The 144,179-nt window shown below is 37.8% G+C and overlaps 1 long non-coding RNA gene across 4 annotated transcripts, besides 2 other annotated features; it reads right to left on the reverse strand.

The window, feature by feature from the left end:
* Positions 1 to 41,363: 41,363 nt before the first annotated feature.
* Positions 41,364 to 112,110, reverse strand: LOC105378477 (uncharacterized). Of its 4 annotated transcripts, none has more exons than XR_946310.2 (5): positions 111,808 to 112,110; positions 98,737 to 98,916; positions 95,683 to 95,812; positions 42,885 to 42,973; positions 41,364 to 41,565 (listed from the first exon to the last, which is right to left on the reverse strand). It is a non-coding gene; the product is annotated as an uncharacterized LOC105378477 (long non-coding RNA). The 4 variants fall into 4 exon arrangements; XR_946309.2 differs by having other exon boundaries at positions 111,787 to 112,110; XR_946308.2 differs by having other exon boundaries at positions 111,510 to 112,110.
* Positions 111,432 to 111,933: an enhancer, noted in NCBI's record as "H3K4me1 hESC enhancer chr10:110225477-110225978 (GRCh37/hg19 assembly coordinates)". NCBI's record gives its function as "activates a minimal SCP1, AML or CMV promoter by ChIP-STARR-seq in primed H9 embryonic stem cells {active_cell/tissue: H9 hESC(primed)}" and the evidence as "EXISTENCE:reporter gene assay evidence [ECO:0000049][PMID:30033119]".
* Positions 111,934 to 112,433: an enhancer, noted in NCBI's record as "H3K4me1 hESC enhancer chr10:110225979-110226478 (GRCh37/hg19 assembly coordinates)". NCBI's record gives its function as "activates a minimal SCP1, AML or CMV promoter by ChIP-STARR-seq in primed H9 embryonic stem cells {active_cell/tissue: H9 hESC(primed)}" and the evidence as "EXISTENCE:reporter gene assay evidence [ECO:0000049][PMID:30033119]".

A 144,179-nucleotide genomic window follows, 5' to 3' on the forward strand; every position in this document is an offset into this window, starting at 1 on the left:
CCCAGAGATGGAGAACTTTCCCCTAAATTTTGTAACTAGCTAGTGTCAAATCCATTGGCTCAAGCCAGATTTCAAGACTCTGATGCACGGCTTTAAGCACCAACAAAACTGCTGATTAAAGAAAAGTCATGAGGTGCTAAATTAATGTCAAAACATATTACAGTTCAAAAGGGGCATGGGCAAGCAATTTGGAGAACATTATGCTAAGTGAATTGAGCCAGGCACAGAAAGCCAAATGCCACATGATCTCACTTTTATGTAGAATTTTTTAAAAAGTCAAAGTTTGACTATTAGTAAAAGTCAAACTCGAAGAAATAAAGAGTGGACTGGTGGTTACCAGGGCTGTGGTGGAGGGAGAGTGGAGATAGGCAGTTATTGGTTAAGGGGCACAAAATTTTAGTTAGACAGAAGAAAGAAATTTTTGAGATCTATTGCACAACAGGATGGATTGGATATTTCAAAATAGCTAATAAAATTTCAAATCTCTCACCACAAAACAATATTAAGTGAGGTGATGAATATGTTGATCGGCTTAACTTAATCATTCCATATTCTACAAATATATAAAAATATCACATAAGTATTTCATTAATGTCTACAATTATGATTTGCCAACTAAAATATTGCCAACAATAAAGAAAATGATAAAATCTAAATGAAAAACATGAATAGGACTTAAAAGAAAAATCGCTATAGAAATCAAGTGTGTGTGTGTGTGTGTGTGTGTGTGTGCGCGCGCGCGCGCGTGCATGTGAATCAAAGAAAACCAATGCCAAATATCACTTTTGGCCTGTAAAATTTTCAAATTTTATTATTTTAGAAAACACACACATGGCATGGTTGACATTGGGCAAAAGAATATGTACTTGCCAATTCTTTCAAATGACTAAACATGTCCATACCTTTAGTTCAATATTTCTAACTTTGGAAATTATCTTTAAAAAGTGTTCATAAATAGACATAAATGTTTATAAGCCATGATCATGGTGAAAAATGAAAAACAGTCTAAATTCCTAAAACAGGTCATTGACTAAATTAAATATACAGGGCCAAATAATATGCCCCATTAAAAAGCAAGATTATAAAATATTTGAGATTAGTTAATATTTGATAGTGAGGAAGAGGTTTTTAAAAATTTAGAGGTAGTATGGCTCCAATATTTTAAGAAATAGTTATATCCAAATCAAGCGAACATACCTGCACACACAAAATATGTGCATTTTAAAATTTTCTTTTTTTCTTTACTATTTTCTTCATTTTCCAAATTTCTGCAGTGTATTTGTATAGATATAATCAGAAAAATAACGAATAATACTTTTATAGCCCATTGTCAGGAGAGCAGTTTAGGGAACAAAATTATTTGTGCATAATATAGCCACTGTACATTGGACTTAACAATGATTACTTCATCTTAGTTAACAAACCTAAACTAAGATGTTTTCACGTCTGGGTCAAGATCAAATAAATTACCAATCTTGGTCTATTCCTCTAGCCATATATACCAAATATTTCAAAAGATCCTCCCTTTCTGATATTTTGGTATATAGCAATGACATCAAACAGAATTATTTAATGTACAGTAGATGCCCAAATCCTTTAAGATATTTAGTTGGTCTATCTCCAATAAGACCAACTAAATTCCGTGAAGGCGAAAGAGATCTACCCCATCGAGGTCTCTAACCCACAAACTCTCAAAACACAATTACTCCCTGGTGATCTCATCCTTCTCCTTGCTGCATGAATCCCTACCTAATTTTTCCTCCTGACAATTTCTCAAGGTGTGTTTGGGTAGTCTTTGAGCTATATCTCTTGTAATTATCATCAGAAGTGGGATATGCCTAAAAATGACAACATAGGAACATGTACCATTTAACACGAATCAGGAGAGCAGATGTGTGTTGCTGGACTCCAACTGAAATCTCGGCTCATCCCAGTCTTGTATTTTCAGGAACTCAACAACTGCGGTCTCTGTCTCCTTATATTATCTGTTATTCAGTAAAATTTTGATTATTCCATTTTATTTATTTATACTAACTAATCTTGATAACTTTTCTCTTAGTACAATAAATTCCCATTTAGAACAACATTATTTATATAAATGCGATTTTAGGATTTAGAGCCCAGTTCTCATCACCTTCACTCATCAATTTACTTCACTGTGCAAATTTACCTCCCAACACTACATAAATAATCTTGCTAACTAAGCATGCCAAAACAAGAAGCTCTGATGATCTGCTGCTTAATAATGTCCTGAAGAAATCTCTATCGTCTCACCTATGTGACCTTTCCTACTATTATCACCCTGAAAGAAGGCATGTTGTGAGGAATTAATGATTGGCACATTTTGGAGAATTTTAAGGATATAAACAGATTTGAACTTGTTTTAAGGATATAACCCATCTGAACCTGTTTCCTCACCAGAAATATGGAGATGATAGTTCTTGCCTGGCTTTCCTCCCAGGTTTATTGTTAAAATTCTAAGGATACAAACACATGGACATGACCAACATATTGAGACAGCCAGGCATTATCTCGATATGATGGTGCATTGGAAAGTCAGGGTGTGTTTAGTGAAAATATTTAAAGAAAATATGTTTCAGAGTCATATAGTAAAAATTTCCATGTAGACATCTTCGTACAGGTTGAACACTACAATTACTAAAGCCAATCTTCCTTATTTACCATAAGCAGAACTCTCCCACGTACAACAGAAGACAAGCCTAAGCTAATTGTAAGGAAGGAGACTAATTTTAGATTCCCCGATAAGAAAGTGTCTTTAACCAAGAATTACACAGAAATAGAATAGCTCAACTTAACTACAGAAATATTCAATCTGAAGTAGGATGAGCATAGAAGAGTATGGCAGATTGTATTCATGTATCCTAACATATTGACCATCTTATGGAGATATTGGCATTTCCATACTGACAGCTGAAGTCTAAATTCTTTCCCCGTGAATCTGAATGAGTCTATAAACTAAGGCAGATGTTAATCTATGCCATTTCCAAGTCAAAGTTTAAAAATGACGGAATATCTTTGTGTGTGTGTGTGTGCGTGCGTGTGTGTGTGCATGCATGCATATTCAGACACACACATACCTTTGCAGTCTTGTGATGAGTCTGACTACCTTGAAGATGTCACGCTGGAAATAACATTCAGGAACTGCATGGAGATAGACGGAGGTAGAGACATAAGGAAAGTCTCAGCTGTTCTAGTCCCTAGCAGTTCAAGTCTTCCCTGCCCAGGCACCAGACATGTGAGTGAGCACTTACTCATTAAGTGAATACAGACCCCAATCTTTGAGATACTCTATCTGAAGTTTAGTGGAACAGAAGTCTGAACCCCGCCCATCATTCAGATCTGCAGGCAAAGTAAATGTTATTTCCACTGACTTTGTTTTTTGTTTGTTTGTTTTTGAGACGGAGTCTCACTCTGTTGCCCAGGCTGGAGTGCAGTGGCGCGATCTTGGCTCATTGCAAGCTCCGCCTCCTTGGTTCACGCCATTCTCCTGCCTCAGCCTCCCGAGTAGCTAGGACTACAGGCTTCCCCCACCACGCCCGGCTAATTTTTTGTATTTTTAGTAGAGACAGGGTTTCACCATGTTAGCCAGGATGGTCTCGATCTGCTGACCTCATGATCCGCCCACCTCGGCCTCCCAAAGTGCTGGGATTACAGGCATGATCCACCGCGCCTGGCCTGACTTTGGTTTTAATAAACTTTCCTTGTATCTGGACCAGAGTGGTTGGTACAATGGGTTGGATGTTTGAGTTTATGACTTTCAAGAACCATCCCAAATTATACAGAATTGGGACTATGTTTGTGAAAAGTTGCTTTCTGTTTTCTCTTGTATATAAAGGATGCTATGTTTTATCATTTGGTCCTAAAGTAATTCACAAAAGAAAAATTCTGCTTTTCTAATCATCTTAACTTTGAATATGGCTTCAGGCAGGAATTGCAATGTCTCATTCATGCATCTCATTTAGCGCTTGGGATGTAGCATGCCCAATGTGTTACTGGGTTATGAAATAAAATACTATATTAAGATGAACTGGCTGATTTCTTCACTGGATTGCTGTATGACCATCAGCAGACATATGACCCATTTGAACCTGTTTCCTCACCAGAAATATGGAGATGATAGTTTTTGCTTGGTTTCCTCCCAGGTTCATTGTGAAAATTCTTTAAAATCTCTAAATTCACATAAAATGCAAAATTTACCAGTATACAATCTTTTTGTTTTAATTTCCTCTGAGAAATGTGATCCTGATCTATGAAAATTATTTTCATAGTTCCCATCACCCAAGAAGCAATAGGAACAATTCCCAACCACAAGTAATTGAGAGCACATTTCCTAATACTAAGAAGTGTTGGATTCATAACTCATAGTACCTGAAGCTGACACAAAGAATGTATTTGTTTTCACACACTGAATAATCTCCTGAAAAAGTCCATTTTCATTAGCTTCTGAGTTTTATTGTTGACTTATATCCTGAAGTTATCTTACAGTATCTGCAAAAGTAATTATGGAAGCCATTTGGAACAAGAGCAGAGAGAAACAACTGGCATTATAATACATAGCATGTTGGAGGCACAGTGATATTAACAAACCCACTCATTAAAAGTGGGCGGAAAGATATTCACCTGGAGGAAATTGCAATTGCTCACTGCCAGGCATGGTGTAGTCATGAGAATCCATTTCTGAAACAGGCAAACCTTCCTCTCTTATGTTATTGAGTCACAAACCCGGACCTTTAGTTCATTCATCATGGGAAGTAGTTCAATCTAATGGACTGAGTGGGACTGCGTTGTTGGCTGGTGACTCATTCAGTTACCTCAGCAAATTACTCATGTTTTCAGGATACTGAAATTATTGGTAAAAAGATGTAATTTTACCACCAGCTGACCCTAGAGGGCACAGTTTTATTGATAAAAGAAAATGAAATATTGATAAGTTTAACTTTATTGTTCATTTGTTTGGGAAAATAAAGGTAAAACAAAAATCTTAAATTCAGTATCTGTCTCTTAATGATTCCAGGCACGTTCTAGCTACCTGCACTATTTTGTTTCGGTAGGGAGATAGCAGAGCTTCATAAAACACACAATTTTAAAGTTAGACTACTAATACTCCTGTCTAATCTGGGGACATCAATCAACTTTTCAAGGCCTCAGTTTCCTCAACTGGAAAGTGTGGTTCCTATTGTAAAATTCTCATAGACTTTTAGTAAGAATTAAATGATGTGATGATACAAACACAAAGAAGTAGTGAATAAATACTAGTTATTGTCATGAATTGTTATTATTGTATTATTATTTCATACAATGATGACCATATAATTCAGGCCATAAATGTATCTGCTGTCTGCTTTCCTCCTTTCACCCTCACCCTTACAATCTATTTTTTTTTTTTTTTTTTTTTTTTGAGACAGAGTTTTGCTCTGTTGCCCAGGCTGGAGTGCAACGACACAATCTCGGCTCACCGCAACCTCCGCCTCCCAGATTCAAGTAATTCTCCTGCCTCAGCCTCCTGAGTAGCTGGGATTGCAGGCATCCACCACCACACTTGGCTAATTTTGTATTTTTAGTAGAGACGAGGTTTCTCCATGTTGATCATGGAGAACTCCCGACCTCAGGTGATCCACCCACCTCGGCCCCCCAGAGTGCTGGGATTACAGGTGTGAAACACTGTGCCCGGCCAACAGTCTTATAATAAAATAGAAATACTATAGAAGTTGAAAAATAATCAATACCATCTGATTTGAAGCTACCCTAAAACATAGTTTTGTTTTCCTGATTTCTGGACAGCTTCTTTCTTTGACCTCTTAAAACTAGGTGACTCTATACAACCTCCTGGATCTGCAAACCCGGTGTGCACTTGTGACACACAGTAATTAATAAGTATTCAGGATAAAACCAAAATATATTCAATCCTTGATCCAGTTGCCCATTTCTTATGGGAAGTGAATCACAAACCAGTCCAGGACTGAATCATGAAATGTTTAACAAAAGGTGAGGAGTACTTGAATGATTTAGGGAGACTACAGCTGAGGCCTGTGGTTATTAACATGTCGTCATTCAGAGGCCATAAAGATGAGAAAGAGAGCATAAAAGGTTGACATTGTGGAGATGCCAGAGATAAGATCAAGAATAACACTTCTCTGACAAAAGTACCTTTTAATACACAATCACAGCCACATGAAAGAGTCATGGCAAGTCACCTGTCTGCTGCCCACTTCAGTGTGGTTAGTAACAAAGAAGATTACACAATGAACGCAGCATGCTCCATTCAGATGGAACACCAGCCCCTCTATCTCATTTTCTTCCTTTAGTTCTGTTTAGATACCACAACTGGAATCAATGATTTATCCATCTGTAGGGTCAGACCTGCACCACATGCGAGACATATCTGGGATTGAGGGAAAAAAAGACTTTAATATCTCTAGTTTTTCTTCTTATACTCCTCCCCAAATCTGTGCACCATATTTTCTAGTCTTCTTCCAGTTTGGTTGAACTTAAATGCAGGACCCAGTGCTGGGCCTTAGACTCCTGTTCCTTCCAGCCACAGTTCTTTTTACCTATACCCTGCAGTAAATGCCCCTCAGTTCTCCACATCTTTTCCAGTGTCACAGTCTTCCCTAAGCTTCTAAACTGCTTCTACACCCAAACTTGTAACTATAGCCTGATCTCTTTCCCACCTAACCTGCCCATTAACCCTGTATCTCAAACAGATCTTCTTCATTGGTCCTTTTAGAAATGTCACTCAAACATTGTCCTCAAAACATATTCAAAGCTTTCTTAAACTACTTAATCAAATGGGATGATTCAGTGTAAACTTTCTTCTAAAAAGAATATCTAAATCAATGGCATTCATAGGCTGACTATACAAAACATTTCTCCATGGTCCGCTTGTAGATGAAAAAATGTTTTAAGACTCTTATCTAAAGATTTCATCTATTTGGTTCATATCAATGCTGATTTATCTATTTGAAATATTCCCAGGGATATTTCAGTAATACAAGTACTGGATCCTGTCTTCAGGGACTCTGACTGAGACGAAGACTAGGGCATTAATAATGTTTTCAAAGACCACAGGTAACTACAATGGGTAATCAATGTGGAGATTCACTGCACTAAAGCATATATAACCAGTATTTGACCCGAACTCTGAAAGGTTATTACTTTGAAAGAAAGAGTGTTCAGAAGGCAATGATTTACAGCAAGTCAGTTGGAATGAGATACTTTGCCTCTAAAACTGGTTTTGCCATCCATAAAAAACTTAACTTTTACTTAAACTGCTTTAAAGTCATAAAATAGGTTCCATTTTCTTCATCTGATTCTGCTATACAAAAGAGAGGAAAATGTAATGGATAATAGGACATGTGTTTTACATATTTTAGTTTGCTATAAGTTTTCATGAATGTCTTATTTAAGCATTACAACAACATGGAAGTGGGAACAGGGTATGGTTGGCAGGTGATGGGGTACAGGAAAAGCACTGTATTTACCAATGAGAAAATTGAGGCCTAGAGTGGTTGCATGAGTTATTGAAGGTCACGCAGCTAGCTGGTGATGCAAACTGGTACTCAACTCATTATACAACTCTGACTTGGTTGCTTCATACCTTTGTAACTTTGAGTCACTGAGTCTCCTCAGCAAATTTATGCATTTGATCAATAATTCATGGAGCTCCTTATTGAAGAGGGCAAAGGGTAGAGATGTATTTAAATTAATCACATCTCTAAGAGGAACTGTAAAAGCTCATACAAGATTCAACCCAATCCACATTATCTTAAACAGTCCTCCAAATGAATTATTTAGGCTAGGACACCTATTCCATTAGCTTTTGGTAAAATGCAGATAAACACATTCCTTCTCAAGCTATTTGCTCAGAATATTAATACATATTTCTTCCCAAATGTAATGTACTGGTACACACGAGGCCTTACCCAGGTGAATTCATCAGGAAAGTCCATTTCAGCAAAGGAAAAGCCCATTTCAGCAAAGAGAAAGCATCAAATTACTTGTTGTTTTCCAAAAAAACTACACTTTTTGCACTGTGTTTTTAGCATACCACTTCAGAATTAAAAAACAAACAAAAAAAGAAGCGAAAGAAAGGTTCTTCACAGATGATTACAGAGTAGGGAGAGGAGTTGAGCTGAGTGTCTGATCGTGCTATCTTTGAAGAGCAGATGTTTGCTGGTGAGCTGGGATCTGTAGTTTAATTCTTAGAGTAACATGATCTTCTGCAATGGAGTAAAGACTGCTGCTATCAGTCAGCCTTTTAGACTCACTGAACACTGCAGAACCAACTGGGTGGGAGAATCAGTACTGATCTCTGTGAGGTAGCAAAGAGAAACCAGAAAATTCTTCATGGTTTGTTGGTAATAATTTAACATTTCTAAAAAATCTTGAAAATGGGAAATCTGGCTCTACAATACCCAAAAAAATCTTCCAAAGGGAAATGAGCATATTGGTAATTGGGAAGTAGGGAAAAAGGAAAGTTAAAAAAAACCATAATACAAATTGACCCAATCTTTCCATGTGGTCTGTCATCCTCAAGGAGGCTGGTCAGGGCTCCTTCATATGACAGTCTCAAGACAGCAAGGGGTGCAAGGTCTCTTGAGGCCCAGCTTTTAGAATTCATATAATATCACATCTGCCACCATGTCTTGGTCAAAGCAAGCTACAACTTTACCTTTTACTGGGAAATATGCAGTGATTTTTGGAAAGGAGCATGCACAGAAAAATGTCTTACCTAACATTACCATCTACCCTCTATCTCATTTATCATAGTGTTTGATTTTGTCAGAAGATGACAAGCAAATTGCCCCCTTTGTCCCTTGCTGCTCCATGTGGTTACTTCCTAAAGCTGCTTATCTGCTCATACATGGCGGCATGGCTAAACTGATAAAGATCACTTGAAGCAGCAACTGAAATTATTTCAAAATGAGGAAATGATGTCCTTAATCTATCAGGAAAGACCTAGTCAAAATAATTGCAAAATCATTCACTGAGGTTCAAAAAAGCAACTACACAAATATAGCATGGGGACACACAGCTTCACTACCTGAATAGGAATAGGAATAACTGAGTAAATAATAAGTTCATGAATGGGAATAACTGAGTAAATAATAAGTTCACTTTGTATAAGTCAGGGTATAATCATAAAAGTACAGCCACTTTGACTATTGTGTGAATAAGAAATGTATATTAGGCATTAGATATTATGTACATATAGGAAGAGTTGAAGAAGTGAAGGCCGAAAGGGGGGTTAGGTTGATAAGGAAAAGAATCACTACCTAGTCTAGCTGAAACACTATGGTAAGTGGATAAGTTGAAAGTTATAGGGAAATCTTGGAAGCCAGGCACATCTAGGAAGAGAAATGGAATGGTAGTGGGACTCACGGAGATGGCACAGAGCTAATGCCTCTGTGTGCCCCACGCCTCTGCTAATCTACAGCTATCCATCTGCTGATATGATAGGTGTCATTGCTCTTCAGCAGGAACAGCAGCTGGGGGGAAAAGGAAGATAGGGAGAGGAGAAAAAGAAGGAGGGGCTTGTACTTTCCAAGTGGCTCTTCGTCTGCTTGTCATATATCTAACTGTGATGACCATCAAAGAATAACAACTTGTTTTACTTTTGCCTTTCAAAGCTCACACGATTTCCTCTTTTGCCCACTGAAACACAGGGCTATATAGAGAAAGCCATTGAAAAAAATGTAGCACCGAGCCTTAACATAGTCAACAACAGCGCAATCTTGCACACATTTATTTTTCTAAGTTATATTTTTGGAATAATATTCGTTGTAATACTTACGAATTAAACTGGTAACCAGGAAAAAGAGATCAAAATGAAAGAATCAATGTCTCTTCCACAACAGTACACAGCTTTTTAGATGTTTGTTCCTTTTGAAATTGTCTCTATGCCTTCAATATTTTCCTCCTCCCTTCCCTACAGATGAATAGTTTTTTTTTTCTATCAGAATAACTGTAATGGCTATTTTATGTATCAACTTGGCTAATCCACGAAGCCCAGATATTTGGTCAAACATTATCCAGATGTTACTGTGAAGGTGTTTTTGCGATGAGATGAGCATTAAATATAGTGTCCTTGAATGAAGCAGATTACCCTCCATAATAATTATCCTCCGTAATAATCTAATCAGATGAAGGCCTTAATAAGAGAAAGATTGACCTCCCCTACACAGTAGGAATCCTGCCAGCAGACTACCTTTGGACTTGAAATGCAACTTTCTAGATCTCCACACTGCCAGTCTACACTGCAGATTTTGAGCTTATCACACCTCCACAATTGTGTGAGCCAATTATTTGCAATGACTCTGTCTCTCTCTCTATATATATATACATATTATAATGGTTCTGTTTCTCTAAAAACTATGACTAGCATTCCTTATACTAAATTCCTTATAAATCATTGTCACTCATTTCACACTTCTTTGACAACCAAACCTCAGCTGTGAATGTGACAAAAGTCTCCATATCTGCATTGTCCAATAGGAGAACCAGTAGTCCCATGTGGTTCTTTAAATTTAAATCCAAATAATTTAAAATTAATAAAATTAGAAATTTACTCACACTTGCTGTATTTCAAGAGATGAATTGTTATTTGTGACTAGTGGCTAGAACATTAAACTGTACACATTATATTGCATTTCCATTATTATAGAATGTTTTATTTGACAGTACTGCAATTCTAAGTCAACTTGTCTGTGCCATTCCCCTACAGAAATGTCAGTTAACGAGATGATTTGTCTTCTCCAAAAATATTCCAGGTGACCAGGGTCCATCTCGGAAAATTTGATACAGTAGCCAGAGGAAGCTCAGATAATAAAAGATTAACCAGCATCTTGAAGTTAGCAAACACCAAGTGACTGACAGATTTCAACAGTCTCTCAGTACTCATAAGTCAGCAGGGACACACTCAGGTTCATGTGCTTCTAAGCCTTTATTTGTGATCTCTAATATATGCAAATATCATCCATCCCTATGACATATAGGATGCTGTGATGTATACATCCTATGATGTATAACAAGCAGTCCTTACTTCAACATAAGGAACAGAGATCAGTTAATGAGGTATAATGCTGGAAACACATTTATATTCTCCCCTAAAACATGAGGCACTTTTATTTACTCGGAGAGAGAAAAAATGTGACTTATAGTGCATGTTTTGTCAATTCACGGGCATTCTTTCAAAGAGGTAATCTCCAATTGCAAGTGGAAAACTCATTTTAATTTTTAATAATTGCCTGCTCCCTGACTTGGAGGGAATAATTCAGCCTTTTGCTCCAAGGATCTTGTCATCATTATCATTTCAACAGCAGACACTAAATTAGGAGAAATTTAAGATTAAGTAAAGGAGACAAATTCACAAATAAATCAGCAATTTTATGGCATTTTTAAATTATTTATTCTTTTTATGGCATTTTAAATGGCATTTTTAAATTATTTTATTTACCCATTTTATGGGTAATATTTACCCATTTTATGGCATTTTTAAATTATTTTATTCTTTTTTTTCTTTCCCACCCTCATTTTATTGGTGCTCAAGGATTTTGTTTTGTTTTTATTAGTCAGCACTGGCTTAATGCAAAAGAAGCAACACTTATAGAAGGGCAAAGTTCTGACCTGACAATTCTACTTATAAATAGGAGTCCATGTCAGTTTCTTTCTTTGATTAACCTGCCCGTCTGTAGTCATTTAGACCAAACAGACCCAACAATCAAAACCAAAGTGTTGCCATCTCAAAAATCTGAGGATAAACAAATGGGAGTGGTGGGAACTACAGAAATCTAAAGAACACTTGATCCATGGACAGAGCTGCCACATAGCTCTAACCGCTCAGTGAAGGAATGAAAGTCCAGCATTGCTAGGTTTTATATTTTTGAAAGGTATCTTAAAATATGATTACCTGAATAATGCCATCCCAATAATGTTGACAAATAATTTAAAATTTGAAAAAAAGTCTAATAAAGTATTTTTGCTCTAACTTAAATCAAAATGCATTAGCTTCTGATTTTAGGAGCCATAAACTCCTTGAAAATGAGATATTACTTCTGCTTCCTTTTCTTTTCATCCCATACTCCACTTCTGTGAGGGCACAAGTTAGGCCTTTAATAAAGGTTAACTCACTTGACAAGTCAGGAGTTGACATATCTTATCCTGGAAAAGGTCAAAGTCATTGCAGCCACTGATGGAAATGAAAAACAGTTATTGTGATTCCAGATCAATAGATCTCAACTGGCGGCCATTTTGGCAATATCTGAAAAATTTTTGTTTGTTGCAACTTGGTGGGAGTTGCCATTGGCATCTAATAGGTAGAGGCCAGGGATGCTGTTAAATGTCCTGCAATGGATAGGATACCTCTCTGCATCCCCATAAGAAAGGATTATTAGAACCAAGATGTCAATAATGCTAATATTGAGAATCCCTTCTTTAGATGCAGTCTTTGCATGCTGGATCCATTAGTGCTTGTCTACCGCGTCATTGGTGATTTGGACACTGACAGTTAGGTACATTTTCCTGCTCTCTAATATTAAGGCATACCCTTCTCCACATCCTCATTACAATATTAAGGATCTGCTTGTCTAGGCCCATACTGCAAAGGGTCTAGATCTTTTGAATTTCCAGAGGTGGTGTTCCATAAAAACTGAAAGACATCAGATCGGCAGAAATTCAAGTCTAAAAAGTCCAAGTGTTGGTGAGAATGACGGTAATTAAGGTTTTAAATTTTGTTTTGCTTTAAGAGTTAGTGTTTAGAGCAGTTTTAAGTTCACAGCAAAGTTGAAAGGAAGGTACAGAGATTTTCCATATAACCCTGTCCCCACAAGGCTGAGCCTCTCCCATTATCAGCACCTCCCAGCAGAATAGTATATTTATAATTAAGGTTTTTTCATACCTACTGCTGAAGTATTAATTTGGAAATCCAGAAGAGGTCAATCTACTCATATTTATTTCAATTTTAAATATACAGCCTTTTGATTTAGTAACTCCATTTCTTGCACTGTTCTTTAGAATAGAAATTGGACAAACATGTGCCGAATCAGCCCAACATCTGCTGTTATAAAGAAAGGTTTGGCCAGGCACAGTGGCTCATGCCTATAATCGCAGCACTTTGGGAGGCCAACGGGGGTGGATCACCTGAGGTCAGGCGTTCGAGACCACCCTGGCGAACATGGTGAAATCCCATCTCTACTAAAAATACAAAAATTAGCTGGGCTTGGTGGTGTGTGCCTGTAATCCCAACTACTAAGGAGACTGATGCAAGAGGATTCCTTGAGCCCAGGAGTTCAAGGCTGCATTTGCACCACTGCACTCCAGCCTGAGTGACAGAGACTCCGTCTTTATTAAACAAACAAAGAAACAGGCGGGGTGCGGTGGCTCATGTCTATAATCCCAGCACTTTGGGAGGCCAAGGGAGATGGATCACCTGAGGTCAGGCATTCAAGACCACCCTGATCAACATGGTGAAACCCCATTTCTACTAAAAATACAAAAACTAGCTGGGCATGGTGGCAGGCGCCTGTAATCCCAGCTATTCAGGAGACTGAGGCAGGAGAATTGCTTGAACCCGGGAGGCAGAGGTTGCAAGTGAACCAAGATCATGCCACTGCACTATAGCCTGGGTGACAGAGCGAGACTTTGTCTAAAAAAAAAAAAAAAAAAAAAAAAAAGTTTTATTAGTACAAAAACCCATTCATTTGTATATTGTCCATGGCTGCTTTTGCATTACAACAGCAGAAATGAATAGTTGAAACAGAGACAATATGACCTATAAAGTCTCAATTACCTAATATCTGGCCTTTTACAAAGAGAGAAAAAGAAATCCCGACTCCTGCTCTAGAGATATAACTTTCAAAATGTGTTCCTCGAGCAAGCAAAACCAGCATCACATGAACATTTGTTAGGAAAATGTTAGGTCCCACACTAGACCTATCAAATCACAAACTGTGGGAGTGGAAGCTAGTAAATCTATATTTTAACTAGCATACCAAGGGATTTTGATGCCTTGGTATGCTTGAGGAGCACTGATGAAGAGAAGTAGTTTCAAAGACTTACTGTGCCTTAGAATCACTTGGAGACAAATATTAAAAATGCAGATACAGGATCCTATCTCTAAAGATTCTAGGCTCATCAGGGCCTAATGAACCCCTAGATATTCAGGGTTGCTTTTTAGGTTCTTTAGTAGAGAATCAAGTGCTGACCTGCTAGCAGACTCATGACTATGGTCCATACCTGCATATGTGAAGGTTTACAGAAACATTGGGTATGGAGAACAGCCACTTCAGGGTTGATATCCTAATTTTTAAAAGTAAAAATACCAAGTTCACATTTTCACTGGGCCTTTTTCCTCAAGAGAGCTCTGCAGACTCTCAGATCATATACAGTTGTATGTGAGAAAGCAGAAAGAATCTCAGAGTAGGTAACTTTTGTATCATTTCTTTGCTCTGGGTCTATTTCTGGCAAAAGGGCATTTCATACAGGCTTTCACAGGAAAGGAAAATTGCCTTTCCATGATTTTTGGAGTTTTCCTTTTTAAGATCCTTGTCTCCTAAATGAAAAAAAGGTAAGTAAGATGTTTTAACATTCTTATCCATTGCCCTTCAGTGCATACACATTTAGGATTGCTATGTTCTCACTGTCTAGTAATTTCTTTTTCTCTGAAGTGCACTATATGTGATATCAATATAGCTACACTGTATTTTTTAATTAAGGTTTGCATGGTTTATTTTTTTTTCCTTTCTTTTACTGTCAACTTAGGTCATTATTTTTGTAATAGTTTTCCCATAAGCAGTATATAGTTGGATCATACTTTTTAATTTATTCTATAATTTCTGTCTTTTAATTGATGTATTTATACTATGTTCATTTAAAGACAGGGAAGTCCTAGACAGAACAACTGGGCAAGAGAAAGAAATAAAAGGCATCCAAATAGGAAAAGAAGTAAAATTCTCTCTCTATGCTGACAGTATGTTTCTGTACCTAAAAATCCCTGAAAACACCACCAAAAGGCTACTAGAAGTGATACATGATGTTTTAAGATTTCAGGATACAAAATAAATTTACAAAAATCAGTAGCATTTCTATACACCAATAATTTCCAGGCTGAGAGTCAAATCAATAACACAATCCTATTTACAATAGCCACATAAAAAAATGAAATACCTAGGAATACAGCTAACAACGAGGTAAAAAAAAAATCTCTACAAGAAGAACTATAAAACACTACTGAAATAAATCAGAGACCACACAAATAAAAGGAAAAATATTCCATGCTCACAGATTGAAAGAATCAATATCCTTAAAATGGCCATACAGCCCAAAGCAATTTACAGATTCAATGCTATTCCTATCAAACTACCAATGTCATTCTTCACAGAATTAGAAAAAACTATTTAAAAATTCATATGAAACCAAGAAATAGCCTGAATAGACAAAGTAATCCTGATCAAAATGAACAAAGCCAGAGGCATACTACCTAACTTCAAACTGTATTATAGGCTACAATAACCAAAACAGCATTGTCCTGGTACAAAAATAGACACATAGACAAATCTAACAGAATAGAAAACTCAGAAATAAAGCCATACGCTATTAACCATCTGATCTTCAACAAGGTCAGGAAAAGTAGGCGATGGGCAAAGGACTCCCTGTTCCCTACATGGTGTTGAGATAACTGGCTAGCCACAACCAGCAGAATAAAACTTAACCCTTATTTCTACCATATACAAAAATTAACTCAAGATGGATTAAATATTTAAATATAAGACCTCAAATTGTGAAAATCCTAGAAGAAAATCTAGAAAATATTCTTCTCAACACCAGCCTTTGCAAAGAATTTTTGCAAGTCCCCAAAAGCAATTGCAACAAAAACATAAATTGACATGTGGGACTTAATAAAAGTAAAGGCTTCTGCATAGAAGAAACTATAAACAGTGTAAACAGACAACCTTCCAGAATGGGAGAAAATATTCATAAACTAGGCATCCAACAAAGGTCTAAAATCCGACTCTGTAAGGAACTTAAAGAAGACATACACACAGCCAACAAACATATGAAAAAGTGATCGTCACTAATCATCAGATAAATGAAAATCAAAACAACGAGATACCATCTCACACCAGTCAGAAGGGCTATTATTATAAAGACAAATTAAAAAAAAACAGATGCTGGTAAGGCTGTAGAGGAAAGGGAATGCTTATACACTATTGGTGGTAATGAAAATTAGTTCAACCACTCTGGACAGCAGTTTGGAGATTTCTCAAAGAACTTAATACAGAGCTACCCTTTGACCCAGCAATCCCATTACTATTACCCAAGGGAAAACAGATCATTATACCAAAAAGACACATGTACTCATATGTTTATTGCCATACTATTCATAACAGCAAGAACATGGATTCAATCTCGTCCATCAGTGGTTGACTGGATAAAGAAAATGTGGTATAATTATACCATGGAATATTGCACAGCCGTAATAAAGAATGAAATCATGTCCTTTACAGCAACATGGATGGAGCTGGAGGCTATAATCCTAGTGAACAAATGCAAGAACAGAAAAGAAAACACCACATATTCTCATTTATAAGTGGGAGCTAAATATCCAGCACACATGGACATAATCATGGGAACAATAGACAATGTGGACCAATAGAGTGGGGAAGGAGGAGGGAATGGGTTGAAAAACTACTTATTGGGCACTGTGCTCACTGCCTGGCTGCAATCTACCCATATAACAAACCTATACATGTATTCTTCTATCTAAATGAAAGCTGAAATCTTAAAAAAGACGAAGACAGATACATTAGGGTTAAGTTGTTAAGTCTTCCATTTTATTGTTTTATAGTTGTTTGCTCTGTTTCTCATTCCTTTGCCTCTGTTTCTTTCTTTCTCTCTCTTTGGTTACTTATTTTGATTTTTAGATCTTCATTTTAATTTATTGATGGTATTTCAAGAATACAAATTTGTATAGATTCCTTAATGGTTGATCCAGTTATGACACTGTCCACAGTCTACTGTTACCATTGAAGTGTTGTAACCCCTCTTTTTTTTTTATTATACTTTAAGTTCTGGGGTACATGTGCAGAATGTGCAGGTTTGTTACATAGGTATACATGTTCCATGGTGGTTTGCTGCACCCATCAACCCATCATCTACATTAGGTATTTCTTCTAATGCTATGCCGTCCCTAACCCCCCACCCCCCTACAGGCCCTGGGGTATGATATTCCCCTCCCTGGGTCCATGTATTCTCATTGTTCAACTCCCACTTATAAGTGAGAACATAGGGTGTTTGATTTTATGTTCTAGTGTTAGTTGGCTGAGAATGATGGCTTCCAGCTTCACATATGTCCCTGCAAAGGACATGAACTCATCCTTTTTTATGGCTGCATAGTATTCCATGGTGTATATGTGCCTCATTTTCTTTATCCAGTCTATCATTGATGGGCATTGGAGTTGGTTCCAAGTCTTTGCTATTGTGAATAGTGCCACAATAAACATACACGCAGATATGTCTTTGTAGTAGTCTGATTTATAATCCTTTGGTTATCTACCCAGTAATGAGATTGCTGGGTCAAATGGTATTTCTAGTTCTAGATACTTGAGGAATCACCGCACTGTCTTCCACAATGGTTGAACTAATTTACACTCACACCAACAGTGTAAAAGCGTTTCTATTTCTCCACATCCTCTCCAGCATCTGTTGTTTCCTGACTTTTTAATGATCAGCATTCTAACTGGTGTGAGATGGTATCTCATTGTGGTTTTGATTTGCATTTCTCTAATGACCAGTGATAATGAGCTTTTTTTCATATGTTTGTTGGCTGAATAAACGTCTTCTTTTGAGAAGTGTCTGTTCATATCCTTTGCCCACTTTTTGATGGGGTTGTTTTTTTCTTGTAAATTTAAGTTCTTTGTAGATTCTGGATATTAGCTCTTTGTCAGATGGATAGATTGCAGAAATTTTCTCCCATTCTGTAGGTTGCCTATTCACACTGATGATAGTTTCCTTTGCTGTGCAGAAGCTCTTTAGTTTAATTAGATCACATTTGTCAATTTTGGCTTTTGTTGCCATTGCTTTTGGTGTTTTAGTCTTGAATTCTTTGCCCCAGCCTATGTCCCGAATGGTATTGCCTAGGTTTTCTCCTAGGGTTTTTAACAATTCAGGTTTTATGTTTCAGTCTTTAATCCATCTTGAGTTAATTTTTGTATAAGGTATAAGGAAGGGGTTCAGTTTCAGCTTTCTGCATATGGCTAATCAGCTTTCCCAACACCATTTATTAAATAAGGAATCCTTTCCCCATTGCTTGTTTTTGTCAGGTTCGTCGAAGATCAGATGGTTATACATGTGCAGTGTAATTTCTGAGGCCTCTCTTCTGTTTCATTGGTCTATATATCTGTTTTGGTACCAGTACCATGCTGTTTTGGTTACTGTAGCCTTGTAGTATAGTTTGAAGTCAGGTAGTGTGATGCCTACAGCTTTGTTCTTTTTGCTTAAGATTGCCTTGGCAATGCCAGCTTTTTTTTTTTGGTTCCATATGAAATTTCAAGTAGTTTTTTTTCTAATTCTGTTAAGATAGTCAATGGTAGCTTGTTGTAGATAGCATTGAGTCTATAAATTACTTATTTTCAGGATATTGATTCTTCCTATCCATGAGCATGGAATGTTATTCCATTTGTGTCCTCTCTTATTTCCTTGAGCAGTGGTTTGTAGTACTCCTTGAAGAGGTCCTTCACTCCCTTTTAAGTTGTATTCCTAGGTATTTTATTCTCTTTGTAGAAATTGTGAATAGGAGTTCACTCATGATTTGGCTGTTTGTCCATTATTGGTTTATAGGGATGCTTGTGATTTTTGCACATTGATTTTTGTATCCTGAGACTGTGCTGAAGCTGCTTATCAGGTTAAAGAGATGTTGGGCTGAGAAGATGGGGTTTTCTAAATATACAATCATGTAATCTGCAAACAGACAATTCGACTTCCTCCCTTCCTATTTGAATACCCTTTATTTCTTTCTTGCCTGATTGCCCTGGCCAGAACTTCCAATACTATATTGAATAAGTGTGGTGAGAGACGGCATCCTTGTCTTGTGCCAGTTTTTAAAGCGAATGCTGCCAGTTTTTGCCCTTCAGTATGATATTGGCTGTGAGTGTGTCATAAATAGCTCTTATTATTTTGAGATACGTTCCATCAATACCTAGTTTATTGACAGTTTTTAGCATGAAGGGATAACCCCTCTTTCATTTAATTGCCTTGACTGTCCCAACTTTTAAAATGTAATTGTCATAGGTATTTCATTCACATACATCAAATACCTCATCAAATGATATTACAACATTCTCTTCAGCCATAAAATATGACTTAAGAAAATCACTAGGGAATGAATATTCTATTATATTTACACCGATTTTTCACCTTTTTTCCTTCTAAATTTTCAAGCCTTCATTCCCATTATTTTTTGGGGTTTCTTTAGCCATTCTTTTAGACTATTTCTGCAGTGACAAAATCCATTACTTTACTGCCATCTCACAATGTCTTTATTTCCACTTATTCTTAAAAATATTTTCATTAAATATTGAATTTGTAGTTGACAGGTTTTTAAGACTTGAAAAATGATGACAGGGCAGGTAACAAGCCTCTTTAGCTCATAGGTTTTCAGAGTGAGAGAAACTGTACTCAATATGCTATACCTGAGGGCATATATTCAAAGAGCCTCATAGACATATTTTCCCAAATTTTGATAATGAGATTTTAGACATGGAGCTTATACCCTAGTGGGATAAGTCTTTGAGTGTCTTTATACGGGTGAGTATATTTTACATGTAAAAGGAATATGAATTAGTTTAGCCCGAGAATAGACTGTGTCAACTCATAATTCCCAAAGATAGCTTCAAAAATATGCTTTTCTACAATGTGATCTTTTCAGTCCATGAGTAAGAAGTGTTTCTTTCTGTATTTAACTAAATATGTGTAGGTCTCTGGCTGCTTTGACTAAGTAAATGAAATTAAATTTTAAAATGGTGGAGATTATTATGTACAAATTTTGAGCTTACCCCTTGCCTTGCTTAGCAGTTTCTGTTTTGGGCTATGGGAAAGCATCTGCCATATTATAAGTGTAAATGTTCTGGGATCAATGCACTGTGAGAAGTTGCAGTTATGTGAAGAACCCTTTTAGAACGAGACAACATGGAGAGAGAGAAAGACAGAGACATACAGAGACGGAGAGGGGGATACATCATGGAACAGAGTAGCTCAACTTCTAGATATACCCCAAGGAGAACCACTGAGTTTGTACACAGGAGTGTCAGGGATGATAATAATTTGCTATTTCAGTTTTGGAGTGCTTTTAAAATATAACAATAGATAGCCACATCAAAAGGAAAGAGTATGTTATAAAACCCTCCCAGTAGCTTCTAATTAGCATCTGTTGCCTATTCTTCTTTTAATACTAATTTATCATAGACTTAAACAATTATATTTTAAAATCTGATGGTTCTATTATATTCACCACATGAAACTGCTGTTCATCTCATGCCCATAAATGAATAAACCGGTGATCAGCAAATCAGTAGATGCATTTGTAAAACTCACCTTTTATTTACTGCTATGTTTATTTATCCACCTTCATGAAAACTCTCAGAGTATCATTTAGCCATAGAGATGCAAGAGTAATCACATACATATTTTATCACTTTGTCAAGTTCAACAAATACTATTGTGATGTGCTAATGGCCTTTCATAAAGACAGAAACTATCATGAACTTTCAAACTTATAAATTCAAAGATTAAGCAATTATATATTAGGAGGCTGGTTGTACTTGTTTCTAGAGATTTAAAGGATTAATGAGACACAGTGTTTCCTACTCTTGTTGAACTCACAATGTACTGATAAGGCTGCAAGAAAAATGTAAGTGAATTACTAAGAGTACTTGAGGCCAACCATGACATGAGATTCAGAATATTTGACATTGAGAACTTACTGCATTTATTAGCACATTTAAAGTTCATAACTGTGCTGTGGATATCATACTATAATTATGCTTTCTTCAGCTGTGGAGGCTGTGAGCCGACACTCAGAGATATTGAATATGTTACCCAAGGACCAACTGCTAATAAGTGGTGAGGGCAATATTCAAAACAGACAGTTCAAATTTCAGAGCTTATGCTCTTCCAAAAACCGTTTGTTTTTAATGTGATAGTGGTGGTAGATGGGCATTAACTTTCATTTGAAATTCAGCCAGGGACTTTAAGCTCACACATTTTAAAGAACTACAGGACACACATATACACGTTAACCACATACACGCATGTGAAACGCACACACACACAGGCAAATACAGCATACACCTCAAGTTTGAACCAAACTACAGCATTTTTCTGCAGAAATACAGTAATCCTCCCTTATCCTAAGTTTTGCTTTCTGTGGTTTCATTTACCCATGATCAAGTGTGGTCTGAAAATATTAAATGGAAAATTCCAGAAATAAACAATATATGAGTGTTAAAGTGTGTGTCATTCTGAATAATGTGATGAAATCTTGTATGATCCTGCTCAATCCTGTCAGAAACATGTATCATTCCTTTTGTCCAGCCTTCCCACACTGTCCATCCTACTTGCTCATTAGTCACTTAGAAGTCATTTTGGCTACCAAATGGTATTGCAATGCTTGTATTCTAGTAGCCCTTATTTTACTTAACATGTCCTCAAAGCACAAGACTAGTGATGGTGGCAATTCAGATATGCTAAAAAGAAGGCACAAAGTGCTTCTTCTAAGTGAAAAGGTGAAAGTTTTTGACTTAATAAGAAAAGAAAAATAGTCATGTACCGAGGATGCTAAGATACGCAGTAAGAGCAAATCTGTCCTCGGTAGCAACTCTGCAGGGCATATGATAAATCCAAGCATAGGCATTTTATCATGTGACCTCATCAGCATAAGAAGGGTGAGTACAGTACAATGAGAGATTTTGAAAGAGAGACTGTATTCATATGACTTTCATTATAGTATATTGTTATAATAGTTCGATTTTATTAGTTATTAATCTTTTACTGTGCCTAATTTATAAGTTAAATTTTATAATAACTATTTATGTATTTATGTATAGGCAAAAACATAGCATATATGGGATTTGGTACTATCTATGGTTTAAGACATCCACTGAGGTCTTGGAACACATCCCTTTAAGATAAAGGGAGAATATTTATTTGTTTTGGTGCCTAATTCTGGACTTTGAGCTTAAAAGAAGCAAACTCTACTATCAATATCACTTCTGCATTGAACAGGGGAGAAGAGAGGACTAACAAAAAAGAACAAATCAACTGTGTCACTCTTCAAATTCAGAAACAGAATCATGCACCATTTTTTTGTTTTTTGAGACGGAATTTCACTCTTGATGCCCAAGCTGGAGTGCAATGGTGCAATCTCGGCTCACCGCAACCTCTGCCTCCCAGATTCAAGTGATTCTCCTGCCTCAGCCTCCCGAGTAGCTGCGATTACAGGCATCCGCCACCACACCCAACTAATTCTGTATTTTTAGTAGAGACGGGGTTTCTCCACGTTGGTCAGGCTGGTCTGGAACACCTGACCTCAGGTGATCCACCCATCTCAGCCTCCCAAAGTGCTGGGATTACAGGCGTGAGCCCCTGTGTCCAGCCAGAATAATGCACCTCTTATGAAAGACTTCACAGTTTAGAAAGTAACCTAAGTTATATGGAGAGTGAATGATCCCTGACAGTCCTGTAGTTCATTAGAGGATTTTCCTGTTACTTACCTATGATGGTGAATAGGGAATATTGAATGATGATAGTGTCAGCTGAGTTCATTTTAGCAAGGTCAGGGTGATGGGTTTTTGGACTTGGGCTGTCTGGGAATGATCCATAGATCAGGGGGAATGTGTAATTAACATTGATACTTCCAGAGTTCCAGCCATTCACCAGAGATTACCTTGAACTTAGTGATTTCTTCCCCCTAAGAGAAAAACCACCTTTTACAAGGAATAAGCATTTTGCTCTTTTCTAGTGATAGGGGCATATAAGCTCTTGGGTCCCTGAGAAGAACAAAATAAACAACAGGCTAGTAGGGGAAAGGGGGAAAGAAAAAGGCTGGTCAGCTGCATCTCCTTGGGAATGTCAATTTTCTACATCTTAATTGTAAAATGAAGATGGTAGATGGCATTAATTCATGTTCATGCAATGTTGTTTAGGGATTACATATTTACGATATGTCAAAATCTGGGCTTAATATTGAAGATATAAAGGTTAAAAAACCCCACATATGACCCTTACCCTTGTGGAGGTGACAGTGGGGGAGATGAACATCAATCAACATACCCGAGAAGATTGTTATATTTTGGGTTCCTAAAAAAGCAGGCTCTGAGATGGAGGTTAGTTTGCAGGTTTGTCTTGTGACCACTACTTGTAGGAAGGAATGAAGGATAGGAAGCAGACTGAACAAGAAGTTGGACTGTGTTATTGTATTAGCCCAATCTCACACTGGCATAAAGAACTGCCCGAGACTGGGTCATTTATAAAGGAAAGAGGTTTAATTGACTCACAGTTCTGCATGGCTGGGGAGGCCTCAGGAAACTTACAATCATGGTGGAAGGCAAGGGGAAGCAAGACACCTGCCTCACAAGGTGGCAGGAGGGAGAATGAATGCAGGAGGAACTACAAACACTTATAAAAACATCAGATCTCGTGAGAACTCACTCATTACCATGAGAACAGCATGTGGGAAACTGCTCCCATGATTCAATTACTTTCACCTCATCTCTGCCTTGACAGGGTGGGTTATGGGGATTACAATTCAAGATCAGATTTTGGGTGGGGACACAGCCAAACCATATCAATTATCAGCAAAGTTTGTTTAGTATCAACAAGACCTCAGTCATCCTTATGAAGAAGTCTGGTCTGAGACTGCCTTCAGAGTTTTTCTGAGTTGGGCCATGTAGTCTGGACTTTCTATCCCAGTTATTAGGTGCAGGCTGAACCAGTTAGCAAAGTGGTTCTCTTCAGTCAAAGTATACACAAATATGGCTGATATTTGAGGGATGTCAGGGAGTAATTTTAATCCTAAAGGAGGATCTGAGCAGTTCATCAGAGTCTATGAATAGATGTGCAATTACGAACTGTGATAGGCACTATGAAGAAGGATTGTCCACCGCCATGGATGTGGATAGCCAGAGGATCTGACCTAGTCTGAGAAGTCAAGGAAGTCTTTCCTGAGGAAGTCATAATTAAGTCAAGATTTGAAAAAACCTAGTGCACTTCAGGGATCAAAGAGAAAGAAAAATATTTAGAAGACAGAGAGCCTAGAATGTGGAGAAAGTGAGCATGAAGTCATTAGCAGAGGCGAGACCATACCAGGCTTTGCAATCCAAGTTGAGAATTTTATTGCAGAAGTGGCAGGAAGTCACTGAAATATTCAGCATGGCAATAAGGGGGGTGGGTGTTGTTGAGGGGAGGGTAAAATAATCAGATTTACAATTTACAAATACTGATCTGGCTGCTGAGTTGAGGGGTGGAATTCTGGAAGGCAGAGTTGTTCTCTAAAACCTCCATCTAACTCTAAGTTTCTACAAGCTTTATTTCATTACTGACTTGAAAATGATCAGCTTGTCCCATAGAATATAGATTTCAAGGTGTGTAATATGGCTTTTGGGATACAATAAATGATGACTAAACATTTTATATGTATCAACTAATAATTCTACACAACCCATGAGGTATGTACTATAAGGTCTCATTTCATGAATAAATATACACATTATGAAGTATCATTATTCCTATTTTATGGGTGGATATATTGAGCCCTAAAAAGGTTATGTATGTCATCTAACTTTATGCAGCTAGTCAGTAATTCAAGCCCAGACAGCTTCACACAGACTCCTTCAATCAGACACAAAATGAAATAAAATATCATTTACATACATGTATTAGCAAATTATCATATACTTAATCAAGATTAACTAAAAAGCAGGCATTATCTGTTAAATGACAATAAGACAAAACCTGTTCTTCAACGTAACAAATATTATGTATTGTATTTTAAATGTGATTTGTGGTATATTTTTAATGATGAACTCAATAAAACATTTTTTCAGCTAATATTCAAAATGCAAAACATGTAATTTTAAGGGGTTTAGGGCTTACATATTACTGTTGTATTATTTGGAATAAATAACCTCATCTACTATAGTAAACATATCCCTAAATCATTCTGTTTTAACTTAATAAAAATGCATTTATAACCCATAAGCCCCCGTGACCACGTTTCTCATTGTTATATGCCTTTCCAGAGCCCAGAGACTAAGATGTCTTCCTTTATCAGGCTGTACCCTCCTTTATGATCCTCTGCCGCATTCTCTACACTTGTCCAACAGAAAGAGCAAGGTGGGAGCAAAGTCATGGAAGTGGCCTGCATCACTTTGTCCACTTGCCATTGACCGGAACTTAGTCCCATGGTCATATCCAGTGGAAAGGATACTAAGGAACACATAACTGTCAGCCCAAAAAGACAAGAAATGGATGTTGATGCCTGCATAACACAGTTTTCCATGAATATTAAAGATATTTACAAGTCAAAAAGTTTGGGTAATGTGCACCTACATTAAAGCAATAATTTTGTTCCTAATCCCATTTTATTTTTCTCTTGACACTCTTTGAGATATGGAAACGTTTAAATTTAACTTCTGTTTCAAAGTTTCATTTTGATTTTTTTTAATGTATTCTCCAGAACAACCACTAAATCCGTGGTCCAAACTATACCTAAAGTCCACAATGAAGAAATAACAGTTAAAAATTTGTCCATTATTTCATTCACAAAGCTGATTTTTTCCCTTAATTTCAGTAGGATTTCTACTTTGCTTAAAGTCATGATCTAAAAATTGCTTAGAATAAGTTTCTGGATATGTAATGAAAATGCACAGTTAAGAATTTGTCCATTATTCAATTCACAAAGCTGATTTTTTTCTTTGATTTTAGTAGGATTTCTACTTTGCTTAAAATCATGATCTAAAAATTGTTTAGAATAAGTTCCTGGATATGTATGTAATGAAAATGCACCTATATGCTCCAAATCTAGGGTTCAGGAATCAACTACAATATTACCATTGGTAATGTGGACAAAGATGAAGACAATGATGACAATTAGTAATCATGAGCAGTAAGCCTACAAAAATTATTACGGATTTCTTCAAAATTGCTTCAGACTCTTCTAATACAGATTTTCTAATCCCTACATTATTGTAAGATGTACAGTAATTAACCGTATGACTTAAAAAATAATTGCCAAATATCCTCCACTCTGAACTACCTTTGGAGTCTCCTTTCTCAAGACAGTCATAAAGCATACTTGAGAGTGAACAGCATGGTCCAGGGCTTTAAAGTCACCTAAGTGACAGCCAGTTAGTTGCAATCAGCACCACACAATCACAGCGTCCACAAGTTAACAAATGCATTTGTTTCTCAAATAGGAACACATTGAGCAGAAACTGAACTACTTTTTCAAGTCTGAGCCTGAGTTGAGGTTTCAATCTGAGTTAATAATGATAAGAATGAATGAAAATAAAAGTGGTATAAAGTGGAGGGTGGTTAGCTCTGACAACAGAAAACAATTCTTTCTTTCTTTCTTTCTTTATTATTATTATACTTTAAATTTTAGGGTACATGTGCACAATGTGCTGGTTAGTTACATATGTATACATGTGCCATGCTGGTGTGCTGCACCCACTAACTCGTCATCTAGCGTTAGGTATATCTCCCAATGCTATCCCTCCCCCCTCCCCCCACCCCACAACAGTCCCCAGAGTGTGATGTTCCCCTTCCTGTGTCCATGTGTTCTCATTGTTCAATTCCCACCTATGAGTGAGAATATGCAGTGTTTGGTTTTTTGTTCTTGCGATAGTTTACTGAGAATGATGATTTCCAATTTCATCCATGTCCCTACAAAGGACATGAACCCATCATTTTTTATGGCTGCATAGTATTCCATGGTGTATATGTGCCACATTTTCTTCATCCAGTCTATCATTGTTGGACATTTGGGTTGGTTCCAAGTCTTTGCTATTGTGAATAATGCCACAATAATCATACGTGTGCATGTGTCTTTATAGCAGCATGACTTATAGTCCTTTGGGTATATACCCAGTAATGGGATGGCTGGGTATATACAAGCAATGGGAAAAGGATTCCCTATTTAATAAATGGTGCTGGGAAAACTGGCTAGCCATATGTAGAAAGCTGAAACTGGATCCCTTCCTTACACCTTATACAAAAATTAATTCAAGATGGATTAAAGACATAAACGTTAGACCTAAAACCATAAAAACCCTACAAGACAACCTAGGCATTACCATTCAGGACATAGGCATGGGCAAGGACCTCATGTCTAAAACACCAAAAGCAATGGCAACAAAAGCCAAAATTGACAAATGGGATCTAATTAAACTAAAGAGCTTCTGCACAGCAAAAGAAACTACCATCAGAGTGAACAGGCAACCTACAGAATGGGAGAAAATTTTCACAACCTACTCATCTGACAAAGGGCTAATATCCAGAATCTACAATGAACTCAAACAAATTTACAAGAAAAAAACAAACAACCCCATCAAAAAGTGGGCAAAGGACATGAACAGACACTTCTCAAAAGAAGACATTTATGCAGCCAAAAGACACATGAAAAAATGCTCGCCATCACTGGCCATCAGAGAAATGCAAATCAAAACCACAATGAGATACCATCTCACACCAGTTAGAATGGCGATCATTAAAAAGTCAGGAAACAACAGGTGCTGGAGAGGATGTGGAGAAATAGGAACACTTTTACACTGTTGGTGGGACTGTAAACTAGTTCAACCATTGTGGAAGTCAGTGTGGCGATTCCTCAGGGATCTAGAACTAGAAATACCATTTGACCCAGCCATCCCATTACTGGGTATATACCCAAAGGACTATAAAACAATTCTTAATTCATGTCATTCAACAGTCTCTCCCAGTCCTAATTCTTTAATTCTCTGTGTCTTCCAGAGAAAGGAAGCACAAGATTTAGCCAGAATTCAGTGAGCATAAACTGTTTCCATGATGTTCAACAGTAAAACCTCTAAGAATAATAAAAGAAAGAGAAGGTGTCATCATCATGTTCATCATCATTATCACCTTCATCAAAGCAAACATTTACTGCTTGACTACTGTGTGCAGGGCAATGTATTAAAACTTTACATGTATTGATTTGTGTAATTGTCATTGTAACCCTGAGATTTCATGAGTTATTATATTAGTCAGGACTCTTCCAATTTCAATAAGGAAATTCCAAGTCAATGTAGCTTAATAGAGAAAAAGCAGAGAGAGAGAGAGCAGTTAGCAAATAATGAGAGATCAAGATACTGGGAAGGCAATATTCAAGCTATTATACTCAGAACACTTGTCTCACTCTTATGCGCGCTCTCTCTCTCTGTCTCCTTTTTGATCTGTCCTCATTCTCTTTCAAAAATATGACTCTTGTATGTGGCAGGGATAATAGACATCTACAGCTATAAGATATATGTACTCCTTCTTTCTCTAGCATAGAAGTGTCTAAAAAGAAAATTAACTTGCCTGGAGTCACATGTCCATTTTTTAATACCATAGGTAGTTTGGTGGAAGAATTTTTCTGATTGGTCGATTCTGGTTTCTATGGTTAACCTAAGTTAATTTATTGTTGGCCATGTCCAAATCATCTGGAGAAATATTAAAGAGGGCAGACAAAAAAATCCATGCTGTTCACAGCTAGGCTTTCCTATTTCACTACATTACATTAGAAGAAATTAAGCCCGGAGAGGTTAAAATAATTTTACTAATATAATTCATGTGTGTTAGGGTAGATTGATCCAGCTCTGACTGATTTCATGACTTATGATTTATTACTAAGCCAAATTACATTTCCAAAAAATGTCAGTTGGGCCAAAGTAGCAGCTGAACCTTCATGCTAGACATTTTCAATGAGACGGTGTACATTAACAAGCTTGAAGGAAACTTGTTTATTGTAGCTACATATTTTGAATCTTGACATCTAGTAAAGAAGGCTTAGACTTAAAGAAAATCAAGTTTAGGCTCGGTACAAGTCATTTCCATTCTGTGGGTATCTTTTTTCTCATATAAACCTCCTACCCAAATATATCATGTAGTTACATCAAGACTTAAATTATTGAACAAAGTATTTTGGAAAGCTTAATATGCCCTCATGACCACCGCCCCCCCCACCCCCGCCAAAAAAAGATAGTATAGTCGTTCCTTGGTATCAGTGGGGAATTGACTCTAGGAATCCCCATAAATAACAAAATCGGACGTGCTCAAGTTCCATATACAAAATGGCATAGTATTTGCATATAACCTATACACATTCTCCTATATACCTTAAATCAATTCTAGATTACTTATAATACCTAATATAATGCAAGTGTTATGTATATAATTGCTATACTGTTTTTGCGTTTTTTATTGTTGTATTACTTTTATTTTTTTCTGAATATTTTAAATCTAAGGTTGATTGAATCCATGAATGTGGAAATCATTCACAGGGATGGCCAACCGTATTACTTCATGTGCCTTCTATTTTGAAGTCTGCAATTGTTGTCTACTGACAGTTTCCAAAAATTTGAGGGTAAGAAATACAATGTCATTATGGTACTTTATAAACAGGAAAATTTTACTCTAATTTACTACTCAGTTCTTCTTCTTTAAGATGTCATTGTTGCTGTCTTCCTCCTCCTCTTTCTCCTTGGTCTCCTTCTATTTTCATTATTCTTATTAATATCTGATGAAGTTATCTTTGTTAACTAATCCTCTGGGTAGGAGACTTACAGGTTAAATTTCATGCTTAATGAAAGATTTTGTTTACATTCAAATTAGTAGTATTTTCCTTCCTATTAGATCTCTTCTGTTGACAGGGCATTTTCCTGGCTTTTCCATGCTAGGCATGGAATGCTAGCATGCATTCTTCTGTTACCTTCTCTCCAGAGTCTTTTTCTGTGCAACTTAAACAGTCCTTTCACTGTTTCTTATACCAAATCTCTCTTTATTCCTAGAGTTTCCAACTAACCACAGGCTGATTCCAGAGAAATTTGGACATTGATTTATTGTAAAGCCTTATCCACTGCTCTAAGGAGGCAAGGTAACAATGCTATATTTTTGAATAAATGGGTTAGAAAACCAAACCCACGTGTAGTAGGATGAAACAATGGGATTTATGCTACACCTCATTTATTCTGACAGTTGTAAAATTCCAAATCTGATTATGTGTGTTGATGCAGGCAGAGGGTAGGAAAAAGGAAAGACATGTTATTGTCAAACCAATTTTCATAGCATCTCAAAGATCATTTAATTTTGGCTGAGACTGCTGGTCATGCAGGGGATTCTGAGTGCTCTTCCCTGTCTTATACTGCAAGAAAATAACTTAATAAGAAGTGACCCATGGAACTCTACCTTTCCATTGGCCCCCATCCCTGAGACCACTTGATGACCTTTGGTTTTGAAGCAATGTTATCTTCTGGTGGACATTAATCTAAAAGGTGACCAGGGCACTGGAGTGGGAGACACTGGGGATCTTAATTTCCTTTTCATTAAGTTTCTGACTTTAGATTCAATATCAAGACAGAAAAACAGAGAGCTAACAGGGAGGGAAATATGGAAAATAAAGACAGCTCCTGAGTAGATAAATCAATGTATGGAGACAGAAGCATATTTTACAGAATTATGAATTAATCACCAAGGTACAAGAATCAGAAATGATTAATAGTGCTTGCATCTAAGGGTGAGACTGCATGTGGGAAGAAGCTGTGTGGAAAACCTTTGCTTTTTTTAGTGGGCTCACACACAAATACATACATGCACACACAGACACACATGAACACAGATATTCATTATATATGTATGACTTTTATAAAAACTATACTAGTGATTATTTAAAAAATAGGTCTAGACCAAAGAGGCTAAATTTGATATAGAATATGAAATAAGTCTAAAAATAGCACAAATATCTTTCATAAACAAACCACATAATATTCTTTGGTGAGATAAATGTTCGTGGAGGTGAATAAGGAGAGAGGTTATTAAATTTTCTAACAAATTTCTTTCAGAGACAGAGGACAAACAGATTATTTCCCAGAAACAAAGAGATTGAGAAGCTGACAGAGAAGAACAGAAGTACAGCAAGAAACAGGCACAAAGACAAACACTGAGGAAGAAGCAAATGTGAATGTGAAACAAAAAAAAAAAAAAAGGAGAGATTGTTTAGGCCAGGGGTGGTGGCTCACGCCAGTAATCCCAGCACTTTGGGAGGCCGAGGTGGGCAGATCACAAGGTCAGGACATCAAGACCATCCTGGCCAACATGGGGAAACCCTGTCTCCACTAACAATGCAAAATTAGCCGGGCGTGGTGGCTCATCCCTCTAATCCCAGCTACTTGGAAGGCTGAGGCAGGAGAATCCTTGAACTCGGGAGGTGGAGGTTGCAGTGAGCTGAGATCGCACCACTGCACTCCATCTTGGCAAAAGAACTAGACTCTGTCTCAAAAAAAAAAAAAAAAAAAAAAAAAGTTTAAATGTTTGACATTTTTTTTCTGGTAAGAATAAAGAGAATAGGCTGATAAGGAATAAAAGTAAAGTTTATTATTTTGTAGAAACAGGAATCAGTTCAGTAACAACATTTGATTCTCTACTATAATTTGTCAGCTTTTACACAGGTAAGGGCATAGACCCATGTGTGTTTGTGTGTGTGTATACTTGTGTTGGAAATATTATCTGTGGAAGTGTATACAGTTTGAAAGTGAAACTAGCCCAGATGAGCGATTTAGGAGTCCTCTAGATCATGGGTTCCCAACCCCTGAGCCACAAACCAGTCCTGGTCCCCGGCCTGTTAAAACCTGGCTGCACAGCAAGAGGTGAGCAGCAGGTGAGTGGGAATTACCACCTGAGCTCCTCTCAGATCAGTGGTGGCATGAGATTCTCATAGGAGTGCAAACTCTTGTGAACTGTGCATGTGAGGGATCTGGGGTATGCGCTTCTTATGAGAATCTAACTAATGCCTGGTGATCTGGGGTTTTTATCCACGAAACTGGTTCCTGTGGTGCCAAAAGGGTTGGGGGCCACTGCTCTAGATCCCTAGCTGCTCTGTTTAAGATTATAGTCATCAAGAAAGGAGATGCTTTCTATCCCTTTTTTGTTCTGAAAAAATGGCTTTGTGCCTGGCTTAAAAGGGTTTAGAGCACATTCATAGGCTTCTTTATAACATGATTCTTATTCAATGGAAAAATAAAAATCAGTAACGCAGTGCTGGTCAGCATAAACTCCTGGAGTGAAAAAGAAACACACATCTTGTAGATATTAGAGAACATATGAAAGTGGGAATTATTAATAAGGTACTTCGGTCTTGCTATTGGCTTGGAACTAATTAGATTATATTATCCACAATGAGAAAGTTTTCATTTTACACCTGTTTTGCGGAGCTGGTGATATCCCAGGGGCTTTTTTGCAGGGATAGCTTCTTATTTTCGAATTTCCCGATGCCCCTGGATCTGAATGATCTGAAGCTCCTTTTAGAACACACAAAGAGCCTTTAGTCTGAGGCTACTTTTAGAGTACACAAGGTTGTGATTGCTTTTCTGATGCTTTATAAGATACACCCAATCTGTTTGAAGCGGTTTAAGGAGCCTGTGTAGCACTGGCACAGACTGGAAAAGAAGTGTGGCTGGTTCTGTTCATGACACCCCAGTGCAGCTCCAGATGGGGGAGTCAAGGGTGTGGGGATCAACAAGAATATCAATGACTCCTTCCAAATTAAAAATGTATTAAAGCTAGAGACAGAATTGTTTTCTTATCTCTAACCCCTTTAAAACTCCCACAACAGTAGGCACAAAGTAGGCTAGCGATTATTAATATTTTCTGAGCTTCAGAAGCAAGGAGACGCTTGTAAATAGAACTTCATTGGTTTTGATTTAATGAATCTTGGGTGAAACTGAGGAATCTCAAGGTATAGATATCACTTAAGGTAAATCTGGTGCCTGGGAGCCACTTTTTGAGAACTACTGTAGTTAATGTTCTTAGATTCATTTTTCCGTACCTGGGCTCGCTTGTTGGCCTGTCCCTGTTCTTTCCGTTAGCTCTCTTCAGCTTCCTCCCCACTGCCTTAAACTGACTCTAGACGGAAAGAATACTCTCTAAGATTAAAAATGTCTGTCCATTTATCCCAGAAAGCGAGAGTCATGGAAGAAATAAGCCCAAACACAGAAAAAGAGACTTCATTTTCTCATTAGTATTCAACAGCAGTACATGTAGGAAGGTTTGACCTCTTTATTTTCATAGTTGAGAAATCTGGTATTCAGGGAACTCAAACGCCTGGGCCAAGATCCCACAGTTTAGAGTAAGTTGGGAAATGAATGACAGAGGCACTGGTAGAGATATAAGATTACAAGGGATGCAGAGGTCACCACGAACTGGAGGCTCCTGATTTTCATTTTAAGGGATCAACATTTACATAAAAATGGATCATTAGTCTTTTAGAGATGAAGGTTTGGCAAAAAGTGGATCATGCTACACAGCCTGGCTTTAAAAACACAAAGCGCAAGATCTTAGTTTCAGTTTACACAATGACAAGTAAAAGCCATGTAAAGTGTACAAATCTGAAATATAAGGGTCTGGTCTTATATTTACTAATACTTAGGTCATGTCTACCTTAAATGTGTCTGAGTGTTTATGACAGAGAGGGACAAAGAGAAAGAGAAAGAGAGAGAGAGACAGAGAGAGAGAGAGAGAGAGAGAAAGGGAGGCAGAGGGGAAGAGGAAATAATACAAATAATTATGTAATTGATGATAATCATTTTTAATCAACCGCGAGAGAGAGGGGGAAAGGGAGATTTCCAGAAAAGAGGTTTATCATAGTTTCAAGCAAAAAACAAACAAACAAACAAAAAACCCTCTGAGTTGAAGTTTATCAAAAGATGGCATCAGACATACAGCCTCCATAATTAAACCTGCTGCGTGTAACCCTTCCTTGAGAGAAGACAGGTATATTATGAGTTTCTCAGGTCATATGAAAAAACTCCATGTCATCCTAATTTCAAGCCTTGGTCAATCTTCAATGTGTTTTTTCCTTCTGCTAAAAATATATTTGCAATTTTATTCTGTGGGATCTACTTCCTGTCATTAATGGGTTGGAACAATGAAAGCACTTTGCCAAATATCTCAACTGTAAAATATAAATCATGTTTTATGCCATCAAGATGAGCAAAACATTTTTTCATAAATTTCCAGTTTCACCTATATGCAGTTTTGGCAAATATATAATTCCCAGGTAGCTTTGTGTAAACTGCTTGGCTCTGATGCTTTTTAATGACCTAAGTAATGTTTTGGAAGCAGCATCGCTATGTTTTATAAAACCAAGTTATTGATTGTCTAAGGACAATTTAAGATCAAGTTTGAAAGTCAGAGGGCCTTTGTGGCAGTATAAAATGAGGCTCTTATCTCTTCCAGCTGGAGAACAGAAAAAGACGTATTACAGTTTAAAGAGAGGGAAGCATCTATCAGAAGACACAGCACACTTTAAGGTTTGGCTATTTTCCAATCCCTTGTGCTGAGAGAACAGAAGACAAAGGAGTCATCTGTTTTGGAAGGACAATTAACCCCAAGCATGAGAAGGATGCAGTGTTGCTGTTACACAATGGGGACAGGGAAGAAGTGTTTAGATATATGTCACATAAGGAGGACAGGAAAGATCACTGAGAGTATCCATGCAGCAGTTCTCATACTGTCCTATCCAATTTTTATGGTACATTGACAAGTGCCTATGACCTGAGAAGCTCATGGTGATCTGGGCTCTGAAACCTCAGTGGGAGGATTTGGATTCACACAACCAGCTAAGCCATTTAGCCCAGTGGAGGTGTTAACAAAGTAACAGAAATCTAAATGTCCAATAGTAGAACATTGGGAAGGATTTAGAGTATCAGCTGCAGCCCTCAAACCAGTTCTAGCCACAGAGGCTACAGTTGGTCTTAATAATATATCTCTTGAAATTTCTCCAGGAAACGTCCCATCAAAATGTCAGAGACACTGTTTCTGATTAATCTGATAGTGCCAAGGGTAGAACTTAGTAGATGCTGTTGTATGTTGCCTACACCCCCTGCAGGATTAATTCTTTCATTGTCTTAGCTGCCAGGAACGTCACCTACTGAAAGGTCGCAGTTGCCTCCCTCCCCAAAAAATTGCTGGTGACTGATGGGAACTGACTCATATGAAGATAGACTCTTCTCCAGGGGAATTTCCTATCAATGATAGGCCAATATGCTTCCTTTGCTTCAATATGGGACATTTTTGAAAAGTCTTTCCAGCCTCAGACTCCCCAGTGGGATTGGCCAAGGCCTCTGTTACAACTACGACACTGTTCACCTTCTCTTTCCTTTTCCTCACTTTACAAATGTGGTTTCTTGGAAGACTTCCCAGAAAACTTCCTGAAGCAAATCTCAGCCACAGAGATGATTTCTTGGTCAACCTAATCTATGACAGTTCTTTTGATTTTTAATTTTTTTTTTCCAGAGCTCTCTGCTAGAAAACAGGGGAAGAAAAAAAAATCTACCTTTGACTCAGTTTTGAAAATGTAACAACTGACAATCATCCTCAACTCCTCCCTCTCCCACAATGTTGGTCTTACTCATCCAACCAATAAATAAACCTTCTCAGGGTGTTTGTAAAATCTTTCTCAAAACTATCTATGCTCCACTGATACTTACAATACCTTAGTTTTTCTGATACCCTAGTTTGAGTTATCATTATCTGCCTTCGCTAATTTTTTTTCTCTCTTACCCTTTTAAATGTATTCTTCCACTGTAGTGAGAGTGATTTTTCCAACACACAATGGGTAAAGAACCAAAGCCTTAGCTTTTTCCTAGAGATCCTGCATGCGCCTGCCCTGCTTGCATCTGGAGCCTCAGCAAAGACCTTCCTTACTTCTTCCAACTTGCTATGTGCCTTTGAATTTTTGGACCTTTATACATATTGTCTTCTCTGCATAAAGTTCGTCCTCCAATTCAACATATGTAAATACTAAATCTAAGTCCTCTCATCAAGGAAAATGGACTCTTATTCCAATAAATGACATTGTTTTAAGATAAAACAAAATAAAATTAACATATAGTTATATGCTGACATAATAGTTTTTACAAAATTTACCTAAGCATTTTTAGTCCTTTAAACTTTCCTTGTCATTTCTCAGAACCTCAATGTCAAAAACAATCTTTAAAGAAAATATTTAGGCTGAGTGCCGTGGCTCACACGTGTAATTCCAGCACACTGGGAGGCTGAGGCAAAAGGATTTCTTAAGTCCGGGAGTTTGAGACCAGCCTGGATAAGATAGCGAGAGCCTGTCTCCTCAAAAAATTAAAAAATCAGCCTGGCATGGTGACATGCACCTGTAGTCCCAGCTACTAAGGAGGCTGAGGCAGGATGATCCCTTGATCCTAGGAATTCCAGACCTGGGTGACAAAGTGAGACCCAGTCTCTAAAATAATAATAAAGAATTGATTTATATCACCTAAGAAATTCCTAATGCATTGTGTCGTGAAGATTTCAATGAAATTAGTCATTACTGTTAGTTCTATAATATCCCCTGGAATGTTGTGTCTTTATCAAAAGTAGATGTTGGCCTGCTATAATGTATGAAACTTTGTTCTAAAATCTGTTTTAAAAAACGGATAAAAGCCATTAATAAAATATACTCACTTTCACGTCCTCGACATGAAGGAAGATTCAAAATAAATGAGCAAGTAAAAGAACATTAATTAGCACATAATTAGCAATAGCAGAGTACAGTGCTCAATAATTTTTAAACAAATTGACTCTTGTACACGTTTGAGATGGAAGCATAGCCAAGTTCTCCTTGAGGTATGATTAATGTCACCCTACTATATAAATTCTCAAAACAACTCTCTTGTTAGAGAGGCAAAGTTTTATTTTATAAGGAACATCAATATCAGAATATAACTAACGTGTAACAGCAAGAAGGAAGGACATTTAAAGCATTACGTCTGCCTGTGAAGTGTAGAAATGCTGTGTGTTTCTGGAGATATAAAAACAAATATTTAAACCAGCAGCAATGATATAATCTCAATGAAGTCTAAAATTATTAGAAAATTCTATTAAGACACTACCATTGTTAGAAAACTCAAAATAAATCAATATTTGATTTTGAAAATTAGAAACCCTAGGTATGTGACAGCTAAATTTATAAAGAAGTATCTGTATCATCTTTCAGACACTGAGTAAATATTTAAACTTGACCTTTAGCAGCATATAAAATGTTCTTTGCAAAATCCCTTATAATTTTTAGCTAAGTACTATATGAATTGTTCTAGCCAGCAACATTTTACTTTTAGCTAGAAAGAGGCATCAAAAGAGTTGACAGTGACAAGGATAAAGGAATCTGAACCAGCAGGTGTCTAAGCACTGTCATCTCTTCAGCAAAGGACCTGGACTTTGCAATCAGGAGGATCTGGGATAAATCCTTCCATTTCTCCTTGCTGGCTGTACATTTTTGGCCAGTTACTTAACATTTCAAAGCCTCAGTAATCACATCTGTTAAAAAATAACACATGCTCATGGGGTTGTGAAGATGCAATAAGCATATAAAATGGAGAGACACATTCAAATATAAACAATGTGACCCCCAGGACCCACAATCTTGAGTCTTACCCTAGACTTACAGGGTCCAGTACACATGAATTGTGCCTAACTCTCAGCACAATTGTGAACATTATCATTTTAAAATTCTTTTTTAGAGACAGGGTCTCCCTATGCTGCCCAGGCTGGACTGGAACTTGAACTCTTGGGCTCAAGCTATCCTCCCACCTCAAACTCCTGAGTAACTGGGACTACAGGTATGTGCCATGCTACTCAGCAACATTGTAATTATTATAATAATAGTTGGAAGCAACTATAATTACTTAAAATAATGTTTTTGTTTTACATACAAATATTGGTCCAAAACTGGTCAAGATGACAAGTGATTGAATTTGGTTATTTCATACTCAGAAACTGAGAAAGGTTCAGGAGAAAGTCAGATGATTCTGGAGGTGAAGAGCAGGAAAGAAAGGAGAAGAGTATGTGTGAGACATTGAGTAAGAAATGCATTTTCTGCATTTCTTCTGACTAATGCATGACTTCTGACTAATGAAGTCAATATGCTGTAATAAGCCTGTGTTTTATGTTTTTAAATGTCATGCCCATACAACGAAATGCAGAAACCTAAAGGGCATCAGCAGTGTACACCCACTTATGGTAAAAAAGCTATGGTTATAGACCAGTATGGGGACCATTCCAAGTGTGCAGAGATGAGAAATTAGGCTGAAGAGAGGGACAAGGGGCCAGATCTCAAAGGGACTCATGGGTCACATCAAGGAGTTTGTATTATGGCCATAATCAGCAGGGAGCATTTTAATCAGGGCATGTTTTAGTCAAATTTTGTATAATGTGGCTCACGCTAGCAGTGGTGCGAAGCTTAGTTTGGCAAAGTGAGAGACAAAAGCAGGATAAATCATTTAAAACCCTCTAAGCTCCACTTTTCTCATCTGAAAAATGGGATAACAATTGCCGATTGCAACTCCCAAAGTTGAAAATGACAGAAAATTACATAATGTATAAGAAAGGATGCTGAAAGATGTAAAGTTCACTGAAGAATAAAGATCAATATGTTGAATATGTGATAATTTTGGAATGTATATCACATTTGATTACAGTAGGGATCATGAGCAAGTAGTTCTGGCCCAGAGGAAAATATTCAGTAGCAAATTAGTTGACCTCTTTCCATTTCCAGTTGCCTACCAACTCCACTGGTGACTCATGATAGAGGAGAATAATTATATGTAATTATATTGCTGTGACTAAATTGACAGTTCCCATACCCAAAAGCAATTCAAAGAGGGAAAAAGAAAAAAGAGTCTAGCCTGCACAATCACTGGGAGTCAAAGTTAAATCCATTGAATCATTTTGCAGAACTGTGCAAACAGATGACTAAATGATTGGCAGAGATTGCTAGAGAAGGGGAGCTCGCCCTGCTGGCTCCTTTCCATTGGCTTAGGTGGTTGCCATTTCTTCTTGACTAAATCTTAGTTCTGATGCCTTTCCTGATTCAGAGAAGTGAAGGTTCCTGTAGTTTCAGCCTGCTGAAACTCAAAGACATCAGTAATTTTAATTTCCATCTTTATTTAAACAAATGGAAAAACTGCTCTATTGCCAAATATATTACACCTTGCCAATTAATCCATTAGCAAGGCTCCGTAGCTGAATTTCCCATTAAGGAAAACAATTTTCTCACAATTCACTTTTGGATTGAGTGCTGATTACCCTTTTATCTAAATTTTAACTATACAAAGCTGAGAAGTTTGAAAACCAAATGTGAAAAGCAACAGTGTGTGATATAGATTTGTGCTGTCCTATACAGCAGCCATCAGCCACATCTGCCTCTTGGGCGTTTAAAATGTGGCTAGTCCAAATGGAGATGTGCTCTAAGTGTAAAATGCAAACTAAAACCTGAAACTTATTACAAATACAAAGATGTTAAATGTCTCAAATAATTTTAATATTATATGTTGAAATGACAATATTTTGGATATATAGTTTGAAATATATCATTAAAATTAAATTTACTTGTTTCTGTTTTTGTTGTAAAAAGTATCCACATATCTTAGTGTGAATTCTGAAAAATTTCACATTACATATGTACAGTGTATTTATGGCTTCCATATCCCCATGGGATAACACCAGTATAGACCTTCTATAGACATATGAGAAATGAAAGTAAAAACCATTGAATACATAGATGTATGCCAGGCTACTAGTTTACAATGAGGCAAGGACAAAAACAAGAACAAATCCAGACAGGGCAAAGCACAGGGGCAGGAGGAGTATGGCAGATGATTTGGGAGCTGACAAAATTCTGACTTCAGAAATATCAGCTAGAAAAAGAAGATTCACATGAGCATGGCAGGTCTCAGTGGGCAATATCAAAAGGGCAGATACTACTGTAAGTTTTACTTGTTTGGAACACATGATGCATGAATGCACAGTCTAGGACAGGAGCACCTTACTTGAGCTCAGTTTCATTCTTCCTGCTGAGAGTGAATATTTCTTGTAAAACTGAAATCTCATGCGTATTATTGGGCACTCTAATTTTTTTCAATCATTATAACATTATATCATGAACATTTTCATATGGCATAAAATTGCTTTCAAGGCTGCCATTTTTAATGGCTGTGTAATGGTCCATTAGATGGATATATTGTCATTTATACAGTTATTCTTATATAACTGGACATTTATTTTATTTTGGCTACAGAAAATACATTTACAGCTACAGAAAATACCACTCTGGCCAGCAATGTGGAGCCTCCATTGCCTTTTGTGAAAAATGGGCTTTTTGCAGATTAAATGAGATAGTTCATATTGTGGAAGGTATGGCATGTGGTAGAAGTTCCATGAAGTTCTTGTCACCTTCTTTATATAGAAGCATCAGTCATTTAAAAACTCGATAGACCCTCAAGAAGCCTTTTACTGATCTTACGTTGAGACAGCAGCAGCTTACTTAAGGTGAGCAGGTGAGCCTTGAAGAAGAATCCTCAACCTCTCTTGGTAACTTGACATAAACTCTCAAGGCTTCCTTTTCTTCTAAGTCATCTTCAACTTTATTTCTCTGCTGTGTCCACGTGTAATATGCACTCAAGTTCTGTTGATTTTGCTCTCCAGGTATGTTTTTTTATCTGCCCTGTTTTTGTATTCCTGTTTCAAATGGACTAGCTCATAAACTGGTCATCTCTAACATGAATTATTGCAATAATCCCTTCATGAGCCTAGACTGTGATGATTAAATGAGGTGAGGCATTTCTGAATGTTAGCACAGGCCTTGACACATAATTAGCGTTCATTATGAATTAGTCAATAATAGTGATATAAAAATAATAACAGTAATGAAAAAATTCAAAATGCAATATCTTATTATAACAAAGGATTACTAAGTGAATAATATATCTAAGGCAGAGAATAGTTACTATGGGAAACACTGAACCTTTGCTTTTCAGAAACATACACTGTATTTGGGGAGAGAAATAAGAATGCCAAGAGAAATTCCAAACAATTAAACAAATTACTTTAAACTAAGCAGATTTTTGCTCTAGTTCTGACATCAAGTCACATTTTAAGAAACTTTAGTATGACAACCCAAAATGATTGTAAGTTAATTTACATCAAGTTTGTTATCTCCTTATAAATATCAAAGTGAGTTCTCATTAAAACTACTCAGAAAAACATATTAAATATGTCTTTCTAAATCCCTCTTACACTTGTCTCTACATTCACTGTAGCATATCCTTAATATGTCTCTCATTTCCTTTATTTCACACTATTTTAAAAAATAGTTCGTTTTAACTCAACAGAAGACAAGCAGGTTCTTATGTTTTTTTTCCCTACCTCTTCTATCTCAGGCTCAGCAATTCACATCCTTGTGGCTTTTTAAATTTTTCTCTAGCTCCAGATTCTGCACTGTAAAAGAAAATTCAAGATCTGACATAGGAATCAATAACTGCTCCTTCAAAGAGGAAAGTAGGAAGGGGAGAGAAGATATTTTTAAGGCATACATTAATAAGTGAAAAATATAAAAAGTGTACAAATGATGCATGTTATTATAATTATAAACAAACTGTATGCTGAGGCTGCATGGAGGCCACCAGTAATTTTTGCACGTGAGGCATGGATGGATAAGGCAGGAGGGTAGGGTTAATCATTTGCTCCCCAAAATAAGAAGGAGGGCTTGGGCTGCATTCCCCTCAGGGAAGGCCATGCTTTTGAGTTATAAAATAAATGACACTTAGGCTGATAAAAACTAGGCTGAGAGGCTGAAGATAGCAGCAACAGAAATTGTCCATAAGTTAACAGATAGAGGTGTGACACGGCATGCTGGAAACAGAGTTCTCTAGAGCGGCCTTCAGACCCATTCCTGTTTGCCCTCTGTGATCAATCTGCCACAGAAATATGATGGAAACACCTAGTCTGTGTAAAATAAATGGGTTTGCAAAAATGTAATATGGAATTTGGCCGATGTTATGGCTTTACAGAAATGAGATGATTTGAGATGTACTGTGTGTACAACTTTGCCAAGCCTCTGAGATGCTTCTTTAGCCCTGGGGGGCAGAGCAGGGCTTAGCAGTTATGCCATGGACCTTTACAATGTCTCTACCAGGAGGTGGAGTTTTCTGATATGAGTGTTTATAAAAGGCTAAGGAAACTCTCAGTTTTGTTGGCTCAGAAAGGCCCCATTTTCCTTCCCTTGGAATGTAGGTGTCTCCCAAGTGCCGGGCAAATAATCGTTTATGGGGCTGACATGAATCGGTTTCTCCTCAATGCCTGACAAATAATTTCATATAGGACTGTGTCCTTCCCCGGTGTTTTTCTCACTTGAGGTGGTAGGGAAAGTTTTCTCTTAGGTTCATAAGGCCTGAAGGTACAAGTACAGAACTATGCCCAGTAATAGTTTCAGCTTTGTCAGGAAAAGCAGTCTGAAAGAGGAAAATAATTTACAAAAAGAAGAGAAGATGAGAGGAGAGGAGAAAATGGGTAAAATGAGTTACATCCTAGGGCAAGGCATGAGAGAAGGAGGGCAGAGCTTCCATCCCCTACCTGGGCATATCACCTTCCAGAAACCTCCCCATGTTCAGCTATCAGAAGTTCTACAAACCCTGTCCTCTGGGGCCTTTAAGAAAGAGTTCATTGGATAGGCATGGTTAACAACCATGTAGAAATAAGATCAGACAAAAAGGGTATGATCTAATTCTCAAAGACTGAGTGGAGAAAACCAGCACTACCTGTCCAGAGTCTTCTTAGCCTCTCTGTGTAGCATTCCTTCTTCCAGGAGATGGGGCAGGACCTTATATGTTTAGTTTCTAAGCCTTGTCTTGCAGAAAAGAAAGAAAGAAAAAAAAAGCAGGAGGTCAAATAGAGGGATTCTGTTTTCTGAGCCTTGCTTCTGAGACCTAAAACACTCCAATATATAACAAGGGCAACAGCAATTATAGACCAGGAACCATGGAGATACACCACATACACATGCATACACAAACATATATATATGTATGTATGTATGTATGTTTGACATAAACTCTCTATACACATATACACACATATACATATATGTATAAACACATACACACATATACATATGTGTATATAAATGTTTTTGCCATGGTTCTTGGCTCACAGGGAAAGGATCAATTTGACCACAGCATGGAAGTAAAGACCGAACCATTCTCCCACTGATGTTTCTATGAACGATACCATTCTCCCACTGATGTTTCTATGACCGATACTTTCCCATCCCTCTGATTCCAGCGCAAATGCTACTTCCTCCAAGGAGCCTTCCCTGATTCACCTATCTAATGTTCCCAGTAGCTCAACATCACATATTGGCTTTGTTGAATTTGTAGCACTCATGCCAGGTTCAATGATCTAAATTGCTGGTCCAGCGTTCAGCTGTGTCTCTCCCTCACTGGCCTGCAAGGTCTATAGCAACAGGTGTCTTGTTAATCTTGGATACCTCTGATTGCTGGTGCCCACCAAGGCACTTGCAAAAAGAGAGTTCTCATTAAATATCTGTTAAGATAATGAGTTGGGAAGTGAGAATAGAAAAAATCTGGAGTCTGAGAGTGAATGCCACAGAGTCCTAGGTTTATGCAGAAGATAATAAAGACCTGGGGGTAATTGTCAGAGCTGCGCTTTTAGGAGACTGACTCAGTTGGTGTGCAGGAGGAATAGAGTAGTCGAGGACTGGAAGAGCTGAGCTGAGCAATTAGGAGGCAACAGCAGATACCCAGGCAGAAGCTGATGCTTGCTGATTGAGTGAATTAGAGGAGAGATTCTCAGTTTTCCTAATCATAACAACAACAAAAGAATGATAAGTGCAACATGTCTACTTTTTCCTTTTCTCCACCTCTCATAGCTGGTTTTCCTGTAAGAGTCTCCCATCTTCTTCCAGATATTTTTCCAACCAGCATCTTTCATATGAATCTACAATGTTATCCCCTGTACCAGCCCCCTACAGGTAATAGCTTCAGAGAACACAATGGGAATGGCTGATTAGATAACGAAAGCACCAAGACCTACATTCCCTGGTTGTACAGGATTTGTGTTTCCCTGGGCCAGTTCAGGACACCCTTATCACCACCTATACAAACTTTCGCTAATCCAACAGGCCACATTTTTACTACCCTCACAGATTATGTTTGTTCAATTTGTGTTTCTCACAATTGTTATAAATATTTTCATATTGTATATGCAATATTGCAACTTTTTTTTTCTTCAAACATCTGGTTTGGGGATTTAGTTAAGTGATAGGTAGCTTTAATTACTCCATTACCATTGGCATAGAGCTTCCATTATGTGAGTATGTATCATTTATTTAACTATTTTTCCTACTAAAGAACATTTCATTTAGTTCTATTTTAGTTTGGTTTTGGTTTGGTATTTTGGTCTTACACACAATGTTACATTGAACATACTATATATCTTTCCTTGTATTTATATTAAGGAAACCTCTAAGAAATTCTAAACATTTCTTAGATTCCAAACAATTGCTGGGTCCAAAGTACGTTTACAAATATTCAACCATATCAAATACTATCTAACTATCCTCAAAGAGTGCTGTACCACTTACACAACTTTAAGCAGGATATAAAATCCTCTATTTTTTCCCATCTCCTTGTCAATCCCTTGAATTACAAGTCTTAAATATTTATATGTGTGTATTACAATAGGTATGCATTTTTCTTTTTGCATTTATTTCCAAATATTATCTTATAGTTGTTAGCCATTTGTGTTTCCTCCTCTGTGAATAACATGTTAATAATTTTGGCCTATTTTTCTACTAGCTTATGTGTGGTTTTGCTCTTTATTTGTAGGACTTTTAAGTAAATTTTGCATACAGTCTTCTCCCAACACTGTTATAAAGATTTTGCCCTCATTTTCTTGTTTCAGGACTTTAACACAAGCAGAATTTATTTCACATTTACCTCTTGCTTCTCTCCTCAGTCTCTGTACTTGAGTTCCCTCTATCCTTCCCTAACCTTATGTAATTCCTGACTCTGGGACAGCCTGAGCACCACTTTCTTCATGAAGTTTTCCTGGTGGCTCCATCCCTGCCTGGCTACACCCTCCCTGGAATTCTAAATTGCTTCTCAATGAATTAATGACAATTTTTGCTTAACACAAGAGTTGTAAACGCAGATGCCTGCAGCAACCATACAGGAAATCTAAGTAGATAAAGTGTGCCTGATTTAATACAATGGGTGGGGCAGGGGTTGGAGTCTGTGTTGAAATAGACACAATTTACTTCCGCTCAAAACGTCAGACATTGCTATGAGTGCATATGGTCCCAGCTTGGACAGAGCTGCTGATATTTTTGTTTTTCCTGTTAGGAATATAGATTTTTCATGTGAAACCTTCTGATTTTTAAATATTGCCAGAGAGCGCAAACATTTTTTAAAAGTATTATGTAGGTAAAATAAGTTGTATCTATTAGGCAGGATTTTACTTTCTGCCCTCAAACTCAAATTATTTCTAATAATGTAACAATTTGTAAACATAATTTGTTTTCCCAATTAAACCAGAATTCCTTTGTGCCTAGAAACACTCTTTTTGTATCTGCCACTGCATCTATTGTGGAAACAAAAGCCTGAAAATTCTCAATAAATCCTGACGGATTATTGATTGACAAGAGACTTTATAATCACTTATAAATGCACAGTCCTCCCCATAGCCAAATACTGAGGATGGTATCATGGGGGATTCCATAATGAGTCCAAATGACCAACAGTCTGTCTACCTACTTAGCATTTGTCATTCCAGCCAAACTTGCACATGTTCCCAACAGCCAGTTGTGTCCTTTACCCAGGCAGCTTCACCACTGCAGTTTCGTTTCTGTGCTGAGTCCTTGTCCTCAGAGTCAAGGCACCCTTGCACTCCCCAGCCAGCTATATGCAGGTGCCTGGTATTTATTTGACCAAAAACAGGATTGAGAAGCTTCAATTTGGTCTAGCAGTGCTCTCAAACCACCTGTACTTCTATCAAGCCCTTTGGAAAGCACAAACAAGTGGCTTTTGAACTTCTGGGGAAAAAAAGAAAAAATCACCTGGGACTTTTAGAAAATACTACATCCGCGATGTCCTCTACAGTCAAATATTCGGAAATACTAGAAGCTGTTACAAGGTAGGGTCTCAGACATCAGTATCTCTTAAAAAGCTTCCTAGATTATTCTAATGTGCATCTGGAATTGAGAACCACTGTATCTGCTAGATAACTAGGCCTTTGCTGTTTTCACTGGAAATATGCAACTTGCTTCACTTGTGTGTGACTTTATTTTTATCACAATTCAGTAGTGAGGATGATTTAATTAATTTATTTAGTGTAGCAATGGGCTGAACCTCTGCTTTCCTGCTCAAGAAGAAGATGATCCCTGAGAGTAACTTCTAAATCAGCAGCCTCCAGATTAACCCTCTGAAAACAACAAAGAATGTCCCCTCCCAGCCCACCTTCCTTCACTTCAACTAACACGTATCTCCTTTTCATTTACGGGCTGTGTAATTAATAAGCTATATCCCTGGTTTAATGTCCATATAAAATTTTCACATCCATTGCTTGTGTTTGACAGACAGAAAAAGAATATATGGGTATAATAAAGCAAGTACTTTATAAAAATTTAAATGCATGTTTTGGAGCATTCTTTACAGGGGAGAAAAGAGAGGAGGAAGTAGAAATGAAATTCAATTGTAACCTTGGAGAGAAAGTTAGAATCTAAATGAAGGGGAGAAAGAAATCTCAGATACTTAAAATGTGGGAGGCAAGGATACAATCGTATACACAGCTTACAGCTTTGTGAAAATAGGTTCTGACTCCTCCACAATTTGACCCTTGCCTACCTCATTGGATGGGCATATTTCTGGAGCAGGTCCCCTGATAATCTTGTTAGCAGGGATCCTTTCTGGGTTAGGTTGTCTGTGTGTCCCTGTGACACTTCCTCACTCCCAAATTCCTGCTGACACCCTTAAAGAATGTTCAGAGGTCTGAAGATTCAGACAGTGACCCATTTTTATTAGGCAAAAAAACACTACATTTAAAAACATTTCTCAGTACACCTGACATAGTAGGTGCTCAATAAATATTAGTTGAATGAATGAACATATTACTGTTCAATCACAAGGTGGATCTGAATGGGAAGCTCAAAGGACTTTTTCCCAATGAATAAGAACCCAAAGAACCAATGGAAAAGCTTCCTATGTCTCCAAATGTGTCAGCAAGGGCACATTTCTTGGAACAAATTCTTCTTGGGAAATCACCAAGAGTAGACAGATAGGGAATATAAGACTGTGTTTATCTGCATCACTTGCTGATATTTAACTCAGTAGGGAAGAAAATAAAAATAAAACAAATAAAAACTTAATATTGGTATTTTTCAGCTATTTCCATGCAGTAGCTAACACCATTTTAGGATTCCTAAATACGTTTTTTTTGAGTGATTGGAATGGTGTGGTGGCTTTGTCAAACTGACTCAATTAAACCATATTTCCAAGAATCCTGGTCCCTATATGTTCCTGGTTCATCTTATCACAAGAAAATAAGATTGTGGGCAAGACTGGAAAATAAGAGTAAAGCAATAGTCACGTGTACTCTAAAAAAGTCAATGTGGGTCAGGATCTGATACAGATTATGCACAATTGTTCAGATTTTTTGGTTCATCTTGTTGCCATGGGTAGCAGACCTGCCAATTGTTCTAGCTGAATGGAATCTATTTCTATTCTTTTGTAAATCCTAGGCCAGATGATTGGATGGTTCTGTGAGAAGACAGATCTCCAGCTCCTTTTGGAAGTCATCTGCAGCAGCGAGGTTGGAAGCTTGAAGACGACAAGAGGCCAACACAGGTTTCCGAGAGAGAGAGAGAAGTGCAAGTTCCAGCTCTTTTCTTAAATGATCCCATTTTACCTGTTCACCACAACTTCAAAAATAGCCATCAATCTTGACCACTTCTCTTGTGTCTTAAGGTTCATAATCAAAGGTAGAAGGAACAGAAAAACCAAGGCTGTCTGACTAGATCCCATAATTGCATGTGATCAAACTATTATAATGAATACATTATATTACATCATTCCCAGCAATTCTCTTTCTGGTTGAAGCCTGACTGATACAGAATTTAGTACTGGAAGTATTTCCAGAAGAAAAGAATTTAAGGATGAATTCTCAGAATTTATTATGGTTATCTGGGAATGGTTATCTGATATGATTAGTTTAAAGGCTCTAATTTAATCTGTTTCCAGTGGAAAATGAAACACCATTAGCCTATAACATGCAGTGGCCAAGTAGCCACTTAAATGATCACTTGTTGACACTTGTGATCAAATAACTACAGAAATGTTTGCTGCCATAGAATATTTTCGTGGAAATAAGGAATAAAATGTAGTTGGTTTATTGCTTTTGAATTCAATGGAGACCTTTAAATAAAATTATGAGCTCAGGGCTTTAAATTCCCAGTTCAAAGACTGCTTAAGAGACTCAGAAGCTTCTATGATTGAACTAAAATAAAACCTTATTACACTTAGCTGCAGGATTGAGATTTCTGAAAACAAAGTTCAAAGTCTAATAACAAATATGGCTAAATTATTATACAACACAAATTAAAATTTCTAATTGTCAGGGTCCTTTAGTCAATATTTAGGCATTAATTGGAGAGAAGTGAGACACTGAATTCAGGTTGTGAGTACATGGGAAGATATGAATAAAGCAGGAGAATTTGACTTGTAAATTCTGTTTAGCCTACCTTGACATTAGGAACAGTCTTTCTTTCTCTGAGTAGCACAGCCTGTCCATTGCCTGAAAAGCCTGTAAAGGCCTCCTATGAAGTAGATTTATTACAAGGATCTGATGGTTCTTTCCATTATATATACATGCTACTTCTTATTACTTCTTATTGCCTTAAAACCTATTATAAGACTCAAGTCTCAGTAGACCATGAGGGTAAGAAACAAAGTGTGACCCCTGGCAAAGGGCAATGCACATCAAATGCACTGCATTATTTTAAAAAATTATATACAAAGGCCGAGGAGGGTGGATCACTTGATGTTGGAGTTCGAGAGCAACCTGACCAACATGGAGAAACCCCGTCTATACTAAAAATACAAAAATTCGCTGGGCGTGGTAGTGGGCACCTGTAATCCCAGCTACTCGGAAGGCTAAGGCAGGAGAATCGCTTGAACCCAGGAGGCTGCAGTGAGCCGAGATTGTGCCATGGCACTCCAGCCCGGACAACAAAAGTGAACTACATCTCAAAAAAAAGAAAAGAAAAGAAAAGAAAATATAATATATGTTGAAGAGTATTCTGTATTGTTAAAATCCTGGATCAGGGTTGAAGTAATCTAATGAATAAATGTAGGCTCATTAAAGGGCTTTTATACTTTGCTTCATCAGTTGACAGAAATCTGGACCCCAAGATAACCTGTATTTAAAGAAATTCTAAATGTCATACCTACTTTAGTATACTACAAAAGGAGGTATTGAAAAGCTTGGAGAGGGGCTTTGGGGTCAGCTCAGATATGTAAATAACTCAGAGTAAGCATTCCATCCTTTCAATTAGGAAAGTTAGAAACATGTGAAAGCAAACACTTTTATTTGTCCCACCAGGTAAGTGAGGTTTCAGTACAAACTACTACCCCCAAATCTGGGAGAGGCACAGTGAAACACAGGACCTGAGATTTACTTAGCTGGAGCAGTGTTCACTAGATGCTGTAAGAGCATAAAACTAGAAATACCAATGAATTGCTGGTGGCCAAGTGTGGGCTACTGGGAGAACAAGCTACTGGCAGTTGCAGTCATTGGAGGGTACCTACATTTCTGCAGGCTTTTCTTCCAAGGACTCTACTACTCTCACACAGGGATAATTGAGAAAATCTGAAGACAGCCCCTCACTTGACCATAGCAGAAGAAAAAGAGGGGAAGAGTAACCATTGCGCAATCTGTGCAGAGCTTTCATTCTCTGGAACACTTAATCTCAGGAAGAAAATTTCTAGATGGCAGCAATGAAATCCCATCTGACTAAAGGGAAGAAACTTTGCTCTGCTTTGTTCTAGCCCTACTCTAACCTCTCTGATTTACATATAAAATAGAAGTTGTAATCTGTAGGAGAGAAGGCTTGAAGGACACAGACTGGGGACACTGGAGAATACTTACCATAAATGGGAAAGGATTATGGAGCATAGAGAGGAAAAGCTTTTTTTTTTCCCGACCCCCCTGGAGAAGGGACAGAAACAATGTAAAAGCCATGCCTCTGATACATGATCTAAGGTGCACTCCAAATACTGGAAATTAATCAAAAGAAAACCCTCACTACTTCCTCCATCCTCTAAATCCATGCTAATAAGACTCCAGTTAAAACAATAGTGGATTGTAACTGGGAAAACTTCAAGAGAAACAATATTCCTGAGAAGAAGCACAAAGAGAAGACCCAAAGCCAAGAAGAAAGAGAAGACAAGTCAATAGAGTCATTTTAAGATTTTGGTCCCCATGGCTGCAACAAATATCATACACAGCCTAATACTTAGCTCTGTAAATGTAAGTTCTCACACTGATGAATGCTAATTTGCCTCTATATATTGTGCTGTAAAACATTCCTGACTTTCAACTACAACAAAATTACAAGCCAAACAAAAAGACAAGAAAAAAATAGCCTCAAGTAAAGGATCAATAATCAGAATTAAGGACAGATATAACACAAACTAAAATTATCAGTCAGATATTTAAAATAAATGTTTAATATTTTAAAGGCACTAATGGAAAAGATATATAATATGCATGACCAGATGTATAACATGAGCAGAGAGATGGCCAATATCAGAAAAAAACACAAATAAATACTTGAAGTCTAAAACACTGTAACAGAAATGATGTCTACCTTACATGGATCATCAGTAGACTCAACACAACTTAGGAATGAATCAGTAAGTCTAAATATATGTCAATAGAAATTATCCAAACTTAAAGGCAAATAGAGAAAAAAATAACAAAAAAGAGCAGAATATCCAAAAACTTTGGAACATTATAAAACAGCATAACATGCATATAATTGAGAGAAGCAAAAAGAAAGATGGAACAAAAGAAATACTTGAAGTAATAATGGATGAACATTTTCTAAACTTAGTGACAGACAATAAATCATGAATTCAAGAAAGCCAGAGAATGCTCAGCAAGATGAATACAAGATAAAACAAAGTAAAACAAAGCAAAACAACAACAAAATACCTGGGCATTTTATATACCAATTATAGAAATCAAAAGATAACCAGAAAAATCTTAAAGGTAGCCATGGTGATAAAGGAGCACTTTAACTACAGAGAAAGATGAACAACAATTATAGCTGAGTTTCCAGCAGGTAACATGCAAATGAAAAGCCAGCAGAGTTAAACATTTGATGTGCCAAGAGGAAAAAAAAAAAAAAAAAAAAAAACTAAAGTGAAAACATAATGCTAAGCCAAAACTCTAGATCTAGTAAAATGTGCCTTCAACAGTGAAGAAAAAAATGTAGACTTTCCCTAACAAACAAAAACTGAGAAAATTAATCACTAGTGGTCCTGCAAGAATTTTTTTTAAAAAAGTTTTTCAGTTAGTAGAAAAATGGTAACTATCAAAAACTTGAAGATCATTCAGAAATCAATGGATGAAAATATAATCTTTCGTGTTTTATATTCTAATTGATCTAAAAGATAAATGTTTAAAGCCACAACAATAACACCATTAAAGTTTATGTGAAGTGTTCAAATACAGTTTACATGAAGTGATTAAAGTATATATAAAATGAAATAAATGACAGCAATGTCTCTGACACGGGAAGATGGAATTGGGAACATACTGCTGTAGGACATCTTCACTTCATATGAAGAAATATATTATTACATGAAGGTGAGCTTAGATCATTTTTAAATGTACATTATTATCAAAATGAAAAACTAAGAGAAGAATAAATAAGCCAATATAAAAATAAAATTGAATTTTTTTTAAATGCACACCCAGTAGAATGACAATATAAAGAAGAAACAAAAAAAAAGTTCATAAGGATACAGAACAACGTAAATTCTATTACATTACTGGTGAGAATATGAAACAGTACTGCCACTTTGAAAGACAGATTGGAAGTTTCTTACAAAACTAAACATAGTCTCAGCATGCAATCCAGCAATTATGCTTTTAGGTATTTACATAACCTTAAACTTTACGTCCACACAAAATCTGCACGTGAATGTTTATGGCATCTTTATTCATAATTGCCATAAGCTAGCATCCACCAGAATGTCCTTCAATAGGTTAATGAATAAAGAAACAAACAGTGGTACATCCATAGAATGGAATATTCATCAGGAACTGAAAGCCAATTCCATACTAACAGAATAAATTATTTTTAAAAACTGAAGGGGAAGACACAACTCTCCCATGCACAAGAATTCTAAATAATAGATGTTCAAAGATGTTCAAAGATTTCTAAAATAATAGAAATTCTAAAAATATGTTCAAGGAAGTGGGGTATAATTCCCTGCTCCTTAATTGTGGGCTGTGCATACTGACTTATTTCCAAAGCACAGTATGAAAACTGGAGTGAGTGGGGGAGGAGTAACTTTACAATACAGAAACCTGCTAAACACTACCTCAGTAAGGTGATCAAGGTTAACATTAACAGTGATAAGTCAGGTTAACAGTGTGCACCTTTTGCATCATGTGATTAGTATGGTACTTTATCTCTGAAATATGTTTTCTTGAAACACGTAACTATAGTCTAAGCATGAGAGAAATATACAAATCCAAATTGAGGAACATTCTACAAAATACCTGAACAGTACTCTTTAAAATTATCAAAATCACCAGAAACAAGAAAAGTTTTAGAAACTCTCACACATGAAAACAAAATGTAATATGGCATCCTGGACAGGATTCTGGAATGGAAAAGGATAGAAAACTAAAAAATCTGAATTAAAAATTGATTTGGCTTTTTAAAGTTAAGGCAGGAAAAGAGGGATGAAGAGAGAGAGAAAAAAATACAAGCATGTAGAAAACAGCAGATGGTGAATTTTAATCCAGTAATATATTAGTTTAAATCTGAATAGTCAAAACATACTAATTATAAGGCAGAGCTTGTCAGATTGGATTTTTTGAAAGGAAAAAAAAATGTAAAACCTCAGGTGGTTAAAAGTAAATGGATAGAGAAAAATATATGATGCTAGCATTTTTTTTTAAAAAAAGCTGGATTAACTATATTAATTTTAGACACTAGCCATTTGTTAGGTAAAATTAACAACCAATATGGATGGATAAAATGGAAGTTACATTTATTGCTATGGGTTAATATTCACTATGTACTATGTACAATGTTTCATATGATTATCTTATTTTCTTGACTACCTCATTAAGTAGGTAGAAATATTTTTCCAGTTTCATAGTTGAGAAAACCAATATCCAAGAAGTTAAATAAGTATTGAGCTTCTCTTAACAAGGAAGTAAGCAAAAGCCAGGATTCCAACTCATGTCATATGATTCTAGAGCCCATATGACTGTACAGTATAGAGTTTAATTATGTAGCCACAAAAGAGTTGATTATGATCATCAGCTGGTAACAAACCAATTGATAAATGTGAGGAAGCATAGACAAGGTATGACTAGAAATCTTAAGGACACTATCTTTTGAATTCCATAAACTAATCTCTTAGAACCAACACAAATGTATTCTGATTCCACAAGTTTAAATAGTTACTTAATGGGGAAAACAAGGGAGTGCATTGCTTAGTGACATCTTCATTATTATTATTTACAGATAGGTCTTGCTATGTTTCCCAGGCTGGACTTGGACTTCTGGGCCCAAAAGAGCCTCCTGCCTCAGCCCCCTGAGTAGCTGGAGCTACAGGCACATGTCCCAGAGCCCGTCATAGTGATTTTTAAGACATGAAAGATGGCCACCTCACAAAATTTTTGAGTGGACAACAGCACTGGAGATTGACAGTCTATACCTTTCATTTGATAGTTGAGTAAACCGGTGCCCAGAAATACGAAGTCATGTATCTAAGTCACAACTCAGGGACACAACCAGCATGAGATCCACATACTCCTCCTCTGAAGCTTATTCCACAAGCTGTTTTATATTCCTTTTGAATTACTTAAGCACATCTATTTAAAGTTTGAAAGACAGATTTGTTGATTTAGGTATTCTTTAGCCATTGTAGTCCCCAAAAATTCTGATCAACCAAATTTTTTCTTTGTATAAAATTAACGGGCGGCCGGGCGCGGTGGCTCACGCTTGTAATCCCAGCACTTTGGGAGGCCGAGGCGGGCGGATCACGAGGTCAGGAGATCGAGACCATCCTGGCTAACACGGTGAAACCCCGTCTCTACTAAAAATACAAAAAAATTAGCCGGGCGTGGTGGCGGGCGCCTGTAGTCCCAGCTACTCGGGAGGCTGAGGCAGGAGAATGGCGTGAACCCGGGAGGCGGAGCTTGCAGTGAGCCGAGATTGAGCCACTGCACTCCCGCCTGGGCCACAGAGCGAGACTCCGTCTCAAAAAAAAAAAAAAAAAAAAAAATTAACGGGCAAAAGTGCAATTATGTTATATGCACATATTGCATAGTGGTGATGTCTTGGCTTTTAGTGTATCTACCATTTTTTCAATAAACATAAAAACGATTTTTCTGTAAGAACCAAAAAGGACCCTTCCTTTGTCTCCCTACTCCACCATTGATAATGTGGAGAAAAGGCTTAACACATGCAGACGCACAATTTACCATGAATCTTCTACAATGTTTTCTGTCACTCTTCCCTGCTTTGGCTTCTCAGCAGAGTGATAGAGCCCTGTGGGAACAGGAAGACAGGCCAGGTGCCCTTGTGCTCTGATTTATGCTAATCTATTCAAGAAAGTTTGAAAAAAAAAAAAAAAAAAAGCAAATCAAACAAAGCATTTCATATTTAGAAATGCCAAACAAAACAATCACACACTTTTATGTTTCACACACCATGTGTGCCTTTAAATTGTGTTCTACTTGCATGTAAGTAAGGGAAACTGGGACATTGGCCCAGCTATCAAGGAGACCCAGCAGCCTTTTAATCTGACCAATACTTTTAGTTATCTCTTACACACCACACCCCTATGCTTATCTCCACTTACTGCTACCTGTTTTCAAAAGGCAACTTACTGATAGGAATTCTGCTTTTTGAAGCAACAATGCAAGATCTTCAGGCCCTAGGGATGAAGGAAAGCAAATGCCCAGTTATAACTTGGCTGAGCTTAAAAAAGCTAATCAGAAAGTGACCATTGCAGAATTGTTATCAAGATGACATGCCCTAGGAAGCACTGAAATAGGAACAGGAGAGAAAATTAGGACATGAGGCAACATGTAGAAGGAGGAGTCACCTTGAAGATTCTTCCATTCTGAATTTAGCACTTCAGACATTCTATGTCTCTGCATAGCCTGTCTCCAACTAAGATTTTTGGATTCTGCAGATTGAAATTGACTCAAAGCCTCTTTATTTCAGCTTCTCCTTTTATTTTTTTTTAAGTTCTGGGATACATGTGCAGGGTACGCAGGTTTGGTACATAGTACGTGTGGCATGGTTGTTTGCTGCACCTATCAACACATTACCTAGGTATTAAGACCAGCTGCTTTAGTTATCTTTCCTGATGCTCTTCCTCCCTCCACCCCTACAATAGGCCCCAGTGTTTGTTTTTTCCCTCCCTGTGTCCATGTGTTCTCATTGTTCAGCTCACACTTATAAGTGAGAACATGTGGTGTTTGGTTTTCTGTTCCTGTGTTACTTTGCTGAGGATAATGGCTTCCAGTTCCATCCATGTCCTCCCAAAGGACATGATCTCCTTCCTTTATATGACTGCAGAGTACCCCATGGTATGTATATATATATACACACCACATTTTCTTTATCCAGTCTATCACTGATGGGCATTTGGGTTGATTCTATATCTTTGCTATTCTGAATAGTGCTTCAGCTTCCTCTTTTTTAACCCCCTTCCTACTACATCCCCTTTAATCTGTTGTGCAGCCCAAGTTTAAAGAAACCAGGATGTTGAAAATGCCACATGACTCAGCAACTCATTTCTTCCTTCGATATTTGTAATAAAATTTCCTACTTCATGAACAGAAAACTAGTGAAATTCTCAACCAGTTAGCAAATGTGTAGACATGTCATTCTTCCTCATATTCAGAGTATAAACTAGAATAGTTAGGTGCTTTAAAATCTCTCTACATCTCTGTGTGTGTGTGTGTGTACTTTATTATTTACACGGAAAATTATTCAATATACATATACATATCTATATATATCATAACATCTATCTCTCTATATAGAGAGAGTATCAGGAAATGTATATTGAATGTAATATTTTGTGTAAATAATGTAATGAGCCCTAGTAGTAGTAAAATTAAAAGCTACCATTCATGAAAACTGACAGCATATGAAATATAAAAAAATGTCTCTAGACCCTTTGACTCTGTAAACACATCTCTGGTGATCATCCAAGGGAAATCAAAAGTAGGAAAACACAAATACACAGCAATATTCACATTAGGGTTATTTATAAAGGACCTACTGTTTTTGACAGTAAGACATTTATTTAATCTATTAAGCTAAATCCATTCAAACTTTCAGGTATTTTAAAATATGTTTAAATACTACTTAGCAGCCTAACATTTGGTTACGATATCTTCTCTTTTTTCAAAGAGCAGAATGCTTTAACAGCCTGAGTTTTTGGTTGCAAGAGCCAGAAGTCAACAATGGATAATTTTAACAAGAAACTCATAAAATAACAACATTGAGCAATTGAAAGAATTACAAGGAGAAACACAAGGAGGGCTGCAAAAGTAGGATTTGAGTTAACATAGCCAAAAACAAAAAAGTATTTCATAGCACACCACAGTACTGGAAAATACCATTGGTGAGCCTCTGAGAAAGACACCACAGCTTGCACTGCCGATGACACTGACCACAAAGCCTGGTGCTGCCCTGAGATTATTATGTAACTGCAGCTTTGGAAACCCCACTACAGCCATTGCTATCACCACTGCTACTCTCACCAGGGTGGATACTGGGCAGACCCTGTCCGTTCACATTACCAGCTTCAAATTCAGATTTGAGGTTTATGTATCTAGTAGTGCATGGATAAGCACCCTCAAGATAAAGAAAAAGAGGGACCTGGCATGTAATACAAGAGACTCTCTTATAAGGGCTTCTCCTTATAAGGGAAGGAGTCTTACTGTGCTTAATTTCTGAATTATAATTTATGAATTCGTAAGTTAGGCACAGGAAGACGTAATTCATTCAGGAATGTTTAGACCCAGATTAGACAAAAACAATGTCATGTGCCCACTAGAGACACAGAAATATATTAAACTATGGTTATAACTAAGCAAAACTCTTTGCATTAATACAAGGTTGCAATAAAATCATAATAGTAGCTGAGTTTACATTTAGCAATCTAGGTAATGTTTTCCTATTTCTCTAATGTTCTGTGTTATATCCTGATATGGTTTTAATGGTTTTGTCTCCTGCAAAACTCATGTTGAAACTTAATCCTCAATGCAATAGTGTTGGGAAATGGGACCTAATAGGAGGTGTCTGGTCATGAGGGCTTTGTCCTCAATAATGAATTAATGTCATTGTAAAAGGATGACACAGGCCCTAGTTTGCTTCTTTGTCCCTCTGCCTTATGTTACATGATGATGCAATAAGAAAGCCTTCACCAGATGCCAGTGCCTTGATCTTGGTATTCTCAGCCTCCAGAACCATGAGCCAATACATTTATGTTCATTATAAATTACTCAGTCTCGGGTACTGTAGTTTCTTCTCCCCCCTGGGGGATATATTCCGAGACCCCCAGTGCATGCTTGAAACCACAGTAGCACTGAACCGTTTGTATATTAATAGCATATTTTTTCATATACATAATACGTATGATGAAGTTTACTTTATGAATTAAGCATAGTAAGAGATTAGCAACAATAATAAAATAGGTCAATTATAACAATACACTGTGATAAAAGTTATGTGAAGGTACTTGTTCTCTTTCCCTCTCTTGTAAACCATCTTATTGTACTGTACTCACCTATTTTCAGACCGTGGTTGACCAAGGGTAACTGAAACCACAGAAAGCAAAACTGTGATAATGGAGAACTTCTGTAATCTGTTATAGAAGCACAAACAGATTCATATATACTCTTATTAAAAAAAAATATTTTCAAGTGTCCTTCCTCTCCTGAGTTAAAATTCAAGCTTCTGATGTCAGATTCTACCTTTTTCCTCCTTTTTAAATACAAACCTGACATTCCTTAGGGCAACTAGCATAGGGCTTAGAAAATGATGGGTATTTTGAAAAGTCCTGAAAAATAATGGAGAGAGAGACAGTCTGAGGGCAAGAGGAAAAAAAAATTAATGGATAAGCAATTGGATAATTCAGTGAACTAATGACTTTATTGGTTCTGGTAGAAATCTACCACAAGATCAGGGAAACTTTCTTCTTCTCATTTTCACTATCATTTTTATCAACATTATTTACTGCATAAAGCATCTGCCACAGTAAAGTCTGTGTCCATTTAATTGACATTATAATTTTTCTTAATTATAAAAATCTCACACACACACACACACACACACACTTCAATGAAACTGAGTAAATTACATCTGTTGTTAAGGACAAAGTAACATTAAGAAAAGCCTCAATTGTTTTGAGAAAACATTTTATCAATTTAATTGATATGCCTTTTTTTCAAAAAGCTAGGTAGAATGTGGTAAATGGATATACTAAGACAAGCAGGTACATAGATGTCATTCTTCCATGAACCATTGCTTGTTCTCCTTTCAGACACCAAGGCAGCAGACATGATCTCCCCAAGATCCAGTGATGGTCCAGAGTGAAAGGGGCTACAAAGGAATGGCTGCGGTTTGAGAACCTGAGTGCAAGGTGATTTTACCAGATGTCAGGAAAGAGAACATCAGCTGCTGTGCATAGTCTATGTAAATAAGAAAGTATCTTAAGTAGCATGCACTTATCCCACAGCATATCTTGATTATCCCTGAAATCCATAACTGCGCATGACTCTGTGAGGACTTGGATTCCTTATAATTTCCTTAGCCCTTGAATACCTGCAATTCAACTCCTGGGAGCATTCTTGCCAGCTCAACTGCCACATGTTTGGAAACACAGAAGAGCAGGCAAGAGGATAATTATGTGTTCTTCAAAGTCTGGAAAAGCCTCACTCTTGTGACTTAAATCCTGCTTGATATGCTCTCAGCAAGCTACTATCTTGACCTAGTAGTAATCACTTTTGAAAAGTAAGTAGCAAATATTCGTCCTGATACACACACACACACACACACACACACACACACGCACACACCCCTATATCTGTATCTTCAGGTTTTAAAAATCTTTTGCTTTGCTCATACACCCAGATGCTTTGAGAATGAAAGGAAATTTCCTTAAGTTTCCTCGTTTTACATCTTGAGTAAATTTTAAAAAAATGAATCATAATTCAAAGCAAAGCAAATTAATAGCTTTTAAATTATAAGTAAAATGTTATTCACATGCTGAGACACTGTCCATAAAATTAAGAGGCAGGTGTTTAATATGTTTTTTAATCTAAAAAGCAGGTATTGGAGAAAGAAAATAAGGTAACATAACACATACCAAGAACAAAGAAATTTAAATCTCTATCCATTAGAATGTTTTCAGCAACCAGTAACAGAAAACCTGACAAACTGTCACTTAAAGCACGAGAGCTTTCATAGTTTACATAAATAGAAGTCTGGATGAAAGTGGTTCCGAGTTTAATACAACAGCTCAACCACGTCATCCTAAGCATAAATTCCCTTTGCCCTTCTGGTTTGACAATCTCAGAGTATCAGATTTTCATTATCAGGAATGTATCTTCTTCATTCCGGTTCCAAACATGTTCAAAAAGGGAAAAAAAAATCCTCTGAAATAGAAATATAATAAAACAAAGTATTGCTGATAATTGTTTAATATTGTTATTATTATTTATGTACCAATGGAAATGATTGTGGCCTGAAGGTCAAAGTGATGCTCAGGAAAAGATATCCCCTTCCCTATTAAGAAGCCGCAAGAACAAAAAACCAAACACCGCATATTCTCACTCATAGGTGGGAATTGAACAATGAGATCACATGGACACAGGAAGGGGAACATCACACTCTGGGGACTGTTGTGGGGTGGGGGGAGGGGGAGGGATAGCATTGGGAGATATACCTAATGCTAGATAATGAGTTAGTTAGTGGGTGCAGCACACCAGCATGGCACATGTATACGTATGTAACTAACCTGCACAATGTGCACATGTACCCTAAAACTTAAAGTATAATAATTAAAAAAAAATAGAAAAAAAAAAAAAGAAGCCCAAACTTTACTGAAACCTGCATCTGTAACTGATTTTCCCCTCTGCTGCATTAGCCACTACAGGATCATTCGCTGTCTCTTGCTGCAAGGAAGCTGGGGAAGTGTATATATTGGCAAAGGCTAACAGAATCAGCATCTTTCTTTTCCCTTTCTTCACACCTCCTCACTCCCCCAAAATTGTTTTGCATTAGCAAGAAAAAAAAGTAGTACAGAGCAAGAATTCCTGCTGCAAAGGGATGGAGTATAATATGGGTCACTTTGTTCTTCCATTTAGACAAGCGCGATTCTGAAAATGATGCATGCAGAAAATTTTAGAATTGGGTAAAGTCCTTCTACAATGACTCTCTCAATATGTAAGGAGACCGTCCCCTCCTTATTTACCACTGTGATAATGACAGCATGAAAAGAAAGCATTGGAAACCAGCTTTTTCTCCAAAGGGGTTCAACAAAGGATTTGTCCAGCATGGTAGTCCAGAAGAAATAGTTCTTGTTGTCAGATAAATTTGAGGATTTTCAATACACACTAGTATATTAAAGAGTGATAAATATTATAGCTAAAAATAGGCGTAATGTCAAAAATGTTTTATATTATAACTACTAATGTGGAGAGGTTGGTGAGTCATGTATGTCTTTCCCCTCTAAGGAAAACAGGCAAGTTTCTGATTGGGCACTTAATATTCTCTAAGAAAAGATCTTCTAATGGTACCAAGGTTGTCTCAGCTCACTGTTAATAGTGCTGCTCATTTATGCTGTGTTTTCTTTACACTTTTCTTTCTTCAGACTAAACAAAGTATAAATTAGGCAGCAAGGAGTACGCAGTCTTACATTTATCCACCTAAGGGGGCTCAGACAGAAACAGATGAGTTTAAGCAGAGGCAAAACTGAAAATCAAGTTGAGTTCCATCTTGAATTGTCACATGGAAAAAAATGACATTTGGTGAGATCTCAAAAGATTATGAAAATTAAGAGATAGCAATACAAGTCATGTGTGTTTCAATTGTGGATTTCACTGAGTTGACTTTAAGCAGGAATGCTACACAAGTCCTCGTTCTGCAAACAATTTGCAAGAGAAAGAGAAGAAACAGAGAAGATACTCTCTCCTTAAAGAGACTAAAATTATACTCTTTTGTGCCTTCTATAACTTCCTGTATCTCTTTTTTCTTGACCAACTTCCACAAAGCGCTGTCATGAAACAATAGCCAAACAGAAGTCTAAAAACTCTTGATAGGCACCATGCTGTCCAAGGGATCAATAATATTGAACTTAACTCCCAGGATCTGGCATATTAAGAAACAAGAAATGTGTTATTTTATAAATATTCTGATGCCATCTTTAAAAATATATAACTCACTTAATTTTTTAATTGTCATAAAAGACACATAACTTAAAACTTATCATATAAACCATTTTTATGCATACAGTGCATTGGCATGAAGTACATTCACACTGTTGTGCAACCATTACCACTACCTATCTCCAAAACTCTTTTCATCTTGCAAAGCTGAAGCTGTATGATTAAACAAAATTTTCCTTTTCCCACCTGCTCCCAGCCTGTAGCAACCATCATTCTACTTTCTGTCTCTGAATTTGACTATTCTAAATACGATATGTAAGAGAAATCCTACAGTACATCCTTTTGTGACCAGTTTATTTCATGTAGCAAAATGTTTTAAATGTTTATCGTGTGTTAAAGTGTCTCTAATGTTACTTTTAAAGTCGAGTTTCCCCTTCTGTCATTTGCTGGCTTAGGAAGATAAAGATTAAAGTCAAGGCAGATCCATCAGCAAAACAGTGGGCTAATAAATGACCAATACGGAAATGTCAAATCCTCATGGGTTTTCAATACAACTCCCACAGAAATTTCTTCAAATGTCAGTGACTGCAAGGGAGATAATCTTTTGGATATTATTGTAATAGAAAGAGTTTTATGTACACTAACATACCAAACTCCTTTACCATGCCTGGAAATCTTCTCCACAAATAGTAAACTCAAGCCCAGTGAAGACCACCTCCATCTCAGAATCTAGCAGCATGTTATTTTAGTTTCTTTGAACAAGAAGGCTGATATAACTGAGTTTTACAGCTTAGTACCTATGTTTGGGCATTTTCACCTAAATCATTTAATGAATACTTCAATTCTAAGTGATTTGTCAAAATGCTTTTCTTGCCTCCTTTACCTGATAAGGGGCACCTATCATTGGGCTCTGCATGTCAGCTGGTGAGAACACACAAAGATGGGGAACACTGAGAAGGTTAGAAGTTGACTCTACTGCAGAAGTGACCAGAGTCCTTCCCAAATGGCCCCTCTCCCAAAGGATTCACACCAGCCTACCAACTTACTACTGTCCATCAAATATAGCAGGTAAGCGTCTGTCATTGGAATCCTCATTTTATTTCTTTCTCCTCACTGGAATTGCTCCCCTTTAACATCCAGTTGTTGCACACAACTTTCCCCATCCTTTGGCTCAGGGATGTTCAGAGGCTTATTTTAAAACATGCAGTTATTAAGTGATGATAGGTTTGGGATTTGAACACACATTTGACTGACTGGCACCAATGGCTATTCATATCCATTTAACTTTCTGTCCTAGTAAGAGGGGAGGTTGGGATTTTAACCTAAACAGTCCAAGGGTAGCATTCATGCCCTTAATCACTTTACCACTGTGACCTTTTAAAAAAACTCACTCAAGTTGTTGGTAACACTCTGGATAGTGAAATCACACCCTGTTACCACAGCCTACCCCTCTCAGAGTTGAATAACTAATACGTTTATTTGAGGAGGAGACAGACATTTGATAGAAGTTAGGAATAATCCTTTCAACTAAAAATTGTATAAGGATGTAATATCCTAATATAAGAGAAGGCTAATCAATGACTCCATTGCTAATTTCAAACACTGTTATAGGAATGAGGATGCTGTAATACTAGATTCAAAGCCTAATTAAACATGTAAGTCAAAGTTTTTACCACAGGCTTCCTCCTTCCTCCTCCTTTTCCCTGGATCTTACTGAATATTTGCTGGAGGCAGTTGAAGAGGTCCAGGATAAGGGAGGAAGAAGGCTGAGTGTGGTTGTAGCCTTATATAATTTGGAACTGAGTAAAAAATGTAGTTAAGGAAAACAGTATGGCAAGACTTGGATCCCATCAAGGGAAGTGGCTGAGTGAGGTTGTGGTCCACCAAGATTGGGGGCTAAGTGAGGCAGGTGTTTGACACATTGTGCCCTTAGGCATTCAGTGTGCAGCAAGAACCCATGTAAGTGAGATGGCTTCTCTGGTGAGGAGTTGGTCAGTGAATCACTAATACACAAGGATAATGTGCAAATAAGAAAATCAGTTATTGGGATAATGGAAGCCAGAATTCTCAGTGTCAGAGGAGGGAGTTACAAATAAAACATAGGGAGCCTAGAATGAACCATAAATTTTGGGGATTGAATTGACATTATTGATGCAAACTCATAATTTTCACTAATACAGGTAGATATAAAAATTAATATAGAAAATTTGTGTATGTGATATGCACACAGAGTATTTCTAGCTCTATTCATTGGAAGACCAGTGGCAAAAGGTATATCTAGCCCTCTAATTATTTCTAGATATTATTATTCATTAAAATGAACCAGAGCTCCTTGGAGAAAAGGATTTAACACTGGGACAATAAAAAGTATTATATATAACTGGAATATTTTATTGTATCAATCAGCAAGAAGTATTCACAGAATAATAGTAAAGTATCAAAAAGCCATCAACGTTAGCTTAAAAGAGGCTTCCACTGGTCAATTTGGATAATTTGAGTTTAAGAGTAAATAATAATATAAACAGATTACAAACCATTAAATAACATGAAAATCTATGAGTTCATATTGATGTAAAAAATACATGACTAAATAGGCCAGGCACAGTGGCTCACTCCTGTGATGCTATCACTTTGGGAGGCAAGATGGGCAGATCGCTTGAGCCCAGGAGTTTGAGACCAGCCTGGGCAACATGGTAAGACTCAGTGTCCACCAAAAATACAAAAAATTAGCCAGCTGTAGTGGCACCCACCTGTAGTCCCAGCTACTTGGGAAGCTGAGGTACGAGGATCAATTGAGCCTGTGGGGGCGGAGGTTGCAGTGAGCTGAGATTGTGCCACTGCACTGCAGCCTGGGTGACAGAGGGAGACCCTGTCTCAAAAATAAGTAAAAAAAAAAAAAAAAAAAAAAACTGTACTTCATATTAGAATGCCAAACAATAAATATAGGAGGAATTATGGTATTAGAAAAATATCCATTTGATAGCTTTCACAGTAATGACTGAAGCCAAAACTGATGGGAAAATTTAATGAGAAAAAAGATATTTAGCTAGTTTCAAAGTATATTCCCACAAGATATGTGTTAATTTCAAAAGGAAAATGTAAGAACTGTATAGAGGAGAAATCTGGTAGACACACCTGATCCAAACGGCACCAGTGTTAGCAGCACTAACAATGGGAGAAATCCATCTGGAGTGGTGCCAGGTAGGTTTCAACAAGAGCACAGTCTTATTTCTATGATTATTTTGGACAAAAATATATAACCTGGATCCAATTATTAAAACACCAAGACTAAATGTGAAGAAATAAATGACAAAATGCTTGTAATCTTAAAATAAAATCATGAAAGACAAAAAAAAAAAACCTGAGAAACTATCCCAAATATACTAAAAGAGATATGACACCTCTGTTAAATACATTATCCTGGACTGCATCATTTCTAAAAATAAGAATATTGGTAAAATTTGCCAAATTTTGAATAGAATTTGTGGATTAGATGGTTGTATTGTATTAATAGCAATTTGTTGGTTTTGAAGGTTTGCTAGGATAATGTCCTTTGATGTAAGAAATGCACACAAAGCATTCAGGGTAATGAAGCATCATTTTGGTAACTTATTCTTACATGGCTTGAAAATATTACACCTACATTTGTATACTTATGTATGGCATAGAGTAGTCCCTTTTATCAGTAAGAAATACCTTCCAAGCCCCCCAGTGGATGCTTGAAACCAGGGATTGTACCAAACCCTACACATACCATGCTTTTTTGATCTGATAACTGAAAGGGCTACTAAGTGAGTAACAGGCAGGTGCCATATACAACGTGGATACGCTGGACAAAGGCATGATTCACATCATGGGTGGGACACAGAGGGACTGCATCATGCTACTCAGAACAGTATACAATTTAAAACTTATGGATTGCTTATTTCTGGATTTTTTCATTTAATATTTTTGGCCTACAGTTGACCATGGATAACAAAAGGCAGAAAGCAAAAGCAAAACTATGGATAAGGGGTGTCGCCGGGGGATTAGTGCATTTAAATAATTATAAAAGGAAAGATAGTAAATGTCAAGAATTGCTAAATCTAGGTGCGAAGTATATGGATTTGAAAAAATTACTCTTGCAAATCTTCCATAACTTTGAAATTGTTTAAAATTAAAAAGTAATATAAAAGTTTTCAACAGTGCTACCATATTGATAATTGAAACCTTTCTCTCATGGAGAAAAACACTGCATGTCGTGGGGCAAAATACTTCAGGAATACAGCATTCTTGAATTTCTTCCTGACAAATCCCAGCTTCTTAGTACCAACCACTATTTTCTGAAAGACACCCAGATGGTAGGTGATACTTCATTAAGATAAAGCCCAATTTCTTTCCTTTCTTGATGAAGGTGGCAAAGCCACTACTCTGAGACTAACATGAGGTGGAGGCCATTTTCATTTATGTTCACTTTTTGGGGTTGCCAACTTCTGTATCTGAGGACTATAAACAGCTAGAATACAGAGTTAAGAAAATTGCTCAGAAATTTCATAAGGGATTTTGTACTGTTACTGCTACATGATTTAGCTATCTCAGCGGACACTGGCCTGGCAGGAAATTCCTTGCAAAGCTCTTAATTCTGCTGTAACTCTCTGGCATCACTTCATTTTAACTTCATAAATGTGTCTTAGCCAACCATGTATCTATTAATTAACCTTTAGAAAAATAAGATTCTCCAACTTTTTTAGTGACAATATTTGGAGTCAAACCTATCTTCCCAAGGCTATATTGAAATCTCTTTGGTCCAGTTTAACAACTGTGCTAAACCCCACTCATCCTATAAGCCTGACTAAAAACTCTTCAACACTTCAGAATAAATCCATCTCAAATTTCAACACCATTATTCTTTCTTGATTCTTGTCTTATGTGCCTCACTTTAGAGTTAATTATTTATATCTTAAGTTTTCTACTGAACTGAGACTACAAGCTTCTCAAAAGTGTATAGAGGTTTGCTCATCTCTGTGGGCTCTACCATGTTGAGAGAAGATATGATAAAGCATAACTCCTAATTCATTGCCTTCTTGTTTAATCAAGAGAAGAACCCAATGCTCAATAATTGAGAAGTTGTGAAGGATAGATTGTAAGGTGGCCTCCATGATCCTTACATCTCAGTAATTCACACACCTGTGTAATTCTCTTAAGTGTAGTCAAGACCTGTTAACTTGATTCTACCTAATAGAATGTGACAAACATGACAGGGAATACATAGGTATGTATTCTTACATGCATTATAAAGGATTAACTGTCCATCATAGTATCAGGTGTTCTCACTGGCTGGCTTTGAGGAAGTAGGCGGCCATGCTAGGGAGGCTTTGTCACAAGCAGATGAGGTTGGCTTCTGGCCAAAAGTCTAAAAAAAAAAAAAATGAGGCTCTCAGCATAACAGCCTGCAATAATTAAAAGCGCCTAAGAATTGTGAGAATGTGGAAGCAAATATTTTCCAATTGGAGCCTCAGATAAGATCACAGCCTCATCTGACACCAAGATTGCAATAAAAGGCTGTTAAAGTTGACACTTTTTTCCCCTTTCTACATTTCTTGTTACCTAATCTCCTTTATAAGATTATTTCAATCTATTTTCCTTTCCTCATTTCCCCTACCCCAAATAACAGTGAATCACAAAGGCCAGCTTCTTTATAAGCCTTGCTTTGCCATTGGAACTAACTTTTTAGGTATAATTTTGGAGATACGATGGAGAATCTCTCTGTCTCTCTCTTTTGAATATCAAGGACTCTATACTTTCAAAACACTTTTATGCTCAGCTATTTGTACACATTATATCGAAATTTTCCATTAATATCAGTACTATTACATGCTATGAATAGGCAGGAAAACCAGCATTAGAATTTTCAAGGTCTTAAGATTTGGCATGACTACAGAATAATATTTTAACCATAGTCACTTAATATAAAATGTCATGTGTTTCTACTTTTATCCATTCTTCAAAATAGTCTTTCCTATGGAATTTTTTTTAAAATTATACAAATAAATAAATTTATATGAATATTTCCTGGCACTATGTTAAAGGTCAAATTTATTTATTGTTATCAGTGTAACCCTAGCTTGATTTACCAATATAAAATTATGGAAGATTGCTTTTAAGTGGGTAATGATTTCGTTTTTCCTGGATGTATTTCTTCCTTTAATAAAACTAATGTTATTTTATTAAGGAGAAAAAAAAACACTTTTATGTAATGTAAACTCTATCTTTTGTCCTTGTCTACTTTTTTAGTTTGTCTATATGTTATGATTTCTGTCTTCAGAAAGGCAAAGTGACTCTCCTGGCCTAAGCCCAGCGTGTAGCAGAAAAAAAAGTCTTTCATAAATATTTTCTGGGTGAAAATTCAGTGACCAAGTGCCTTGAAATTACACAATGGTGTTGCCTAATCTACTCCCTGTTGTGGGGACAAAAAAAATAGTCCTAAAGTTAGTACCTAAGCTTTCCAGATTCACAGACATACATGTATATACACATATGCATATGCACGTGCATGTACATTACAAGAAGACAATTAACCAGAATGGCATGTTGGCAAACAGAAAACTACTGCCCTTTATTAATGCACCAGAAAATTCAGGAGACCCAGTTCCCTACTCAGCACAGCAAATTCAGACCCTTGATGTGTATTAAGCACTTTTCATGTCATAAAATCAGAAATGTAGACCAGTGGAACAAAATAGCCCAGAAATAAATCCACACATTTACGGTCAGGTGATTTTTGATAAAAGGTGCCGTGAAGGAACAATGGGGAAAGGATAGTCTTTTCAATAAATGGTGCTGGGAAGACTAGATATCCACATGCAGAAGAACTAAACTAGACCAGCCTGTCTCACTTTATACAAAAATCAACTCAAAATGGGATAGACTTAAATGTAAGATTTGAAATTGTAATGCTAATAGAAGAAACATAGGAAAAAAATTCCATGACATTGATTTTGGCATTGATTTTTCTTATATAACCCCAAAACACAGGCAAACAAAATGAAAATAGACAAATGGAATTATATCAAACTAAACAGCTTTGGCACAGCAAAAAAAAAAAAAAAAATTAACAGAATGAAGAGCAACCTATAGAATGGAAGAGAAAATAATTGAGAACCATACATCTGATAAAGGGTTAAAATATATAATGAATTTAACTCAATAGCTAGAAAATAAGTAACCCATTGGGCAACAAAACTGAAAACATTACTCAAAAGACGACATACAAATGGCCAAGTATATGAAAAAAAATTCAACAGCACATTATCAGGAAAACGTAAATAAAAATCACAATAAGTTATCACTGCATTCCTGTTAAAATGGCTATTATCAAAAAGATGAAAGATAACAAGTGCTGGCGAGGATGTGGAAAAAAGAGAACCTTGATACAATGTCGATGGGTATGTAAGCTAGTTGAGCCACTATAGATAACGGTATGAAGGTTTCTCAAAAATTAAAAATAGAATTACCATATAACCCAGGAATCTCACTATCAGATATATATCCAAAAGAAATGAAATCAGTATGTCAAAGAGATATATAAACTTCCATGTTCATTGCAGCATCATTCACAATAGACAAGGTATGAAATCCACCTAAGTGTCCGTCAGTGGATAAACAGATAAAGATAAATGTGGCATGTATGCACAAAGGGATGCTATTCAGGTTTAAAACATGAGGAAATCCTGCCATTTGTAATAACATGAATGAACCTAGAGGACATTAGTTTAATAAGCCGGGCAAAGAAATACAAATACTGCATGATCTCACATATGTGGAATCTAAAAAAAGTGAAACTCATAGAAGCAGAGAGTAGAATGGTGGTTACCAGGGGCTAGGATGGGAAAGTACTGGGGAGATGTTGGTCAAAGACTACATAATTTCAGTTAGATATGAGAAATAAGTGAAGAGATTTATTGTGTAGCATGGTGACCATATTTAATAACAATGTATTGTATTCTCAAAAATCATTGAGATTAAAGTGTAAAAAATACTATGTATGTAAGGTAATACATATGTGAATTAGCTTGAGTTAGCCATCCCACCATGTATACCTATTTCAAAACATAATACGTAATAAATGCATATAATTTTGTCAATTAAAAAAATAAATAATTTCTTAAAAAAAAAGCAATTGCTATAGGCTAAATGGTTTGTGCTGAGGTCCTCTTCTTCATGGATCTTGATCAAGGGACAGAGATGAGCTGGGAAAATTAGGAAGGATCACTTTTCCCTGTGACATTTTGCTCTATTGTATAAGGTCAGTGAGCCTGCCTCAACTATGGTGTTCAGACTTATCCTTGAGTCTCACGGCGCTGTGAGATTCTCTCCCTGATGTTATCAGAAAAAAAGACAGTATTAAGAATTGAAACAAGTCTTGTATTTCAGATAGAACCACATGTCTCTCTATGGTGAAGATAAAATGATATAATGTCATTATGGCTGGTAAACTATACAAGAGTAGACACATACAAAGATTGGTGTTAATGTTAATTAACATTTATGAGCACTGATTAGGTACTAGTACTATCCTGGACACATAATCCTATCCAGTTTATCTTTCCTAAAACATTATGAGAACAGTATTGTCAACATATTATACATGAGAAAACTGAGGCTCAGAGAAAATGGCAATTTAAACCATCCTCAGATTCAGTACATACCAGAGGCATGATTCACACTCATGTCTCTCTGGCTTCCAAATTCACATTACATAAATAGTCCATTTCTTCCTGCTCTTATCTGCCTTTGAGTTTATTCTTATATGTTAGGAAAAGCTATGTAATTTTTTTTAATATTCAGCAAGTTTTTAGTAATAAAGTCAGTATCACCCTGCCTACGTCTCCATGACAATTCATAAACTAAAACCATGACCATGAACATCTTATTGGTGTGCTGCCAAGAACAAACCTCATAACTTGCTAAGATGGAGGAGTCAGGACATATGAGGGAGCAGTAATGTTGACTAAGAAGATGCCAATTTTACAGACCCCCTTCTTGGACTGTAACGACACTCCCCTTAATGCTTTCCCGTTCCTCACCTTCCAAGGTGTACGAGTGAGGAAGGAATTAATATAAGCCACTGCGCCTGCCTCCTGAAAAGATTATGCTTATAAACTTCAGGCTGGGTCCTCATCAAAAAAAGAAATGGAGACCATGACTCACCTGAGAGGTCTCAGGAGCAGGTCTTAATGTATTTGTTTGAGAGACATAAAGTGTTCCAAGGAAATATTCTTTCCTGGCCAAAAGCTGCATTCTTTGAGATGAGATGATTATGCCTCTTTTAAGACATAAATGAAAGTATGTGCATGAGCACACCATGTACAAGCACCTCAATTTTAGCTTGGAAAAGAGATAGGACAGCCAAGCCTCATCTCCCAGAGTGTGAGTATAACAGAATCAGGCATGAAAGCCTGGAACTTGAGGGGCAAGGGGAATGTCTGAGTCTGACAAACTGAAATTCAAACTCTAGCTCATTTGTATATTAATAGTAAAATTGCAGAAAATTGCTTCTTCTCTCTGATTCTTCACTTCCCATCTATAAAAATAAGGATACAAAGTACCGGCCTCCTCATGATGTTTTCTTGAGTAATTTAGTTAAGTAAGAAAATGCATGTTAAAAAAGGAAAAACATTCAGTACAGTGCCTGGGACAGAATGAGCCCTCCACAAATGCTTTTCTTAGACTGTGTGAGTTCCTAGATTCTGAATGAAGAGATTGGCTTTCATAAGTGTGAAAGGAGGAAGTGAGAAAAGACTGATCCAAAGAAGTGGTCCAAAAGGGAAAATGTGATAAGGTACCAGTGTGCACATATTGAAGCTCAAGGAGAGGTAATTGTGTGCTAGCACATCTGGGCACTGCTTGGGCTAGAAGGGCAGGGAGATTCAACGTTGCTGCTGGGGGGACCCAGAGCCTTTTTGAACACTTCTGAGATTTTGAAGAAATAAAGTAAATTTTAAAAAGAATAAAAAGAAAGAAAAGGAGGATAGGAAGACAACAAAAGAAAGGAGCCCAGAAATATGCAAGACTTTATTCAGTCAACCATCAGTAACTGAGATACCATAAAAGGGAAATTAAAAAGAAAAGCCGACATGAAAGTATATCCAGGCTCAGCAAAAACTAATTGGTGACCATGCACAAGCTAAATACCTTCCTTGGGCCTCAATATTCAAACCATATTTCTATGGTGACTAGATGTTTTCTAAAATCTCTTGAAGCTCTGAATTTTTAAAGCTTTGGATCCAATCATAAGCCAAGCTTAATGATGACCATGGTTTTACTAAATACACAAATATATTTCATCAAATATATATCAAATAGTGTGGGACTGCAAGGAATATGTGTTCTCTAGCCAACTTCAATTATATACTATTTTTATATAGAAAAGTATTCAACACACTACTGAAGATAACTTGGTGATTGGAGACTGTCCGAGGGCAACCACTGTGTCCACAAGCTGAAGATGGCAGGGACTCAGGAAGGAAGAAGCCTGGGTCACTGAATCCACCCAAAGTAGAGTCACCTCCATCCAGAAACACTTGCATTGAATAAGGACAAAGTGGCTCCATTGAAAATTTAAGACTTGGCCAGTTCCACCTGGCTTCGTGCATGTTCTCACAGCTGAAATCTAGATCTTTCCTATAACTTCATTGCTGGGACCCTTTAGTCCTCTGTCCCTACTCCCCTGCCTGCATTGATCAAACACAAAGGGGACCTGGAGCCTATAGAAGATGGAGATCCCTGTGTCCTGTGCAGACAAGGTCAGACTTCCCTGAGGCAGAAGAAAACTTTAGATCAGGAGAATGAACCTCAACCAGGGATGCCCTCTACTGAAGTGGACCCCACCACTCTGCCCTGGCATGCTCGTGTTCAGGGCAGGGCTGAGGCATGGCACTGCTCTGGTCTTCTAGGTTTGCTGCAGTGCCAGGTACAGCCTAGAGTGGCCTGAGCTTCAGACTGATCTCTGGTTGTATTCAGCCCTTTCTGCTTCCCCAAATTTTCTATATCACTTGCTATTAATAGTTGTACACTGAATAGAGCAAAGTTAGACAGAACTGTTTTATTGAACAGGGCTGGCCACACTCTCCCTGGCCCGGCTGATGATCTGTCCTAGTGGCCAGGAACATGTTTACATTAGAAACGGACCATGCCACAGGGTTCTGTGTAGTATGGTTAATGTGAACTACGGGACACTGGCATTCAAAGGCAGAACTCCCTGCTCTTTCGACCGGGGAGGGCTGGCTGGCTGAGTGCCAAAAAAAAAAAAAAAAAATGTTCTCCAAACTATAAACTATTGCTGGAGCTTCTCTGGTATTCTGATTCCAGGTCTCTTTGGGTTTCCCTGGGAGATCCTGATAAGAACTGCTATGGTTTTTATAATAAACAGCTGACATATGTTAAGAAGGGGGAATGAGCTAGCCAAGATGTTTTCTGCCAAGGTTGAAGTATATTAAAATCAGGGAGAAGATTGGGCTAGTTACATAAGCCTTTGGAACCATAAAGCCTTCCACCTGTGGCAGAAGCCAGTCCTCTGAAGTTACAAACTGGAGGAGGGGGATGAGAAGGAGGAGTGAAAAGGAGAGGGGGCAGAAAAGGGAGAGGAGAAGGAGGACAGGAAGGGGGTGGGGGAGGGATCTTGTTCAATTAAGTGTGAATCTGGCCCATTGTGTCTTTCCCTGTGTCTGATATTTGTCTGAGGCACCATTCCCTTCATACTCATCAATTGACAACTAATACGATCTACTCTTCTCTCCTATGTTTGAAAGACAGGACAACAGATTTTTCTATTGTAATGTCGGCTTATTTTATATGTGTGTGTCTATATATCTCTACACACACATATATATTATCACGGGAATAAAGATTGAACACAACATTTTCTTCCTCTCCCTTTCCCACTCCTCCTTCCCTCCCTCCCTCCCCCTCATATGAATAATCGTAGAGGGCTCATTATAGTACAATTCAATACACAATAAAAACTCAGTTTTAGAGTCAGAAGAACTAGATGTAGGAGAGTTATCTAAAGCAGTCTCACTGGCCTTAACCGCTCCCTCATTCACACAGATGAAGAAAATGAGGCTGAGAAGGCAAATGGTTTCCAAGGACTATGGTCAGTCAACAACAGCTGTTACTGATCTCCAAATATCCTAGTCCTGCAATCACCCTCTCTTCCTCTTAGGAAGTCTGGAACCCCAATGAAAGGTGCCAGGGAATGAAACTGACACCTTTCCCCACATCAGCACCACCATCTGAACCACATGCCTCCTCATGAACAGATTTCAGTTATGTTAAAAATAACTTTCAAAAAATGCTTGTTGGATTCTTCTTTGACTTTGTTCCCTTCATCGCCCTTGCAGGATCCATTCTTGATCTTTGGAGCATAATAAACTCTGACCTGATGCCAACACTGACCACAGGGATTATGTGATCCTTTACAAAATTCCCTGGCAACTGTTATTTTATCATGTAATTCTGAAACAGGCAGTAAATGATGATCACTTTTTCTGGTTTTAGCGAGGGTTCATTCGTTCATTCTAGCAGACAAAAATCAAAGCCTGCAAAATGACCTTTTAGGCAAGCAAGTCTGTACCCTGAGGAGGGGGCAGATAAGTACACAAAGTATATAATGACAATCCTATTACCAGCAAGTGAAAGTTAATAGAGATGGTGGTATTTCAGGTTGACAACACTAAAAGCAGGTGCTAAGATGGAATTGGGCTTGAATAATATTTTTTAGGGATCAACACCTGTGAAAGGGAGGTTTTGAAAGCTGGTTAAAGCAGAAAGAACATCTGAATGGTGATTCAGGCTTCACAAACACCCTTTCACCCCAAAGAGAACTCTAAAGGCACATGGCCTATTTGAGTTTCCCCGCAGAGGTCTTTGCTATCCCCAGCAAGATCAGTCAGTATGGGCCATTGTGGAAAAGTATGCAGCTCACTCACTACAGCTGAGGCAGACTATGAAGGAGGTGGCAGCTCTAGACTGTCAGTAACAGCGTTTCTAGTGACCAAGCAACATGTTCTTCCCATAAGAAGGATTCGAAGCATCTCCCACAGCAGTTTTAAGGAAGGGTCAATCACACATCCAGAAATAAAACCAGGGCACCAGAGAGGGGGAGGAAGTTGAAGACAAAGATGGGACAGTGTGGGAGGAGAAAAATAAATGTGGTTTCGAATTCAAGAGTTAGGAAAAAGTACACAGTCTGGAAGGATAGTTTTCCTATTCAATACCAAATTTTTTGTTGTTAATACTACAAGCCTAAGTAGAAGGTGTCTTCTCTTAGATGCTGTGCAGAGATTTTAGTATTTTCTCTAAAGTATTTCCACACCTGTGCCTCATCTTTCTTACCACGTTCCCCTGTCATGAACCCACTTTTTTATGATTTCCCTTTAAGAAGGGACATGACATGGAGAGAGAGGCTCCTTGATTTGCCCACGTCTGTCAGTGAGTTGGTGAGAAACTTGGGCTTTAACCCAGACCTGTTGAGCCCCCATACTGAGAGTTTTAACTGAATCATGATGTGTTAGTCAGGGTTCTCTTAAAGGGACATAAGCAATAGGATATACATATATACATAAAAGGGAGTTTATTAAGTATTAACTTACATGATCACAAGGTCCCACAATAGGCTGTCTGCCAGCTGAGGAGCAAGAAGAGCCAGTCTGAGTCCCAAAACTGAAGAACTTGGAGCCTGATGTTCAAGGGTAGGAAGCATCCAGCATGGGAGAACCTACGTAGGCTGGAAAGCTAGGCCTACCTCCTTGCTTCACGTTTTTCTGCCTGCTTTATATTTGCTGGCAGCTGATTAGATTGTGCCCACCTGATTAAGGGTGGGTCTGCTTTCCCCAGCCTACTGACTCAAATGTTAATCTCTTTTGGCAACACCCTCACAGACACATCCAGGATCAATATTGCATCCTTTAATCCAAGGAAGTTGACATTCAGTATTAACCATCACAAGGCCACCCCTTGTCAACTTGAACCCACACACATCTCCAGAGATCATACATAATCTTCAAATAAAATAAAGACAATAATAAGGTCAGAATTCTGACCATGTAACATAATACAACTATCCTTGGTACAATTGGAAATGCACCAATCCCAAACCCAAATACTATTACATACAGTTAACAATACTTAAATGCTGATATGAAGTCAATAAATCTTATGTCACATGATAAACGAAAAGGAAATACAATGAAGATATTTTCTTAGTACAAGTGTATACATGCACAAACATGTTTTTAACAAAAGAAGGAGGCAATACTTGTGACAATTACAGCCCTCATTTCTGTAGCTGGTCATGTGGTCACAGCTGGTATTGATGACTACCTCCGTCTACTATCCATTCTGTATTCCCTTTGCCTTCAACAAGCACTTCAGCAGGTTGTGGATTTTTTTCCTGGTGGAGTGACCCAAACCTTCATTCCTGAGGGGTCTGGGTCTTTTGTAGTTCTGCCTGCATTGGGCTGTTGTAGTTTCTCATTGACCTTAATCACAGGGCATGGTAATACCAAGAGACACCCTAATGGATCTCCGGTATTCCATGCATACACTTCCTTGCCTCAGTTGTGGAGTAGCAGACTGTTTTTATCTTTATAGTCCTGGTCAATCACCCCAGCCAACACTGTAACTTCCTTCTTAGACTGTTGACTTAAAGGTAGGAGGAGCCCCAAGTGTCCAGGTGGTAATTTTAACTTTCAGTTTAATGGAATCATTGTTGTGCCTCCTGGTGGCAGCATTCCTCCCTCTGAAACTAAGACCTCTAGGCTAGCAGAATGTAATGTCGTGGGAACAGAAAGCCAAAATTTTGCTAGTGGATCACTAGGGGTGATGGTGACTGGTGCCACTTCCATTTCCACCCCTTGATTCCTGGACCCATGAATCCTGGCTATGGGAGAAACAGTACCATATATTGAATGTTGATTCAGAGCATACACAGCCTTCTGGAAAACTTTGCCCCAGCCCTGCAAAGTATTGTCACCTAGTTGGCATTGTAATTATCAAGATTTCAAAAGGCCATTCTACAGTTCTATCAATCCAGCTGCTTCAGGATAATGGGGAATGTGGTAAGACCAGTGAATTCCATGAGCATGAGACCACTGCCACACTTCTTTAGCTGTAAAGTGAGTGCCTTGGTCAGAGGCAATCACGTGTGGAAGACCATGATGGTGGATAAGGCATTCCATGAGTCCATGGATGGTAGTCTCGGCAGAAGCATTGCATGCAGGATAGGAAAACCCATATCCAGAGTAAGTGTCTATTCCAGTGAGGACAAACCTCTGCCCTTTCCATGATAGAAGAAGTCCAATATAATCAACTTGCCACCAGGTACCTGCTGATCACCCCGAGGAATGCTGTCATATCGAGGGCTCAGTGTCGGTCTCTGCTGCGGCAAATTGGGGTGGCTGGGGAAAAAGGCTAAGTAGTGCCCACAGAAGGGGTCATCATATCCACTTGATTATTAAAATCCTCCTCTGCTGAGGTCGCCTGTTGGTGAGCACTCACATGGGATACAAATATCTTCACATTTTTTGACCAGTCAGGGAGGTCCATCCACATACCTCTTCTCCAAATTTCTTTGTCTCCAATTTTCCAATCATGCTTCTTCCAAGTCCCTGACCATCCAGCCAAACCACTGGCTACAGCCCATGAGTCAGTATATAATCACACATCTGGCCATTTCTCCTTCCATGCCAAGTGCACAACCAGGTACAGTGCTCGAAGTTCTGCCCACTGGGAAGATTTCCCTTCACCTCTGTCCTTCGGGGATGTCCTAGAAAGGGGCTATAATGCTGCAGCTGTCCACTTCCATGTGGTGCCTGCATATCGTGCAGAACCATCTGTGAACCAGGCCCTAGCCAACTGATCATAGGGAACTCCCCATGAGGCCATCAGTGCAGGCTGGAGAAGAGAAGGCAGGGTGGAAAGAGTGGAGACCATGGGCATTTGAACCACTTTCTCATGTAACTTACTTGTGCCTTCAGGACCTGCTCGAGCCCAGTCACATATATTCCACTTCCACTCGATGATGGAATGCTGTTGTGCATGACCCACTTTATGGCTACATGGCTCAGAAAGCACTCAGTTCATGATAGGCAGTTCAGTTCACATGGTGACTTGGTGACCCATAGTCAAACATTCAGTTTCCACCAAAGCCCAGTAACAGGCCAAGAGCTGTCTCTCAAAAGGAGAGTAGTTATCTGCAGAAGATGGCAGGGGCTTGCTTCAAATTCCTAGAAGCCTCCACTGTGATTCACCTATGGGAGCCTGCCAATGGCTCTAAACAGCATCCTTGTCTGCCACTGACACCTCAAGCACCACTGGATCTTCTGGGTCATATGGCCCAAGTGGCAGAGCAGTTTGCACAGAGCAGGCAGTCTCAATCAGTTGCAGAGCCTTCTCCTGTTCTGGACTCCACTCCTGGTACCAAAATCTATATTAGTCAGGGTTCTCTTAGAGGGACAAAATTAATAGGATAGGATACACACACACACACACACACACACACACACACACACACACACACACACACACACACACATATATACATATATGAGTTTACTAAGTATTAACTTATAGGATCACAAGGTCCCACAATAGACTGTCTGCCAGCTGAGGAGCAAGAAGAGCCAGTCCAAGTCCCAAAACTGAAGTCTGGGTTTCTAGGGCAGGAAGCATCCAGCACCAGAGAATGATGTAGGCTGGAGGCCCATCTCATCACTTCACATTTTTCTGCCTGCTTTATATTCACTGGTGGCTGATTAGATGGTGTCCACCCAATTAAGGATGGGTCTGCGTTCCCCAGCCCACTGACTCAAATGTTAATCTCCCTTGGCAACATCCTCACAGACACACCCAGGATCAATATTGCATCTTTCAATCCAATCAAGTTGACACTTAATATTAACCATCACACATGATAAATGATCACCAACGTTAGTATCATAGCCATTTAGCCCATCTCTGATAGAACTAAGGCATGGTGTGAGGCAGAACATTGGCTTTGTGGCATTAATTCCAAATCTCTCATATACCCCAGACACCTTCTGTGGGGCAACCAACTGTGAATCTTCTCTTGCCTTCTGAACCAGCTTCATTTCACTGAACATGTATTGAGAAGCTACCATATGCAGGGTACAGTTTGTATTTCTTGTACTTCTCTTCTTTAATCTTCCCTCCTATCTAGCCCCATGATAACATTTCTGGTTCTTGTGAGAATGGCCCATGTTGGCTCCTTTGCAGGGAGTTAGGCCTTTTAACAGCTGTGCAAGTAGATATATCAGGATATTTTTCCACAGACACAGATGTTTTATTTATAGGGCCCCATTCACTTCTCATTAAGATGCTAGAGAGAGGAAGGAAGAGTTGAGAAAAGCCAGAAGACATTGTAGAAGAAAAAAAAAAGAAAAAAATTAGAATTAAAATGTGAGGGTGGAGGGGTGCAGAAATGCCCAGAAACATCCTCAATCAGCTCCATGAAAACAGGAACCATATCTGTTATGTCCCTCCCATCTTCTTAGTTCCTTGAACATCATCGGACAGATATCTGTCTTCTGGATAAATAAAGTTAAAAAGAACTAGGCACGATCAGAGTTTGGTGAAAAACAAAACAACTTCAACTGTATTAGTCTTTCATGCTGTGATAAAGACATACCCAAGGCTGGGTTATTTACAAAGAAAAAGAGGTTTAATGGACTCACAGTTCCATGTAGCTGGGAGGCCTCACAATCATAGTGGAAGGCAAAAGGCACGTCTTACATGGCAGAAGACAAGAGAGAATGAGAACCAAGTGAAAGGAGTTTCCCCTTCAAAAACCATCAGAACTCACAAGACTTATTCACTATTACTAGAACAGTATGGGGGAAACTGTCCCTGTGATTCAATTATTTCCTACCTGAATATCTCCTAATTGAAACTCCCTTTGGGGGAGTTCAAATCTCTCCCAAAAGATGTGGGAATTATGGGAGCTACAATTCAAGATGAGATTTGGGTGGGGACACAGCCAAACTATATCATCAACTAATTATTTTCTAGAAAATATAGACATTTTATACAACTATTTCCTCTTTTTTTAAAAAAAAAAAGGATCTAAGGTTTGAATTTAAAGTCAGGGATTGATGCACAGGAGATGTAGCTATAGGCAGCCAGGGCTGTGCACAGTAGGGGAGAAAGAAAAGTGGAAAGACATCCCAGTTGCTTTTTCACCGATTGGGTATGCCTTTTTCAATAAATCCTCATTTCCAGGGACAAGACTCTTCCAAGGGCCAAAAGCCTCAATAAAATTTGCATTTCCATATAGTTCTATTAAAAAATGAGCAAAATGTATTCTGTGGCCTAATTTTATTATTTTTTGTTTTATTTTTAAAGCACAATCAGCAATTTTAAAGACTGGGGCCTACAGTTGGATGCAATGTGAAGTCTTCTGAAGTTAATATGCTGAAAAGTGAATCATTAAACTTAATTTAACTACATCCAGTTGTGTTCTCCAGACCAAAGAATGGTTTTATTCTACTAATTATCCCATGGTTTTCATGGCTTGGGTTTCTTCCATGAGCCACTTCAGTATGAAAGCAGGCAACTAAGCACTCTATTCACAAAACAGGGAAACCTGAATTTGCCATCACTCATGTCAAATGGTCAATTAGGTTCCCAGACAGACCTCAGTGCCATGTGTTATGGTAATGAACAAAATAAGTATAAGATATTAGATCGTTACAGTATTCCATGCATTAACCTTCAAATTAACCCTGCATTAGACACTCACAACCTTTTCTAGGTTCAAATCTAATGTCACTTATTTTACCATGACTCATAATTACCAAAGTCAGCTTCCATCCAATGTGATTAGTTCCTTGGCCCTGGAGCCCACCAGTAGGTGGAACCTCTGTACCAACCAGTGACTTAGTGACAGATTGCTGGACTGTGACTCAGGAAGTATACAGAGGACCCTTTATTTCAGTGCCTCTCCAAATACTTGGCAATATTCATTCCCCTGCAGCTATTTACCAGCCACAAAATCTACAACTCCCTGTCCCATAATTTTCACTGAGCATTTCTTCCTGCCTCTCTTCTCTTCACGTTTTGTTAATTCAACTGATGGGTGTCGAGCATCTATCATATCCCAGCAGAAACTGTTCCAAGTGCAGGGGCAGAGTGACAGAAAGATATTCATAGTCCTTGGCTGTGTGGAGTTTATATTGCAGGAGGATAGGTGGAAAAGGAAGAGAAAGACATTCAAATAGAAAGAAGAAGATGGAGGAGGAAGAGGAAAAAGGGAGGAAGGGGGGAGGAGGAGAAATACAAATATTATATAATTTGTGACAATAATTTTTAATCAATTCCCATTTCTTACTTTAAGCTTCTTTAAATTTGTCATTTAATTAGTGACCATTATCAGCATTTACAAATGGTAGTTCAATAAATTCACTCAACATCCCTAAGAAGTGGTTACTGATCCCTTTTTATAGATGAGGAGACTGAATTTAAGTATATGATAAAATAATAATAACAACAACAGCAACAACAATATTAATGAAATCTAAGATATACTGATATATGCCAAGAATTTACTCACAGTTTTATTCAAGCTTATGATAATCCAATGAGGCACTATTATCCCCATTTTACAGTTGAAGAATGGAAGCTCTGAGAGTTCAGCCCTCTCCAGAGATTACAAAGCTATCAATTAAGAGAGCCAGAATATAAACCTAAATCAAACTCTCTCCAAAGTCTTTATTCTTAAGCACATATGAGAAAACTGAAGCCCAGAAAGGTTAGATCTTGCCCTATACTACACAAGTGGAAGAAGAGTTGAACCCACACCCAGATTCCAAAATCCATGTTCTCCCTCTTACCCATGAAAGATTACTCTTCTCCAAATTCTAGGCTACACTCTGAAGAAGTTCTTATTTTTTTCACTGCTACCCTGAATATCCCCCGTGTGGAGCCTTATCTCACAGGCAGAAAGTAGATAGTAGATACAGCAGAAGATATAGCTGCCACCTGCCTCAGTCCTCTCACACAAAGGGCAGGCAGCCTTTCCTCTCTCCTTTGCCAACTTCTGAGTCTCCTTGTCTCTGAGCCCCTCCTCATCTGCACAGCCTTCTTCCACTTTGGTGCATGACTGGGCACTTCCTACTCATAGCCCTTCAGTTCTTACCAGCTCCTGGGGCACCATATCCATCTGTGCTTGCATGTGCTGTTCTGGCAATGCTCCTAAATCTCGCGCGTGAGTGCGTGTGTGTGTGTGTGTGTGTGTGTATGAGTGTGTGCGTGCATGCTAATGAATCTGGAGCAAATTGTCACAGGCAAGACAACCAAGGACAAGGAGATAAGCATAAAGCGTGAAAGTGGCAGGTGATAGAAAAGGACACAAAGATGTATCACAGTGACAGAAGACAGGGAAGTCTTCAGAGCCAAGGGACAAGGGTCTTCAAGAAGCATAAGATGCTGAGGAATGGTTTCCTGTTCATTGTGCTAGGCACCATATTAATTACACCAGAAACTTTTTGTTTTGAACTTCTTTATTTATCCTGTAAGGAAAACACTTGTTTCCTATTATACAGAAGAAGAAAAAATATATGGAGTAGAAAGCAAAATTTCAAAGGTCACATAGTGAATAAGTGAAGGAGTCAGGGTTTAAAAATGTATTGCTACAACATTAAAACTTGTTTTCTATACTAAAATTTTCCACTGAGACAAATATGACAGAAGAGTTACTGAGATTGAAGAGTGAGTGAGGGCCTCCTTCATTGGTAACTCAGACATAGGTGATCCTATAAGTTACTATCCATGCTAGGATACTTTTGAGATGAAAGCAAGTACTCTTAATAACATGTGAAGACAACAGGTATGAAGGAGATGTTTAATCTCCCTACTAAGAGGGAACTGTTGACCGAAAAAGTAGTCCTAGTAGAACCCTGAGGTGGAAGGCAGATAGCAGTGGACTAAAGAGGTAAGAAGAGATGAAGAAAAGCAGAAAATGAGAGCAGATCATGTTACTTAAAAAATAATTTCTGGACACCAGAGGAACGATACTGAAAATTTTATGAGGGTGCTAGGTCTGGCTTAACTGTGAACTCGGTGATGGCAGAGACCATGTGCATTTCTTCATTGTTGTATCCCTAACACCTCCTACAAAGCCTGAAATCTAGAGGCACTTAATACATAAATTTTAACTAAATAACAGGGAGTCAGAAATTGCTCTTATATGGCAGAAGAATGCTGAGGATAATTGTAGGAAGAAGGGGTGAATATTATAAAGATGAGTTAAAAATAATAATGAGAGAGATGATAAATAAAATAGGAGGGATTATTGGTAAATGGCCTTAAGAGTTCAAGTGAGATAGGTGTTTCTATTTGAAGGAAAAAGGGTACATCTTTTTTATTTTTTTATTTTTGGAGATGGAGTTTCACTCTTATCGCCCAGGATTGAGTGCAATGGCGCGATCTCGGCTAACTGCAACCTCTGCCTCCCGGGTTCAAGCGATTCTCCTGCCTCAGCCTCCCGAGTAGCTGGGATTACAGGCATGCACCACCACGCTTGACTAATTTTTGTATTATTAGTAGAGACAGCGTTTCACCATGTTGGCCAGGCTGGTCTCAAACTCCTAACCTCAGGTGATCAAAGGGTAACTCTTTTTTTTAGTGAAGTAATAACATGATGCTATAATGACTGTATGACATACAGATAGGAGATAACTTTTCATCAGTGGTGAGGACTGAATGATAGCAATATACATGAAATATTTTCAGAAAATATGTACTGTGTGTACCTCATGCCTGGAACCCTAAACAAGCACCACCCAAAGAAGCTGAATCCTTTCCACTGAATACCTCCAGGGTGGTGGTTAACTAGCTATGTAGAGCCTAAGCAGACAAAATTTCCTTGGACTGGGTTTCTAGCAATATGGGTATTCCCTGCTTGGCCAGGACTTACTGAGAGCCCTTGAATAATCTGCTTCCCCTTGCAGCACCAAATGGGATTTTGAACCAGATAATAAGTTCCCACAGGACTGAAGGCCCTGTGCCAAGACAATGACCAAGTTTTCAGTAAAATGATAAAAATCAGAAAAAAAGAGTTCAGTTTTTCATGGGTCTAAATTTACTCCATTTAATAACTATTCCTATTCTGAATCATGTATTTCCCCATGTACATTTTTCTTTTTATGAAATCCATCTCTAACAGCTGGATGTCTGATTTCAGTGTTTCATATTTTAGGGACCTGACTTAAGAAATTTATTTCCCAAATTATATGCTTTCTTGAAATTTACCTGGATTTTACAACAGGTGGATCTGGAGCCCATTGAGCTAGAGCACCTGTAAGGTTCTGGGCTCTGTGATTTGCTTGACAAAACTTGAGATTCTGAACTTCCTTTGATGGCTGAGTTTTGAAAGGAGAAGAGGCTGCAGACTCTTACTGATGCCTATGGAAGTCCAGACAACCAAATAATTGATACTTCTTGATTGGGAGAGTGTGAATGAAGAGTTTTGGGGGATAAATATCCTCTCTAGATGTGTCCACCTCATAACAGTAATAAATTATTTATGTTTACCTACACAACATGCCAGAGAAAGTCCTCAAATGTCCATAAGGAACAACCTGAAAGTCTGTCCTGGGAATGGACATGTGACTCGCTAGGAGAAAATAAAAGAGACAGAGAATGAGGGAAAAGAGTAAAACAGTGTGAATTAAAGCTTGAGTCTATGAGTTCAGGCTTGGTGTGTCAGTTGAATTATGGAATGAGCAGGATAGCTTGAGGTCATCAAGAAGCAGGAAGATGCATGTACTAGATAGACAGATAATTATCCTAAATAAATTCCCTGAAGTAGATATAATTGGTTCAGGCTGGAAGCAAAAATAGTTTTTGTTGCTGCAAAACTAATTTTTGTGCTAGGTTTTGCTTTGGTCTTTAGCAGCTTATACATAGCACCTGGCTGTGGAAGCCATAGTGAGACAGAACCTTCAGGGGAAGAAAAAATTGAAACATTTCCCAGGATGCTGAGTTTAAGAGATGACTGTCTAATGAAGAAATGGAATCCATTATGGGATGTTTCATCAAGATATACTCAAATAGAGGACCTCGTGTATTCAGAGAAACTTCCCCAGGGGAGTTCAGTGACATATGCAATAAAGCCCCCTTTAAGAAAAGACACCATTGCAAAATTTTGCATTTTAAATAAGGTCAACTTTAGGCTTTTTTTTTAATGAATAGCTTGGGAAAAGAAGCAACTGCACTCCTTTAAATGGGTAGGTCTCCTTGTACAACTTAAATATGACACAATGTATACAGAACTTTGTTAGTCTGATCAGGCTGCCACAACAAAATACCACAGACTGGGTGGCTGAAACAAAAGACATTTATTTTCTCAGAGCTTTGGAGCTAGAAGATCAAGGTTCCAGCTGATTTGGTTTCTGATGAGGGCTCTCCCCCTGGCTTCCATACATGGAACAATGCAAGTGACCCACTTTCCACACCAGATGCCTTAGAAACAGCTTTCCAGGGATGGTACTGGATAATGCTGATTCATGCACACTCTCCTTCAGCTTGTTCCATAGTGATCAGTGCTACAGACTAGGAAATTATTTCTCACATATCTTGCAAAAAGAGAAGAATGGGCCATGCCAGAAAACAGACTGATGGGATCCGAGATATGGTACTAAACATACCTGCTGGAGGAGTGAGCAGCACAGAAACACAGCAGCAGAGCAGTGAGGTGGAAAGTAAGGTGAGACATAATGGTCCAGGTAGTGTCACCTCCACAGAGTACAGCAAAAAGAGTCTCTTTCACCATGTGAAATGAATATGAACTTGTGCCAGCTTAGGGTGAGAATAATATGGAAATTCAAGCAGACAACTGGCATCAAAATATGCAAATGTGGCTGGCTCCAGGGGTAGAACTTCAGGTAGGGCAAAGGTAAGAGGGAGAAAACTGATATTCAGTAAACATCTAATTTTTACAAGGCACGCTTTATAATCTATTGAATTTACTTTTCATAATACTACAAGACAGTATTTTAAACCATTTAAACTACTTTTAACAGATAAAACAAATGAGGTTGAGAGAAGCCAAAGAACCTGCCTGTATTAATCAGTTTCTCCAGAGAAACAGAAACAATAGAACAGAATAGAATATAGTAGAGTAGAATAGGATAGAATAGAATAGAATAGAGAATAGAATACAGTAGAGGATAACAGAATAATAGAGATTTATTGTGAGGGATTGCCTCACACAATTATAGAATTATAGAAGCTGAGAAGTCTTATGATCTGCAAGCTGGAGGCTGAGAAACATCCCTAGAACAATTCAGTTAAAACCCTACACTCCGAGAACCAGGGAGCCAATCATGTAAGTCTCAGTGAGTGGAAAGGTCTAAAACCAGGGACACTGACATCTGAGGGCAAAAGATGTCCCAGCTCAAGAAGAGAGCAACTTCACCCTTCCTCCACCTTTTTATTCTATTTAGGTCCTCAACAAATTGAATGATGCCTATTTGTGTTGGTGAGGGCAATCTTCTTTACTCAGTCTTCCTCTCCAAATGCTAACCTCTTCCAAAAACATCCTCATAGACACGTCCAGAAATAATATCTTACCAGCTATCTGGGCACCTCTTAACTAAGTCAAGCTGACACATAAAATTAACCATTATAGTCCCCAAAGTGACAGAACTGATTGATTAGTGGTAGGCTCAGGATTTGAATAAGGTTTCTGTGACTCCAAAGCCATTGTCTCTCCACTGGGAGACCAAGCACAAAACAAAAGCTGGAGATAAAACAGAAGCTCAATTCTCAGGCTTGAAAAATTAAGGCAAAGATGTTCCTAGAAGTGGTACACAAAGGGGAAAGAGAGATAGCAGAAAGGGTACTTGGTATCAATACAGTAATCACCTAGAGCCCTCTAAATCCTCTCAACCAGGGAAGGGTTTAGTCCTGAAGCCTGATGTGTGATTGCTCCTGGAGGTGGAAATCAAAGAGCTCAGTTTTCAGATTTGAGGAACTGAGGAGTGGAAAAAGAAGCCTCAGACACCCGTAGATATGGGGCAGGCTTACAGATAATGGCCATGACCATGGAACAAAGCAAATTTTTGATCCACTTGGGGACTGAATGCAGGACTTCAAACATAATTTGAGTTGAGCTTTAACTGAACTAATCAATCTGACTATCTGAGGCTGTAGTGTTCAAAACAATATGTGGAGAGGGCAAATAACTTGCAGGCCAGTGCAGGGGTCAGCATGCACATTATCCTCTTGACACAGCAGCATGGAGCTTTCATTAAAAGAAAAAAAAAAACCTCTAGTGGGATATTTGTAGCATGTTTGAAATTGAAGATTAATTCTCAGCACAGAGAATAATTTATGTCAGGCTTTGTCATACAAGAGACATAACTTGGAAAAATCAGGGAGAGTCACTAAGTTCTAGGAAGACAGAGTTCCTGAAGAACTGCTGGTGTGTGTATTTCCTATTATGGTGACAAGCCTGGGATTGAAATTGTGAGGATCTTCTAATCTGATGAAAAGATAAAATCCCTAGAAGAAAACCTAGGCCATACCATTCATGACATAGGCATGGGCAAGGACTTCATGTCTAAAACACCAAAAGCAATGGCAACAAAAGCCAAAATTGACAAATGGGATCTAATTAAACTGAAGAGCTTCTGCACAGCAAAAGAAACTACCATCAGAGTGAACAGGCAACCTACAGAATGGGAGAAAATTTTTGCAATCTACTCATCTGACAAAGGGCTAATATCCGGAATCTACAATGAACTCAAACAAATTTACAAGAAAAGAACAAACAACCCCATCAAAAAGTGGGCAAAGGATATGAACAGACACTTCTCAAAAGAAGACATTTATGCAGCCAAAAGACACATGAAAAAATGCTCATCATCACTGGCCATCAGAGAAATGCAAATCAAAACCACAATGAGATACCATCTCACACCAGTTAGAATGGCGATCATTAAAAAGTCAGGAAACAACAGGTGCTGGAGAGGATGTGAAGAAATAGGAACACTTTTACACTGTTGGTGGGACTGTAAACTAGTTCAACCATTGTGGAAGTCAGTGTGGCGATTCCTCAGGGATCTAGAACTAGAAATACCATTTGACCCAGCCATCCCATTACTGGGTATATAACCAAAGGATTACAAAACATGCTGCTATAAAGACACATGCACACGTATGTTTATTTGGCACTATTCACAATAGCAAAGACTTGGAACCAACCCAAATGTCCGACAATGATAGACTGGATTAAGAAAATGTGGCACATATACATGATTGAATACTATGCAGCCATAAAAAATGATGAGTTCATGTCCTTTGTAGGGACATGGACGAAACTGGAAACTATCATTCTCAGCAAACTATCGCAAGGACAAAAAACAAAACACCGCAAGTTCTCACTCATAGGTGGGAATTGAACAATGAGAACACATGGACACAGGAAGGGGAACATCACACTCTGGGGCCTGTTGTGGTGTGGGGGCAGGGGGGAGGGATAGCATTAGGAGATATAACTAATGTTAAATGATGATTTAATGGGTTCAGCACACCAACATGGCATATGTATACATATGTAACAAACCTGCATGTTGTGCACATGTCCCCTAAAACTTAAAGTATAATAAAAATAAATAAATAAATAATAATAATAATAATAATGAAAAGATCAGAGACACTAAAGGTAAGCTGTTCTCATAACAAAATAGAATTACAGGACAGTTTGGGGCAGCCTGAGCCAAGTGGTAAAGGATATGTCAATGCAACAGAGTGCTGGGACCCAACCAGGGAGACCCTAGAATTCTGTGAAAGGAGCAACCTTGCATGATACAACTTTCTGTTTCCTCCCCACTCAGCAGAGAACCTCTTTCTGAGGTGGCAAAATCAAACTTCCTTAATTTACTTCCCTTGTACATAGACCCTGGCCTGGACACACTGATCCCCGAGTCCCTACCACTCCAGCAACTAAGTGGAATCCACATGCCTGCCTTTAGTATCAATGGTGGGGAAGCAAGGGAGGGTCTTCCCCAGGAATTCAGGAATTGATAGATTGCAAGTCAGTTTGCGTTCTTAGATTTTTCTCCCTTGGCCTTCTCTAAAGAAAACCATTGGTAATTGCTGGATGCATAAATGACGTCTACAGAAACATGCTGTACCCAGCAATGTGGAGGTTAGTTGGAAAATTCCCCTGCTGGACTCCCTAGTAATGTTCTTTTATTTCTTAACAAATGACACTGCCAGCTGTTGAAACTTGAGGGTCTGATCTTGCAAGTTTTCTAATGATCTCCCTGAACACCTTTCCTTGAAAAATCTCTCTCTTGGCCAGAGGCATGTGCCCTTCACCACTGCATGCAAACATGCCACAGGCTTCTCTCACTCCCTGGAAAAGGAAAAAAATGATATGGAGAGAAAATTCTAATCAGAACCTGGACAGTTAAATCCCAATCCAGACACTCCAACCAACTAACTTTTGGACCTGTCAGTGTCTCACCTGTAGAATGGCCATGGCAATCCCCAGTCTACCAACCTCAGGATTGCAACATGGAGGCAAGGTGATCATTAAGGTGCTTCGGGAAACATAACACTTGCAGCTGACATTTATTTAGTGGAAACTTTATGTCACATATTTTTCTGAGCACTTTACATGTGTTGTCTCATAGGTATACACTATTATTACCCCACTTACCCATATGGAAACTGAAACAAAAAATAAGTTAAGTATTTACCAATGGTCACACAGTGAGTAGTGGCAGATAGAAGATTGGAAGATCTAGGCAGTGGGTTCCAGAGACCAAGGGCTTTACCTTGGTGTTCTCCAGCTATTGTGTTACCGCTGGTTAATATTGAGAAATTATCTCAAAAGGGAATCTCCATTTTCTACTCCCCACTTCCACCCTAAACATTCATATATAGCTACCATCAAGCTCCATATATCCACCAGACTCTCTTAAAAGCACTGCCTTTATTGTCCCTACTTTTCATGATTGCAACAAGACAACATTCAGATTCTACTCTGTACCAGTTGCACACAAAGCATCATAACCTCCTGAATCAAGGGATCTTCACATGGCTCCACATGGCTAGGAGAACTTACTCCATGTGGAAGGCTATGGAATGTTTCCTGCATCCCCAAACTCTGGTCAGAGAAGCTGAGTAAGAAGAACAGGCAGAGACAAAGGCATGCATGAATATGAGAGTAGGACTTAGGGGACAGACAAAGTTCAAATGGGTGAGGATGAGATACCATGATTGGCTTTTTAGCTGCCATATTCAAAGTTCTCATCATAGAAGTTCTCACTTTGGGTGGGCCTCAATACCAAAACTATTTACTTTGAAGCCCTTCACAAAAAACTTTTTTCCACTTCCCCCTGATTTAGAAGAGTTTAGTCCTTTGCAGATGTTAAAAAATTTGTGGCTGGGTGTGGTGGCTCATGCCTGTAATCCCAGCACTTTGGGAGGTCAAGGCAGGCGGATCACCTCAGGTTAGGAGTTCAAGACCAGCCTGGTCAACATGGTGAAACTCGGACTCTAATAAAAATACAAAAATTATCGGGGCATGGTAGTGGTTGCCTGTAATCCCAGCTAATCAGGAGGCTGAGACAAGAGAATTGCTTGAACCCAGGAGGTAGAGATTGCAGTCAGCCAAGACTGAGCCACTGTACTTCAGCCTGGATGACAGAGCAAGACTCGGTGTCAAAAAAATAAAAAATAAAAAATAAATAAACATAAAAATTAAAACAGTTAAAGATTATTTGTAGCCAAGTCAGAAATTTAAGATTGGGGATGCTGCTCTTCTTCCAAATCAAGTTGTAACTAAGAGACAACCATACCATTGCTCTTGCATTCCTTATAAACTTCTAGTAAAAGAACCAGTACTCAGGATTAAACCTATTTTACTCAACTCTTTTAAGGACATTATGAGACTGAGAATTTTAGCAAAATCCAAATTTTCCTCTAGGGAGTTTGCAGACCCTGAAGAAGCATAAAATGTAAAAATACAGTGAATTACTATAATTGCAGTGTTAAAATTCCTCCTGGCTGATCCAGCATCCTTTATGGGATGCTGAATTAAATACTAAGCTAGTTTAGCATTAGAGGCCTCTGGAGACTATTTTTCATTTTGTCAAACCTCACCTGCAACTGTGAAAGGAAGTCCAGATACGGAGGCTTTCACCTTTGTGACTCTTATGGTAAACAAAAGTGCCCTCTCAACTGGCTCAACATGAAGGCAGTTCAGCAATGAACATAGCTCAACAACGAACACTGGCATTTCTGCATCTTTAACCCCTATTTTATAAACATCCTTGGTGTTTTCCTACCAGTCTTATCAATAAATGATTATTTATTAAATATCTCCTATACGGCAGACCCTGTGAAATTTCTTGTATTATATAAGAGTTTCTATTATCTCTGGGGAGACTTTAAAAAATTTCATAATAATGAAAAGGAATGGTTGGTTAAGACTCAAAAGGAAAGTAAGTGCTACAGAAATGTAGAGGAGGGTGTTCCAACTGGAACAATCAGAAACAAATAAACAAAGAAAAATCTTTAAACACACGTGTGAGACTTGAACTAGACTCAAGAGGAATGATTCAGAATGATAATTAGATGGAGGTGGCCTTCTAAAAGGAGGATTAGAATTAAAGAATGTGCCTACTTATGTGACAGGCATCGGGGAATTTCAGGATTGGGTAAGCATTACCTTCTGTTGGAAAGTGTCCTGCATACACAGCCAGGAGACCAGGAATCAGAATGACACTGGGCTACATCTTTACTCCTGACCTCAATCTTCTCATCTGTTCCATGAGGAGGTTGGCTAGATGACACACATGATCCCTTCCAACTCCATAACACACTTTTGTTTGGACAACAACATTGCAGTCAGAACACAGAATATTCTGCCTTGAAAAATTCCTCTGCTGTGAGACAATACATAGTATGGTCAACGCATCTTTTCAAAGGTATCATGATGGGAATGACTGAATCTTCGTGGTCACCCTGACTCTTTCAGTTTTTACTGTGGCTGCTATTTGCTAATAACTCATTTGGTAAACATGCCCCCAGCGTCATGTGTAGTAGACCTTGGGGGATGGGAGGTAATTAGGCACCTTCTCAAGAAGGTTGCAATCTAAGGTGCCATAACCTGGAGCCTGTGGGCCAAATTCAGGTCAGGGATTATATTATCATGCAAGCCCGTATTTTAAAATGTTGATAAGTTACTGACAATTTCTCATCAAGGACAAAACAAAGCAAAAAACACCCTGTCTATCTAGCTGGAGAAGCATTGATTGGGAAGGGATTGTGGGAATGCTCTCACTGGCCCATGTTTCATGACTAGAAGGTTTCATTAGAAGGAGAAAGAACTTCCCAGAAATCAGTAATTGGTATGTCGAAGGAAAGTATCCCCATATCTGAACCCTTTGTGGAAACTCATTTCATTAGACATAAAACTTCATGAGGGTAAAGACAGCAAATCAAATAAATAAGACCCACCCGTTGGGGGTTACTGTCTAATTTTTATCTAGTGCCTGCTTTTTCTATCCAAAAGTTGTTCCATTCATTTAAAAGTGAGAAAGACCATTTATTTTGACCCACATTTTTATGACCCAGTCTTCCCCCGTGCTCTTGTAAATTTACATTTTTGTCTGGTATTTGCAATCTTTATGGTGCCATTTTTGCCTAGTTTATTTCTCTTGAATTTAAATGCCAAGGCAAAATAGGCTCCAGCAAAAAGCTCCAGGCACCAGGCACCTGGACATTTTTGTTTCTTGGGTTTTGCCAATTAAATCAAACTTACTCTGAGACTGCCTTGGGAAGAGACAGGCTTAATACCCTGGTTAGCAAACAGAGGAGTTACAGTCACACTTGACTTATAGTCTGTTTAAACTACAAATCAGCTTCAATTTGTGGTTTCTACTTCCTAAGAAATGGAAACCTTGGGGATATCATAGAGAACATAACTGTCAAGTCCCAGGACTCTAGACTTGCTGGGGTAAAGGGAGGAGGATAAGAGATGAATTATATAATTGCTGTATGTCCAATTATTCAAGAGAGTGCATTTATTTAAGCCCATTCTTATGGAACATGTTGGATGTACAAGCAACTCTGAACCAAAGACATCCAACAATTGATCTCTGGCGAAACATATACTGCAGGTCTGAAGAATTATTCCTGTTCTTCTGTGTCCTGGTTAAAAATTTTAACTTAAAACTATCTCGGAACCTTCATTCCACTCGCAAATCAAGTTGGAACTGAATTCTTGGAAGGAGCAAAGAAAGAAAAATTATCTCAGATAAGTTATTTTTAAACTTAGATTAAACGCATATTATTGATATAGGATAATGTTGCTGCGATTTTGCTGTCTATCATGGTTCTGAATGATGAATATACTCAATCGGCAGGACATAAATATATTTTATTCCTTGTGCTTCTAGAATTTTTGGACATTCCTAAAATATAGTGGTTGAAGGAAAACATATTGAACATAGTACTTCCTAGTACAACTAGCATACTATTTCAAAATCAGTTTATTCCATGGTTCCTGATTTTTGGACTTCAATAGATTATTTTATTTCACTTTCTGGGCCTCCAACTAGAGCAAGATGCAAACAGAGACAATTTTACTTAGGTGAATAACCAAAGTTATGTTTTGGTTTATTCATGTTTTAATGTAATCTAAATTAAAGATAGATTTTAAGGTTTAATTGAGTTAAATTAATAGGTTTATCTCATGAAATTGTTTATAGCCATTAAATGGGATGAGGTACGCCTACATGCATGGATAGGGAAACATGGCTAAGAAGTAACATCAAGTGAAAGTTCAAGCTGCATAAAAATGTGTAATATGATCAAGTTTGTGTAATCATTTGCTATATAGATAATTTAAATATATATATATATACACACACACACACATACATGTGTAATGTTTATCCATGAACAGAAAAATGTCAAGAAGGAGATATATATATGTATATATACACACAGTACTAGTCAGAGCTGGAATCTGATCAGGTAAAAGGTTGTTTTGCCATCACAGGCAGGAGAACCTTGGCTTCTGGCAGGAGGAGCGTCCCAGCCAGGAGTTTTCAGCTTTCTAAGGCATAATCCTCTGCAGCAGCAACATTATGTTGGTATTATTCTCAACAATTAAAATAATAATAAAAAGAAAATCATAGTTGTTGCCAAACAAAATTTATGGAAGTTTGGAGGTTCTTCTTAGATTAGGAAAACAAGCAACACCAAGAAAGGTAGATGGAAAAGAGGAAGAGGAGGGATGATGGAAGGGTCTGGAGATTGCCTGCCATGTTTCTGCCTTTTGCCAGAGCATGTTTTATTTTATTTATTGCTTTTTTCCTTTTTCACGAGTGCTGACCCAGACCATATTTCTAAAATGCAGAAGTGTCAGTCATGTTTGGAGATAGGTTTGTCTCTCCACTGAGGCACCAGTAGCCTCCTGGTAGCCCGTTTCCTTCCTGAGTACATTTCTGTAAGACAGGTGATATCAGGACAATGAGACTGCAGATGACACAGAGGGAGTTCACAGCATTCACCCTCACAGCTTTGTTTTCAAAAAGTCGCTGCAGGTGACACACTATGAACAACATCCTGATGCTGAAATCACCGGCATCAAGGAGCTAAGATCCCAGAGAAACACCTGACCTTGCTCTATAAGCTGGAAGAGTTTCCAGCTGGGAGAACCAGCTAGAGGAAAGAGCCAATGGCAGTGTTCTCCATTACTCTTCATCCTTCACCGGTATTTTTGTTTATTACCACTCAAAATGCTCAATCAGTCCCCAACTGAGAAAAATCCCTACCTTGAGGAGTACACAAATATTTTTGGATAAAGCAAGTGGCTTCCTCATATAAAGAGGTCTGGGTTTTTTAGCTTCATTTTTTCTGGAAGTAACTATTTTCTTGGTTCATGCCAATTTATTTTTATTTTTATTTTATTTATTTATTTGTTTATTTATTTATTTATTTATTTTGGAGACAGGGTCTCACTCTGTCACCCAGGCTGGAGTGCAATAGTGCGATCTTGGCTCACTTCAACCTCCGCCTCCTGGGTTCAAGCAACTTTTCTGCCTCTGGCCTCCCCAGTAACTGGGATTACAGGCACATGCACCACACCCAGCTAATTTTTGTATTTTTTTTTTTTTTTTGGTAGAGATGGGGTTTCACCAAGTTGGCCAGGCTGGTCTTAAACTGCAGACATCTGGTGATCTACCTGCCTCGGCCTCCCAAAGTGCTGGGATTACAGGCATGAGCCACCACACCTGGCCTTTGTAAAAAAATTTTTTCTAGGAATTTTGACCACCTGTGTCACTGTCATTTGAAATTAGTGTCTGCAGGACTCCTGCCTGTCTGTTAGGAGACAGCTTGTGTCTCCTCAGGTCAAGGCTATGGCTCTGATCTAACCTTGATCATCCGTGTGATCCTACAAACCTGCTCCAGGTCCCTCGGCCCCCTCACCTGGCACTCTGGGCATTTGCACACATACAAGAATAATCTCTGTTATACCAAGTTAAGCCTTGGCTACTGTCCCTTGCTTTTGGAAGGTTTTGACTTCCCCTGTGTGATTATCCTAGCTGATAAGAAAGTACTGATGCCACCTCTCTTTTCTGTGGGAGAACCGGCATACATACAGTGCAAGACTCTGCTTCTCAATTCCCAAATGCTTCATGCAACACAGCAAGATTAAAACACTCCCTCATATACAGTGCCAAGAAGCCTTAAATGACCACCTGACATTTTGTACAAAGTCACACATGGCTATTTTTGCTACATGTACTTCAATGGAGCTGTCCACAGGTACTTACTCTGCTTCACCTGATCACTTACCACTCTCAGCTGTAAAATGTGGCCATCCCATAATATCTGGGGAGAAAGATCCTCTCTGGATTATGTCCCAACAAACAGAAGATATACTCATCTTCATGTGATCTATTGCTTTTAATTGGTTGACTCGAACCTGTTAATTAAAGATGAGAATATTGTGGAGAATTTAGGATACCTCCATTACCCAACACAACCCTGCTCCCTCCTGTCTTTCCTTTAACCTCACTTCATGAGAGAATACAGCTCTATTATTGTATTCTCCATTGGAAACAAAGTTGGAAATTCAAACACTAGTATTTTCTTAACTTCAAAATGTACTAAGTGAGAAAGGAGAAGCAGATTATATGGCTTTTTACCAGAATCACCAAAAACTCATTTACCAGAGATGGACACCACTCAGTACTCAGCATTAGCACAGAGGACAGGAGTAAATGGAAACCAACAGAAGATGGCTCACCATTTACACGGGACACATGAGGGATGTGGTTAACACAGTTGGTTACATTAGCCACAGATACTGATCTGGGGTTACCAGGAAAACATGAAGAACATGTACAGAAGGTTACTGAACAAGGACCAACAAGAAAAATATCTACCTGTACTGAAGAGAAACCACAGTTCAAACACAGGCGTGCCTCAGCTCAGGGTGTCTGTGCTCACACATGCCAGTAGACTCTCTATTATATCAACCTTGGTTATTGGTTCCTGAGAGCTGTTCTGGGGTCAAACCTCCAGAATAATTTTTGTTTCTTCAAAAATCAAGCATACATTCTACCTTCATACTAACCACAGCTCCCCAAATGTAAGATCAGCTACCTACTGAGGAAGCATGATCCCTAGCCATGATGGTGTTCAGTGAGAGTGAGATGCTAGAGGCTCCCTGGTCCTGATGGTAATGAGTAGGAGGATCCATGCCTCAGTCATGGCTGCATTAGGTAAACTCTAACTCTACTGATACTTTCTCAGAGCTAATATCCCAAAGCAACAAAGCTGTGATTTAATACACACTCATAACAACATTATGACTATTTTCATCATTCATGTGAAGAAACTGAGGCTCACAGATATTAAATGACCTACTCTAAGTCATATGGATGATTAGTGGCAAAACCAGGGCCAGCCTAGGCCTGGTCAACTTCCAGCCCAATGCTTCATTCTCTGGTCTCCAAGCAAAAAGGCTACATGCCTAAAGCCTGGATGTCCATAAAATAAATCCCAAAAAAGACTACGGAAAGCAGCACTGGCCCAGTGCTGAAGAACAGACAGGGAGGGCTGGTGGCAACTTCCCCTGGGCCCTTGGATGCTATATCTGATTTTTCTTTCTGGGATCATGGCCTCACATTTCACCCAACATCATAATTTATCAGGAAGAAGACACTGCTGAGGTCACATCATAATCTTAAGGCCTTGGTCCCTGGAAGCTCCTCTCAGTTCAAACACTTCATGCAGTACCTTTTCTTAGTTTGGCTCTGTCTGAGGTAGGCTGGAAGCTGACACAGTGAGGGAAACGACTTGCTCTTCCACGCCAAATGGTTAAAGTGTTCATTCCATGAATTGGAAAATGAGCCTGGTGCAAAAGAAACTACCTATCTTAGGTTCTAGTTGGAGAGAAGTGTGTTGCATCCAAGCTATGTGGACCAAGAGGACACATGTACAGTATTTCTGCCAAAAAATTCACAGGGCCATAGTACTTATCAGGGAAAAGATTTTTTTCTTGTTTTTCTCCTCCTCCAGATTCTCCTTCCCCTTCTGCTCCTCCACATCTTTCTTCCTCCTTTACTCTTCCTTCATTTTTTCTTTTTGGCAGTTTGTCCCCTTCATACAGAGTATTTATAAAAATGTTTTAAAGCATTTTGCCCTGCCACACAAATAATCGTGAACAAATAAAACAAAACAAAATAAAACAAAACAAAATAAAACACCATGGGACAGATTACTGTAAATATTTTAAAAGGGGTCTGATATGCTTAGCCTTTGTATCCCCACCCAAATCTCATCTTGAATTATAATCCCCATTATCCCTGTAGTGCCCATGTGTCAAAGGAGAGACCAGGTAGAGGTAATTGAATCATGGAGGTGGTTTCCCCCATGCTGTTCTCGTGATAGTGAGTTCTCACATGATCTGATGGTTTTATATGGGGCTCTTCCCACTTCGCTCAGCACTTCTCCTTCCTGCCACCATGTGAAGGTGCATTGCTTACTCCTTTCTGTCTTCCATGATTGTAAATTTCTGGAGGCTTCCCTAGCCATGCTGAATTGTGAATCAGTTAAATCTCTTTCCTTTATAAATTACCCAGTCTCAGGCAGTTCTTTATAGCATGATGAAAATAAATGGACTGATACAGGGACTTAGTGAAGAGAGAGATGTCTTGGATATGAGCCAATAGTAGATTAGAACATATGGAAGATTTTGCCTTGGGTAAACTAATTTAAGGAACATGAAATCACACCAACTAAGACGTTATGAGTACCCTTTATGACAGACACTCTGCTAAATATTTTGCTTTTATCACTGCATGTCTTCCTGACAACAACTCTATGAAGTAGGTATGATTATTATGCGCACTTTGCAAAGAAGGATACCAAAGCACATTTAGCTATGTATTTGTCTAAGATTATATCACACGAAGCAGTGCTAGGTTTCAAACTCAAGCAATTTCAGTACAACCACACCACACTGAAGGTTATTTGGTTATTCGCCAAACAAGGCATTAGTGCTCAGAAGGAGAGTTATCTGATTTGCTCGAAATCAACCTGCAAATATGCGACATAGTCAGGATAAAACCCTAATCTCCTAAGTCTTGTCCGATGCTCTTTCCATAGCATAAAAATAAATCCCAGACACAAAACTCATGTTCTTCCAAAGTGCTGATTCATACACATGGGTCAGGGATGAGCTAAGAACCACAGATTTTCCCCACTGGCCATCATAAAAACTTCTTATTAAAGACACTGTCTTAAAGCACTTTTTGGATTAAAAACAATTCATAGAGATTCAACCTCAAAGCACCATGCACTTAGTGTGGTCCAGGATTTCCTTGTGCCAGGGGCTCTTACCTTTTACAACATCTTCAACATCTACTCAGGAAGTGGGTAGTACATATTCCTTTTTTACAGACGGAAAGAGAGGAGCTCACAGAAGTTAAGTGACTGATTGCAGGTCACAGAACTAGTACACAGCCACCAAGGCCTGGGGCCAGCTCTGCTCACTCCTGGTTCCAGATTCTCCTGTTCAATCTAGGACATATTAGAAACATGGTATGCCAGTTAAGAGAGTGTGTGTGAAGTTACCTCAAAAAGTAGAGTCTTTAGTTGGGAAACTGGTTTTGAAAGATTACAGGAGTTTTTATAATCTAGTGTAAATGCTATCCAGCAAACAGTCCTTAACCTCATCCCCATCACAGAATAGAAAGCTCTAGAATCAAGATAAAGACTAAAACCTGTTTAAACTTGAATCTCAACCACCTTGACCTTAACAGAAAGCTTTTGTAATTTCTACAAATGTCTTATCCTTTAATAATTAATTACATAGACCTCATAAACTGATAAGCCTGACTCCACACTAATGAGCTACTTTACTGACCTTCATATAATTTTACTGTTTCCTACAAACTGGTTTTACAAGAGTAGTGCTCTCCTTAAGAAAGCAAAGTGAGCTCTGAGGTTTTGCCTCCACCTCGCCTTCTGTAGGCTGTGGGGGGAAGAGGAAGTATACCAAAAATGCAAAATCAGGTCACCTGAAATATACCAACTCTTTCCAAAAAGGGTTCCAAAACTGTTTTTAAGTCAAAATAAGACCCTCTTTTAAAAGAGACAAAATTTAAAAAAATGAAACTGAGCGTAAACTGCAGAGGGTGGCACAGAGTGGTAGAAATGAACTTGGCCAGTCTCTGACATATAGACTCTTTGCTTTTAATGGGTAATTTGTTTCTTGGAAGATACTGTCCCTCAAGCTATCCTCTAGGCACTTGTAGCTGCAAGTCATGGTAAAACAAAACTGTTTTGGACAAAGAAGACTAGAGGTGAAAGCCAACTCCTGGTTTTGTGAAGCAGAGGGACTTACTGGCAGGGAGCCTGAAGACACTGTTTTGCTGTCATGTACAACACCTACACCCATGTTCCCTGCAAGGGGTATTTTTTTATATTTTGATATAATTTAGATTTGAACAAATGTTCATGAAATAACCTAAATGACTTTAATATTTTTAGTTGAGGCAATTACTATCAGTAATAGAAGTCCATCCACCCACTCAATGATAAAACTGTACTTTCCAAGTTCTCTTTTCTTACCTTTTTGCTCTTTCTCTCTCACTGGCTTTCATATCAAGACCCATTTCCAAACCTAAATTCTTCTACAATAACTTATCATGAAAGATGACTGTGAAAAAGCAAGATGTGGGAAAAAATTATGCAATTCAACAGGTCATCTATGCTTGTTCTCTCATTTATTTAACCAAACTCGAATAAATGAATCACTCTCTTCATAAGAGCGCAGGACAGTCACAGGAATGAGGAACAAACTGAGGGTTGATAGGCTGAAGTAGAAGCCATTAAAATGGCCCCCGTAAGCCCACTTTACTTAACCCAAAATAACTGCTCAGTGGGAAATAAGTGTTCATGTTAAACAGTGATTTGTGGGAACAGAAAACCATGGGTGGTATTTCAAAAGCATAGTGGAGTCGTACTGCAGCCTTGGTTCACTTTCTTGTACTGGGCAACTGAGTTGATGAGGTCCGTCTCATGTAGGGACAGAGCCTCAGAGACTGACCTAAGAAACATAGTTAAACTTAATTAATTCAGCTATTCTTACTTTTCTACTGTTCAAAGAACCAGCCAACTTATCTCCCCAACCAGATGGTGAGCTCAAGGGAAAGACTGCTAACATATATTTCTTTATGTCTCTATCAATATATGCCTAGATAAAATCAATGACCAAAACAAAATGTTGAAACTACTTTTTAAAAAAAGAGGCAAGCTAAATTATCTTGGGGACTGGGAACAAAGAACCAGGACTGCAAATCAGTTCCACATGTTTCTGGCAGTCTCAGGCTCTAGCCAAAGCTAGAGTTCATTCCTTCAGCCCTGACTCCATCAGATGTATCTAATTATGTTTCTAGGCTACAAGACAAAAAAGATGTACATTAGTTTCTCACTTTGAGAGATAGAGTGATAGAATAACAGAATGATTTTATTCTGCTAAAAAGAAAATGAGTCACAGATACTTTCATGTAAGAATACATTTTCTCAAACATTAAAAAGCACTTTCGAATGTGCTCCAATTTCCCCTTGTATGTCCAAGACAATGTCACTGAGTGGTTTGAGTAGTATCACAAAAGATTAAAGAAATAGAAAGAGATACATCATGCAAATATTAACTCAAGGGTACACATTAAAATAAGTTTAACTAATGAAATTAAAATGAAATAGTACATCAAAGTGCATTATGCTCCCACCCAAAATCACTTCACACACCATGGCATCACACGTACCACACTTGGAAAACACTGAGGTTCATGATTTCTAAAGGTCATTGGTTCTGAATTCTCAGGTTCTCTCACCTCTCAATAAGAATTTAGCTCAATGGACTTATTCAGGTAAAATGGCTGCTCTAATCTTTCTGGGAATTGTACTAACTAGACACTCTTTTCTGGGGTTTCAAAGACAAGGCCAGATACTGCACTAACTGAAAAGCTTATGGAAGCATTATCAGCTACCATAGGAGGACAGGAGGATGGGGAGTATAGAAGTGACCACAGAGGAGACACTGAATTTGAGGATGGCTTCACTCATGGCATAGCTGGCCCTTTCACTTTTCCCTTAGGAAGAGATCCGTGCATCAGGCTTTTGAATAGCTCATCACGGTGCTTGCAAAGACCACTGAATTTTGTATATGGCTGTCAGGCAAAGGCAACCAAGAGGAGGTATTATATAACTGCACTGCCCAATATGCTAGCCACTGACTACATATAGCTATTAATAATTAAATTCAAAATAATTAAAATTAAATAAAACTAAAACTGCAATTACTCTGTTGCACTAGTCAGATTTCAAATGATTAATAGCCATGGTGGCTAGAAGCTATTGTGCTGGCAGAGTAGAGGATATTTCCATCATTGCAGAAAGTTCTATTGAATGGATTTCTCTGTAGCCTCTATTGATAAATGGTCTGCAGAGGATCCACAGATTGGGAAAGAATCCAGTCACGTGAGAAGGTGTAGTCCAGCTAAAATTGCATGCATGCTCATGCACGCACACAAACACATATGACTTCTGGAGTCTGAGATCTCTATTTCTGTGATTATCAAAGTAGATCCAGAGTAAAAGTCAAGTATTATTTTCTTCCTCCCCAGTTGTTTCCCCAACTCCTGATCCCTTGCTTATATTTGTATTACCCAAAATTTGCTGTACCAAATAAGGTCGGATATGATAAGTAAGTTGCTGAGAATTATGGGCAGGTAGATTGTTTAGGAAATGTAAATAAAAAGGTTTTGTTTGTTTGTTTTGTTTTGACCTAAAACCTTTTTATCTTCCTTCTACTTTACTTGAAAGCAACAATGTCAATAAGTCTGAGAGCAACACTGCGCAGATCACCAACTCCATCCAAAAGCGTGAAAAATGGAAGATACAATCAACCAAGATTAGATGATAAATATTCATTGAGTATTTGGATTATTACAAGTATGTTTGGGTTCCTGTTATCAGTTCCCTTGACTTCAGGACAACTGCAGCCTCTAAGTTTAGAAGTCACTGTGCTAGGTAAACCCCAATATGCCTTCACTTTACACATGATGAAATTCAGGAAAGTTTGGTTCTTGCCATTATGTTAAGAACATTTAAAATCATTTAATTAAATAAATTCAGAGAAACTGTTATATGTGTTTTACAAAGCACATGTGACAATTATACAGTGAAATAGATTTTTTGCTTCCCAAGGGAGTTTTTAGCAGTGAATTAAAGAAATTGCCATCAACTGAATTCAGCAAATTGACTGCTTGTTCAGCCAGACACTACTATCCACAGCAGCAGTGTTGGGTTTCAGTAGAAGGATAAGAAGGTTAAGGGCACACTGTGTATAGACTCTCATGGAAAGTATTCTTCTGGAGCTTCATTGTCAATGACAATCCTGAAGGTTTCAAGCATCTATCATAGATCGAGCTTCCCCAGAGTTCATGTATCTATGTATTTACTGCTTACCAGGAAAAAGCTCATGTTACTAAGCATCTATTGTACCTCGATTATCAATGACAGATTTTAAAGTGGGTTATTAACAAAATAGTTAACTTTTATTGACCACATACTATATCTTAGGTTTTGTGCTAAATGTTTTATTTGAATGTCTCATTTTATCTTCACAACCACCCTAGAGACAGACACTATTATTCATCACATTTTAGACCCCAGAGAACTGAGACTTAGAAATACAGTTGACCTTCGAACAATGTTGGGGTTAGGGAAACCAATTGCCTGTATAGTTGAAAATACACATACAACTTTTGACTCTGTTAGGAAACAACAAGTGCTGGAGAGGATGTGGAGAAATAGGAACACTTTTACACTGTTGGTGGGACTGTAAACTAGTTCAACCATTGTGGAAGTCAGTGTGGCGATTCCTCAGGGATCTAGAACTAGAAATACCATTTGACCCAGCCATCCCATTACTGGGTATATACCCAAAGGACTATAAATCATGCTGCTGTAAAGACACATGCACACATATGTTTATTGCGGCATTATTCACAATAGCAAAGACTTGGAACCAACCCAAATGTCCAACAATGATAGACTGGATTAAGAAAATGTGGTACATGTACACCATGGAATACTATGCAGCCATAAAAAATGATGAGTTCATGTCCTTTGTAGGGACATGGATGAAATTGGAAATCATCATTCTCAGTAAACTACCGCAAGAACAAAAAACCAAACACCGCATATTCTCACTCATAGGTGGGAATTGAACAATGAGAACACATGGACACAGGAAGGGGAACATCACACTCTGGGGACTGTTGTGGGGTGGGGGGAGGGGGGAGGGATAGCATTGGGAGATATACCTAATGCTAGATGAAGAGTTAGTGGGTGCAGCACACCAGCATGGCACATGTATCCATATGTAACTAACCTGCACATTGTGCACATGTACCCTAAAACTTAAAGTATAATAATAAAAAAAAAAACACTTGACTCTCTGAAAATGTAACTATAAATAGTCTACTGTTGAATGGAAGCCTTACCAATAACAGTCAACTAGCACATATTTTGTATGTTATAATATTATATATATTATACTTTTACAATAAAGCCAGAGAAAAAATGTTATTAAGAAATTCATAGAAAAGATAAAATGTATTTACAGTGCTATATTGTATTTATTGATAATGTAAGTTCATGTATTCTGTTTATGATATGAATCACCTATCTGAAATGGCAGGAAACCACAGCTGCAGACTGCAATCTATGGTACACATCAAGCAATTCAACTTTTTTTTTTTGTAATGTTATGACTTTCATCAGTTTCTTGGGAGCTTTTCCAACAACACTAGTGGCACTTTGTATGGGTCCTATGGTGTTAGTCAAGGTTTATAGTGCTGCGCTAAACAGGATGAAAAATATGCGAGAATACAATTTGCTGGAAAGAGAAACTGCTCAGGTGGAGATGAAGAGCATCACAGGGCATTTTAAGCGGATAGTACCAACACTTGAACTCACTGCAACAGCAACAGAAGGTGGCTACAGAATTATTGCAGTAGTATAGTACGTACTACGGTTAATTTTATGTAGTTATAATTTAATACTTTATCTTTATGTTTGTTTACATTTCTCCCCACTGAGAATAGCATCATGCATGGTCTGTGTTTGCATGAAGAAGTTTTGATAAGTTTTGACTTTCTACAATAGATTTGTGTATATTTTATGGTGGTAAATGACAAAAACAGACTAGTATCTACGTATATTTTATATAATCAGGACATGTCTAACTTTTTCTTAATTTTTTCAGTATTTCTAGTCTACATGGTTCATCTGTAAGCTTTTTCAAGTCATTGCAAATCTCAAAAAAGTTCTAATATCTTTTTTTAAAAGTATCTGAATATAAGTGTACTCACACAGTTCAAACCTGTGTTGTTCAAGAGTCAACTATACTAAAAAATTTGTCCAGGATGACACTGTTAGTAAGAGCCTGAGCCAGAATATTAAACTAGGCTGTTTGATTCCTAAGTCTGAAATTTATATACTGTGTCATAAAATTATACTTGCTGATAATAGGGTAGCATAAATAGATACTTTAGTTTATCCAGTGTAGAGGGAAATGGAGTTAGTAATTTGATAATTAGAAATGTTCTACTCCTTTGAGATGGTAACCAAAGGGAGTTGTTTATGAGATAACAATGTATATCACTGAACCCATGGTTTTTGTTTGTTTGTTTCATCAGTAATTTGCTGAAGAGGCTCAACGATTCTAAGTGACCTCAAATTCCCTGGCCCACTAGACCAAGAGGAGACCCTTCAAGCTGCCTGTAATGCTTCACTCAGAGATTCAATATTTCTCCCTGAGCAGCTTCAAGCAATCATTTTTATTTCACTCAAATTACTCTAATAATAAAATAAGTTCTTTTTGATAAATTTTGTATTAATCTGTATACATGTCCTATAAACTGTATAAGTCTATGAAGATTAAAATATTGAAAGGTAATCGATTTAATTTGCATAACCACTGTCTTTTATTTGCATTTGTAAACTTTGCTGACTAGAGAGAACAGTATTCGGGAAACCAATAACACAATAAAATGGGCCACCAACCAACTTGACATAATGCACACACTCTACTGTGTACTTTGATTTGGGCTGCTTGACCAAAAAGATAATAAAATCATTCCTGTTCCCCTTTTTAAAAAACAGAAACATATTAAATAACGGTGGATAATAAAGATCACAGCCTAGATAATCAAATTCTACTATAAAGGAATGAATCAGTCACACATATACTTAAATATGAAGAAGTTAATGATGGACTTTTGGGGAAGCTTGACTTCTACATAATACACAAAGAGTGAAGTGAGATTAATACAATTATCCCTACAGTCCTCTCTTCTAAACAAGGTAGTTCTTAAACAAAGGCCCAGAAGCTCCTTTTGCAGGCAACTCTGGAAGAAAACACATGTGATTTTACTACATTGCAGATATATCTGTTTCTACATGTCTATGTATCTATGTATGTATTTATCTACATATATCATTTATTGATCCCTTAAACTATGCCAGATACTCTTTAGATCCCAGAAATATATTGATAAACAATACAGACTCAGATACCTGTCCTTATGGCAAGCATTTATTGTTTTTGTTTTTTATCTGTATTAGCTTGACAGAAGATGCTTATATCAAGTCAATACATATTTTCTATATAATGCTTCATACAAATATATTATGCAAAGACATATTCATGGGTTGTTTTTCAGTGTGAAAAATATCTTTTTTACTTTGATTTAAATAAAACCCACCCCAAATTTTAAATTTCAGGAATTTCTTTGCATAATATGCATATTAACAGTGGGGAAGACACTTCCTCAACTACCTAAGGGCAACGTTACATGTGAATGTGATATGTTATTTCAGCGACACTGACGGTACAGATCTATGCATCATCTCTGTTTCTCCAGGATATCCAGCGCACTTCACTTAGATGTCCTTGGTGCTCAACAGCTGCAACTTAAAAATCTGATACACTGATTCATACCTGGATGGCACTTCAGATCTGAAGTTCTAGCTTATCTTGATATTATAGAGAATAAAATTGATATCAAGAAATATGAATGCGTTATGATTACTTGGCTAATTAAATTTACATAGAGAATGAGAACTAGAACCTAAGAACTAGAGAACTAGAACGTCCTGTATTCCAGCAGAAAACACTTTCCTTTAATAAAGACAGTACCAATTATTAAGTACCCACCAAGCGTAAATGCTTTAGACATATATCTCACATGGTTGGCAAGCCAGGCAGGCACAATCAACATATTTCAAATAAGGAAATCAAAGAGACTTTCTGACCACTACATTGTTAATAAACAGGGATTCTAAGATTCAAAACTAGGTCTGTCTCCTACCAAATATTATGAATTTTCCACTACAGTGTCTTGCTTTCCTTGACACATTCCTTTTCATTGATGAATACTGCCAGAACACTAATTTTATTTAATTAGAAAAGAAAAAAAAATAGTCTTGCTGAAAAATACAAAAACAAAAAACCAAGTTTCATATATATATATTGTTTTTTTGTTTTGTTTTGTTTTGTTTTGTTTTGTTTTGTTTTGAGATGGAGAATCACCCTGTCACCCATGCTGGAGTGCAATGGCACGATCCTGGCTCACTACAACCTCTGCCTCCCAGGTTGAAATGATTCTCCTGCCTAGCCTCCCAAGTAGCTGAGATTACAAGCACATGCCACCATGTCCAGTTATTTTTTTTAATTTTTTTTTTTTTTTTTTTTTGGTAGAGATGGGGTTTTACCATGTTGGCCAGGCTGGTCTTGAACTTCTGATCTCATGATCCGCCCACCTCGGCCTCCCAAAATGCTGTGATTACAGGTATGAGCCACCACGCCTGGCCCCTATCTTCTTACTTTTAAAAAGTGGTAAAAAGATCTTTTCAAACATCAAATCAAGTGTTCATATCTGACCTCTCAACAGAATCGTATTTCCTTATTAACTCAGAGAAGTACTCTAACCCAGAAGAACCACAAATCCATTAAATGGTCTGCTGAATAACCTGAATGATCATCATGGGTTATCTTGGGCTCAAGGAATTGCCAGTTACAGATTCTAGCACTAAAAATAAAGAGATGAGTAGGTGAGAGGACCACTAATCACTACCTTAGGCAAGAAAGTGACATGACGGGCACATGTTTAAAGTCTTTCTTTTCTACAGAGAGATGAAATTACCAAACACCATCCACTGGAATTTACCCAACTAAATTATTTAAAATACAAGTTCTTTAATAGTCATTTTCCTATATCCTGCATCAAAGTCTGAAAGGCAAGATATTCCCTAGGCTTTGGTGAAAGATCAACTGGAGTTTATTTTTTTATCGTTTATACCTAATGTTATTTTTATTATTAATAGACTATAATTTTTAGAGCAGTGTTAGGTCCACAGCAGCATTGAGCTGAAAGGACAGAGAGTTCCCTGTGCCCTTTGCCCTGACACAGGCAGCCTCCCCCACTGTCAACATCCATACCGCCATGGGACATTTGTTACAGTCCATGAATCTACATTTACACATGATGATGACAAAAAATATTGCTTTCAATTCCTGCTACTGAATATTCTGTGGGTTTTGAGAAATGAATAATGACATGTATCCACCATTATACAACCATACAGAATACTTTCACTGCCCTAAAATCCTCTGTGTTCTGTATATTCATCCCTTCCTTCCACCTAACCCCTGACAACTACTTATCTTTTTACTGTTTTGCCTTTTCCAGAATGTGGTATAGTTGACACTATGCAGTATATAGCCTTTGCAGACTGGCGTCTTTCACTTAGCATTCAAGACCCTTCCATATATTTTATGGTTAGATAGCTCATTTAAAAAATCACTGGATAATATTACATTATATGGATTATGTAGATACAATGATACCATAGTTTATAAATATACTTATTGAAGGATACTTTGGTTGCTTCCAAATTTCTCAAATTATGATTAGAATTCCTAAAAGATTATGTAAAAGGTCCGGGTGCAGTGGCTTATGCCTGTAATCACAGCACTTTGGGAGGCTGAGGTGGGTGGATCACCTGAGGTTGGGAGTTCAAGACCTGCCTGACCAACATGGAGAAACCCCATCTCTACTAAAAATATGAAAACTAGCCAGGTGTGGTGGCGCATGCCTGTAATCCCAGCTACTCAGAAGGCTGAGGCAGGAGAATCGCTTGAACCTGGGAGGCAGAGGTTGCAGTGAGCTAAGATTGTGCCATTGCACTCCAGCCTGGGCAATAAGAGCGAAACTCCATCTCAAGAAAATAAAATAAGGTTTTATGTGCACGTATGTTTTCAGCTCATTTACATAAATGTTTCATTGGTATGATTGCTGGATCTTACAGTAAGAGTATCTTTAGTTCGTAAGAAACTTCCAATCTGTCTTACAAAATAACTACCATTTTGCATTCCCATCAGTTTTGGATGTACCACACCTTTGTTAGCATTTGGAAGTTGCCAGTGTTTGGGATTTTGGCTGTTCTAACAGGTGTGTAGTACAGTCCTGCCCACTGCTCTGTTCTTCACCTCCTCTGGTCTGAATGTTTGTGTCCCTCTCAGATTCATAGGTTGAAACCTAGTCACCAAGGTGATCGTACTGGGGACCTGGAAGGCTTTGGGAGATGATGAGGCCCTGACGTCAGAGCACTCACGGTGGGATTGGTGCTTTTAAAAAAGAAGCCCCAGAGAGCTGTTATACCCCTTTTTACCATGTGAGGACAAAGGGGAAAGATAGCTGCCTACTAACCAGGAAATGGGCCCTCGCCAGAGACAAAGTCTGCCAGTGCCTTGATCTCAGACTTTCCCACATCCAGAACTAGCAGAAATAAAGTTCTGTTGTTTATAAGCTACTCAGTTGATAGTATGTTGTTCCAGCAACCTGAACAGACCAAGTCAACTTCCTTGCCACATCACAGGTTTTCTAAACATCAGCTCTCTCTTCCATATAATGAGAATTATAATGCCTACTACATAAAATAGCTGAAATGAGATAATTTCATTTTTTCAGCTATTTGTTTTAAAAGATTAAAACAAATTCTTAAAGCTGGCCCAGGTTGAACCTCTAGTTTAACAGGAACATTGAGCTGATGGATGTCAACTCAAAAAAATGAGCTTCATGGAAAATGATCCAAGAGATGTGCTTTTTCATATAGATAGCACTAAAAATATAATAACATTAAGAGGATTCAAAGAAAAAAATTGGAGATGGCTCCTTTTGATAACCATTTCTCATAAATCATTGCCAATGAGAAACATCTGTTAACCTTCATCAAAAAAGTTTTATACACATTCACTCAATAAAATAAAATACACACACACGCAATGTACGTATGATATGTAATTTCCTATGAAACCAGACCAGAAAACGAGGGCTGGGGAAATTGAATATCTTTGCTTTTGAAGACTTGGGCAATAACTATTTTTCTCCACCCTTAATGTATATGTAAATACTGAAAAAGTAACCTGTCTGTGTGTGTCTATGTTGGGTACAATGTAGAGTAAAATATGTTAGGATACTCAAATTCTTAGCAATCACCACCTCTATATTTACTGCATTATTCTAGAATTCTGTGCCAGCCAGTCTCTAAGTTGTAACCCCAATAAGCTCCATTATACTTATAAGCAACCATGGATAGGCAAGGAGGGTAGAAGTTATTTGAAACAGTTCTTAATTGGTGTTACTTGTTAGCCAAATATATACTCTTCTCACTCTTCCAAGAAATAAACTAGATGAAAGAGATTGAATGCACAATTCATATTTTACAGCATAAATAATATCATTCATAAGTTATTTGCTTCATAGTCAGACAACTACATGCTTCTTTCGAAAATCCTCCTTTAAAGTCAGAAACTTTGAGTTAGTCAAAGCAGAAAGTTATTCAATCAGTTCAATAATATTTAAATTCAAATTGGAGGATTAATTATAGTGGCTACAACATGAAAACTCAACTAGGTAAGGTAGGAAGTGAGGGCAAAACCTTCAGTATCCAAAGGAAAATAATTTTTACTTCATTTATTTGATTACTCCAGAGTTAACTGCTATAAAATCACAGCCCATGTAATGAAGGCTGAATATTAGGGGGAATCCTGGGCACATTCTTATGAAATAAACTTCAGTACTAAATGCCTTATCATGGTTTGGCATAATGAAATCTATATCTGCGTACCAAGAATATTCATAAAATGCAAACTATTAATTTTGAATGTCCATGACTGTTATTATTAAAGATCTAGAAACAAGTACAACATGATAATGTGTACCTCTCCTGGAAAGTTTCTGGAAATTAAATGTCATATACAAACATCGTGAAAACTACTAAGCTGGATAACCATCGCATCTGACAAACAATAAAATTCTCAGTTTCTTAACTGAGTTTCCAATTTTTATTTCATTTTATTTTTATCCATCCTTACTTTTTATGGTCTCTTGCCTGCTTTATGACAATCTGGAGACCTTTTCACATTTGAAAATAAATGGTCTTGAGTCTTGAGCTACTGCCATCCAAGCTGCTGCCTTATTTTGAGGGCAAGTTAATTTCTAAGTTTAGCTTAAACAACAACAACAAAAAAAACTCCCTCAAATTCCGAACATATAGAATTTTCTAGAAACCCTAAAACTTTCCTGGGAAAGAGCCCAAATTATCAACGTTCACTTTTAACTATCTGCTTTGTTCCCAGCAGAATCCCAGCCTCAAACTCCAGTGCCAGCCTCCTGTAATGTAGTAATTTCTTCCCTCCCTCCGTAAAGGAAAGGCTAAGAGTTTTATTTTTCTTCTTGCAATAGGGGCGTGATGGGGGCATGGATGGAGGGTGTAGTTGTACTGGGATATCTGACCTACCTAGGACTGCTCACAGTGCACACACACACACACACACACACACACCCCTCCCTACACTGGGTCTTTTAGAAGATGCTGGAGTGCTGGAGTGCCCCGTCCGGAAATACACAGACAAGTTCTAAACTAACTAACTAACTAACTAACTAAATAAATAAATAAATAAATAAATAAATAAATAAATAAAAACAAAAAACTCCACAAGGAATACACTAAGGGCATGTATTGCAGATTACCTGTAAATTTAAACTTTTTAATGGTCGAACCCCAGATATTATATTTTAACCCCTTCCCCTTTTGGTCTGATCTTCAGCTTCACACATGGTGGCCAAGGAGTCGGGAAATAAGAGATTTGGAGAAAACTATTCAGCTGTCGGGTGTGTAGCATGAAGCAGTGAAGCCAGATCGCTCAGCAGATGAGGGAAGGTGCGCAGCACTTCCCAGTCCAGAAGCCCCACCCGCCCCCACATTCCAACAGACCAACCAACGGGCTTTGGAACGTTCCCCTTGTACCCAGCCACGTGGGAACCTCACAACTCCTGCTGTGCGGGCCAGACCATTGGACAGTTGCTGATTCTGTGCGAAGTGGCCTCCTCTCCTGCACCTGGTCGCGGTGGCGCGCCCCCATCTCCCGCTGAAACCCAGAACTTTCGGTTCAGCAGGGCTGGGAAGCAGCCGCCGGCGCCCACTTTTCCCACCGCGGGGGCGGAGAACAGCAGAGAGGGGTCCCAGACCGAAGGTGGCAGCGCGTGGCTCTGCGCTGGCGGCTGTGGGGGGCAGGCGCTCAGGACCCCAATTCCCTCCAAGTTGGGCCGCGGTGGGGGCGGGTGGAGGTGGCGCCGGGCAGCTGGCGGCCGCTCGCTGGGGCTGGGTTTGTGCCGAGCGCGAGTCTGGAAGGAGCGAGCCGCAGCCGCGCGGGGGTGGAGCCGAACTGAAGTCACTGGCTGAGCAGGCACGGGCGCTGGCGGGCACGCGGGAAGGAGGGCGGCCGATGCCAGGTCTCCGGGCGCTGGAGGCGCCGCCGGCGACCCCCCCCTAGGCCTCGCAGGCGCTGCCTCCGCCTATCCCCGCTGACCACTCTGCGCCCCCGCAGCCGCGGGTCTCCCTGCCTAGTCCGCGCACCCTGCCCGCGGGGGCGGTCGACCCGGGCTCCTGGAGGGTGGATATGTCGGAGTTGGGAAGGGGCTTTTCTTTGCCATCTGATTCCCAATGACTGGACACCTCTACCTGGCTTTTCACTCAGGCTCCGTGTTCTGGCCTGTGGGAAACCCTAGAAAGGTAGCCCTCAAAAATAATGTTGGATCCTTTGGGCCTATGTACACACAACATGCTCAAAAGATGATCTGAGGCAACAATTATCACTCTCTATGATCGATGAGGTTACAGCTGGTTAGTGGTGAAATCGGGTTCAAAACCAGTCTGATACATGATTATTTTACACTACTTCTCTTAACTTATAATAGTTACATGTATTGCAGCTATTTTGAATTGGAATAGCAATTTATTTGATCAAATCTTCAAACTAAGAATGCTATGCTAGTTTATGCTAAAGGAAAAATATCCATATTCTCAGTTGAACATTTTCCATTTTGAGGAGACATTGTTTTAGAATACAGCATAGTCTCTCTTCCTTTAATGCTTCTGTATTCATTCAGGTAAATATTACCCTCAGTTTTCTTCCTTCTCATTTTTAGGTTTTCCGCTTCCTTGATGGTTTCATGACTAGCAAAAACATGTCTCACCATTAGAACAGTGACTTATTAGCTCTCAAAATGCTACACCTCTTGATACCATTTGAGAAGGTATCTTCTATTTTAGATTGTTTTTGTAAAGAAACGAGAGAAAACTAGAGGAAGAGCAAAGATGCTGGTTCTTTTCACACCCTACCCAGGGAATGATGATACTGTCCTTTAAAATATTGCCACGCATCAACAAATTCTGGAAGGGGCCTGAAACCAATCATTGTAGCTCTGCTTAAATTCCAAACTACAGTGGCTTAAGAAGAGGGCTTAAGTTCTCCAATTTTATAAATATTTGACTAAGATCTTTAATCAATTTACAAGGAAGTTATAAAAGGTAAAACCACTTTATGAACAGCTTGAAAATAAAACATTACTTTCACACATTATATAACTCATCACAGTGTTAAATAGGTTCTGCACTTTTTTTTCCAAATTAGTAAATGTTACAGGTGCTCTGAAAGATAGGCGGGAAGAAGGAATTACCTGCATTCTTATAAGAAAATAAAATGCAAACAAACAAAACTCACAAAAAAACAAGCGTTTATATTTGTGTATACTAACCAATGTATACAGATACCTGTAAATCATTTTATATGTACCTGTATTTATATTATGCCACATGTGTGTTTATTAGGATGTCTCCAATTGTAATCCATAACCATATGTACTTTTCTAGTCTGCTTTCTTACTTATTGGTAATTCAAACCCCAACAGTGAGAAACCTGCAAACCATCATTTATCACTCATTTACTCATCTGTTTAATGCTGGTCTCCATGAATAGCTGTACCAAATTGTTAACTTGTAACCCCATGTGAAGTAACCTTACCAACTAGATTACAGGGTTTAAGTGCAATTCCTTTTTCCTTTAGTATAATAGGCTCCATTCATTTCCAAAAGTTATAGATTTTATATGTATATATATATATGTGTGTTTGTATACACACACATACATACATAATGTCAAGGATATATATGTATATATATATACACACACACACATACATATACTACATCCTTAACATAAACTTTTGTAAAGGAAATAAACTGCGTAAAATATAGACTACATATATTGTAAATTCAAATTCATGTGTTAATATCTTTAGCATTTTTATACATTTCACAATTTTAGCTATAAAGCCTCTCCTTTCAGTTGATCCATTTGGATTTATGTTTATCACTGGCTTAGTAGCAGAGACCCAGATCAGATAATGGAAATAACTTCAACCATGGTATTTTCTCACATTGCCAACTCAATGTGAGAGGACTTCGCTCCAGGTTTTAGATTTTCAGGGATCTCTTAACTTCAGTTAAAGTTAAACACAACAAATTGAACATTTGTTACCTACCATGCTAAATATTTCAAAGAATTAGGGTATGAATGAGCAAGAATAATTTCTGCTGTTATAGTACCAACAATCTACTGGTATGTGTGGTTCCCATACACATCAAAATGTGACATGTTCCAATATTTTAAACAAAATATTTGAAGAGCTAATAGGAAAGGGAGAAAAAAAGTCGTTTGAGAAATCATAAAAAGCACAATGATATAGGTATTGTTAGAAAGATAAACATCAAAACCTGGGTTGCTTTCATTTCTAAAAGATAATGACAGAAAGAAAATGAGTTATAATTGTATTTAATAGCATGATATATCTGAGAAACAATTAGACTACTTCAGTTTAATTGAGTATACATAAAAAAAAGAAATAGGCTCAGAAACTTATTAACATTTTTGGGTAATTGGAAAGTGCCTATAAATAAATTATTAGGCAAAACATTAGTCTTGTAATCCATACGACAATGATTAATATACAAGCAGATAAGACTGTTATACATAAAGCAACCTCTATATCATAGGATCCCACAACACAAACTATGAGTTCAGTGCTCTAGCTACATATTGATGCCATTAAAAATTCTACAGAGGAAGGAAACAGAATTTTATTAGTTTGCAAAAATAATGTTATAGACCTAGAATCAATAAGTTGCATGCTCAGGCATTTGTAGGAGTGAGAATTACGCTGTTATGGTTGCCTGAGATCAGAATTATACTTGGTAACTATACAGAGTTTGAAACTGGTAAGCCTAAGTGGCAATGGAACTGGCCACCAGGGCATCATCTTCTGAGATTCACACTCTACTAACCACCAGGATACACAACAAACTCAAATATGTGGAAACCCACAGAAATTATTTTCTCCATCATTTGATCTCTGTTATTTGCATAGTAAAGGTAATATCTTTGAGGCCTGAGAGCCAATACATGACATTGGCTGCACAATATCTGCTTAGAGCTGATTTGCAATGGACTTTTCTTTGAGAATAAATGTGTCAGTTTTGCAGTGATTGGCACAGAGTAAATGATCAGTAAATGAGAACTTAAAATTGTCCTCTGTTCACTATTTCACCCTTCTTACCATGGACCATGCTGTCTTTTTCCCTTATATCAGGGGGTCAGCAAACTACAACACTGGACCAGTATGTCCTATTACTTGTTTTTGTAAATAAACACAGTTTATTGTAACACAACTGTGTTCATTCATTAATGCATCACCTATGGTTACTTTTGTGCTACAATGGCAGAGTTAAGTGGTTGTGATGATAACTGAATGGTCTACTAGTCCATTCTCACACTGCTAATAAAGACATACAGAAAAATGGGTACTTATGAAGGAAAGAGGTTTTATTGACTCACAGTTCAGCATGCCTGGGGGAGTCTCAGGAAACTTACAAACATAGCAGAAGGGGAACCAGAAATGTCCTTCTTCATATGGTGGCAGCAAGGGGAAGTGGCAAGCAAAAGGGGGAAAAGCCTCTTATAAAACCATCAGATCTTGTGAGAGCCGACTCACTATCATGAGAACAGTAGCATGGGGTAACCACCCTCATGATTCAATTACAGCCCATCTGATTCCTCTCACAACATGTGAGGATTACGGGAAGTACAATTCTAGATGAGATTTGGGTAGGGACACAGTCAAACCATATCGCCCTCCTAAATCTCATGTCCTTGTATTTGAAAACTAATCATGCCTTCCCATAAGTACCCCCAAAGTCTTAACTCATTTCAGCATTAACTCAAAAGTCCACAGTCCTATGTCTCATCTGAGACAAGGCAAGTCCATTCTGCCTGTGAGACTGTAAAATCAAAAGCAAGTTAGTTACTTCCTAGATACAATGGAAATATAGACATTGGGTAAATATAGCTGTTCCACGTGGGAGAAATTGGCCAAAACAAACTGGCTACAGGCCCCATGCAAGTCTGAAATCTAGCAGTGTAGTCAAACCGTAAAGCTCCAAAATGATCTCCTTTGACTCTATGTCTCACATCCAGGTCATGCTAATGCCAAAGGTGGGTTCCCATGGCCTTGGGCAGCTCCACCTCTGTGGCTTTGCAGGGTATAGCCCCCCTACTGCTGCTTTCATAGACTGGCATTGAGTGTCTGTGGCTTTTCCAGGCACATTGTGCAAGCTGTCAGTGGATCTCCCATTCTGGGGTCTGGAGAACGGTGGCCCTCTTCTCAAAGCTCCACTAGGCAATACCCAAATGGGGACTCTGTGTGGGACCCTTGACTTCACATTTCCTTTCTGCACTGCCCTAGCAGAATTTCTCCATGAGTGCCCCACCCCTGCAGCAAACTTCTGCCTTGACATCCAGCCATTTCCATACATCTTCTGAAACCTAGGCGGAGGTTCCCAAATGACAATTCTTGACTTCTGTGTACTCACAGGCTTAACACCACGTGGAAGCTGCCAAAGCTTCGGGCTTGCACCCTCTGAAGCAATGGCCTGAGCTGTATGTTGGCTGCTTTTAGCCACAGCTGGAGTGGCTGGGACACAGGGCACCAAGTTCCAAGGCAAGGGGGCCCCTGGGCCTGGGCCTGCAAAACCATTTTTCCCTCCTAGGCCTCTTGGCCTGTGATGGGAGGCCCTGCTTTTTAAAGGACTCTGACTTGCCCAGGAGACATTTTTCCCATTGTCTTAGTGATTAACATTTGGCTCCTTGCTGCTTATGCAGACTTGTGCAGCTAATTTGAATTTCTCTCCAGAAAATGGGATTTTCTTTTCTATTGCATAGTAAGGCTGGAAATTTTCCAGACTTTTGTTTTGCTGCCTCTTGAATGCTTCACTGCTTAGAAATTTCTTCCCCCAGATACCCTAAATAATTTATCTTAAATTCAACATTCCACAGATCTCTAGGGCAGGGCCAAAATGCTGCCAATCTCTTTGAATAGCAACAGTAACCTTTACGCCAATTTCCAAGAAGTTCCCCATCTCCATCTGAGACCACCTCAGCCTGGACCTTATTGCACTATCAGCATTTTGGTCAAAACCATTCAACAAGTATCTAGGAAGTTCCAAACTTTTCTACATCTTCTGGTCTTCTGAGTTCTCTAAGTCTATAAGAAGTTCCAAATGTTCTCACATTTTCCTATCTTCTTCTGACCCCTGCAAACTGTCCTAACCTCTGCCTGTTATCCAGTTCCAAAGTTGCTTCCACATTTTCAGGTATCTTTACAGCAGCACCCCCTTACCCAGTACCAATTTACTGTATTAGCTTGTTCTCATGCTGCTAATAAAGACATACCTGAGACTGGGTAATTTATAAAGGAAAGAGGTTTAATCGACTCACAGTTCGGCATGTCTGGGAAGGCCGGGGGAAGCAAACGTGTCCTTCTTGACATGGCAGCAGCAAGAAGAAGTGCTAAGCAAAAGGGGGAATATCCCCTTATAAAACCATCAAATCTTGTGAGAACTCACTATCTTGAGAAGAGCAGCATGGGGTAACCACCACCATGATTCAATTACCTCCCTCCAGGTCCTTCCCACAACACATGGGAATAATGGGAACTACAGTTCTAGATGATATTTGGGTGGGAACACAGCCAAACCATGTCATCTACAAAGCCTAAAATATTTACTATCTGGTATTTTTTTTTAAGTTTGCTGACCTTTTCTTTATATCAACATGTTCAATGTTTGCCCATTGGTATAGCTCGATAATTACATTAAGTGTTGTCACTTCCACATTATAGTGAACTGCATGGTAGCAGAAACATCTTTTTTTTCTTTTTTGGCCCTTCATTATTTTATCTCTATCTAGTGCCTAGCACTGTACCTGGATTACAATTAGAAAGTTTCGTAAATCATTGTCATGAATTTATTTTCAGTAAACAATTGTCTACAAAATCTCTAAAAACAATTTGATAAATATGGAGATTATAGAAAGAGAAACAAAAAGAAAAAAATTATGGAATAATAAAAAAAGATGTAACAGAGACAATGTTATTTAAAGATAAAATGAATAAAACATAAAAGTAAGTAAACACAGTTTCAGTAATATACAAGAGAAGGGCTCCTGACATGTTCCAGTTTCAGCAATGCCTACCACTAAGTACTTGTTATGTCTCAGTAACTAAGAATTTATTGATGTAGCAGTGCTTTCACTGATATATCAAAACAGTAGGAGACTTGCTCAGAACTTTTGGAAATGCATCTTAAATAATATTTTATTCATTTAGCAAATAGGTTCTTATTAAAAATATCCTTTTATGAGATAGCCATATTCTGTAAAGAACAGCAGGAATGTAGAGAAAAAGATACAGCCAAAAAGACAGAATATGTTTGAATAGCTGCCAGAAAGTGTCACAGTCAAGAATTATCTCTGCTGTCTAAAAGGTGTGTAGAAAACACTTTCCAGAAGAAAAAAGGAAAACCTCCCAATAAAGAACTATTATTAAGAAAAGGTTTGTTTATACGGACATGATCACTTGAAAGCATCAATTTGAGTCTCTGTATCTATACTTCACTAAAATGTGGAGTAATATACTATGTGTCATCTATCTTAGACATGGCATTGTAAATATTTTATGGCTTAAAATTGTATGATGATTGCATGCATATGGGTTAGTATACATCTTAATAATACTTTACTGCAGCAAAATGAAAGTGTTTTCTTTAGCCAATTCTATCTCCTATATAGGACCAAGACTAAATCTGCCTCATGACACTAGAAAAGCCTGAGTCTTTCTTGGTCCCAAGGTCTCCAAATGTCATAAAAAACACAAAAGTTCTCAGCTCATGGCACAAATTAGTTTTTGTATTAAATAATACCACTATTCAGTATTTTAAATAGATAAGCAAATTGTGAAAGAGTTGGACTCAAATAATCACATTCAACAAACATGTTTGTTCTTTACTCCCTAATAGGCTCTCTAGTTCCCAACCACACTTAATACTTTAAAAAGTCATTGTGGTCTATTAGCCTTATGGTAAAGGAGATGCAACTGCAGTAGGTGATATGGGAAGGGGCATGTTGAGGATTCAGTTGGGAAGATTAGAGAAGGCCACATGACTGATGGCCCTGAAAGTCATGATAAAGATTTGCCCTTTATTCTGTGTTCCAAAGAGAAACTACCAGACATACTGGAATATAAAGTCTTCCTTATCCCCTGACACCAAAGTTAAAGTGAACACTAGTCTAGGAGGAAGCCGAGAGTGAGATAAAATCCAGGCGGTTTCAAAGCCCTCTTCCCTGCATCTCTCAGTCTGTAACAACCAATTTCAGTTGTTCCCCATAGGAGAGCAGAATCAATAACTGTGTTTAAGTGAAGACCGCCATACATATGTATTTGGGGCTGTGTGATAAAAACCACATTATTCTTAGAAATGAAGCTGTGTGAGGAAAGGACATGTTTTCTCTGGTCCCTGGCTCCTCATACTATCGTTGACATATGACAAGAAAAACATGGAGATTAAGACTGGGCTTTGGAATCAAAACCTCCTTGGTTTCCTTCCCAGCTCTCTACTTACTATGTGTTCTTAACTTCTCTGTGTCTCCGATTCTTTATGTTTACAAGAGGATTTTGTAAAGTTGCCCATGAGATTCGAGATTATCCATGCAATGTGCTTTGCCACTTAACTCCAATCTCTGTGCATAATAAATTCTCAACTCTTATTTTAAATGTACAGTTGTTGATTAACATCTCAATATTAATAGTTTCCATTGATCCTTTCAGAGTGGCAATCAAATATGTTCTCAAAAATTGACAAGTTCTGTGTAGAGAGCATATAGCTGTGGGGCTAATGATGAATTCCCATAAGACAGAAACTTTCTTTGCTCACATGAAGTGACCTTGGACTGTTAGTGACAAGATAGGGCTCTTTGAGTTTGATGACCTACAGGAAGCCTGCTCTTCCAGGCAGGAGTGTCAGTACTCATTTCTCACACATTTTATGAAGTGCATCTGGTATGTGGCAGTTATGATCTAATTGTTATTTTCAGCTTAATAATTAAAAATCTGCAGGGATCAAAATACCAGGTTACATTCATTTGAAGACAGCCACCTTAGGAGAGATTATAGCAGACTCTCTCCTTGAAATGATTCCTCATTTTGCCCAAATGGTCAGTACAGTATTTTTGACCACAGCTACTCTAAGCAGCTGAGGATAATGTTGACATGTGGCCTTCACTGTGTCATAACATTTTTGGAGTATCCTAAAAATACAGGGCTGAACCACGAAGCAGCTTCTCAATGTGGAGATAGGAGAGCACATCGAAGACAAAGCATATCAAAGTCCGGTAATCTAGACAGACAAGGCCAGTTAACTGCCACAGTTAAAATCCAAAACATGGGAACATTGTTAAAATGGGATGTTTGGTACAAAAAGGATAGTCAGAGTTTGTGTAACTCTTGGAGAAAAATAACAAATTTTGTTTTCTCATAATTTACTCAAAGATTTATATTACTTTACACTCTCCACAGGCTATGTAAATGCATGTATCATAGTTGGAATAACACCTTAGTTAAAATTCAGTTCAATTGTTTTCTTTGTTCCCTTTTCCCTACCACTAAAAAAGAATCCAATGCACTTGAAGAACCTCTATTTATGGACATTCACTTGTCACCTGCAACTCAAAAGGAAATGACTTTTGCAAATACTAAGTCAGAGTGTATTATAACTGGGCCAAATGTCTATGGATACCATTTCCCTGCTGCATTAAAAGAAAAGCACACTGCTCTTCACCTAAGGGCCTGAACATGTTATTCCCCCTATGCAGATCTGCCGGGTTTTCATGTTTTCGCTCAAGTCCCACCTATTCCATTTAAACTTCTGCAACAGTCCTTGTTCATACAGATCTACAATTCCATTCCATGCCTGAAGGTCAGAGAACCAAGAGACCCAATAGTGTAAGTCCTGGCTTGAATCCAAAGGACCAAGAACCAGGAGCACCAATATCCAAGGGCAGGAGAAGATGGATGTCCCAGCTCAAGCAGAGAGAACCAATTTTCCCTTTCTTCACCTTTCTGTTTTATCTGAGCCCTCAATATTGAATGATTCCCACCTACATCGGTGAGGGTGATCTTCTTTACTCAGTGTACCAACACAAATGCTAATCTTTTCTATAAACACCTTTATAGACACACCCAGAAGTAAAGTTTTACCAGATATCTGGACATCGCTTAGATCAGTTAGGTTGACACAAAAAATTAACCCTCACTCCTGGAACAACCACATTGGTTCCACATTAGGAACCAACAAATTGAGGATGTCAGAATCATCCTACTATTGCTGACCTGCTAAGCCTCCAATTATTGTGGATGAAATATAGCCTATTTCATTTAAGGCAATATGTTGGTAGACTAGACTCGACTCTATACTAATACTTAACTTATTTCATAAAAAAGTTATTCAACATGCTCTACATATTATTCAGTTTTTGATGCTTTTTTCCTATTCCTTGGTCCCCAAACTCTCACTTGCTGTTATCCTTAATCCTTAGTTCACCCTACATATAAAAATGTTAACTTATTATTTGTTGGTGGCCAACATCAAAATGTCTCTATAACTTTGTTATGCTCTTCCTACATTCTGCAATGTCATACTCTTGTTTTTCTCTTTAATTACTGTCCTTCTTTTAATGACAACTTTAAGTGTACATCTTCCAAGAAGTCTACCATATCATTGCAAGAGAATGAATGCATTTTCTTGACCTCTTTCTGTGTCTGTAATAATCTTTATATCTATGTCAACTTTTGTTGCTCTGCTGTATCCAATTTCTTTATCTATCAGTGTGCGGGAGTCTGAAACTAATGACTCTGATTCAATATGGTGATACCTACAACCTAAATCAAGGTTGTTTGAATCGTCTTTGGTTGTTTTATGTCTAGAAGCCTGATTGCCTTCAAATTATAAGGATCCAAAAGGAAATGCATACTTTATAATAATCTTGAAATCTCCTAAGTGTTTACTTCTCTGTTTCTCCTATTATTCTTGTTGAATTGAATTGGAATAGCATTCACTACACAAAGAATGATTCGTTTCATTACATTAAGCAACACATGCTTTGTGCAGACAGATTGAATTATAGGAATAAAAAAGATATATAATTATACCTCCAGAAAGTTTTGAAAACAAAATAAGTGACATAAATACGCATACTCTAGTGTTGGCACACAATAGGTACTCAATAAATACTTGATTATCTTCCTTTTCATGAGGGAATTGAAGTGAAAACTTGAAGAAGTTTTAAATTGTCATTGTTTTGTTCCAGCTCATAATAATCCAGCTGCATTCCTGATCTAGTAATGATTACTCATGAATCTGACCCAAAAAGTTTAAGGAAGGCATCATTGTTATCAGCAACAAACATAATAAATTAGAAGATCCTCTAAGTAACCATCTAATTATATAAGTATTTTCTTTCAGATTGGGAGGTCACCTGATTAAATTTGGGTACATTTTAAAAGACGGAGAACATTTTCCAAGTTAATATACTACTATCAAATATAATACCCTAAGAAAGCAAATGTTTCCATTTGAACCCAAAGCCTATGTTCCAGTCTAAAGCCAATGAGACAGGAAGAATTCACATTACTCAGAGGAGGGTAAGCCTTTTGTTCTATTCAGGCCTTTTGACTGATTGTATGAGGCTCACCCACATTAAAGGTGGGCAATATGATTACTCTGCCCATGAATTTAATGTTAATTTCACTTCAATACAGCCTCACAAAAATATCCAGAATAATGTTTGACCAAATACCTGACCACCCTATAGCCCAGCCAAGTTGACACATAAAATTAACCATCAAAATCACCACTACCACCACCATCATCATTATCATCAAAATAATAAAAATACTATTAGAATATACATTCTGAGACACACTGTTATTGGAAACGGCTGTAATTTGTTTATTGATTTAATGACAAGAGAAGACTTACTTACTAGTGTTACATTTACAAGCACATAGTATCTTTTCTCAGAAGGATTCTGCAGTGTGGGGCTTAAATATCAAAGTGTTGTATAAATGTCGCCTGGTTTGTTTACAGATATGGGGCTTAGGAAACTTCAATGCATATTATGGCCACTCCATTTCTTACAAAAAATGTCAAAACAAGAAGAATGGAGAAGACTTGCTTTCTTGTTTTTTTTGTTTTTTGTTTTCTAAAATGTAAGTCAACTTGCAGTTTTATTTTATTACTCCATCCTATTTCATATATTTGACTACTTACTCCTCTACAAAAGTCATATTGATTTAATTTGGCAGAAGACAAACTTCCTAGCCCCGACTCCCTTTGTTCTGCTTTTAAATGTAACAGGAGACCAAATTAAACAAAATGTCATTTCCCATGCATTTATTTCCTTTTTGTAATAAAATGAATAGTGAGGGTCAATTATGTGTCGACCCTTGTTCTGATGCTGACACTGTAATAATAAACAAGACAGACATGAAATTTCTGTCCTTATAGACCCTACATTACAATCAAGTAGAAGTTTCATAACAGCATTATTGTGACAACATGCCCACCCCAATTTTGAGTTTCTCATGGGTATGTGGTTCCCAACCACTTCCTAATGTTCAATTCCAGCACCACATACCTATTAGTCTGCTCCAACTGCCATTACAAAATTCCATAGATGAGGGGGATTAGACAACAGAAAGATATTTCTCACAGTTCTGGAGACTGGGAATACAAAATCTAGCTGCTGGCAAGATAGGTTGATTCTAAGGACTCTTTTTTCACCTGGAAGGCACCTGCTGTCTCACTGTGGGCTCACATGACCTCTTCTCCTTGTGCCACATGAGGAGTAAGAGAAAGACAGCAAGCTCCTTATGGTCTGTTCTTATAAGGGCATTAATCCCATTATGAGGTCCCTACCCTAATCCTAATTACCTCCCAATGGCACCATATCAAAAAACCATCAAATTGGGAATTAGTGCTTCAACATATACATTTTAGGGGAAAGCAAACATTCAGTCCATAGCAACTTATTTCATGAAATATTTCCTGATGCCTGTGGAAATAAATTAGAGTCTCCCTGCAAAACACCTCTCTATGTCCATAGCTAATTTCTCCCAAAGAGATTGTAAATTTTTGTAGGTTTTTGTAGGATTATAATGAATTATTTTTTCTGACACACTAAAAACCCCAGCAGGGACTCACATGTATTAGATATTCAATAAATATTTACTGAATGAAAGATTTTTTAAAAATCTCTCAGCAGGACCAGCCTTAGATGATTAAGAATTCTCTCTTCTATCCAGACTCATCACACATTTCACCACATTGGCATCAGCCTCATAGTTTCCCAAAAGAATCAGGATGTCATGATCTCTATTTGGACTGCATTATTTGTATTGTCTTTTGGGCTCTTAAATATATGCTGGCTTCTTCCCCGTCTGCTGTCTAATATCTCGAACTAAAAATCTTAGTCCTAAACTGACCCTTAAAACCGTCTTTCTCAGTAGTTCTGAAACCTGGATATCTAAGAACAGTCATCATATTCCAGAGATTCTAATTCAATTATTTTGCTGAAACTTCAACCTCACTTTATTGAATTTATACAGCCAGGTTTAGGTATCAGAAATCTTAAACAACTTTCCTGTATTATACATATAAGAAAATGCATTATCTATTACAGTGAAGAAACACAAGGTCAGAGATATCAAGTAACTTGTGAGGTGGAGGCTGGTTGGGGGATCACTCAGCTCATCTATTCATTAAACCAAGTCTCCTGGTCTATATTGCCTTTTGATAAATTCATGCACTCTTTCTTTTCATGTTATCAAGTAATGAAATCCTCAGTCAATACTCTCTGATGGCCTCACCACATACATATTCACTATCTCTCAAGAGAAGAAACACACGGTTTTCTGAACTTGCTGCAAATTTCATTAAATGCATCAAACACTCTTTGATTTGAGGAACAGCAAATATTACCATGACAGAACTTAATGCCATTTTACAGTACAGAAGCACCCACTAGTCCAGATTCTAAACAAGCTGGTCATAATCCGGACCTCAGAATAACCACATGGAACATCTCCACAAGGACAAACGTGTTGGATTTCCTTTCTCTCAGGATGGCTGCATGTTAAATAATATAATCCATATAAAACCCTAAGTATAATGCTCATGAGTTTTTTTAAGGTTGTTCAATTAATAGTAACAATAACTATTATTGCAAGATACTTTCACTTTTTCTATGACAATGACCAGTGATGCCTGTCTCCTGATGGGAAGCAAAGTAAATGCACAATGCCCATGTGGGGACAAAAAACACTTTCGCTTCAAGGTTCTGAGACACTGTACTAGGGACTTTAAATTTCATTTAACTTTCACATTAAATTAATGTACTATGCTTTATTTTCTTTAGTTTATAGACGAAAACACATCAGCTCAGAGAGGTTAAGTACCATACTCAATACAATATTGTTACAATATTTTCTGGACAGTGTCAGATTAAGTGCATGGGCATTGATAGGTTGGCTGTGTCTGCACCCAAATCTCATCTTGAGTTGTAGTTCCCATAATCCCCACATGTCTTGGGAAAGACTGAGGGGAAAGTAATTGAATCACAAGGGTGGTTACCCTCATGCTACCATTCTCATGATAGTGAGTAAGTTCTCACGAGACCTGATGGTTTCATAAGGGGCTTTCCCCCTATTGCTCGGCAGTTCTTCTTGCTGATAAGTAATGAGGAGCCAAATGCTAACTGCCAAGACAATGGGGAAAATGTCTCTAGGGAGTCAGAGACCTTTTCAGCAGCCTCTCCCATCACAGGCCCAGTGGCCTAGAAGAGAAAAATGGTTTCCTAGGTGGGGTCAAGGGCCCCTTTGTTGTGTGCAGCCTCGGGCTTGGTGCTCTACATCCCAGCGGCTCCAACCATAGCTAAAAGGAGCCAAGGTACAGCTCGGGACGTGGCTTCAGAGGGTGCAAGCCCCAGACTTGGCAGCTTCCACATGGTCTTGAGCCTGCAGGTACAGAGAAGTCAAAAATTGAAGTTTGGGAACCTCCACCTAGATTTCAGAGAATGTATGGAAAGGCCTAGATGTCCAGGCAGAAGTTTGCTGCAGGGACAGGGCCCTCATGGAGGAACCTCTGCTAAGGCAGTGCAGAAGGGTAATGTGGGGTTGGAGTCCCCACAGAGAGTCTCTGCTGGGGCACTGCCCAGTGGAGTTGTGAGAAGTGGGCCACCACCCTCCAGAACCCAGAATGGTAGATCCACCAACAGCTTGCACTGTGTACCTGCAATAGCCGCAGACACTCAAAGCCAGCCCCTGAAAGCAGCCAGGAGGGGGTGCTGTATTATGCAAAGCCACAGCTGTGGAGCTTCCCAAGGCCATGGTAGCCCACTTCTTTCATCAGCATGACCTGGATGTGGGACATGGAGTCAAATGAAAACATTTTGGAGCTTTAAAATTTGACTGCCCTGCTGGATTTTGGAATTGTATGGGGCCTGTAACCCCTTTGTTTTGGCCAATTTCTCCCATGTGGAATGGCTGTATTTACCCAATGCCAGTATCCCCACTGTATCTAGGAAGTAACTAAATTGCTTTTGATTTTACAGGCTCATAGGCAGAAGGGACTTGCCTTGTTTCTGATGAGATTTTTGACTTGGACTTTTGGGTTAATTCTGGAATGGGTTAAGTCTTTGGGGGAATGTTGGGAAGGGATGATTGTGTTTTGAAATGTGAGGACATGAGATTTTGGAGAGGTCAGGGGTGGAATTTTATGGTTTGGCTGTGTTTCCACCCAAATCTCATCTTGAATTGTAGTTCCTACAATCCCCATGTGTCATGGGAGGACCAGGTGGAAATAATTGAATCACGAGGGTGGGTTTCCTCCATCCTGTTCTCATGGTAGTTAGTTAGTTCTCATGATATCTGAATGGTTTTATAAGGGGCTTTCCCCTTCACTGGGCTTTCATTCTCTCTCCTGCCCCCTGTGAAGAGGTATGTTTTGCCATGATTGTAAGTTTCCTGTGGCCTCCCCAGCCATGTGGAACTGTAAGCCAATTAAGCCTCTTTTCTTTATAAATTTCCCAGTCTTGGAGTCTTGGGTATTTCCTTACATCATCATGAGAATGGACGGATACAGCATCTAATTGATAATAGGAAGTTAAGGGTATCACTGCCACAACCCTGACCTTTTCAGACAAAAATGGCAACTTGCAATAATCATGATCTATAATGATATGAAGGCTTCTCAGTTTCTATATACTTGAGTAGCAGCATTTATACCTTAAACTTTCTTTGTCAGTGTGGGCTGCTATAACAAAATACCATAGATTAGGTGGCCTAAATAAGAAACATTTATTTCTCACAGTTCTGGTGGCTGGAGATCCAAAATCGAGGTGCCAGCAGGGTCAGGTTCTGGGAGGGTCTTCTTTCTGCTTTGCAGACAGTCATAGTCTTGCTGCATCTTCAGCAAGAAGAGATAATCTAGAGAGAGATAATCTCTTTGGTGTCTCCTTTTAGAAGGGCAATAATCCCATTCATGATGGTTCAAATCTTCATGAGCTAATCATCCCCCAAAGGCCCCACTTCCAAATTCTATTGCGTTGGGAATTAGAACATCAATGTACAAATTTTTGAGGGACACAAGCATTCAATCCATAGCATAAACCCTCTGTGAAAACCAGACTAGCTGCTTGGCATCTTTGCCTCTGACTACACTGAACTCGCTACCTGGAGTGCCTTCATTTGTTCTCTGGCAATGTGAATATTCCTCAGACCTAAGGCCCAATTTGAGCCACTTCTCTGCAATGCGATGCATAGATTTCCTTATTTTAGCTCTCCCTGAATTTGTATTTCATGGTTAATCGTCTGCACCATGCAGCCACTAAGTTTATCTAGCATGGGTGTTTTGTTAGATACTTTTTGGTTGAAAGTGACATATATCATTTAAAATATCTTAATCAAGTGAGGAAAATGTAATAGAAGAACAAAAAGATTTCTCTGGAATCTTAAACAGGTCACAGAGCTGGGCCTTGAGAAGGACTTGAGCCAGGATTTGGAAGACTAATGCAGACATAGATGCTATTTACCCTCACTCCCTCTCTTTTCTTCTTGGAGCTCACCTCTGCTGTAGTAATCTCTGGATCCCTGGTTTCAGTACCATCAAACTTATCATGGACAGTGAGTGATAGGCTACTATTGAATAATACAGATTGATCCAGACCTTTTAAACTTATCTGACTATAGCCCATCTAGATAATTGTTCCTTGCAAGCCCCAAACCAATATACACATATTATACACATATTTTCTTTTCTTTTCTTTTCTTTGTTTGTTTATTTTTTTGAGACGGACTCTTATTCTGTCACCCAGGCTGGAGTACAGTGGTGCGATCTCGGCTCGCTGCCACCTCTGCCTCCCAGGTTCAAGCGATTCTCCTCCCTCAGCCTCCCAGGAAGCTGGGATTACAGGCATGCATCACCACATCCAGCTAATTTTTTGGATATTAGTAGAGAAGTGTTTCACCATGTTGGCTAGGCTGGTCTCGAACTCCTGGCCTCAAGTGATCTACCTGCCTCAGCCTCTCAAAATGCTGGGATTACAGGCATGAGCCACCATGCCCAGCCCAACAATATACACATATTCTCTCCATTTTCATGTTTCATAGCTCTTCAATTCTTTGTGACAAAGCTTTTTGTTTCTGGTATGAGATTAAAACAGTTAATATTTATAAAAATAATTAGATAGTGTCTAAAACATTGTAATCGTAGCCCAAATGTTTGTTAAATTCACTGGCAAGCATGCTCTATTTTAAGCATTTTATTTCATTTTTTCATTTTTTTAATTGAAATTTTTTTTTATTTCAATAGGTTTTTTGGGGAAGAGATGGTGTTTGGTTTCATGAATAAGTTTTAATAGTAATTTCTGAGATTTTGGTGAACTCATCACCCAAGCAGTGTACACTGTACCCAATATGTAGTCTTTTCTTCCACCCCATCCTTTCCCCTGAGTCCCCAAAGTCCAATATATCATTCGTATGCCTTTGAGTCCTCATAGCTTAGCTCCCACATAAGAGTGAGAACATATATTGTTTGGTTGTCCATTCCTGTGTTACTTCATTTAGAATAATAGTCTCCAATTCCATCCAGGTTGCTGTGAATGCCATTATTTTGTTCCTTTTTTGGCTGAGTAGCATTCCATGGGGTGTGTGTGTGTGTATTTATATATATAAAATAATGTTTTATATATATATATATATTACATTCTATCTACTTGTTGATTGATGGGCATTTGGGCTAGTTCTATATTTTTGCAACTGCAAATTGTGCTGTTATAACCATGGGTGTGCAAATATCTTTTTTTGTATAATGACTTCTTTTCCTTTGGGTAGATACCTGGTAGTGGGATTGATGGGTCAAAGAGTAGATCTACTTTTAGTTCTTTAAAGAATCACCACACCATTTTCCGTAGTGGTTGTGCTAGTTGTGCTAGTTTCCCACCAGAAGGTAAAAATGTTCCCTTTTCAACCCATCCCCATCAACATTTATTATTTTTTTGTTTTTTTGATTATGGCCATTCTTGCTGGAGTGAGGTTCTATTGCATTGCGGTTTTGATTTGTATTTCCCTGATAATTAGTGATGTTGAGCATTTTTTCATATGCTTATTGGTCATTTGTGTATCTTCTTTTGATAATTGTCTATTCATGTCCTTAGCCCACTTTTTGATGGGATTGTTTTTTGTTTGTTTGTTTGTTTGTTTGCTTTTCTAGCTGATTTGTTTGAGATCTTTGCAGATTCTGGATATTAGTCCTTTGTCAGATGTATAGATTTTGAAGATTTTCTCCCACTCTATGGGTTGTCTGTTAATTCTACTGATTATTTCTTTTGCTGTGCAGAAGCTTTTTAGTTTAATTAAGTCTCATCTATTTATCTTTTTTTTGTTGTTGCATTTGCTTTTACGTTCTTGCTCATGAAGTCTTTGCATTTGCTTTTAGGTTCTTGCTCATGAAGTCTTTGCCTAAGCCAATGACTAGAAGGGTTTTTTCTGATATTTTCTAGAATCTTTATGGTTTCAGGTCTTAGATTTAAGACCTGTCCATCTTGAATTGATTTTTGTGTAAGGTGAAAGATGAAGATCCAGCTTCATTCTTTTACATGTGGCTTGTCAATTATTCCAGCACCATTTGTGGAATAGGGTGTCCTTTCCCCACTTTATGCTTTTGTTTGCTTTGTCTAAGATCAGTTGGCTATAAGTATTTGTCTTTATTTCTAGGATCTCTATTCTGTTCCATTGATCTATGTGCCTATTTTTATATCAGTACGATGCTCTTTTGGTGACTGTGGCCTTATAGTACAGTTTGAAGTCAGATAATGTGATGCCTCCAGATTTGTTATTTTTGCTTAGTCCTGCTTCGGCTATGCAGGGTTTTTTGGTTCCATATGAATTTTATAATAGTTTTTTTCTAATTTATTCCACTGTGGTCTGAAAGAATACTTGATATAATTCAATATTCTTAAATTTATTGAGACTTGTTTTGTGGCCTATCATATGGTCTCTCTTGGAGAATGTTCCATGTACTGATGAATAGAATGTATATTTTGCAGTTGTTAGGTAGAATGTTCTGTAAATATCTGTTAGGTTCATTTGTTCTAGGGTACAGTTTAAGTCAATATCTTTGTTGACTTTCTGTCTTGATGACCTGTCTAGTGCTGTCAGTGCAGTATTGAAGTCCCCCACCATTATTGTGTTGCCATCTATCTCATTTCTTAGGTCTAGTAGTAATTGTTTTATAAATAAGGGGGCTCCAGTGTTAGGTGCATATATATTTAGAATTGTTATATTTTCCTGTTGGACAAGGCCTTTTATCATTACATAATGTCCCTCTTTGTCTTTTTTTTTAACTGCTGTTGCTTTGAAGTTTGTTTTGTCTGATATAAGAATAGCTACTAGGGCTTGCTTTTCATGTACATTTGCATGGAATATCTTTTGTCACACCTTTATCTTAAGTTTCTGTTAGTCTTTATGTGTTAGATGTGTCTCCTGAAGACACCAGAAACATGGTTGGTGAATCCTTATCCATTCTGCCACTCTGTATCTTTTAAGTGGAGCATTTAGGCCATTTACATTCCATGTTAGTATTAAGATGTGAGGTACTATTCTATTCATCATGCTGTTGGTTGCGAGAATACCTTGTTTTTGTTTTGTTTTGTTTTTCATTGTGTCATTGTTACATAGGTCCTGTGAGATTTATGCTTGAAGAGATTCTGCTTTGTGTATTTTGAGGGTTTATTTCAAGAGTTAGAGCTCCTTTAGCAGTTCCCGTAGTGCTGGTTTGATAGTGGTGAATTCTCTGAACATTTGTTTGTCTGGAAAAGACTGTATCTTTCCTTCATTTATGAAGCTTAGTATCACTGGACACAAAATTCTTGGCTTATAATTGTTTTGTTTAAGGAGGCTAAAAATAGAACCCCAGTCCCTTCTAGCTTGTAGGGTTCCTGCTGAGAAATCTGCTGTTAATCTGATAGGTTTTCCTTTATAGGTTACCTGATGTTTTGGTCTCACAGCTCTTAAGATTATTTCCTTCATCTTGACTTTGGATAACCTGATGACTGCATACCTAGGCAATTATCTTTTACGATGAAGACCAGAGACAAAAAGAGTCTCGTTACTCTGAGAAGGAGACAGACTTGTGCTAAGAAGCACACACTTAGGAACATGGAATTGAAGTTGGTCTTGAAATCCCAAGCAACTTTTTTTTTCCCCCAAAGGCAAGTCTAGTAATGGCCTCAGGTACTAGGTGGTTCTCTCATCATGTACCATGTAAACACTTTTATTAAATACTTACTTGCAGTTTTATAATATATTCATTTGTAATAGCAAGCATGATGTTTTGTCAATGCTCTTAAGACATTCTGCAAATCTCAAATGACTGCAAAAATAATGAAACTGAGTTTTTAAACATATATGCCAGAATTTATGCATATATGGTATAAATTTTGTTGTTTTCATATGTAAAATAAGAGTATAATACTTACTCTTTAGAGGCTGCATTTTATGCAAAGCCTTTAGTTTTAGGTTTATATAACAAATCTCTTAGTTAACCATAGTTTTAAAGATTACTGTCTTTATAAAGTACTCCATTCCTGGGGCCTAAGAACAGTTAATTTATATTTTAAGAAGTTCCACTAACAAAACAAACTACTTGTGTTACTTCACTACATGCTTCTGCCTGCCCCTTCCCAAATTATTCCATTCTCCCTCTGAAGCCCTTTCTATCAACTGTCTTCTAACTTATTTGAATGCAGCTTGCCTGCAATTATAAAGTTTTCCAAACTTTATAATTTCCTTCTCAGAATGTAAGGCCCAGTCATGCACGGTGGCTCATGTCTGTAATCCCAGCACTTTGGGAGGCCAAGGCAGGTGGATCACCTGAGGTCAGGAGTTTGAGACAAGCCTGACCAACATGGTGAAACCCTGTGACTACTAAAAATACAAAATCAGCCAGGCCCGTGGTGGCACATGCCTGTGTTCCCAGCTACTTGGGAGGCTAAGGAGGCGAATCACTTGAACCCAGGGGTGGAGGTTGCAGTGAGCCGAGATTGCACCACTGCACTCCAGCCTGGGCACTAAGAGCAAAATTCTGTCTCAAAAAAAAAAAAAAAAAAAAAAAAAAAAGTAAGTTCCAGTTTTGTGCCTGTAGGACTAGTCCTGCCCTCTAAGTTGAAAGTTGAATGAAATGTATCTTCACAATTAATTCCAGAGTCTTAATACTTACCTCTAATCAAAATTTAGAGCATGCCAACTATTCTTTGCCTATTTCAATACCATCAATCCCCTTGCACTCAATGTACATGACAGATTCTAAATTGAGAAACATCTAGATGGAGAAAACATGAGCCCTGTAACACGTCTGTCATGGCTGAGACATCGTTGCTAAAAACTGTATCAGCTAATAATCATCAGACGATGCAAGGGCAGGATGTGAAGCCACTTAAGAGGAACAGAATGTGCCATTTTATATTCTCATTTTCACCAGTAGTAAATAAGGCAGCAGATTTCAGCCTGTATTGCAAACAAGGAACAGTGAAAGAAGAAAAATAGATCTTATGGTTTTTAAATAAAAGACTATGTTACCCCTCATTCCTCTTTTTGGTACCACTGCCATGCCCCCTTTTAAAGATTTTATTTATTTATTTATTTATTTATTTATTGAAATGTCCTTAATTTTAATTTGGCCCAACTATTGAGACAGGAATACTAGAGGTCAAGTCATCAGGACAATTGAAGGCTGACAGTATAAAAGCAGGAGAAAAATGTTTTGACCTTTCCTGCCTTAAAATTCTCTAATTAGGAAGCTTAGAATTCCAGGCCCAGAGATGGCCTAGTTTTAACTGGGTTAGAGTTATAGATAGATGTAGGAGTATGGGGATACACTCCTGCACTGTGCCCTTAAGTCATAAGTAGTGTTGGTGGTGGTGGTGGAGAAAATGGTTGATTAACACATGACTAATCATCAGAGAAAGGTAAATCAAAGCCACAGTGATTTACCACCTCACTCCTGTTAAAATGGCTATTATCAAAAAGATAAAAGATAATGACTATTGGTGAGGATGTGAAGAAAAAGGAGCACCTGCACACGGTGGGAATATAATTAGTAAAGCCACTATGAAAAACACTATGAGCATTCCTCAAAAAATTGAAAATAAAACTATCAATTGATCCAGCAATCTTACTACTTTCTATCTATTCAAATGAAATGAAATCAGTAGTTAAAGAGATATCTGTACTCTCATGTTCATTGCAGCACTATTCATAATAGCCAAGATACAGAATCAACTTAAGTGACTGTCAACTGATGAATGGATAAAAAAAAAACCTGTGGTGGGGTATGTGTATGCGTACATATTATACACATACTTACATACAATGAAATAAGCCAGGCACATACAGACAAATAGCAAATGATCTCACTCATACATGACTCTAAAGAAGGTAATTTCATAGAAAGCAGAATGATGGTTACCAGAGGCTTGGTTGTATAGGGGAGAGAGAGGTTTGGAGAGATGTATTTCTTTTTTTTTTTTTTTAATTTTATTATTATTACACTTTAAGTTTTAGGGTACATGTGCGCAATGTGCAGGTTTGTTACATATGTATACATGTGTCATGTTGGTGTCCTGCACCCATTAACTCGTCATTTAACATTAGGTGTATCTCCTAATGTTATCCCTCCCCCCTCCCCCTACCCCACAACAGTCCCGGGAGTGTGATGTTCCCCTTCCTGTGTCCATGTGTTCTCATTGTTCAATTCCCACCTATGAGTGAGAACATGCGGTGTTTGGTTTTTTGTCCTTGCGATAGTTTGCTGAGAATTATAAATCATGCTGCTATAAAGACACATGCACACATATGTTTATTGCAGCACTATTCACACTAGCAAAGACTTGGAACCAACCCAAATGTCCAACAACGATAGACTGGATTAAGAAAATGTGGCACATATACACCATGGAATACTATGCAGCCATAAAAAATGATGAGTTTATGTCCTTTGTAGGGACATGGATGAAACTGGAGAGATGTATTTCAAAGTATAAATAATTACAATTAGAGAGAAGAAAAAAGTTCAAGAAATCTACTGTATAGCATGTGACTATAGTTAACAATGATATATTGTATTCTTGAAAAGTGCTAAGACAGTGGATGTTAAATGTTTTCACCACACAAATATGGCAACTGTGAGGTAATGTATTTGTTAATTATCTAGATTTAAATATTCCACTATATATATATATATATATATATATATATATATATATATATACATACTTCAAAATATTATGCTGTACATAATTAATACAATTTTACCCATCAAATTAATAAATAAATAAATTTGGAAACAAAAAAAGAAATCAGTACTGAAGCAGACTTTTCATTTTGGAAATGTTCAATGGGCCTAGTTTGGAAGGGCAAATGTTGGAAGACTCTATTGCTTTCTCTACACAGGCAAACTAGTGAAAAGAATGAGAAACTAGGAAGAGAAATTGAGCCCCAGTTTCCTTGTGTGATATCACTGAAGCTACAAATGTTGTCTCTCATTGCATCAGTGGCAAGATTTTTACAGTAATAAGCAACTGGTCACTGTGTTAGGTCTGTCCGTCTGGAAGGGGACAGAGGCTAATCTATTTTCCTACCCATGATGCAGAAAGATGACCTGTGAGAGCTCAACTGCAGCAACTCAAATCTCCTCAGTCCCTAACAATTCAAACCATCCTAAATAAATCCACAACCTAAGCAAAATTCACGTTCTTTATATTCAACTATAGTTCCAAAACAAGGTTTTTTTAGCCCCCACTTTCAAACAGGTTGTTCCATTTCTGTATGGAAAATCAATAATATTCATGGTTCTCAACCCAATCTTTAAAATTATCAAAGCATCAAAAATAACACCAACAACTTTGAACAAGAGATTGTTCCCCCAGCCAGCCTCATAAACATGATTAAAGGTCTGAGCTGATGAGTTAATTATTGTTCAAATGTTACTCACTCATAAATTTATACTAAACCAATCTGGGCTCAACAATGATAATGTTTTGACTGTAAATTCACCTTCCTTCATTATTATAGCCTTGGCTTTGTTGCATATTATTAGAGCAAGTTAGCTGGTTTTCCTTTCCTTGGGGATGAGAGCAGAGAGATAAACTGCCAAACAAAACCAGATTTTAGAGGGCAGTCTATCACAGCTTCTATGAAGTCAGAAAGTTTATTAAGCTTAAATGTTCAGTACAATAGTTGAAACCCATGTTAAATTGATGAACTTTTGTTTTAGTTGCATTCAATTACTCTTGTGATATTAATTCCAAGATCATAGATGTTGCAATTTGCTATTGAAATGGCATTTTATCCCCTAAGAAATGTGATTTGGAATTAAGAATATCAAAGACAATTTATTCTGAGCTCACATTTAAGAGAGGAGCAGTTGGTTGGGTGTAACTCATACCCATTTTTCCCTCAAAAAGACACATATTTTTTCCTCCTATCTTCCATAATAATCTAGTCTAAATATTATTATTTGATAAGTTAAATTAAGGATACTCTGGAATTATACAGATTAATAATTCTGAATGCGATAATCATCATTCACTGATAAAATTATTTTCTTCCTGGCCACTCTGCCTCCAATTCATTACCCCAAGAATAAGAATTATTCTAAAACGTTTAACAAACATTATTTTCCACATGTTGTTTTCCTTTTTAGTAATATACTCGAATTATATCTCAATATGCATACCAGTTAGTCTACATGTTTGCTATAGTAATAAGCTGTTGGGAAAAAAAAGTGTGGATAGAACTTTTACTCATTATTTCAATTATCTTTGTCATAGTAATTATGGTTATATAATTACTAGACTGGCTTTTGAAACTTGAACAACGTTTTCTATTTTAAAAAAGTTCTTTAGAGCTGAAGATTAAATGGTATTTTATGACAAACATTATAATGATCTTATCAAGTTCTAGGATTAAAAGCAGCACCAATAGTACACTAGCTCTTGCATTCCTGGAAATAATTAGCCAGCATTTCTTTTTTGCATTCCATTCTCTCAAATTTAAAAGTGGCCTGGATTACTTCTAGAGGCCAAGGAAAAAGTCATCTCAGTTTGAAGCCATTGGCCAACATAAAAATCACAGAATGCTTTAAATCAGAATAACTACCTGACCTCTAGGAAAAAAAAAAAGATGTGAGATGCAGCCTCAGATAATTGAGTTCACCCAAGCATTGCTTTTTTAAATAAAGGGAAAAACTCCAGGTTAAAGGACTATCTCATGGCATCTCAAGGCCAAGTATCTGTTGAGCATTACATGTGACACCTATGTTTTACAGAAAATAAGGTACTAATGCCAGAATACCACCTCACCAACACACTGCCTTTAAGAGATAAATTCCACAACAGACAAGTAATTAATCTTAACAAAAATATGTATACCTTTGTCCTTGAAACTGGTTATTCATATGTTTTTGGCGTTACATGCCAAATTAAACACATTGAAGCAGACTCCCCAAATAAACTTTCATCCAATATAACATTAGTTTATATTGATAGAGCAATATGTTAGTCTAATACTTCAAATTATATGAATAGAATCTTCTTTGATGGCCAAAAATGTTCATATATCAATAAAACAATTTTTTGAATACAAAATATAACAACAGAGGAAATGTGACATATTACTGGCCCATGATCTACTAGAACAAAAACAACCAAAATTTTACTCCTCCTTAAAGGCTATTACAGTACTAGAAAAATTATAAAAACAATTTTTCCAGGGCTCTGAAAATTAACCAAAGGCTTTCAACAATCTGAGTAATCTTTTTTCAAGAAAAATACCTGTCTCATTTTTAACAAAATATTTTAAGACACATAAAGAAACAGAAAAATATGTCCCATATATGTGAATGAAAACAAATAAATAGAAACTATCCCTGAGGAACCTCATATGTTGGAGTTATTGGACAAAACTTTAAATCTGCTCTCCAAAGAACTGAAGAAAGAAATGTCTAAAAACTAAAGGTAAACATGAGAATGATGTTTTACCAAACAGAGAAAATTGATAAAAGAGAGAAATGATTTAAAAAAAAAGAACGAAATAGATTCTGGAGTTTAAAAGTACAATAACTAAGATTTTTAAAAATTACAGAAAATTTGAGCTGGCTGAAGAAAAAAAATAACAAATGTGAAGACAGGTCAATTGAGATTATCCATTCTGTTAAATAGAAAGGAAAAAACAGAAGAACGAAGAAAAATTAAGAGAAACTCAGGACACCATCAAACATCGCAACACTTGTATAATAGACATATTAAAAGGAGAGAAGAGAGGAAAAAAGAAAATAAATCAGGAAATAATTGCTGACAACTTTCCAAAGTTGAAGGAAAACAATATTTTGCACATCTGAGAAGCTCAACACTCTTTAAACAGAATAAACTCAAAGGTGGTTACACGAGAGACATCATCATCAAATTGCTCAGAAGAAAGACAAAGAGAGAATTTTGAAAGCAGAAAGAACAAACCGACTTATTACATACTAGGTCCTCAATGAAATTAACAAGCTGCAATATTAGAAATCATTAGGGCCAGAAGGCAGTGGGATGACATGTTTAAAGTGCTATTAATAAAATAAAATTATTGTAAACCAAAAGTTTTATATCTAATATAACTATCTTTAAAAAATAATGGCAAAATTAATAAATTCCCAGATGATAATGGTTTAGACCTGTGTCCTCGCCCAACTCTTATCTTGAATTGTAATTTCCATGTGTGGAGGGAGGGACTTGTAATCCCCATGTGTTGAGGGAGGGAGGTGATTGGATCATGAGGGCGGTTTTCCCCATGCTGTTCTCATGATAGTGAGTGAGTTCTCATGAGATCTGATAGTTTTATAAGTGTTTGGAAGTTACTACTCTATTCCTCTCTCTCTCTCATTCTCTCTCTCACCTGCTGCCATGTTAAGATGTGCCTGCTTCACCTTCCACCATGATTGTAAGTTTCCTGAGGCCTCCTCAGCCATGCAGAACTGTGAGTCAATTAAACCTCTTTTCTTTATAAATAACCCAGTCTCATGCATTTCTTTATAGCAGTGTGAGAACAGACTAATGCACCAGATAAACATAAACTGAGTCATATGTCACCAACAGATATGGTCTATAAGAAATTCTAAAAGCATCTTTTAAGCTGAATTGAAGGAACAGTAGACAGTAACTCAAATCCACATGAAAAATAAACACTATTAGTAAAGGTAAGTGTATTGGTAAATATAATAAATGTTATGATGTATTTTTGTTTGTTTCTTCTGATTTAAAAGACAGTTGAATACAGAAAAGATATAATTATGTGCAGATGGATTTCTAATTTATGAAGATGTAATTTGTATGACAGGAATAGTACCAAAAAAAAGGAGGGAATAAAGCTATACTGAAGAAAATTATTTGTATGCAATTGAAATTAATTTTAGTATTTCAATTTAAATTGTTTTAGGTATGAATTTATTTGAAATTTCTAATATAAACACAATAAATGGAAAATTATAGTAAAGAAAAAGGCAAGGGAATTAAAATGGTACATTAGAAAATACATATTTGTTATAAGTAAAAAAAAAAAGAGGAATGAAGAAGAAAACTATGAGAAAGTCAAAAGAATAAGGCAAAAATAATTCCAACCACACAAATAATATTACTTTTTAATGTATTAAAAATCAATCAAAAGTTAGAGATTGACAGATTTGATTTTTTTAAGTTCCACCAATATGCTATATAAAGGAAACACACCTTAGGTTAAGAAACAAAAAGCCGGACAGCCACGATAGCTCACACCTGTAATCCCAGCACTTTGGGAGGCTGAGGCAGGCAGATCGCTTGAGCTCAGGAGTTTGAGACCAGCCTGAGAAAGGTGGCAAAACCCCATTTCTACAAAAAAATACAAAAATTAGCCAGGAGTGGTGGTGTGTGCCTGTAGTCCCAGCTACTTGGGCAGCTGAGGTGGGAGGATCACTTCAGCTAGGGACATGGAGGCTGCAGTGAGCTGAGATCGTGTCACTGCACTCCAGCCTGGGTGACAGAGAGAGACCCTGTCTTAAAAAACAAACATTTGAAGTTGTTTGTTTGAAAAACAAACAAACAAAAAAGGATTTGAAGTCAATGGGTGGAAAATAAAATTTAAAACATAAAATAAAAATGGCAACCTATTAGGATAGTTACTTCAGTTTGTAAGAGAACTGAATGAAGTATATATGTTAATAACAAACTACTGTGTAAGAAAAAAAATGATTCCAGAGACAAAGCAGACATTTTATAATGATTAAAAAGTCACTACATCCATAAGATATAGAAATTATAAGCAAATAAAAACCTAACAAAAGAGCCCTTAAATGCATTATGCAGAAACTGCCTGAATTAAAGAGATTATGAGAAATACAAAATTTAGCAATAATAGTTGGAGACTTCAACATCTGCTTTCAATAATAATCAAAATTACTAGGCAAAAGATAAACAAGGACCTAGATGACTTGAACAACAAGACCAATGAGACCTAACAGTCATAGAAAAATTTACCCAATAGCAGTAGAATAAATATTCATCTCAATGGCACATGAAACATGATCCAGAATACACAATATGATAGGCCATAAAAGAACCTCAATAAATTTAAAAAAATAGAAATTATATGTATTTATTCTCTGACCATGTTACAATGAGGTTAAAAATCAATAACGAGAAAATTTGGAATAGTCACAAATATGTGAAAATTAAACAACACATTTCTAAATAACTAATAACTCAAAGAAGAAATCAAAGAGAAATTAGAAAAATAGTTCAAGATAAATGAAAATTAAGACACTACATAATAAAATTTATGAAATGCTGCAACATCACTGCTTGGGGGAAAGTTATAGTGGTAAATGCCTATATTAAAAAAAGATTTAGATAACACAGTTTTCCACCTTAAAAAATTAAGAAGAGAAGTGAAACTCACAGAAATTGAAAGAAATGATAACTAAAGCTGAAATAAATACAGTGCAAGCTCCCCCTCTTCCTTTTATAGCACCTTAAACTTTCCAGGTGATTCCAGTGTGTACACAGCATGATGAACCATTTGCTATACAAGACCTATCCTGTGAATAAGGTTAACCCTAACTATTCAAAGCCCATGGGCCAAAAGCCTACTCAGAGAAGGATGATCATTTGGGAAAAAAAAAAAAGTTATGCTACCATTTTACCACATTAAAAGTTGAATATAAAAATACTGTATATCTACTGTTTTAAGGTGAACAAATTTTGACTCCTTCTTCTTGGTATACATATGCAAAATGGTGGAATATGGAATATGGAATATGCAAAATGGTGCATATTCCACCATTTTGGGGGCATGGGAACGGTAAGATCTCCCACAGACTCTTACGGATAAATGGTTCAAGAAATCAAATAGCCAGAGTTGAGCTTGAGCCCGGAAAACAAATTGGTGTCACATTTGACTTGCTCTCAAGAAGTTACAGTCTTTATACTTGACATTAGATGATGAAAAATACTTTGCTACAAGTTATGCCTGATGAATTGTCTTCTCTCACAGAATTGTCTGTGAATTCACATCATCCTCATTTTCTCTTCAATAAGGATACATTTGTAATATCAACCAATGTGTTTTTATGAAGCAAATGTCATTCTCAGCTTCATGATCAAATACATTAAGACATCAACCCCATGCCCAAGCATAATAGCATGTCACAGCAAAATGAAGCAGAATGAAAAAAAAAAATGTTTAGCCTTAAAATAAGATAGAGAGACCTGCTTGCATTTTTCAGGAAGAAGGAACACTAGCAAAGTTCTGCACCACGAGTAATGAATATTTTTTGGCTTTAGAAAGAGGCTTCAGATTTATTTTAACACACATTTAACTTCGCCAACATCTTTACCAGCTCTGACAGGTAGCTCAGCAGAGTTGACGAACTCTCTGTACTTACTCTCAGAGTAAGAGGGTGACGAGGAACTTCACAGATTCGCACAACCATGTGATCCTTTAATCTTTTCTCCTTACTGTGCTTTGACCTCTTCACCAAAGAATGTATAAAGGGGAAATAAAACTGTACCAGAGGGAACCTCAATGCAGAGCTTTTCCATCCCATAAAAATGCATGGAACAAAATATACAGTAAATGCTTAAACTGTGAGAATCAGAATAACTGAAGGTGAAGTCATGGCAGAGGTGATTTAGATTCACTGAGTTGACTAATGAAAAAAATGTAAAACAAAAAAATGAAGGCAATGACTCAAAGTTACAAGTATTTATCACTTTGCCAATTTGTTTGTGGAAGACAGTAGGCTCTCCTCCCAACTCCAAGTTAGCACAAATCAAAGACTGACCCTGAGGAATGTTGCACACAACCATTTGAAAAAGAAAAAAGAGAGAAAGAAAGAAAGAGAGAGAGAGAGAGAGAAAGAAAGGAAGGAAAGGAAAGGAAAGGAAAGGAAAGGAAAGGAAAGGAAAGGAAAGGAAAGGAAAGGAAAGGAGTTTTTTTAAAAAAGGAAAAAACCACCTTCTAAATAAAATTGAAAGATTAAAAAGAATAGACCTCTCTCAGTCTTGGTACTCTGTCAGCCTTGGTAATCTGACTGCAGTGATGACTATCTATTCCTTGTTCTAGGCATAGAATTAGAGAATAAAGATGTTGTAACAGAGAGGATTATGGGATGACTCTTCTCAAGAACCACAGTTACTGTTTATGAGACAAAATGTCCAAGTGGCTGTGGTCTCAGGCCTGGTAAGCACAGACTCAGAGACTTGCCACTTGAAAGAAAAATTAACAAATAAATGCCTGTAAAATTAGCAGCCAGGGCACTGGGAGAGGCACAAGTGTCAAGTCTATGCAAATGGGTGGTTTTTTTATTTTATTTTATTTTATTTTATTTATTTATGTATTTATTTCTTATTATTATACTTTAAATTTTAGGGTACATGCACACAATGTGCAGGTTAGTTACATATGTATACATGTGACATGCTGGCATGCTGCACCCACTAACTCATCATCTAGCATTAGGCATACCTCCCATTGCCATCCCTCCCCCCTCCCCCCACCCCACAACAGTCCCCAGAGTGTGATGTTCCCCTTCCTGTGTCCATGTGTTCTCATTGTTCAATTCCCACCTATGAGTGAGAATATGTGGTGTTTGGTTTTTTGTTCCTGTGATAGTTTACTGAGAATGATGATTTCCAGTTTCATCCATGTCCCTACAAAGGACATGAACTCATCATTTTTTATGGCTGCATAGTATTCCATCGTGTATATGTGCCACATTTTCTTAATCCAGTCTATCATTGTTGGACATTTGGGTTGGTTCCAAGTCTTTGCTATTGTGAATAATGCCACAATAAACATACGTGTGCATGTGTCTTTATAGCGGTATGATTTATAGTCCTTTGGGTATATACCCAGTAATGGGATGGCTGGGTCAAATGGTATTTCTAGTTCTAGATCCCTGAGGAATCGCCACACTGACTTCCACAATGGTTGAACTAGTTTACAGTCCCACCAACAGTGTCACAGTGTACCAATGACTTTCTTCACAGAATTGGAAAAAACTACTTTAAAGTTCATATGGAACCAAAAAAGAGCCCGCTTCGTCAAGTCAATCCTAAGTCAAAAGAACAAAGCTGGAGGCATCACACTACCTGACTTCAAACTATACTACAAGGCTACAGTAACCAAAACAGCATGGTACTGGTACCAAAACAGAGATATAGATCAATGGAACAGAACAGAGCCCTCAGAAATAACACCGCATATCTACAACTATCTGATCTTTGACAAACCTGAGAAAAACAAGCAATGGGGAAAGGATTCCTTATTTAATAAATGGTGCTGGGAAAACTGGCTAGCCATATGTAGAAAGCTGAAACTGGATCCCTTCCTTACACCTTATACAAAAATCAATTCAAGATGGATTAAAGACTTAAACATTAGACCTAAAACCATAAAAACCCTAGAAGAAAACCTAGGCATTACCATTCAGGACATAGGCATGGGCAAGGACTTCATGTCTAAAACGCCAAAAGCAATGGCAACAAAAGCCAAAATTGACAAATGGGATCTAATTAAACTAAAGAGCTTCTGCACAGCAAAATAAATTACCATCAGAGTGAACAGGCAACCTACAAAATGGGAGAAAATTTTCGCAACCTACTCATCTGACAAAGGGCTAATATCCAGAATCTACAATGAACTCAAACAAATGTACAAGAAAAAAACAAACAACCCCATCAAAAGGTGGGCAAAGGACATGAACAGACACTTCTCAAAAGAAGACATTTATGCAGCCAAAAAGCACATGAAAAAATGCTCACCATCACTGGCCAACAGAGAAATGAA

The sequence above is a fragment of the Homo sapiens genome, chromosome 10 (genome assembly GCF_000001405.40).
Source record: "Homo sapiens chromosome 10, GRCh38.p14 Primary Assembly".
Classification (NCBI taxonomy): domain Eukaryota; kingdom Metazoa; phylum Chordata; class Mammalia; order Primates; family Hominidae; genus Homo; species Homo sapiens.